Genomic DNA, 132,121 nt, shown 5'->3' with positions numbered 1-132,121 from the left:
ATCCACCCCTGTCCCCAGCCATGCCCCATACCATCCCAGCAGAGTAAGTGAAAGGGCTCCTTAGCCTGACGGTTCTCACATGGGCTCTTAGTCGACTGCAGGGGCATTGCTTGAAATTTCTGAGGTGAATTTCTGTCCTTTGGTACAATTTTTGGGGTACTAAGTTTTCTCTTTTAGTCCCTGCATGATAGTCTATTAAGGTGATCACTTAAAAGGGCCGGTTGTCATCCACTAACAAAGTTTGTGCTGGTTATTTCATGACGTCTGGGCAATGCTGCCACATCCAATTCAAAATTTTGTTCCCCATGGTCTTGGCATGGGAGCTCTGAGATGCTACCTCAGATTCCTTCAGTGAGGCTATAGCCATTCATGGCCCCAGGGCACAGTAGAAGAATCAAGGGCTGAACTTTAAAGCCTTTTCCTGCTGATCATGTTGTCTTCTTCCCTTGTAACCTGCACACACTTGTCAGTCTCTGAGGACTCCCTCACCTTGACACTCATAGGGTCAAGTTCATTAGAGACTTATTTTGCCTGGGGGATTATTTAGTTTTGTGCTTTTGCTTCCGTTAATAGTTGTCTTTATTCCTTGTATAAGTTTTCCATGGTTTATGCTGGGTACAGGAAACAGCAGCCCATGTTTGATTGTGGTCTCAGCTGGTCTGACTGGAGTAGATCTGTAAAGGAGTTAAGCAACATCGACAGTCTTACAATATGTGCTCCTCATGAATACACATAACATACTATTCTGTTTGAGACTTCTTTGTCCTAAGGCTGTCAGCAAATTCTTCTTGTTGCGTCTATGTGGAACCTATACATTGTTCTGAGGTTTCTTTGTAGGTACGTTTTTTTGGTATGGTTGCTTTTATTTGTGCTGGATTTTCTATTACGTGATCTAAGTAATTGTTGATTCTTCCAGGCCAGACTCTTGGTTTTGCTAAGGTGATCTATTTTATACGAGATAGCTGAAGTTATTTGTATGTTTGAATACTTTTTGTGTGTGTTTCCTAAGTTTTTTAATTCGAGGATAAATTCCTACGTATTCTTTTGTTCTTCATTGTTCCTGTCTCTTATTCATTTGGCATTGTTGTATATAACTCTGTACTGGCTATGTGTTCTTGTCCAGATTTTTTGTACATTTTAAATCAGTAGAGCATTTATGAAAATTTTTAATTGGAGGAGAATTGTTTTATAGTGTGTTAGTTTCTGTTGTACAACAGTATGAAGCAGCTCTAAGTATACATATATCCCCTCCATGAGCATCCCTCACGCCACCCCCATCTCAGTCCTCCAGGTTGTCATGGAACAGCAGTCTGAGCTCCCTCTGTTGTAGAGCACCTCCCCACTAGCTCTCTCTTATACACATGGTAGTGCATATATGTCATAGCCACTCTCAGTTTGTCCCTCTCTCTCCATCCCTTGCTGTGTCCACATCCTTTCTCTACATGTGTCTCTATCCCTACCCTGCAAATATATTCATCAGTGCCATTTTGTAGATTCCATATAAATGCATTAATGTGCAATAGTTTTTGTTCTCTTTCTGACTTACTTCACTCCGTGAAACAGACTCTAGGTGCATCCACCTCACTGCCACTGACTTAAATTTGTTACTTTTTATGGGTGAGTAATATTCCATTGTATATATCTACCACAATTTCTGTATCTATTCATCTGTCAGTGGAAGTTGAGGTGGTTGCTTCCATGTCCTAGCTATTGTAAATAGTGCTGCAATAAACAGTGCGGTCCGTGAATCTTTTCACGCATGGCTTTCTCAGTGTGTATGCCCAGTAGTGGGAATGCTGAGTCACAGGGTAGTTTTATTTCTAGTTTTTAAAGGACTCTCCATAATGTTCTCCATAGTGGCTATATCAATTTACATTCCCCCTCAAAGTGCAAGAGGGTTCTCTTTTCTCCATGCCACTTCAGCACTGATCGTTTCTAGATTTTTTTTATGATAGCCTTTCTGGCAAGTGTGAGGTGATGCATCATTGTAGCTTTGGTTTGCATTTCTTTCATAATGAGTGGCCAACATCTTGTGTTGTGAGCCTCTGTATTTTTTAAAAGAACAGATTTAGGATTATAGAAAATTTAGCAGATAGTGTACAGAGTTCCTACAGAGCCAGTCTCTTCCTCCACTTAGCATCTTCTGTTATTAACATCTTGGATTGGTTCAACTGATACAAGTTCATTTGTTAAAACTGAGCAACTAATATCAATATGGTGATATTACCTATTGTCCATTGCTTACAGTATATTTTACTTTTGTTCTTTTGCAGTTCTGTGTTGTTGCTTTTGTTCAGTTGCTCAGTCATCTCTGACTGTGACCCCATGCTCCTTAGCACGCCAGGCTCCCTATCCTTTCACCATCTCCTGGAGTTGGCTCAGACTCATGTCCATCCAATCAGTGATGCCATCCAACCATTTCATCCTCTGCTGCCTCCTTTTCTTTTTCCCTTCAATCTTTCCCAACATCAGGGTCGTTACCAATGAATCGGCTCTTCCCATCAGGTGGCCAAAAGTTTCGAACTTCAGCATCAGATATTCCCATGAATATTCAGCATTAATTCCCTTCAGGAATGACTGGTTTGGTCCCCTTTATGTCCAGGGGACTCTCAAGAGTCTTCTCTGGCACCACAGTTCAACGGCATCAGTTTTTCAGCTCTCAGCCTTGTTTATGGTCCAACGCTCATATCCACACATGACCCCTGGGAAAATCATAGCTTTGACTAGACACACCTCTTTTACTAATGTGATGTCTCTGTTTTCTATTATGTGATCTATGTTTGTCATAGCTTCTCTTGCAAGGAATAAGTATCTTTTAATTTCATGGCATCTTTTAATTTGGGGCTTCCCTCGTAGCTCAGTTGATAAAGAATCTGCCTGCAGTGCAGGAGATCTGGGGTCAATTCTTGGCTCAGGTAGATCCCCTAGAGATGGAAATGGCAACCCACTTCAGTATTCATGCCTACAGAATCTCATGGACAGAGGAGCCTGGGAGGCTACAGCCCATGGGGTCACAAGAGTCGGACACGACTTAGTCACTAAACCACCACCACCACCGTCATGGCTGCATCCACCATCCACAGTGATTTTGAAGAAGAAAATTAAATCTTCCATTGTTTCTACTTTTTCCTCATCTGTTTGCCATGAAGTGTTGGGACCAGATGCCATGATCTTAGTTTCTTGAATATTGAGTTTTAAGCCAGCTTTTTCATTCCCTTCTTTCACTCTCATCAAGAGTCTCTTTAGTTCCACTTCACTTTCTGCCATAATGGTGGTATCATATGCGTATCTGAAGGTATTGATATTTCTCCCGGCAATTTTATTCCAGCTTGTGTTCATCCATCCGGGAATTTTCATGATGTACTGTGCATATAACTTAAATAATCAGGGTGACAATATGCAGTCTTAATGTACTCGTGTCCCTATTTTGAACCTGTCTGTTGTTCCTTGTCCACTTCTAACTGTTGCTTCTTGACTGGTAAACCGGTTTTTCAGAAGGCAGGTGAGGTGGTCTGGTATTCCCATCTCTTTAATAATTTTGCATTTGCCACACACAGGCAAAGCTTTTGCATAGTCAAACAAGTAGAAGTTTTTCTGGAGTTCTCTTGCTTTGCCTATGACCCAATGGAGATTACAAATTTGATATCTGAGTCCTCTGCCTTTTCTGAATCCAGCTTGTACATATTGAAGTTCTCTTTTCAGATACTGTTGAAGTGTAGCTCGAAGGATTTTGAGCATTCCCTTGCTTGCATGTGAAATGAGCGCAATTATATGATAGTTTAAACATTCGTTGGCATTGCACTTCTTTGGGATTGGAATGAAAGCTTACCTTTTCCAGTCCTGTGTCCTCTGCTGAGTGGTCCAAATTTGCTGGCATATTGCGTGCAGTACTTTAACAACGTCATCATTTAGGGTTTGAAATAGCTCAGCTGAAATTCCATCACCTCCACTAGCTTTGTTCTTAGGAATGCTTCCTAAGGCCCACTTGACTTCACAGTGCTGGATGTCTGGCTCTAAGTGAGTGATCACAACATCGCTGTTATCTGGGTCATAAAGACCTTTGTTGAACAGTTATTCTGTATATCCTTGCCACCTCTTCTTAAAATCTTTTGCTTCTGTTGTGTCCCTATAGTTTCTGTCCTTTATTGTGCCCATCTTTGCATGAAATGTTCCCTTGGTATCTCTAATTTTCTTAAAGAGAACTCTAGTCTTTCCCATTCTATTTTTTCCCTCTATTTCTTTGCATTGCTCACTTGAAAATGCTTTCTTATTACTCCTTGCTGCTCTTTGGAAATCTGCATTCAGATTGGTATATCTTTCCTTTGCCTTTTGCTTCCCTTCGTTCTCAGGTATTTGAAAGGCCTCCTCAGACGACCATTTAGCCTTTTTCATTTCTTTTTCTTGTGGATGATTTTGGTTACCACCTATACCTTGTTCTGAACCTTCATCTTTAGTTTTTCAGGCAGTCTTCCTACCAGATCATATCCCTTGAAACTATTCCTCACCTCCACTGTATAATCATAAGGAACTTGATTTAGGTCATATCTGAATGGCCTAGTGATTTTCTCTACTTTCTTCAACTTAAGTCTGTATTTTGCAGTAAGGAGCTTATGATCTGAGCCAGAGTGAGCTCCGGGTCATGTTGGTGTAGACTATGTAGAGCTTCTCCATCTTCAGCTGCAAGTTATTCCTTTAGTTCCTACTTTTCCATTCCAGTCCCCTATTATGAAAAGCACATTTTCTGGGGATGTTAGTTCTAGGCTGTGATGTACATCTTCATAGCACCACTGGACTCTAGCTTCTTTGGCAACAGTGGTTGGAGCATAGACTTGGATTACTGTGATGCTGAATGCTTTGCCTTAGAAATGAACCAAGATCATTCTGTCCTTGTGGACACTGCACCCAGTACCTGCAGTTCGCACTCTTTTTTTGACTATGATATACTCCATTTCTTCTAATGGATTTTTGCCCACAGATACAATGGTAATCTCAGTTAAATTCACCCATTCCTGTCCATGTTAGTTGTCTGATTTCTAAAATGTTGACGGTCACTCTTGCCATCTCCTGCTTAACCAATTTCCATTGATTCATGGACCTAACATTCAAGATTCCTATGTAGTACTGTTCTTTACAGCATTGGACTTTACATTAACCACCAGACCCATCCAGAACAAAGCGTTGGTTTGACTTTCGCCCAGTCTCTTCATTCTTTCTGGAGCTATTTCTGGGCTCTTCCCCAATAGCATATTAGACACCTAGTGACCTGGGGGGATCAGGTATCTCCCCCTGGTATGATCTCTTGGTATCATATCTTTTTGCCTTTTCATGATGTTCATGGGGTTCTCAAGGCAGGGATACTGAAGTGGTTTGCTATTCTTCTCTCCAGTGGACCGCATTTTGTTAGAATTCTCCACCATGACCTGTCCACCTTGGGTGGCCCTGCAAAGCCTGGCCCGTAGCTTTTGAGTTGCACAAAGATGTGATCCATGCGATCATTTAGGTTAGCTAAATGTGATTGAGGTTTTCGTTCTAGAGAATAGGGCATTGAAGTTCTTCTGTCTGCCCTCTGAAGAATGAGTTGAAGAGGCTTGTGGAAGCTTGCTGATGGGAGGGACTGGCTATGAGGAAACCTGGCTCTTGCTCTATTGGGCGGGGTAATGCTCAGTAAATAAATAAATAAAAATTAGAAAAGCCTAAAGAAATATGTAATTATATCAATATGAGTAAAATCCTTAATGACATTCGTAGCCATTAGTTTGTTATTGAATACCTCATTAGGGATTTTGAACACAGAGAGAAATATGTGAGATGTAGCTAATATGGAGGAGCATGATACTTCCCTCTGCCCTTCTGGGTTTTTGTGGGTGGTCGAAGAATTAAACTGATGTGAGACAGATTAATAGGATAAAATAAAAGTACAATAACACATAACCGTGAGAGAAACTGAGGAAAACGGAATAACTCATCAACATGGCCAAAGCCCAGAGCCAAAGAGAAAAGAAAATTTTAATGGTAGTTCTTTGGGACCTGAAAGGATAGGAAGACAGTTCACATGGAGATGGGAAAGGGAATGTTGGTAAACGAATGTTTTCTGTGCCAGGCAGAGACCCCGGGCCACAGAGTGGACTCTCATCTCTAGGCCCTGCCAAGATTTCGCCACCACACCTTGCCCATAATCTTTGCAGGTATCTCTGGTCATAGTTCTCTTCAGGGAACAGGACCTTTGTCTAAGTTCTTTCAGGCAGTTAGGCCAAAGATCAAGTACCTTTCTGAGTCTTTTGGCCTTGATTATTTTCAATGAGAACAATCTGTGTATCAAAAGAGACAGTTTGAGATGGCATGTTTTGCTCTCCCATACTAACTAGGAAAGTAAAAGCAATTAAAGTAAAGAAGAGAAATTTAAAAAGTTATTAATCCTAGTTTCCTTTGTATGACATTTACATTTTGAAAGATACATGTTAACATAAAAAAACACTGTGTGAAATAACAGCCTATGAAGGAAAAATCTGATTTACTTTGCATTGCTCTTTGGAACATCAAGGAATGTTTAAATAAAAGTACTTATACAGTCACAGTTTAGAGTCAATGGCAGCAAATATTTCTTGCAGTATTTTGCTTTACAATGTTGCGTTAGCTTCAGTTCCATGCTAAAAATAATCAGACATACATACACATATATCCTCTCACCTTGGATTTCCCTCGCATTGGGGACATCCCAGGGAATTGAGGAGAGTTCCCTGTGGTATACAGTATATTCCCAACAGTTGTCTATTTTATACATAGTATCAATAGTGTGTATATGTCAATCCCCAATATTCTAATTCCTCCCACCTTAACCCTTTGGCCCTTGGTACCATACATTAGTTCTCTATATCACTGACTTCATTTCTACTTTGCAAATAGGGTCACCTATGCCATTCTTCTCGATCCCACATATATACGTGAATTTTTAGTCTTTGTTTTTCTCTTTCCTACTTCCTTCTCTGTATAACACTCTCTAGGTCCATCCACCTCTCTAACAATGACAAAATTTTGTTCATTTTTTTGACTGAGTAATATTCCACTGGGTTACCTTGGTGGGTCAATGGTAAATAATCTGCCTGCCAATGCAGGAACCATGATTTCAATCTCTGGGTCAGGAAGATTCCCTGAAGAAGGAAATGGAAACACACCCCAGTATTTTTACCTGGGAAATCCCAAAGACAGAGGATTCTGGTGAGCTACAATCCTTGGGGTCTCAGAAGAATCACATACAACTTAGCGACAAAATAACAAGAACAATATGCCATCGGATATACCTTCCACAGCTACTTTATACTTGCATCTGTCGATGTACATCTACGTTTCTTCCATTTGCTGGTTGTTGTAAACAGTCCTGCAGTGAACATTAGAGTGCTTGTCTGTTTTTGAATTATGGGTCTGTGGTCTCTATGGCAGAGTTAATGCCGACCTATAAGAAGGCTTACGCCAAGGAGGACCTCTAGGACTGCTTCTGCCAGTGCCCCCATCCCTGTGGTGAGCCCCACCTGACCCATGCCTCCACAGGAGACTGTCAAACACTTGGAGGTATGTCTGATTCAGTATCCTGTGGAGTAATGCTCCTTTTCTCTGGGTCTTGGTGCATGCGAGACTTTGTTTGTGCCCTCCGAGAGTGGTGTGTCTGTTTCCCTTACTTGTCTGGCAGTCCTATAATCAAATCCCACTGCCCTTCACGGTCAAATGACCAGGGAATTTCAAGTCCCTTTGTCAGAACCGCAGGCTGCGTTCCTTGATGTGTGGTGCAGAGCTTTCACAATCGTGGGAGAACTTCTTTGGTATTTTTGTTCTCCAGTTACCTACTCAGTAGGTATGGGATTTGAATTCATTGTGATTGTACCCCTCCTATTATCTTGTTGCGACTTCCACTTTTTCTTTGAACGTGGGGTATCATTTTTGGTGTGTTCCAGCGTCCTCCTGTTGATAGTTGTTCAACAGCTAGTTGCAGTTATGGTGCACGAGGAGATGAACAGACATCCTCCTACACCGCTGTCTTGAAACAGAAGCCTCTGAAATACAGTTTGGAGTAGTGAGATGACAGGAGAACTGAAGGACACTAGGTCTGCCTCAGGCTTGGAGGAGTGGGACAGTGTGGCCTCTCGACAGATGCAGACCAAATGTCTATTTCCAGCTCTGTCACAAGTCTTGTGAACTTGAGAATATTACCAAATTCGTAATCTGCAAAGTGAGTCTTCTAAACCCTATTTTGTAGAACTATTGTAATATATGTGATATTTATAAAGCTGTTGCAAAAATGGATTTCAAAGAATGACATTTATTCCTCTGAAAATGACCACAGACCATAGTTTGTGATGTTTATTTATTTGCATGAGATATCAGAAATACGTGGCACTTTCAGAATGAACACAGTTCTGCTTAGTAAAAGTAAATAAAATTTCCCCATTTGTAAATATGCCATTTGAATGTAGAGGAATCTCTCCTGCCTGGATGCTACTCAGAACTTCTAGAATTTGTGTCAAGGACAAAGATCTTCCCTTCCAGTTGCCTTTTCACCCATAGCACCACCCTCCATTTTCATTAATTTCACCAGCACGAAAAGTGTAGCCTTCATTTGAAGTTCCCCAAATTATGCCTAAAATAGGTAGTAGAACATTTCTGTAACATAGTGGCCTCTGACCCCAGCGTGTAGACTGCTGTTACAGTGGGTATTAGATATCTCAGTTCAAGGAAATGCCACCCTTCTTTCTGGCAAACACCCTGGAGGCAGTGGGGTTAAATCCCCAGTTTGTGCACTGTGTTTCCGTATACTGGGGCAGGAGCACAGAACCCATTATATTCCTGTCCCAGGTGGAGAGTCTCTGTGTTTTACCCACAGTCTCAAAGTAAGAATCAAGGGTAATCTTCCATTCCGTTCTTCAGCTTCTCAACTTAATCCCCCCATTTCAGGGTCACCCCTCGCCCTCAATTCACTCAGCCTCATTTAGCCCAGCAATCCACCTAACTTCAAATTACATCCTCAAGGGAACTGCAGTGTTCCGAAGTGCCCACATTCGTCACCTCTAAGCATTTACTTTTGACTTCTGTAATCTGAAACCTCCTCTCGTTCTCATCCCTGGTTTCAACTTGTCACAAGTTTAGGTCTCAAAGGGTATCTCCCCATCTGCTTGACATGGTGGCAACTTATAGACACTTAACTTCTATGGACAGTGGCTCAGGCTTCTTTTATTACCATCCCCAGTTCTTCCATGGAGCATTCCATGGAGTAGATACTCAATTAGTGGTTGGAAATACGAGTGACAATGATAAAGTTGTCTACTTTATCACTATTTAATTTCTCCCACAATCTTGAATAAACTCAGTAAATACTTTTACTAAAAAGGAGTATTAAAAGAATTTAACAAAACCAAAAACTTACCAAAATTGACTTTTTCTTTTCTTTTTTACTTAACCTAAGTTATTTTACCACAGAGTCTCTTCAAATTTGCATGAAAATCCCTCTTCCATTGCTGTGTTTTCTTGTTCTAGATCACACAGCAATCAAAAGTTTCTAAACTTGCATTATAAAATATAAAAAATTTAACTGGAACCTGAAAAACACTAATAAATATGTGATCCATATTTTCACCAGCGGAATGCTGATTTTCTGTTTTTGTCCTCGCAATGAGAAAGAATTTATTGGAGAAACAGTGCAGTTTTAAGTAGCGGTTTTATGAAGCAGAGCAAAATTACACTTCTGAGAAGGAGGAAAGCAGGCTGTCTGGAAACCAGAAGCGGTCCTGCCATGTGGTAGGGTCATGTGTTCCTGTGTCATTTGACTGACAAGTTGATGGACAGTTTAAGGTTATATAACTTTTCTCCTAGTGTGCAGGCAGTTACCCATAAGTACCCACATAAAATCCATGGAGTGGGAGGGAAGACAGAAACCACAGTGCTATTTTTTATAAATATGGCATCATGAAACCTGGGTTACAGTAGTCACCGTTTAGGTCTTGGTGCACCTGTGCCACCCCATGCTGGCTCTTTGTCTTGGTTTGTCTTGACACGGCTGGAAACCTAGTGGTGGTCATTGGCCAGAACAGGGAGCCTCTCTGGGTGTGCTCTGACCACCAGTGTTCAGGTGGGGAAGAAGAAGACAAAGCATCCCTGGCTGCTAACCTGGCTCAAGTATTATACTCCCAATTAGATTCTGAGCAGAGAACAGCCATTGTTCCCATGGGAAATGGTTGGGACTTTGCCATGTGATAGCTGTCTCCCAGCTGAGTGCAGAATCTGTATATAGTTGTCCTTTCTGCCTGAGAGAGTGTCTGAGCAAGGATGATATAAATGTCCTTCTGGGTTAACTCAAAAGTCATAGATATATAAACTTGTCTAGATATTTTTTGGGGTCATCTGAGAATTTTCCCTAATCTTGTTTTATCCAACTGAGATCCTGCATGGAGAGGGGAACTTGGATTCTTATGGAAGTCTGGTGGGCCCTATGACTTCCTGAGGTGGGTAGAGTTTAAAGAGTTCTGGAGCTCCAGGATAGAGGGCAAAGCATTGGTGATGGGGGCTGGGAGCTGTGGTGTTCAATGCTGAGTATAGTGAAGAAGAGGTCTGTGGTCCAAGAGGCTCCTTCTTTTGCCCCAAAAGAGTTCCTGTGAACAGGGATCAGTGGCTGGCTGAGGGTTGGTATCATCTGGAGAAGGAGAAGGGCTTTTGTAGACAAATTAAGCATTGCCAAGCCAGCAGAGTCTACCTGCCAAGTCTTTCAAAGTTCAGAGTTTTTCCTAAAGGCAAGGAAGACTTGGACATAAGGGACCTCGCTGGAATCCTAAGGACAACTCTTTAGCGATGGACAGTCAGTTACCCATCTGAAAAGGAAATGACGAATGCTCATAAGGGGTTTTGGGTGTCACTGAATTCCCTTATGGATTTTTCATGGCTCTGGCATCCCTCACCTGTGATCTTGCTGGGCAGAATGTGGTTCAGTTCTCGCCCCAGGGGCCATTGTGGCTTCCCTGAGTATTGTTTTTTTAAAAAATTATTTATGTATTTAATTTTGGTTGTGCTGGCTCTTCTTTGTTGCATGTGTGTTCTCTAGTTTCGAGGAGCAGGGGCTACCCTTCATTGGGGTGCACTGGCTTCTCATTGTGGTGGCTTCTCTTACTGTGGAGCACAGGCTCTAGGACACATGGGCTTCACTAGTTGCAGCAAGAAGTGGTAAAGTAGAAGAAGTGTTAGAGGATTGCTGTTGTTGTTCAGTCTCTTAAGTCATGTCTGACTCATTGTGGCCCCATGGAATGTAGCCCCCCAGAATCCCCTGTCCATGGGATTCCCTGGGCAGGAGTACTGGACTGGGTTGCCATTCCCTTCTCCAGGGGAACTTCCCAATCCAGGGATCGAACCCTGGTCTCCTGCCATTTCAGGTAGATTCTTTACCATCTGAGGCACCAGGACAGCCACATTTCAGAAGGTAGCCAGAAAATTTTTAGATCAATTTCTTTTCTTTTCTTTTTTGTCCATTCTCACCTTATCCTGTAGACACTCTCAGCTTGAATTTTATAAACACAAAGTGGAGGCATTCATGGCATACAATGTCTGGATTTGGACACCCAAAGGCAAAGATATTGGGAGTCTAGGTGCAAAGAAATGCAGAAGAAAGTGACTTTCATACTAGCCCTATGAGCCAGTTTAACAGGCCGTAGTTTAAAATTTTTGAAGGGGTGGCATGAAGACCTCCTCTAGCTGAAACCTATCACATCAGGTTTTGACTCAAATCCACATGGCCAGGACTCCAACCCCCCAAAAATCCAGTTTAAGACTTGAACCATGGTCTTTTAATTAGAATCACTCACCTGGTAGCTGGACGTAGGCAGCTCAGGTTGTTTGTGTCTCAGTACAGAAGGAATTCAGCAAGAGGCAAAGTGTTAGGCAAGAAATAGATTAATTTATATAGGATGCTTGTAAGAGATGCAAGCAGTCAGGTGACGGAGCTCTGCCTGGAGGATTAAGTGGAATACATTCTATAGTCAACGGAAAGTGGAGGACTAGGAAAGACTGCCTTCTTTGAGTACAGGTCAGGCTTACATCACTGCCTCCCAATTCATTTGGAGCAGGAGAGTGTCTGACCTTATGAGGTCAAACTTGAATTATTATAGAACTTCTTCAAATGGATAGAAGGGTCGTGACATTCCTCTTTTACCTAAAGACCTGGGGAACATCTCATGTATTATTTATGGCTTTATATTTAAACAAACCTGCCTTCTTCCACTACATTCTGATGCCTTTCTTGAACAATATTAACTTACAATGGTATACCAATTGTTCCTATGTTTCTCTATCTCTGTTCGCCTCCTAGACTTCTAGATCTACCAGTCTGTCTGTCTGTGCTCAAGCCCTCATTCATGTCTGACTCTTTGCAACCCCATGAACTGCAGCACTCCAGGCTCTCTGTCCATGGGATTCTCCAGGCAGGAATACTGGAATGGGTAGCCACTTCCTCCTCCAGAAGATATTTCAGAACAGCGATCAAACCTTCATCTCCTGCATTGCACGTGGATTCTTTTCCACAGTCACCTGGGACAGCTACCTGTATCCTATGCTTTTCTATCCTTGTCATATGGAGGCAGGCTCCCCGAGCCAAGAGCTGTCGTTTCTCTTGGTGGGAGCCTTCTAATGAAGGTCTCCAGCTTGGACTATTGTCTGGAATTTAGTGAGCAATTTTCTTCCCAACAAGTGGAAGGAGCAGTCATGCATGTGCAGAAACATCAAAGGTAAACTTTCTTAGCAAGGACTTGAGGGGAGGACCATGATACTTGGTTTGAAGCCTTCCTTCAATTCCCATTATCATGGAGGATTGGAAGGACAAAGGCCCAGGGAAATCAGTCTGCACAGAGTAGCTGACCCACGTATGAAAGAACTGTCTTCCCTGCCACATCAAGGGTTACCTGAAAATCCTCTGGAGAAATGACCAGGGGTCCTCTGGGAACTGCTGGGAGGTATTGCAGCTCCTGTCTCTTTACCTGAGGACATGTGCTCAGAGTAAGGCCCACAACTCTCTGAGACCCAATAGAAGAAAGCAGAGGTTGCTTAACTTACCACATCTACCTGTTGTCTCTCAGGACAGAAAGCTGTGACTGGAAATTGAGGCCTTCTGATGGCTGGCTGCACCTGTCCTCAGTCAGGCTCCCAGGAAGACCCGTATTTCCTCCCTCTCTTCACTATTAATGTCCTCTCTCCAGGTCCTCACACTGCCTTCCCATCTCCTAACGAGACCTGTCCTCCCATGCGACAGCCTTAAATTTCCTGAGACCTCCTTGGAGGTTATGAGGGCTGCCAACCTGTGGTCACTCATGGCTGACCCTAGGGGAGGGATTCTATAAAAGTGGTATAGTGTGAGTGGTTCCTTTAGTCCTCATGGTCCTCTACTTGACTCTTGGCATGAACTGGAATTCGTCCTGAGGTTGACCCCTGAACCCCAGCACCTCACCACCTGAGATGCACTAAAAAGAAATATGAGGGGTGCATCATGCCCACATTCCCAAATTTGCCAGTGCGAGGTATAGAGGGGCAGGGCTGTGTTCTAGGTGCAGTCCCTTTATTCTCATTTGGAGTCACTAGCTTCCACTATGTACTGAAGTGAGGTTTCTCCCAGTAGACCAAGGCTCTCACCTCCCTGAGACCACTCCAGCGGAAAGAGAAGCACTTCAGCCAGAATGCTTTCTCCTGGGTCTCTTGGGGCTGACATCAGGGGTGGGCCTCCACAGTCTCCCCTGTTCTGGGCTGAGTGGTCCTCTTGCCCCTCATTTAGGGACCTCATCCTCACCCCTGACCAGACCCAGACTGCAGCCTCCACTCACCTCAGGCTGTGCTCCTCAGAACAAAGCCATTACTTTCTTGGAAGTTCTGGATTGGAAGACAGAATGAACCAGATGTGTGCAAAGCTACTGGGGTCTTCTGAGGAGAACATTCTAGGGCTCCACTCTCTTCTGGAGTCAGTGGTCCCCTAGTCTTAGATCAGGTTTCTTACCTTGACTTCTGGTAGCATATCTTATTCCACCCTCTCTACTGGCTGAATCAGCTAGCCTGTGGCCAAGGCTTTCGCCTTCTTGAAACAACAGAAGGGGAGGTGAGAGAGCTAAACCGTGGCTACCCTTCCCTGTTCCTCTGTGCCGTCCCCCTTGCTATGGGGGTTCCACTGATCAGCACCCAGTGTCCTCACTGTAAATCCTACGAAGGCCTCTTAGGATCTCCTACTTGGGCAGAATTGGAGCTGCTGCCCCAAGACCAAAGCACTCACCTCCCTGAGAACCCCTCCACCGTTGCCATGCAGGAAAAGAAGGCACACTTCAGACAGACTGCTCTCCCCATGGCCACACAAGGCAAGAAGCAGGATATAGTTTGTGGGACCCCTAGTGTTCCAAAATCTTCCCCTTGATAACTGTCAGAGGCTGGGACTCTTCCATCCATTGACCTGAGGACACAGTGCTTAAGCTTATGCTTTATGTCCCTGAGAATCAGGAAGGATAAATGAGGGCATATTGATCTTTTCAGGGTATCTGACATTGCATGTGTTCATGACCACATTGTCCCTGAGTAGTTTTGTCTTCTTTCATATCATTCATTTATCAGCATTTTTTAAACTTTATTCCAAAACAGTTCTTTGGGACAGGGCCCCACGTATCCAACGAGACACATTTTTTGGAGTGTTTAGAGGAAAAATGAATGAAAAGACGTGATGTCTGGCTTAGGCTGGGACAAGTGGCACATTGTGGGCTCTGCACGAATCCAGATCGGGGGACTAGTCCTAGGAAGGTCACTTCATCAGTTTGTGAACTTGAGAAATTTGCAAGTAATCCATCCATGAATGGAGTCTGCTAAATCTGATCCTGCATGAATGCTGGAATGCATGTTCTACATATAAAGCAGTGGCATACTGAGCAAGAAGTATTGGTTTGTCGTAAATGGAAGTTATGATTACTATGAACCCCTCAAATACAACCTTCCCATCTGAGTTTACTTTTAATCCAAGAGATAGCAGAGTATATGCAGTGAATTAGGACAAAAGAAACAAATATTCTTAAATGAGCTAAATAAGTCAAAGTATTTTTATTTTTACTAAAAAAAAGTTTCAAAGAAATAAGGTAAACCACAACTTAAAGACTTTTTACTCTATTTTCTCCATTTTTCTTTTTGATTCTCAATAGATTCTGTGGTCTTCTTTCACATTAGCATGAAAATCACTCTTGCAGTGCTATGTTACCTACTTTCAGATCATAAAGACAACATAGATGGCTCCTGAATTTCTTTAATATCTGCCACAACTGTACAATTAAAACTTTTAAAACAGCAATGAATATAAGAGCACTATCATTACCAAATTAATACTCTGAAGAAAAGCAACCTTTTAGAAGTAAAAATATTTTAAAAACAAAAAAAACTAAACAAATAATATGTAGAAGTTACTCGTGTGAAACAGAAAGAGAAATGTGATCTAAACCCCACTACCCACACCATGCACTCTTTAGAAGCTTGACTACTTTTCAAGAAAAATTCTCTTCTAATGTCATGTTATCTTGTATGTATTATGAACAATATATTCAGTACTTTCAGTGTGTTTTACAAACACCCTAACTTTTAAAACATTAAAACGGCTGGAAACTATGATTTATATGATTCATACATTTGAATTCTGAAGCACAATAAACCTTATCAAAAGTAAGAACATTTGAAAATACTAAACACCTCCTTCACCTCTTTACCTTTCTAATTTAAGTCATCATTCATTAGTTATTTCTCATATGGGTACAAGAAAACAGATGTATATTTTGTTAAAACAAAATAGACCTAAACTTGCTTACCATTTAAAACTGTAAGAAGATATGGGTTTTGTTCCCTCATCCCTACTACTCTGCACTATTTAGGAACTTGACTGCTCTCTTCCAACACAAAGGGAACAAAGTGCCCTGACCCCCTCCCTAGATGTGGGAGGAGCTGCAGGACTTGGCCCTGGAAGGGGCACTGGCCTCAGCCATGGTGGGAGCCCTGGCCACACCTCTCCACCCTGCTCTCTCCGCCTGATCTCTCAGAGCCTCGTCATAGAGGTCTGGGAAGGAACTAGGGACCCTACCGTGGAACTTGGCTAGAACCTCCAGTTCCTTCATCTTACTGGTCTCAGCACAAGCTCTCAGACCCCACAGGAACTCCTAGCATGGAGGATCACTATTGGGCACCCGGCGGTAGTTCAGGTACTCCTTCTGCACCAGATCTTTGGTGATGAGCCTTCTGGACTCCCCAAAGATGCAGTGCCTCTTCCCAGCATAGATCCCCAACATACTGAGGAATTCCCAGATCTCCTCCATGGTGGCGCGGTTACCATTCATGAAGATGACCCCCAGGAGCACCATAATGAGACCGGACTTGCGCAGCCCCCCATTATCACTCAGACAATCGTTTGCCCCGAGGTTGAGCTTGCTGATGAGGGTGTAGATATTCCTGCTACGGTCGACTTCTTCATCTCCAGGCCAAAGACCAGCTCCACGTGCTCACGGGCTGTACTGAGGATCTCAGGGAATTGCTGCCTGTACTTCCTGCTGACGATTTTCATCAGGGTGCTCTGCGTGATGGGCTCCTTCTTGGTGTACTTCTCCAGCAAGAACTCCACCAGTATCCTGGCCTTCCTGGCCAGAGGATCTTTGTGAGTGTTCTGAGTGGCAGGGGCTTCCTGGGAGGCACCTGCATTTTCCTCCTCGAGGCCCTGGAAACCTGCATCAGATCCTGCACATGAAGGCCCTGCATCAGGAGAGCTAGGGGCCATGGCTCCCTGAAGCTCCTGGTGATTGCCAGCAGCAAGGGAGCTCAGGGGAGAACCCTGAGGGGCAGAAGAGGGGGAGGATGGGCACTCCTCCCTTGGGGCTTCAGCAGTACTGGCCTGGGCCTCCTGAGTGTCCCCCCGGACCTGGTGGCGTTTCCCACGGGCATGGGACTTGCTCTTGTGCCTCCGAGGCATGGTGACAGCAGGTCAGGGACCCCAGGTGGGAGTGCGGGCAGGAAAGCAGGCAGTAAGGCACCTGGAGGAGGGACGAGGACATGCTGTGAGAACCTTCATCGAGGAGAGTCCTCCCTGGCTTGAATGGAAGCCACTTCTGAGGGGTCCTCAAGGCCAGTGCTCTAGGAACCACAGGGCTCCTGTTCTCCTGGTCAGCCTCTCCCCTGAGACCACTGAGTAGCAAGAGAAAGTGACCCCTGGGGCACAGCAGACAGTCCTGCTTGGGCATTAAAAGGGGGACCATTGGGGGCTGGCAGGGGAGGCAGGTCCTCTCAGCTGACATTCAGAGTCAGGATGTAAATCGGTGCGAGACACCCCCATATCCAATGCCCCCTCACCCGCACCCAGCCTGTTCCCTCTCCTGTCTGAAATTGACGCTGCCACCTTCCCTGTCACCCCAGACGAGAGGAGGGCATACTCGGACCCCCACTGAAGGGTCCCAGCACTTTCCCTTCGGGTGTCTCACAGCTGCCCCTTCAAAAGCATTCTAGAAGCTCCCCTCTCAGACTCCCGCCCCCCTTCCCAATGTTTGGCCAGGAGGAAGCGCTGACCAGAAGTGAAGATCCTGAGTTGCCCATTTGTCTGGGTGGATGGTCCGCATCCTGACTCTTCCCGAACCCTCACATCCTCCCTCTGTTGACCAGGTGCCAGCCTCTCAGAACAAAGTTCCCTCTTCGAGTGTCCGGCATCCCAGGTCACAGTGAGGGAGCCCCTCAGCCTTTAGAGCTGCCTGGCGGCTGCCCGGATTATCTGCAGTCAAATCGCGGTGAGTCGGGGGTTACACATGGCTGCCGTTCTGGTGTATGGTGGCCCTCAGTCCCCCCGAGGGTCCCTCCTTCACTCCATAGGGCTCATGGCTCTCCCTCTACTGAGCGAAGCCGGGGTCCAGCAGAGCCTGACCGAGGCATTCTTTCCCGAGACCCCCGAGGGGTTAGTGGATGGTCTTGGGGCCTAAGAGCTAGCCTGGATCCTCTGGTCTGAGTGCAGGGGTAGGGTGGCTGGAGGTTGTGTAGCCCCCTCTTTTCAGAGGGAAAAGGGATTCGGGGTACAGAGACATGTCCCTGCACTCGTAACTCATGTCACCTCCGATCTTGACACCTGATGACACTTGGGACTGCTCCCTCTGGCTACCGTCAATAGCAGCTCTCAGACAGCTCTCACTGTCAAGGATGGCGTCGCTCCCCCAGCATGCTTAGGAGGACGTCACTTCCTGTCATGTGCATCTGGGCTCCAGGAGGACAGCAGAGGCGGGACCTTGACAGGCGGAGTTCCGTGGGAGCTTCTCACAGGATTGATACGTGGACTTTCCCTTGACTCTTAAGGGGTCCTGGGATGTCCCTGTCCCGAAATGACAGCTGGATCACTCCATGCATCTCATTTGTGTCAGCACCCCCAGCGGGAAGAATTGGGGAGCCCAAGCCTAACAGCCTTCCTGGAGCCCATGAGACCAACACCAAAGGCTCTCTTGGGCTCCCTCTTCTATAGTAAGCGATGCTCTGTCGTTCTCCATGTCTTCCCTTAACCCCTGTAGATGCTGGGCTACGTCCCGTCTGCTGACCTGAGGCCAAGGCCTCATATCGAAGATGTGAACCCCCGAGTCTCCTGGTATGAAGTGCGTGTACGTCTCATCTCGCCATTTCTACACAAGGCTTCCTGGAAATGGCTGCTACAGGTAAGATGAGCTGAGAGGGAAGGATGGGAGACCATCTTCTGTGGTGTGGAACCCCTCACATCTCACTCAGAAACTTCATTCATAGTGACTGCTGACAGGGCCTGAAAATTCCTTCCCTTTCTGGTGTAAGTCCACCCCTGTCCCCAACCATGCTCATACAATTCCAGAAAAGTAAGTGAAGGGGCTCCTTAGCCTGACAGTTCTCACTGTGGGCTGTCAGTCGACTGCACGATCATTGTTCAAAAGTTCTGAGATGAAGTTCTGTCGTTTTGTACAATTACTGTGATACTAATTTTTCTCTTTTAGTCGCTGGGTGATAGTCTCTTAAGGTGATCATTTAAAAGGGCCAGTTCTCATCCACTAGCATTCCCTGGTGGCTCAGACAGTAAAGAATCTGCCTGTGGTCTGTTAGACCTGGGTTCAATCCGTGGGTTGGGAAGACCCCCTGGAGGAAGGCATGGCAACCCAAGCTGGTAGTCTTGCCTGGAGTTTCCCCTTGGACAGAGGAGCCTGGTGGACTACAGTCCATGGGGTCGCTAAGAGTCAGACACAACTGAGTGACTAAGCACACACACAACAAACTTTGTGCTGGTTATTTCATGATCTTGACCGTACTGCCACATCCAAGCCAAACTTTGGTGCCCCATGGTCCTGGCATGGGGCCTTGGAGATGCTGCCTCAGATTCCTTCAGTGAAACAGTGGAGATTCATGATCCCAGGGCAGAGTGGAAGAATCCAGGGCTCAAGTTTAAAGCCTTTTGCAGCTGATCCTGTTGTCTGCTTCCCTTGCAGCCTGCATGTCTGTGCCAGTCTCTTAGTACTCCCACACCTGGAAACACATAGGGTCAAGTTCAGTGGAGACTTACTGTCCATCAGGGATTATTTAATTTTACACATAGGGTCAAGTTCAGTGGAGACTTACTGTCCATCAGGGATTATTTAATTTTATGTTTTCACTTTTGTTAATAGTTTTCTTCATTCCTTCCATAAGGTTTCCGTGCTTATTTCTGGGTAAAAAAGCAGCAGACCGTGTTTCACTGTGGTCTCAGCTATTCTGAATGTGTACTAAATCTGTAAAGGAGTTACAGAAAATTGACAGTCTTACGATATCTGTTCTTCATGAGTATACATAGCATACTATTCTGTTTGAGCCTTCTTTTTCCTAAGACTCTCAGAAAATTCTTGTTGCCTCCATGAAGACTGTATACATTTTTTCTAAAGTTTCCTTGTAGGTAAATTTTTTCTATGGTTGCTTCTGTTTATGGTGTATTTTCTGTTACTTGGTGTAAGTAATTGTTGATTCTTCCAGACCAACTGGATGATTTTGCTGCCATGATCTTTTTTTTATTCCAGATTTTTGAAGTCTCTTACATGTTTGAATATTTCCTGTCCTGTTTTCTAAGATTTTTAATTTGAGAATCAAATTGTTACTGTGATCTTTTGCTTTTCATTACTTCTGACTTTTATTCATTTGGCATTTTGTATATAACTCTAGTGGCTATATGTACTTCTCCAGACTTTTTTCTAGTTTTTAAATTCATAGATTTTTTATCAATTATTTTTAATTAGAAAATAAGTAAATGGTGTGTCAGGTTCTCTTGTATGAAGCAGCTATAAGTATACATGTATCTCCTCCCTCATGAACCTCCCTCCCACCCCCGACCTCACCCATCTAGGTTGTCACAGAGCTGATTCTTTGTGTCACCCAGCAACTTCCTCCTCCTGCCTGTTGTCCACATGGTATTGCATATTTGTCCATGCCACTCTCTCAATTCGTCTCACTGTCTGCTTCCCCCGATGTGTCCATATGCCCGTTCTCTGCATCTGTGTCTCCATTCTTTCCCTGCAGATAGATTTATAACTACCCGTTTGTGGCCTTTCTTTCTCATTCTCTTTATTAGTATATTTTGCAGATAGAAGTTTTTAATATTAACAAGGTTCAGCTTATTATTTTCTTTCATGGACTGTGCTTTTGGTGTTGTGCCTAAAATCTCATTACCAAACTCATGTTTTGCCCCCGTGTTATCTTCTAGATTTTCTTGCCTATTGCATATGGCATGTAGAATCCTAGTACCTGACCAGCGATCAAACCTCTTCCCCCAGCAGTGCAAGTGTTGATTCTTAAACACTGGACTGCCAGGGATGTCCCTGCAATTTTTTTTTTAAATTGTGAGTTTTTCATTTAGGTCTGTAATTCCATTTGAGTTAATTATTTTGATAGGTTTAGAATTTGTATGTGGATTCATTTTTCTTAGATATGGATGTCTAGTTATCCCAGGACTGTAAGTTTAAAAGACTGTCCTTTTCCACTGAATTGCCTTTGTGCCTTTGTGAAGGTCGGTTGAGTGTTTCAGGTGCCTGTTTCTAGATTTTCTGTTCTGTGCCATTGATCTATTATTCTGTTAATAGCATACAGTCTTGAGTATTGTAGCTTTAAAGTAAGTTTTGAAATCCAGTAATATCAATTCTCTGACTTTGATCTTTAATATTGATCAGTGGGTATTATGGATCATTCCATTTTTGACATAAAATTTAAATTGTTGGCTGCTATCTACAAGCTATCTTGCTGGAATTTTAAACAGAATTGCATTAAGTATCTAGGTTAAGTTGGCAATAAGTGACATCTCAACAATATAGCATCTCCCTATATATGAACATGGTGTGTCTACTTATATAGATCTTCATTAATTTTTTCAGTGCAGTTTATGTGTTTTATTCATGTAAATCTTATACATATTTTTTAAAGAATTATTTCTAATACATTTTGGTGCTAATGTAAATGTTGTTAGGTTTTTAATTGCAAGTTCCATCTCTTTATTGGAAAAGAATTGACTATTTTGTATTAAGGTTATTAATATATTAATTAAATAGTAGTTATAAATTGATAATATATTAACCTTATTAACATACACTCCCAGCTTATTAATGCCAGGAGTTTTCTTATTATTGATGATTATAATTCCATTTTTCCCTTCCAAATATCTGTATCTTTTGCTTCCTTCTCTTATCTCATTGCATTGGCTAGAACTTTCAGTATAGTGTTGAATAGGCATGGTGAGAATGGATATCCTCGCCTTGTTCCTCACCTTAGTGTGACAGCATCTGTCTTCTCACTATAAAGTATGATGTTTTACCTGTATTTCTTTTCAGATGTTTTATATGAAGCTGAGGAAATGCTTGTCTGTATCTAGTTTGCTGAGAATTTTTATGGTGACTGGGTGTTGGATTTTATCAGATGATTTTTTTCCTTCATCTGTTGATCTCATCTTGTGATTATCTTCCTTAGACTATTGTTATTATGGTTTATGATTACTGATTTTCAAATGTTGCACATCTGAAATGCATCCTACTTAGCTATAGTGTGTAATTCCTTCTATGGATTGTTAGGTTTCTTTTCTTATATTTTATTGGGGATTTGGCTTTTATGTTCATGAGAGGTATTTGTGTTCAATTTTTTTCTCTTCATTTCTTCATCTGATTTTGATATTTGTGTGTAATACTCACCTCACAGAAAACGAATTAGGAGGTGGTCTTTTTGCTTCTATTTTCTGGGAGAGATTGTAGAGGGTTGTTACCATTTCTTCCTTAAATTTTTGTTAGAATTCATCAGTGGAAACATCTGGGTCTGTTACTGTCTTTATTGGAAGCTTATTAGTTATAGATTAAATTTCTTTAAAGGATACAGATCTATTCATAGTATCTATTTTTCTTTGTGAAAGTGCAGCTAAGTTATATCTTCAAGCAGTTTCTCAATGGAACCTTTCCTTTTTGTAGGCACAGAGTTGTTTATAATATTCACTCATTATCCTTTTAATGTCCATGGAATCAGTAGTAATGGCCCCTCCTTCATTTTTACTATTAGTAATTTATTTTGTGTTTTCTCTTTTTGTTCTTGTTTAAACTGGGGAGAATTTTATCTTTTTATTTTGTATCTTTAAAGAAACTTCTTTGGGTTTTGTTTTTTTCTGCATTACCTCCCTTTTTTCAGTGTCATTGGTTTCCAATTTGATTTATTCTTCCTCTGCTTTTTCTTTTCTTTCACAAGTTTACTAATATAGAAGCTTAAGTTATTAATTGTAGGTTTTTTTGGTTATAGGCACTCAGTGCTGTGTAAACCTCTTTAGTGATTTTGCTGTATCACACACCTTCTGATAAGTTGTAATTTTGTTTTCATTTTGTAAAAATATTTTAAAATTTCTCATTAGATTTTCTCTTAGGCCGGTATGTTATTTAGATGTTTATTGTTTAGTCTGCAAATAATCTTTAATTTTCCTTCTGTGTTTTTGTTATCAATTTCTAGTTTAATTCCATCATACTTTTCTTGTAATCGTGAGGGTTTTTTTTTTTTTTTTTTTTTTTTAATCTTTGTTTTAAATAGACACTCTCAGTAAAGGAAGATGAGGGGCTTATGTCAGATGTTGCTGGAGCAGATTCCTTTGGTAGCCTTGAAATTTTCTAAACAGGAACTCAGGGGTAGCTGAGTTGTCCTAGAAGGTAGCCTTAGGTTGCTGCTAGAAACCATGCTAGAGGTCAGTCAGGGTTCTTAATGTAGATGTTTGGACAGAGTTGTTCATGCGAATTGTTTTTGCAGTTCTCTGTTTCTAACCTCAGCTTGCAGTTGCAGGGAACCTTGCCCTTTTTATAGGTAAAGTCTGCTTGAGATCCCCAGAAGGGAGGGGATCGCTGACAGTGTAAGGTCAGGGTGTGGTGAGTTATGCCAAAAATCTAGAGAAGGATGCAGAGTCCCCCAGTTTTGGCCCCTGATGCAGTTCCGGTCCCAGAACCACACTGGGATTAAGAACGTGTGGGAGGGAATTGGGCTCAAGGACTTACAGAGAAGAAACTTAACCCAATCAAGTCCTTGATTATTTTTCCATTCTTAATTTGAACATCATGCAGTCTTCTTGGTTAAGCTTCTCACCTCAAAATGGGTAGAGCCATAGAGGAAATGACAAAGACTGAGAGGAGAAAAGTCTTGGCCTCAGTAGGTGCCTTCTCATTAGAATTCTGTGTCTACCAGGCCTAAGACAGTGTCAACTGCCACCCAAGTGTTCCTTGGGTATGCACAGCTTGGGCGTCCTCCTTGCAGCTCTTAATTGAGGGGAGCCATGACACAGTGGGCTGACCCAGATCTTGCCCTGTGGGTCATGGAAAGAGAACAAAGCAGAGAGTGACAGCAAACAAATTTTCATGGGAGAGATAGAGCAAAAGTCAGGGGTCTCCAGCCAGCAGTTTGGGCAAGACCACTGGAGTTCACAGTGGCAGCAATCCTAGTTACGGTACCAAATATGTTACTGGTGAAAAGAGATTTCCTCAGTGCTTGCTCTTGCAAAGAAAGGGAAAGACTCTGACCTAGTGCACATCACAGGACTTGTCTGATGAAGGTCACTTTATCAGTCTTGTGAACTTGAGAAAATTGCAAGTTATCCATCTATAAATGGAGTCTGCTAAATCCTATCCTGCATGAACGCTGGAATGCATGTACTACATATAAAGCAGAGTCATACTGATTAAGAAACACTGGTCTTTAATTTAATGGAAGTTATGATTATTATGAACATCCAAAATACCCCCTTCCTATCTGAGGTTATTTTTATCCATTAGATAGCAGAGACTATGCAGTGCACTGGGACAAAAGAAATAAATACTCTTAAATGAGCCAAATTAAGGCAAAGTATATTTTATTTTTACCAAAAAAAAATGGTTAGAGGAAATAAGGCAAATTAACAGCTTTTTCCTTTATATTTGCTTAATTGCATTTTGGTTTCTCAATATTTTCTGTGGTCGTGTTTCACATTACCATGAAAATCTCTCTTTCAGTGACATATTACCTACTTCCAGATCATAAAGACAATACAGATGGTTCATGAATTTCTTTCCAGTTCAGTTCAGTTCAGTTCAGTCGCTCAGTCACGTCCGACTCTTTGTGACCCCATGAACCGCAGCACGCCAGGCCTCCCTGTTCATCACCAACTCCCGGAGTTCACTCAGACTCATGTCCATCGAGTCACTGATGGCATCCAGCCATCTCATCCTCTATCGTCCCTTTCTCCTCCTGCCCCCAATCCCTCCCAGCATCAGAGTCTTTTCCAATGAGTCAACTCTTCACAAGAGGTGGCAAAAGTACTGGAGTTTCAGCTTTAGCATCATTCCTTCCAAAGAAACCCCAGGGCTGATCTCCTTCAGAATGGACTGGTTGGATCTCCTTGCAGTCCAAGGGACTCTCAAGAGTCTTCTCCAACACCACAGTTCAAAAGCATCAATTCTTCGGTGCTCTGCTTTCCTCACAGTCCAACTCTCACATCCATACATGACCACTGGAAAAACCATAGCCTTGACTACATGGACCTTTGTTGGCAAAGTAATGTCTTTGCTTTTCAATATGCTATCTAGGTTGGGCATAACTTTTCTTCCAAGGAGTAAGTGTCTTTTAATTCATGGCTGTAGTTACCATCTGCAGTGATTTTGGAGCCCAGAAAAAATAAAGTCTGACACTGTTTCCACTGTTTCCCCATCTATTTCCCATGAAGTAATGGGACCAGATGCCATGATCTTCGTTTTCTGAATGTTGAGTTTTAAGCCAACTTTTTCAGTCTCCTTTTTCACCTTCAGCAAGAGGCTTTTTAGTTCCTCTTCACTTTTCTGCCATCAGGGTGGTATCATGTGCATATCTGAGGTTATTGATATTTCTCCCGGCAATCTTGATTCCAGCTTGTGATTCTTCCAGCCCAGCGTTTCTCATGATGTACTCTGCATATAAGTTAATAAGTAAATAAGCAGGGTGACAATATACAGCCTTGATGTACTCCTTTTCCTATTTGGAACCAGTCTGTTGTTCCATGTCCAGTTCTAACGCTTGCTTCCTGACCTGCATACAAATTTCTCAAGAGGCATGTTAGGTTTCTTTTACATCTACCAAAACTGTAACTTGAAAATCCTAAAACAGCAATAAATAAAACTGGAATATGATTACCAAATCAATATTATGAAGAAAAGGAATCTGGTAGAAGTAAAAATATTCAATAAAAATGAAATAAATAATATGCAGAAGTTACTAGTTTAAATCAGGAAGAAAATAGAGATCTAAACTTGGTTTGCACGACCCCTACTAACCTGCACTATCTAGGAGCTTGACTACTCTTTGAGAAAATTCTGTTCCAGTGTCATCTTACCTTGTTTAGATGGTGAACAACATATTCAATACGTTCAATGTGTTTTACATATCCCCAACCTGTCCCTAAAACAGCAAACAATGTGATTTATATGATTAATACATTTGTATTCTGAAGCACAATAAACCTTATGAAAATAATTAACATTTGAAAATACTAAACTCCTCCCTCATCTCCTTAATCTAATTTAATCAGCTTTCACTAGATATTTCTCCTATGGATAAAGGAAAAATGATATATAAATTTAAAAAATGAGTTGTACTTAAACTCCCTTACTACATAAAACAGTAAAGAACATACAAGTTTTGTTCCCTCCACCCTACTACTCTCTACTGTTTAGGATCTTGACAGCTCTGTTCCAACACAAAAAGAAAGAAAGTGTTGGGGCCTCCCTCCCTAGATGTGGGAGAAGCTGCAGGACTTGGCCTTGGAAGGGGCACTGGCTTCAGCCATTGTTGGAGCCCTGGCCGCGCCTCTCAGCCCTGCTCTCTCCGCCTGATCTCTCAGACCCTCATCATAGAGGTCTGGGAAGGAAGTCCGGACAGTATCGTGGATCTTGGGCAGCACCTCCAACACATTCATCTTACTGGTTTCAAACAAGCTTTCGGGCCCCACAGGAAATCATAGTGTGGAGGATTGCCATTGGGCACCTGTCAGTACTTCAGGTACTTCTTCTGCACCAAATCTTTGGTTATGAGCTTTCTGGGCTCCCCAAAGATCCAGTGCCTCCTCCCAGTATAGACCCCCAACACACTGAGGAATTCCCAGACCTCCTCCCTTGTGGTGCGGTTACCCTTCATGAAGATAATGCCCAGGAGCACCATGAGGAAACCAGTCTTGGGTAGACGCCCCCTCTTCACTCAGACCTTCATCGCCCCCAAGGTTGAGCTTGTTGATGAGGGCATAGATGTTCCTGCTACGGTCAACTTCCGTCAGCTCCAGGCCAAATACCAGGTCCATGTGCTTAGAGGCTCTCCTGAGGATCTCAGGGATGTGCTGTCTACACTTGCTGCCAACGACCTTCAGCAGGGTGTGCTGCGAGATGGGCTCCTTCTTGGTGGACTTCTCCAGCAGGAACTCCAGCAGCATGCTGGCCTTCCTGGTCAGAGGATCTATGCGAGGTCTCTGAGTGTCAGGGGCTGCCTGGGAGGCACCTGCACTTTTCTCCTGTGGGCCCTGGGCGCCTTCATCAGATCCTGCACAGGAAGGCCCTGCATCAGGAGAGCTGGGAACCATGGCTCCCTGAAGCTCCTTGTGATTTCCAATAGCAGGGGAGCTTGGGGGAGAACCCTGAGGGACAGGCAAGGGGGAGGAAGGGCACTCCTCTTTGGGAGCTGCAGCAGCACTGGTCTGGGCCTCCTGGGGACACTGAGTGTCCCCCTGGACCTTTTGGCATTTCACATGGGCATGGTACTTGTTCCTGTGCCTCTGAGGCATGGTGACACAGGTTATGGATCACAGGAGCATGCGGGCAGGGTGGCAGGCAAGGAGGGCTCCTAGAGGAAGGACAAGCAGATGTTGTGAGCAACTGCAGCGAGGAGATTCCTCCCTGACTTGAACCAAAGCCACCTCTGAGGGGTCCTTGAGGCCAGTGCTCTAGGACCCACAAGTCTTGTGTTCTCCTTGTGAGCTCCTCCCTTGAGATGACTGAGTAGGAAGTGAGACTGATCACTGGGGCACAGTCAGGCAGACCTGCCTGGGCTTTAGAGGGAGGCCTGTGGGGGCTGGCATGGGAGGTAGGTCCTTTCAATTCACATTTCAGAGTCATTGTGAAAACTGGTGCAAGACTCCCTCATATCCCCCTGCCCCCAAACCTACCCAACCTGTTCCCTCTCTTGCTTTGAAGTTAACGCTGCCACCTTCCCTGTCACCCCAGACGATGAGAGGAGGGAATGTTCAGGACTCCAATGAAGGGAGCCGGGACCTGCCTTCTGCTGTCTCGAGGCTGCCCCTTCACAACCAAGCTGCAATGTCCCCTAACAGACCACCGCCCCCATCCCTGTGTTTGTCTGGGAGGAAGTGCTGGCCACAGGGGAGGGTCCTGAGTCAGCTGTGTGATGCGGAGGATGGTTATTACCCTGACTCCTCCTGAGCCCTGACATCCTCCCTCTCCTGACCTGCTGTCAGCCCTTTGGAATGAGGTCCCCTCTTCCCCGAGTGTCCTGTGTCAGTGATCGCAGTCAGGGAGCCCCTCAGCCTTTAGAACTGCCCAGATGCTGACCGGTTGCTTTCTGACCAAGTCACGCTGGGTAAGGGGTTAGGCGTGGCCACCAATCTGGGGTGTGGAGACACTCAGTCCCCCCGCGGGTCCCTTCTTCACTCCACAGAATCCCGGACTTCCCTCTACTGAACAGAGCCAGGGTCCAGCAACCCTGCACCCAGATCCACCAGCCCTGGACCCAGGTTATGTCCCGAGAACCCTCGTGCATAGCTGATGGACATTGGACCTAAGAGCCAGGTTCGAGCCTCTGGGCGTAGAGCAGGTTCCGGGTTGCTGGGGTGCTATAAACTCCCCTCTTTTCGAATGGAAAATGTGTTGGGGGTGACAGGGCATATCTTTGTACCTATCCAGTGCACTTGTAACTCATGTCACTTCCAACTTGGACCCCTGATGAGACCTCCGACTCCTCCCTCTGGTCACAGCTACAGTAGCTCTCAAAGATAGCAGCCCTCTCAAAGATGGCCTGGCACCCCAGCATGGATGGGGGCCGTCACTTCCTATCATGCACATCTGGGCTCCAGGAGGACAGCAGGGGTGGGGCCTGGGTGGGCGGGGTTCGGGGGGAGTTTCCGGCAAGATGGGGGATGTGGTCCCTGCTTCGACTCATAGTGGATTCTTGGATGTCCCTGCTGATCTCAGTCAACTGGCCTCACTCCTTACCTCTCACTTCTCTCAGTAAACCAAGCAGGAAGTATTTGGGAGCCTGAGGCAACAGCCTTCCTGGAGCTGCTGAGACAGACAGTGAGGGCACTCTGGGGCTCCTTCTTGTGTGCTGAGTGATCCTCTCTGTCCTCTATCCCTGTCTTCCTCCGACCATAATGCTGCATTACGTCCCATCTGCTGACCTGAGGGCAAGACCTCACCTGGAAGATGTCAAATCCACAGACGCCTGGTGAGAAGTGCACCGGCATCTCATCTGGACGCTTCTGCCTAAGACTTCTTGGAACTGGCTGCTGCAGTTAAGATAAGTGAGAGGGAAGGATGGGAGAATGCCTTCTGTGGTGTGGAAACCCCTCACACTCACTCATGATCTTCATATTGACTGCCGGCAGAGCCTGGAAACCCTTCCCTTTCTGGTATAAAACCACCCCTGTCACACAACCCCAGCAGAGAAAGTGAAGGGGCTCCTTAGCCTGACGGTTCTCACTGTGGGCTCTTAGTCGACTGCAGGGGCATTGCTTGAAAGTTCTGAGATGAATTTCGGTCCTTTTGTACAATTACTGTGATACAACCTTTTCTCTTTTAGTCCATGTGCGGCAGTCTCTTAAGCTGATTATTTACAAGGGCCAGTTGTCATCCACTAACAAAGTTTCTGCTGGTTATTGCATGACTTCTGGGCCATACTGCCATGACCATCCCAAACTTTGGTGTCCCATGATCCTGGCATGGGGCTCTGAGATGCTGCCTCAGGTTCCTTCAGTGAACCAGTAGAGGTTCATGGTCCCACGGCCCAGTGGAAGAATCAACCACTCTAGTTTAAAGCCTTTTCCAGCTGATCCTGTTGTCTGTTTCCTTTGTGGCCTGCACACCTGTGTCAGCCTCAGAGTACTCCCCGACCTGGGCACTCACAGGGTCTAGTTCAATGAAGACTTATTGTTCCTCAGGGATTATTTAGTTTTGTGTTCTTGCTTTTGTTAGTAGTTGTCTTTATTCCTTGTGTTGGGAAGCGTAGTGCAAAATAGCCATAAAAGGAGAAAGTCCTTGGGAAAATGGCAAAGGGCCAAGAAGTACTCGGCTTTGCACTGTGGACAGAAAAACATCTCCTGCCTTTGGTTATGCTTGGCGCCAAGAGTTAATAATAAATAGGGATGTTACTTGTGAGAGCGGGTTGTGGGATAAGCCCATGAGTCATTTAGAGCGCGCTGTCCTTGAAATGTTTTTACTGATTATGTGTTATCTCCGCATGTGCTCTGCTGGCCGTATACTTTAAGCTCTTTGTTCCTGCTTCTATAGAAAAGCTTGACTGCAGAAATAAACTTGTCAGTCCTTGCAAGAGACTGTCCGAGTGTCATTCTTTCTGGTTCGTCGCTTCCAAGTCCCGGGGAAAAAATCCCCAACAAGTGGCGCCACGAACAGGGACTTGAGAGGAAGGCTGAACAAAGCGACGAGCCGCTGCAGAAAGAGGTAAGCAGGATGGGACAACATAGCAGTAAAATTCCTTTCATTTCTATAATGCAACATTTTTTGAAACAAAACAGTGTTAATGTTTCAAGAGATCAGTTGAACAACTGCTATCATATTTTACTGGAACAATTCATGGTTCCCAGAAAAAGGGACACTCAATATAGACATATAGAAAAGGGTTAAAAATAATGTTTTGCGAGCATATCAGCAAGGGTTACCTGGTCACTCATACGGGCTGTCATAGAACAAATTGAAGGACATAACATTGATTTGGAAGTAAAACCTATTCAATCTTTACATGAATATGAGCTTAAGGAACAAGATACGCAAGGTCCTTTGAAATATAAGAATGTTATGCTCAATCAGACACAATCCTTAGAAAAACAACTTAGAGACATATATATACAGGATATGTCTAACTGAAACCACTTAGAACAGAGGTCATTTCATTCAACAGACAGCCCAAATCTAAGGTTTTTCCTTCCGCTCCGCCTGTAACAGCAGTTGCTAACTTTGCTCGTACTAATCATTTCACTCCTCCTAGGGAGATGCCTGCTTGCACTTTCGCTTTCCCAATGCAATTTAATCAACCTGCCCAAGGCCGAAATACTTGGGCTAATCTAGATTTTGGCATGTTTTCTAGCTTTAAGAAAGCATGCACTCTGTATGGACCTACTTCTCCTTACTGTATAGAATTTCTCAGAGGATGGGCTGACCGTTGGATGCCATATAATTTTTTTTCAAGTAACAAAGATGGTTTTAAATCCTCAACAATTACTGCAATGGCAAATGTGGGTTAATGATGAGGCCCGACAGCTGATGATTGGCAAGCAATCTCATAGTAACCCTGCCAATTTAACCTATGATATACTCACTGGAACAAGAGCCATGGCTGATATGATTGCACAAATAGCTAATATTACCCCTTAGATGTTATATTTCATTAAAGAAACTGCCTACAAGGCATAAGCAAAGATTGATAGCACTAACTCTGATGGTTCATTTGTTAAGATTATTCAAGGACATGAAGAGGAATATTCTCAATTTATAGGAAAATTAAAGGATGCAATTGAGAAATCTGTTAAGGATGTGACTTTACAAAATATTATTTTAAAACAACTTGCTTTTGAAAATGCTAATGAGGAATGTAAATCCATGCTTAGACCAGTTCAAGAGACTGGCTCTCTTATGGAATATTCGAAAGCATATAAGGATATCGGATCTATGTCCCATAGAACAAAATTGGTGGCATTAGAAACCTTTAATGTACAAAAGGCTGCTAATGCCAAATGTTTTAACTGTGGGAGGTCCAGCCATATGAAAAAACAATGCCACATGCCAACACAGGCCAGAAAAAATAATACTACTTCTAATAAGAACAGACCCCCAGGAGTATGTCCAAGATGTAAAAGGGGGTTCCATTGGCTGAATGAATGTCATTCTAAATTTGATAAGGATGGAAACACCTTGAACCCCGATGCACAACAAAAACAACAGGGAAAATAATAATGGGGCCATCCTCTAGCCCCACTACAAAAGGAGAACCTAATGTTATAATGCTGCAAGCAGCTACATCTAAGAGTGCTTGCATTGATATACCTAGTCCTTATGATATGGAACTAATAGAATTATACAACCCCCACCAAATTCCCACTGGATATTATGACCCAATTCCACCCGGAACAATGGGACTGATTTTGGGACGTAGTAGCTGCACAATGAGAGGTTTAATGGTATTGACCAATGTTATGGACGAAAATTATGAAAGGGAAATACATATTATGGTAAATGTTGTGAAAATGGGAAATGTATACTTACAAAAAAGGGAACATTTTGTACAATTATTACTTTTACCATATGTCAAGCCAATGAAAGCATCTGATAAAGTTCGACAAGGAGGCTTTGGCAATACCAACCTTACTGCTGCACTATCCACCTTATTAAAGGAACATCGGAAACACATGCTTACTTTACGCATACGAGGAAAAAATTTCACAGGCATGTTAGATACCGGAGCTAACATTTCAATCATTAGAGCTGCAGAATGGCCCCTCGATTGGGGTAAGGTTATGGCTCCTTCTAGACTATTAGGAGTAAATAAAGCTGATGCCACACAAACTTTTGTCAGTGCATCCTATTTACAAGTGTATGGCCCTGATCAAATTGTAGCTTATCTTAAACCATATATTACTAATATCCCAGTCAATTTATGGGGATAAGATTTTCTTGAACAAACGAAAGCCACAATTTCTTTAAATGAACCTTTTAATGGGGGCCATTGAGTTAACAATGCTGCCCCTCGATTGGGAATCTGATACCCCAATATGGACACCTCAATGGCCCCTAATTAAAGAAAAATTGGCAGCTCTTATGCAATTAGTTAATGAACAATTACAAAAAGCTCATATAGGACCTTCATTTTTCCCGTGGAATTCCCCTATTTTTGTAATAAAAAAGAAATCAGGAAAATGATGAATGTTGATAGATTTAAGAAATGTTAATAATACCATGTTACCTATGGGGCCCTTACAACCCAGATTGCCCTCCCTGTCTATGGTACCAAAAGGATGGTCTATAGTTATTATTGACTTACAAGACTGCTTTTTTACTATACCTTTGCACCCCAAAGATAGAAAACATTTTGCCTTTTCAGTTCCTTCTATAAATCACATGGCTCCTGTTAAAAGATTCCAATGGAAGGTGCTACCTCAGGGAATGATGAACTCCCCTACCATTTGCCAATATCTCATATCTGTTTTATTACAACCCATTAGAGATAAGTATCCTACTGCGTTTATAATTCATTACATGGATGATATACTTCTTTCTATGGAATCTGAATTCTATTTGCAACAGTTATATAATGAAGTTACTACTACTTTTCAAAATCATGGCCTGCTTGTAGCACCAGATAAAATTCAGTGGAAAGCACCCTTTAATTATTTAGGACATGTTATAGAAGAATCTAAAATCAAACCTCAAAAAACTCAAATTTCTGTGCAGTCTCTACGCATGCTGAATGATTTTCAAAAATTGCTAGGAGATATTAATTGGCTGTGGCCATCTGTCAGCATCCCCACCTATGCCTTACAAAATCTATTTAAAATTTTAAAGGGATCCCCCAACCCTAATAGCCCTAGGCAGCTAACAAAAGAGGCCAAAGAAGAACTGGCCTTAATGGAGAAACACATTCAAAAATCTTTTTCAACTCGGCTAGATTATGATCATCCAGTTTCTTTAGATATATTCCCCACTGAACATTCACCCACTGCAATTATAGCTCAACATAGCCCAATAGAATGGGTATATTTACACACTAAACAGTCTAAAAAAAAATTGTAGCATATATTGAGAGAATAGGGCACTTAATTATGTCAGGAAGAAGCCATGTACAAACTTTGACTGGATTTGATCCATATGCAATACACGTTCCCTTGACAAAAAAGGAATTACAAATTGCCTTACAGTATAACCTGACCATGCAAATGGCATTGAGTGATTTTCAGAATGTTATCTCATTTCATTTACCGAAAGGAAAATTATAGGACTTTCTACAATGTACTAAATTCATTGTAACTAATATCATTGCATCCCAGCCTATTATCAATGCACACACCTATTTCATTGATGGCAACAAGAAAGGCATAGCAGGGATTGTCAGCCCTGATACCAAAGAGAAATTACCCAGTACCTATTCTTCAGAACAAAGAGTTGAATTATATGCTTTATATGCTCTTTTGTCGCTTCAACCATTATCCTTCAACGTATATACTGATTCCAAATACCTTGCTTCCCTTTTTCCTGATTTTGTTACCGCCTTTTTATACAACCTAGATGAAGAATTATATAGTCTCTTTTCACAGACTCAAGCTTTAATTCGCTCATGTACAGAACCTTTCTTTATTGCACATATACGTGCTCATTCAGGTTTACCTGGCCCTCTGATCACAAGAAATGATGCTGTTGACAGGCTCATAGCTCCCATTTTTACAACTGCCAATGATGAACATGCTAATCTTCATACCACTGCTAACAGATTGCACTCTAAATACCATATTCCTCTCACTGAAACACGGCATATTATTAAAACCTGTGACGTCTGCGCCCCTCTGCACTTACAAACTACGATTTCAGGAGTTAATCTCCAGGGGCAACAACCTAATTCCCTTTAGCAATCTGACTTCACTCACTGCTCCTTAAAGAAAATTTTCTTTACTTTTTGTCTCAATAGATACATTTTCCAACTTTATCTGGACAGTACCTGGTCTCTTGAGAATCCAGTAAACACGCCATTTCCGCATTCTTACTCACCTTCCCCATTATGGGGATTCCTTCTGTCTTGAAAACAGACAATGGACCTGCATTCACCTCACATTCGTTTCGTTCATTTTTATCAGAATGGAACATAACACACATTACAGGAATACCCTATAATCCTCAGGATCAAGCCATTATTGAAAGAGCCCACTGCACCCTAAAAACTCATTTATTAAAACAGAAAGGGGGAATATAGAAGAGGAGATACACTTCTTATCCCATGAACCCTCAAGTACTATTATCTTTAACTCTTTATTCCCTGAATTTTTTAAACTTGTGGGATAAGCCCATGAGAGCGCGCTGTCCTTGAAATGTTTTTACTGATTATGTGTTAACTCTGCATGTGCTCTGCTGGCCATATACTTTAAGCTCTTTGTTCCTGCTTCTATAGACAAGCTTGACTGCAGAAATAAACTTGTCAGTCCTTGCAAGAGACTGTCCGAGTGTCATTCTTTCAGGCTCGTCGCTTCCAAGTCCTGGGGAAAAAAATCCCCAACAGCTTGTATAAGTTTTCCATGGTTTGTTCTGGGTACAGGAAACAGCCGCCCATGTGTGACTGTGGTCTCAGCTACTCTGGATGTGGTACTCAATCTGTAAAGGATTTAAGGAAAATCGACAGTCTTACAATATGTCCTCAGGAATACACATAACATACTATTCTGTTTGAGACTTCTTTTTCCTAAGGTGCTCAGGAAATTCTTCTTGTTGCCTTCATGTAGACTGCATACATTTTTCTAAGGTTTCTTTGTAACTACATTTTTCTTATTGTTGCTTTCGTTTATGGTGTGTTTTCTATTACATGGTTTGAGTATTGTTGATTCTTCCAGACCAGTCTCTTGATTTTGCTGTGTTGCTCATTTTATGCCAGATTTCTGAAGTTAGTTATCTGTGTCAATGTTTTCTGTGTCTAAATTTCCTAAGAATTTTAATTCGAGGATCAAATTCTTACTGTGATATTTTGTTTTTCATTATTGCTGACTTTTATTCATTTTGCACTGGTGCATGTAACTCTGTACTGGCTATGTGTTCTTATCCATAATTTTTTCTAGTTTTTAAATTAGTAGACTTTTAAAAAGTTGTTTTTATCGACAGATCCTTGCTTTATAATGTTGTGTTGTTTCTGCTATACAACAGGATGAATCAGCTCTACCTATACATATTCCTCCTGCCTGATGAGACTTCCTCCCACCCCCTCATCTCACCCCTCTAGGCTGTCACACAGCACCAAGCTGAGCTCCCTGTATTATATAGCAATTTCCCACCAGCTATCTTTTGTACACATGGGACTCGATATTTGTCAGTGGCACGCTCTCAATTTGTCCTACACAAGCCTTCCTTTGCTGTGTCCACAGGTCCATTCTCCACATCTGTGTCACTATTCCTGCCCTTCAAATAGGTTTGTGAGTACCATTCCTACTTTCCACGTATATGTGTTAATGTACGTAACTTTTCTGTTTCTCACTTACTTTGGTCCATAAACAGGCTCTAGGTGCATCCACCTCAATACAAGTGACTTAAATTAGTTCCTTTTTATGGCTAATATTCCATTATATGTGGCTACCACAACTTCGTTATCCAGTCATCGGTCAGTTGAAGTCTACTTTGCTTCCATGTCTTGTCTCTTGTAAGCAGTGCTGCAATGAACACTGGATACAGGTGTCTTTTCAATGATTCTTTTCTCAGCGTATATGCCTAGTGTTTCTATTGCTGGGTCATATGGTAGTTTTAATCCCAGTTTTAAAGGAATCTCCCCAGTGTTCTCCATAGTGGCTATATCAATTTCCATTCCCACCTTTTCTCTAAACTCTCCCCAGCATTTACTGCTTGTACAATTTTTGATGATGGCCATTCTGACCTGTATGAGGTGCCACCTCATTGTAATTTTGATGTGCGTTTCTCTCATGATGAGCGATGTAGCTCCTCTTTTCATGTGTTTATGAGTTTGTTGCCCCTCTGTATTTCTTTTTTAAAAGAACAGATTTAGGATTGGAGAAAATTCAGCAGATAGAACTGAGAGGTCTCATACAGTCACTCTCTTCCTCCACTTGGTATCTTCTATTATTAACATCTTGTATTGGTTCAATGGATACAAGTTCGTTTTTTACAATTGACCAACTAATGTCAATATGTTATTATTAACTATTGTCCATTGTTTACAATACACTTTACTTTTTGTGTTTTGCAGTTCTTTAGTGTTTGACAGATGCATGATAGGATCAACTCAGCCAACACGGTGTCGTGCAGAGGAGTGTGAATGCCCTATGGATCTCCCATGCTGCATCTGTTCATCCCTCAAAACCTCACTTGGAAGCCCTGACAACTACTGAACGTTTTACTCTTTCTAAAGATTTGAATTTTCCAGACTGTAACATTGATGGAATCATACAGTATGTAGGCTTTTTGTACTAGCTCCTTCTGCTAATCAATATAAATTTAATTTTCTCTATAACTTGTCATGGTTTGAAATGTTTTCTTCCAGGACTGAATAGCATTCCATGTAGCTTACCATAGTTTGTTTACCCACTCGTGTACTGAAGGTCATCTTTGGTGATTTGAGTTTTTGGCAGCTATGTCTTATTCTGCTATTAAAATTTGGTTGAAGGTTTTTGGATGGGCTTAAGGTTTTGGCTCTTTTGAGTAAATACCTTAACGTTCATTTGCTAGATCATATGAAAAGACTATATTTAGCTGAAAAGAATTTGCCAGACAGTTTCCAAAGTATCAGTATCACTGCCTTCCCTTAAGCAATGAATTCATTTCCAGTAGTTTGCCTGTTTCCTCTTCATTGATTTGGACTTCTTGTTTCCAGTTTGTTCCTTCATTTGTGTAGTATTTCTTTTCCTTTTTCATTATTATTATTTTAGTTATCATGTTTGAGGTCTCCTTTTCCCAGGCTTCAAGGTTGAATTCTTTCTTCCTTTTTGTTTCTGCCCTCTAAGGCTTCTGTAAACTTCTTATAGAATGAGATTTGTGCTGAGTTTTTGTTTGTTTGTTTGTTTGCTTTTTCCTCTGATGGGCAAGGCTGAGTAAGGTGGTAATACTGTCTGCTGATGATCGGGTTTGCATTTTTGTTTTCTTTGTGGTTTAGATGGGACATCCTGCACAGGGTGCTATCAGTAGTTTGGTGATGCCAGGTCTTGTATTCCAGTGGTTTCCTTTGTGTCAGTTCTCAGTATTTGATATCCTAGGGTTAGTTCTCTGGTAGCCTAGGATCTTGGAGCCAGTGGACCCACTGTAAAGGCTCAGGGCTTGACCTTGAGTTTTGCGTGAGTCTATACATTCTTTTCTGCTGGTCATGTACTCCTGTCCACTCTCAGCTGGTATTCTGCATGCACTTCTGTGTCTGAAGGTGTATTCCTGATGTATCCTTGGAGAGAGACATATTCCACGTCCAGCAAACCTCTTGCCATCTTTTTCCTCCTGGGCAAGATTCGTGAGAGTCCCTTGGACTGCAAGGAGATCTAACCAGTCAATTCTAAAGCATATCACTCCTGAATATTCATTGGAAGGGCTGATGCTAAATCTGAAGCCCCAGTACTTTGGCGACCTGATGTGAAGAACTGACTCATTGGAAAAGATCCCGATGCTGGGAAAGATTGAAGGCAGGAAGAGAAGGGGATGAGAGAGGATGAAATGGTTGGCATCACCTACTCAGTGGACATGAGTTTGAGCAAGCTCTGGGAATAGGTGATGCTCAGGGAAGCCTGGTGTGCTGCAGTCCATGGGGATGCAAAGAGTTGACCTCACGACCGAGAGACTGAACAGAACAGATGAGTCATCAAAATATTCTTGTCATTCCTATATTTTCTGTATGAGTTGAAGCCTTCCCTTGCTGCAAGGCTGATTCCCTTACGGTGGCAAAGAAGGTGTGATCCAGGCACATATTTCCCTGGGCAAATTATACGAGTTTTAACCAAAACCTTGCAGGCTTCTTGAAATTATCATTGTCCCTATGAGCCACAAACTTCAGGGAGGATTGACAGAAACAGTACAAAAACTGGACTCTGGCAATATAAGAATTAGGAACATGGGGCTTAATGAATTACAAATATGATGATAATTTTCCTGATTTTTGTGAAAGAATACTGTCTTTTAAAAATCTTTCATTTTCTACATATAAGGAAATTTTTTAACACAGCAAATTGATAAATTGTACCTTTGTTATTAGAATTGAAACTTTAATTTTTCTCACCCTACCGTATCACTCCAGAAATTAAAAACTCTCAGTGTTTTTATTTTCTTAGGAAAATTGTTATTTTTCAAAAGTTCAGTGAGAATCTGTTCTTATAGCGGGACACAAGTGGAAACAGTGATTACACTACTGAGACTTTGACTGGAATGTCATATTTGACAGACACAGGTAGCCTTGGATATGACCAGATAACTTGAGGAAACTAAGGTTAACCATAGGGAGCCATAAAATCCCGTTGGAAAAACAGCCTGGGACCTTGCTGATAGAATTCCCATCAGCCTTACCAGGTGAGTAAGGAAGATCACTTCTGGCAGGCACAGGAACTTTAGGATGTTTTGGGGACTTCAGGAAGAGAGGAATTCATCCAGATCTCTAGGTTTGACAACAAGTCTTTGCTATGGCTTCTTCCTAGCCTCTGCTACTAAGTCACTTCAGTGGTGTCTGACTCTGTGCGACAATAAAAGGCAGCCCACCAGGTTCCCCCGTCCCTGGGATTCTCCAGGCAAGAACACTGGAGTGGGTTGCCATTTCCTTCTCCAATGCGTGACAGTGAAAAGTGAAAGTGAAGTCGCTCAGTCGTGACCAACTCTTCCCGACCCCATGGACTGTAGCCTACCAGGCTCCTCCGTCCATGGGATTCTCCAGGCAAGAGCACTGGAGTGGTGTACCATCGCCTTCTCCGCTTCCTAGCCTCAAGAGGCTATTAAAATTTCCTTCTGGAGACTCTTTATGAACCGTTCCAGTGAAGCAGATTTAAAAGCGCCTATTGGCAAATTGTTATTCTTATTGTACTTAGATAAATAATCAGGCCGAGTTTATTGAATTTAGACTTCCTTTGCAAACAAATTAGGTCTTAGTTTCCCTGTCTTTGGTAGAAATGAGGGAGGTGATAGACAGAAAAAATTGGTGCAATAGAAAGTGTACTACACATGTGTCGGTATTAGGTTCTAGTGGTATTACGTTTCCTTGAAGTTTTATTATTTACCTGCAAACTAGGTTGGATCCTGAATTTTTCTAGTGTCCACCCATATCTAGCTGCAACTTTCTTACTAAAATTCCCAATTTCTCCCATCCTTTTGATGTCTCTGTGGGAAGACAGTAAGCTCCAAGTGATATACCTCTGCCATCTTGATCTGCTCCCTCTCCCATTCTTTTGACTTGAATCACTGAGAAGTAACATTGCCATTTTCCTGAAGTCCTGCATCGTGAAGCTAGATAACTTGATGCAAAGATCAGAGAAATTGGCGCAACAACTTATGTTCAAATAGACTTCATGCCTGTTGCTGTACGAGCCACTCAGAAAGTTAACCTGATCACCCAGAGATATTGCTAACTGTGATAGAGACATTCAAACTGCAATAGTTGCTTTGATCCTGACACCTAGAAAACTTCTTGACTGACTACCGGGCTCAGAAACTGGTTTATAACCAGCTCCAATCATTAACGTCTGCTTTTCTTTTGTTTCCATAGAAATGCCTCTTATTAACAACTACCTGATACCGCTTGCACCCTAGACCTAGCTTTGGGAGCCCACCTGCATCACCACCTATTGAAATGAGATACTACTCTTCAAATGAACTGACCTGTTCTCAGAATGATGCAACTGCTGCCATGAAATGGAGGACTCCACTAATCCATTCTCTCTCTCCAGAGTGACCAGATCAGCTTTTACCATGTGAGACTTGCAGGCAAGTTTCAGAGGAGGCACCTGTCAAGGCTTAGGGCACTCTGCCCCCAAATATACCACAGTGGCATATTGATTATTTTGAATTCAAGGTATTTAAGAAACAGCCAACAGAGGAGGGACATGCAGCCACCCCCCGATTTCTGCCTCCCTGAGAGCAGGAAATGCATCTCATATGAAGGATGTACTGCCTGCATCTGGAGGCAGAGGGAAACCCTTCTAACCAGAAGTAGGCAGTTCAAGCAGAGAAGCCTGTATACACAAACCTTTTTAAGTCTTTCATTTACTACTCTGGGTACAGATTCTGTTTAGATTCCTTAGTAGTTGAGTACCTAAAACCTAAGTTGATTTGTCCTGTCGATTCCTCACAAATTGTTTTGTTATCTACAAAAAAAAAAGCTGCCTGCTTTGCCTACTTCTTAGGTCCCATTTATATGACACTTCTTGTGCACATGAATTGCAACTTGTCTCTTTTTCTCCTGTTACTCTGTCTTGTGTCAAGTTTACTAGTAGTCTAACCAGAAGAATTCAAAATGGGTAAAGGGAGGAATGTCCTTCTTCCCTAAACACCTCAAGGGAGTTCACCCTTACATCTCAGAAACTCCCTGGAGACGATGTGCGTAGAATACCAGTCTGTGCACTGGAATCTCCTGCATTGAGATAAGAGCAGGGACACCGTAGATTTCTGTCTGTTAGGGGCCAAATTGTGTCCCCTCAACAAATGCATATTGAAGGCATAACTCAGAGTACTTCAGAATGCAACTGTAGTTAGAAATAAGGTCTTTAAAGAGATGGTTGAGTTAAAATGAGGTCATTAGGATGGGCCATAACCCAATGTGTCTATAAGAAGAAATTGAGACACAAAAGGAGGCACCAGGGATATATGCATTCAAAAGGAATGCCAAGTGAAGAGGGTGGCCACCTGGCAGCCAAGGGGAGAGGCCTCAGGGTAAACCAGACCTCCTCTTGGACTTGCAGCCTCTAGAACTCTGAGAAAATAAAATTCCATTGTTTCAGCCACGCATTCTGTGGGGTTTTGTTGTGGAAAGACTAACAAATCAGTACATTAGCCAAGGTAGAGATTTCCTCCTGGATAGTCTTTTTACTTTCCTGTCATTCCTAAAGGCTATCTCAAGATCTTAATTATGTGATTGCAGCTCCTTGTTTCTAAAGTTGTATGGGCATAGGGGAGGTCTTGATCTTAGCCTCACCAGAACTAGCATAGAGCCTTTCAAAGAGCAGATGCTCAAAAAATAAATGAAGACAGTAAGAGGTCTAACTTGTTAAGGTTTAATAGCTCCTGCATTTTTCAAGAAGCATATTGAGGTATAAATTATTTAATTTTACAAAACAGAAGACAGAAAAGATGGAGAACAATCAAGGTTGATCATGTTTTGAAATTTTTTTCATTTTATTTTTTCATTCCATTGTCCCAGCAGTGTTATTGTGGGATTGCTTCCCATTTCGGCAAAAGTCCCTACTTTGATGTCAAATTTTCTTATCTGGATGATTTTTTAAAAGTCTTGGTCTTCAGTAGGGGTGGGAGAAGCTGCTGGACGTGGCCATGGAACATGCCTGGAAGTGACAGTGGTGCCAGGCCTGGCTGGAACTGTGGCTTGAGCTCTCTCCTCCTCATCTCGCAAAGCTTCTTCATATTGTGATGAGAAGGCACTGGGGACCGTATCATTGACTTTTGCCAAAAACTCCAAGACTTTCATTTTGCTGGTTTCAGCATGGGCTTGTGGGCCCACAGGAACTCATAACATGGAGGATCACCATTGGCAACCTGGCGGTACTCCAGGTACTTCATCGTCACAAAGTCTTTGGTGATGAGCTTCCTGGGCTCTCCGTAGATGAAGTGTTTTCTCCCAGCATATACTCCCATCATATTCAAGAATTTCCAGATGTCTTCCTCAGCGGCACAGTTGCCCTTCACGAAGATCACACCCAGAACTGTCATCAAGAGACTGGTCTTAAGTAAGCCCCTACCATCCCACACTCTCCCATTGTTGGGCAAGTACAGTTTGCTGACAAGGTCATAGGAGTGGATGGTTGAATCAACTTCCTTCAAGTCAACTGCATAGACAGCCTTGCTGTGTTCAGCAGCTCTCTTCAGAATCTCGGCAAATCGGTTATGGTATCTTGGGTGGATAATCTTCAGCATGTTTTCCTTCATGATGGGCTGCTTCATTTTATATTTATGCAGAAGGAACTGTTCCAACAAACTTGTCATGCTATTCAGAGTATCACTGTAGGTAGAAGATGAGATATTGGAGGAACCTGAATCTTCCTCATCTTGACTGATATCTTCTTCCTCAGATGTTGTGTCAGAAGTAGTTGAAAAAGTGCTGGTAGTAGATGGGGCTTCCAAAGACCCCTGGGAAGTGCTATTTGACACAGTAGCTGAGGAGCTCTGTGAATTATCTTCTAAAAGAGAAGAGGTAGAGGGAAGCTCTTCCATTACTGCAGCGGGCTGAACTCCCCTGTGACTCTGGGGCTCATATTGGGCCTGGTGGCGTTTCTCACGGATGCAGAGCTTATGATTCTGACGCCGAGGCATGATGCCTGAGCTGGGGGACAATGATTAGAAGTGTGAGTAGGAGGGCAGGTGATAAGGGCCCACAGGAAGACGAAGGTTGAGTGTGCAGCCGCAGCAGTGAAATACCACTTTGGTTATCAGGAAGGCTACATTTGTGGTTTTCTTGAGGGCACTGTTCTGAAAACCCCCAGGCTTCCTATTCTCCTAATCAGCTGTCCTTTGGGAAACATATTGAAGGAAATTAGTGATCTTTAGGCTTCATCCTGCTACCCCTGCCTCAGGCACGCTGGGGTGACAGAAGGGGCTGGTAGTCTCCTACACAGAGGCATCTGTTATTTCACATTCAAGACCACCACCCAACTAGTGGCCAGTCATAGGACCCATTCCCTCTGCTGTCCTCTAGTTGGCATCACAAATTTCCCTGGGATTTCTGAGAAGTGAAGAGGTCCTCAGCTTATCACCCCAGTCAGTAGTTATCACCCAGTACTGAGTGCTCATTGGGAAGTTTTCTGTCCTGGCCTCTGGAGTCCTCAAAACGAATTAAGAGTGCTTTCTTTAGTTCCCCATGGGGCCTGGTGTCCCCATCCCTTTCTTTGAATAGTATTTGCACCTTCATACTAAGGGTTTCACTTCCTACACACCTGATATAAATAAATGTTGGTGGAACTTCAGCTTGATAGCTCTGCCCTGGTTCTTCAAGGGCTACAAGAAACAGGGATGGATTCATTATCAGTTCTTTTTATTGGTAGATGATACCTCAGTCCTTGCTTTGACCTCTGTTGTGGCCTGAAATTCTACCCTTCCTTCCACTTAGGACCACCACTTCTACTACTATTCCTTCTTACAGTAGGGGAAGCATCTCTGTGAGACCCCTAGGAGAAAGTAAGATTCCCCTCATCCGTCCATACCCATCCTTGGTCTTCTGAGGTGCAGAGGATGAGATGAATCATATGGTTATGGGCTGTGTGGTTCCCTTCGTCTTCAGGGTATTCAGCTGGTTTGTGGAAAACCTGGAAATATTCCGACTGCTGGCCCTAGGCTATACCCCTTGGACCATGTCCCAACCCCCCTTGTGACATCACAGAGGGAAATGGTCATGTCATGTCAACAATGAGCAGGTATCCCAGGGATGCCAGGAAGGGCAGGGTTCTGTGTGGTTTCCTCAGAGTTCTGAGGTCAGGGGGTTGTGTAAGTCCAAAGCTGAACTCCTGGGAGAATTTGGGGCTCATTTCTCTGATTACATAAGGGAGCTCTCCTGAGACTAAGGTCTTCACTCCCTGTGGTGCCAGAGAGGGAAAGTCTGGGAATGCCACATGAGGCTACTCTTACCTGTGCCTTCAGGGATGACATCAGGATTCAGGCTTCTTGGGGCCCTCTGTATTCAGTGTAAGGGTATGCCCTCACTCAGGTGCCTCACCGTGACTCCTAGAGGACTCTGATTTTCCTCTTTCAACCTAAGGTGACCCATGTAGACCAAAGACCATGTCCTTGCAAGCCCTGAAAAGAAGTGAGCGAATGTGCAGCCTGGCAGCCCTGTCTTGGCCTTCTGAGAGCCGACACAGGCCAGTCTCTCTGTGACTTCAGTTCCTCATTCATCTGTCTTTACCTTGACTCCTGTCTCTTCTATGAAAGAGTTCTTGGGAAAAGCCACATCTTAAAAAGTCTTAAGTCTGCCTGCAACAAATCTCACAGAAAATGGGCTGAGTCCCAGGAGTGATAGGGAAGCTACAGTCCAGGAGGGGCCCCAGCATAGGTGGTGTGCTATCAGAGAAAACACGCTGATCTCTTCCTTCTCTTCACTGACCAGACATAGCCTCTTGTAGAACCTTCACTCTTAACAGATTTACTCTCTGAAAGGAAGGGGCTGAATTAAATGATTTTCTGCACCCCTGATCTATTGCAGTTTACTGACATTTCCTTTGGAGATAAATTGTCACTGAATGCAGTCTCCTTCCTTATTCGTACTTCACTTTTATTTTCATTTTTTGTTACTTATTTCTGGGGCTTTTTATTCCAAAACTGTGTTTGGGGTATGAAATTATGCTATTTCACATGTGAAATACCTTTTGGACTAATGTTCAGACAGAGGAAGTGACCCAAGGTTAGCCTCATCCTGGAGGAGTGGCACAGTATGGGCTCTGGAGGAATTCAGTGCCGGGGTTCAGTCCAGCTCCTATCATTTATGAGCTTTGAGTCTGAGCTTCTTTATTCCAGCTTCTTTATCTGCAAATGGTGTTTGAGAGTCTATAGTGTAGGACCACAGACATGTGTGATGTATGTAAATCACCTGGCACAGTATGAGGCAGGCTATGGTAATTTGAATGAATGGCAGTTATTACAAAGGTGATTTTGACCCCGAATGATAACAAACTTCCATCACATAATTTAATTTCCAGGCTATACTAGAGAATATGCAACTGCAAACAATAATCAAATCCACATCACGACTAATGATCCCAAGCAAGTAAAACTGAGAGGTATTTCCCTATTTGAGCACCTGTTTTGATAGGTGTTTGGGGTTATCTTCTCCACATGGATGCAAGGACAAGTTCATTTGTCTCAAGGACCAGCAACTTCCCTCTCAGGTGCTTTTTCTTGTCCAAACCACCCCTAATTTAATCCCACTGACAGTAAAAGTTTGCCTCCCTTAAAGTTTGCCAAATTACACTAAATATAACCTAATTAAACTGTCTGTTTAACAGAGCAAGTTCTGGTGCTCCGATCCCAGAAAAAGACAGTCCAGTGACGTCTTGGCATCTCGCTTCAATGGGTATCACCCTTATTTCTCAGAAACTCTCTGGACAGCTTTTGATGAAAATGTGTATTTTGAGTGTTCACTTGCCCTGGCTCAAGTGCACAGGGACCCATCCATTCCCTATGGTTTTCGGATATCCCCAAATAATGGTGAATATATGGTTTAGATATATTCCAGATTTACAGCCTCACCTCTGAGAACCATTATATGAGTGTCTGGCATCACTCCGACAGCTTCATCTAGCCCATCATGCATCTGGACTGAAAATGACCTCCCATCAAAGAATTAGACATTTCCCAAGACCCAATGCCGCCTTAATCAGGTAACTTTGACTTGCTTGCACTCATCTCGAACCTCCTCTTCCACACCTCCCCCATTTAAATTTATGATTTGTTTATCCCTTAGAGTTAGCTCACCACCTTCCTTATATGTTACCTGCTGCTAGACTCAAAATTCCATGGGCAGTGGCTTGGGCTTCATTTTCTTACCAACCCAGTACTATAAGACAGCTTTCTAAACAGAAGATGGTCAATTAATTTGGGATAAAAAGGAAATCATGTGCAAAGACTCTGTTTTATTATGATTTAAGTGTCATACAGTTTGAATAAGCTAAAAAAAATCTAAGTCCATTTTATTAATTTTTACACTGAAAGAGGACAGATAAGAAGACAAAGAATAAACCAGCATCTATTCTGAAAGCTTTGTGATCCCAAATACTTATCTCTAGGGTTCTTAGACACATTTCCAAGTAAAATTCTATTCCAATGTTATGCTACCTTGTTCTCGACCATAAGGAAAATATTGAAGCCTTTTCACCTTGTTTATAAATAATGAATTCTTAGTCTTAAACCTAACAGCAGTAAACATGACATTAATAAACCTAGATTCTGAAGCAAAATAAACCTTATGAAGTGTAGTGACATTTAAAAATACAAAAAACCTCTACCTCCCTACCTAAATCATCTACTTTTGACTAGATATTATTCATATGGATAAAAGGAGAACATGTATATTTTGTTAAACCTGCACCTAAACTCCCTTACTACTTAAAACTGTGAAGAACATATGGGTTTTGTTCCCCCCACCCCTACAACCCCGCACTATTTAAGAGGTGGAGTGTTCTCTTCCAACACAAAGGGAACAAAGTGCCCTGACCCCTCCCTAGATATGGGAGGAGCTATAGTACTTGGCCCGGGTAGGGGCACTGGCTTCAGCCACTGTTGGAACCCTGGCCACGCCTATCAGCCCTGCTCTCTCCACCTGATCTCTCAGAGCCTCATCATAGAGGTCTGGGAAGGAACTCGGGACCTTATCCTGGATCTTGGCCAGAACTTCCAACACCTTCATCTTAGTGGTCTCAGCATAAGCTCACGGGCCCCACAGGAACTCGTAGCCTGGAGGGTCACTATTGGGCACCTGGCGGTAGTTGAGGTACCCCTTCTGCACCAGATCTTTGGTGATGAGCTTTCTGGGCTCCCCAAAGATGGAGTGCTTCTTCCCAGCATGGATTCCCAACACATTGAGGAAATCCCAGATCTCCTCCTCACTGGCGCGGTTACCCTTCGTAAAGATGATGCCCAGGAGCGCCATGAGGAGACCAGACTTGGGCAGTTCCTCCTCATCACTTGAACCTTCCTCAACCCCGAGACTGAACTTGTTGACGAGGGTGTAGATGTTCCTGCTGCAGTCGACTTCCTTCAGCTCCAGGCCAAACACCAGCTCCACGTGCTCAGAGGCTCTGCTCAGGATCTCAGGGAAGTGCTGCTTGTACTTCCTGCCGATGACATTCAGCATGCCGTTCTGTGTGATGGGCTCCTTCTTGGTGTACCTCTCCAGCAGGAAATCCATCACCAAGCTGGCCTTCCTCATCAGAGGATCTTTGCGAATGCTCCGAGCGAGCAGGGCTGCCCGGGCGGCATCTGCACTTTCCTCCTCGGGGCCCTGGGCACCTTCCTCAGATCCTGCCCAGGAAGCCTCTGCAACAGGAGAGCTATGGGCCATGGCTCCCTGAAGCTCCTGGCGATCGCCAGCAGCAGGGGAGCTTGGGCGAGAACCCTGAGGGGCAGAAGAGGGGGAGGATGGGCACTCCTCTCCTGGGGCTGCAGCAGCACTGGCCTGGGCCTCCTGAGTGTCACCCTGGACCTGGTGGCATTTCCCATGGGCATGATGCTTGTTTTTGTGCTTCCGAGGCATGATTACACAGGTCAGGGACCCCAGGTGGGCGTGCAGTTAGGAAGGCAGGCTTTGAATGGCCTTGAGGAAGGAAAAAGAAATGTTGTTAGCACCTACACCAGAGAGGGTCGTGCCCGGTTTAAACCAAGTCTGCTTCATAGGAGGCCTTGAGTCCACTGCTCTAGGACCCACAAGTCTCCTGTTCTCCTAGTCAGACTGTTCCCTGAGAACCCTGAGGAAGAAGTGAGAGTGAGCCCTGGGGCACAGCCAGACATCCCTGCCTGGGCGTTAGAGGGGGGCCTGTGGGGGCTGGCAGGGGAGGCATGTCCTTTCAGTTCACATTCATAGTTAGGATGAAAAATGGGGAATAACTCCCTAGCAACCCGCCCTGATCCCTCTTCTGCTCTGAAGGCTGATGCTGCCACCTTCCCTGTGACTCTGGAGAAGGAGAGGAGGGAGTGCTCAGCCTCCCACCTAAGGGTCCCGGGACCCGCCCTTCTGTATGCAAGTTCTAACCTCCCCACTCAGACCGCAGCCTCCCTTCCCCGTGTTTGGCCTGGAGTAAGCACTGACTACAGAGGAGGGTCCTGATTCGCCCATGTGTCCATGAGGATCGTCCTCACCCTGGCTCCTCCTGAGCCCTGACATCCTCCCTGTACTGACCAGCTACCAACCCCTCAGACCGAGGTGCCCTCCTCCCTCAGTGTCCCACATCCGAGATCGCAATGAGGGTGACCTGCAGCCGTTAGAGCTGCCCAGATCCTACCCGGATGCTCCGAGGCCAAGTTCGGGGGGTGGGGGTTTCACGTGGCTGCCGTTCTAGGGTGTGGAGACCCTCAGTACTCCCCGAAGGTCCCTCCTTTAGCTACAGGGCTCGGGGCTTTCCCTCTAATGAGCAGAACTGGAGTCCACCAGCCCCGGACCGAAGCCTTCCTCTTGGAGACCACCTGGGTGAAGTGGATGGACTTGGGGCTTAAGATGCAGGCCCGAATCTTCCAGGGGAGAGCAAGGGCAGAGTGGCTGGGGGTTGTCCGGCCCCCTCTTTTCAGAGGGAAAGGCTTGGGCGTGCTGGACGTGTGTCCCACACTTGTAACTCACGTCACCTCACACTTTGACCCCTGTTGAAACCTGGGAGTCCTCCGTCTGGGCACCCTACACGGCAGTTCTCTAAGACGGCAGCAGCTCTCAAAGATGGCTTCACAGCCTCAGCGTGTTGCATTGTCGTCACTTCCTGTCATGTGGATCTGTGTTCCAGGCGGACAGCAGAGGCGGGGCCAGGGCCGGCGGGGTTCCGGGGGAGCTTCCCGGAGGATTGGCATGTGCACTTCTCCTTGCATCGTCGCGAATCCTGAGACCTTCCCTGTACCGAGCAGAGTCTACGGGCCTCCCTCCCAGGCTCTAGCTTCTGTCAGCACCCCAGCAAGAATTGTTTATGGCCTGGCCCTACAGGCTTCCTGAAGCTCCTGAGAATGACAGTGGGGGCACTTTCGGGCCCCGTCTTCTGGGCTGAGTGATGCTCCGTCCACTCTCCGTGTCTTCCCTTAACCCCTGTAGGTGGTGGGCTACGTCCCATCTGCTGACCTGAGGCCAAGGCCTCCCATCGAAGATATCAAGTCCCGAGACTCCTGCTGAGAAGCGCACGTACATCTCCTCTGGACCCTTCTGCCTGAGGCTTCCAGGAAATGGCTGTCGCAGGTAAGATGAGCTGAGAGGGAAGGATGGGAGACTGCTTTCTGTGGTGTGGAACCCCTCACATCTCACTCAGGATCTTCATACTGACTGCTGGCAGGGCCTGGAAATCCTTCCCTTTCTGGTATGAATCCACCCCTGTCCCTCACCATGCCCCACACCATCCCAGCAGAGTAAGTGAAGGGGCTCCTTAGCCTAACAGTTCTCACTGTGGGCTCTTAATCGACTGCAGGGGCATTGCTCAAAAGTTCTGAGGTGAATTTCTGTCCTTTGGTACAATTTTTGGGATACTGAGTTTTCTCTTTTAGTCCCTGCATGATAGTCTATTAAGGTGATCACTTAAAAGGGCCAGTTGTCATCCACTAACAAAGTTTGTGCTGGTTATTTCATGACGTCTGGGCCATGCTGCCACATCCAACTGAAACTGGTTCCCCATGATCTTGGCATGGGAGCTCTGAGATGCTACCTCAGATTCCTTCAGTGAGGCTGTAGCGATTCATGGCCCCAGGGCACAGTGGAAGAATCAAGGGCTGCACTTTAAAGCCTTTTCCAGCTGATCCTGTTGTCTTCTTCCCTTGTAGGCTGCACACCCCTTGTCCGTCTCCGAGTACTCCCTCACCTTAACACTCATAGGGTCAAGTTCATGAGAGACTTATTTTGCCTCGGGCACTATTTAGTTTTGTGTTTTGGCTTCTGTTAATAGTTGTCTTTATTCCTTATATAAGTTTTCCATGGTTTATTCTGGGTACAGGAAACAGCAGCCCATGTTTGATTGTGGTCTCAGCTGGTCTGACTGGAGTAGATCTGTAAAGAGTTAAGGAACATCGACAGTTTTACAATATCTGCTCCTCATGAATACACATAACATACTATTCTTTTGAGACTTCTTTCTCCTAAGGCTGTCAGGAAATTCTTCTTGTTTTCTCTATGTGGAATGTATGCATTGTTCTGAGGTTTCTTTGTAGAGATGTTTTTTTGGTATGGTTGCTTTTATTTATGGTGTATTTTCTATTACGTGGTCTAAGTAATTGTTGATTCTTCCAGGCCAGACTCCTCATTTTGCTATGGTGATCCGAGATAGCTGAAGTTATTTATATGTTTGAATATTTTCTGTGCGTGTATCCTAAGATTTTTAATTTGAGGATAAATTCTTACGTTATCTTTTGCTTTTCATTGTTCCTGTCTCTTATTCATTTGGCATTGTTGTATATAACTCTGTACTGGCTATGTGTTCTTGTCCAGATTGTTTCTACATTTTAAATCATAGAGCGTTTATGAAAAATTTTAATTGGAGGAGAATTGCTTTATAGTGTGTTAGTTTCTGTTGTACAACAGTATGAAGCAGCTCTAAGTATACATATATCCCCCGCCATGAGCATCCCTCAGGCCACCCCCATCTCAGTCCTCCAAGTTGTCACGGAACAGCAGTCTGAGCTCCCTCTGTTGTAGAGCACCTCCCCACTAGCTCTCTCTTATACACATGGTAGTGCATATATGTCATAGACACTCTCAGTTTGTCCCTCTCTCTCCATACCTTGCTGTGTCCACGTCTTTTCTCTACATGTGTCTCTATCCCTACCCTGCAAATAGATTCATCAGTGCCATTTTCTAGATTCCATATAAATGAGTTAATGTGCAATACTTTTTGTTCTCTTTCTGACTTACTTCACTCCGTGAAACAGACTCTAGGTGCATCCACCTCACTGCCACTGACTTAAATTTGTTACTTTTATGGTTGAAGAATATTCCACTGTATATATCTACCACAACTTCTGTATCTATTCATCTGTCAGTGGAAGTTGAGGTGGATGCTTCCGTGTCCTAGCTATTGTAAATAGTGCTGCAATAAACAGTGCGGTCCGTGAATCTTTTCACACATGGCTTTCTCATTGTGTATGCCCAGTAGTGGGATTGCTGAGTCACAGGGTAGTTTTATTTCTAGTTTTTAAAGGACTCTCCATACTGTTCTCCATAGTGGCTATATCAATTTACATTCCCCCTCAAAGTACAAGAAGGTTCTCTTTTCTACATGCCACTTCATAACTTTTTGTTTCTGGATTTTTTTATGATAGCTTTTCTGGCAAGTGTGAGGTGATGCATCATTGTAGCTTTGGTTTGCATTTCTTTCATAATGAGTGGTGAACATTTTGTCTTTTGAGCCTCTGTATTTTTTTAAAGAACAGATTTACGATTACAGAAAATTTAGCAGACAGTGTAGAGTTCCTATAGAGCCAGTCTCTTCCTCCACTTAGCATCTTCTGTTATTACCATCTTGGAATGGTTCAACTGATACAAGTTCATTTGTTAAAATTGAGCAACTAATATCAATATGGTGTTATTACCTATTGTCCATTGCTTACAATATATTTTACTTTTGTTGTTTTGCAGTTCTGTGTTGTTGCTTTTGTTCAGTTGCTCAGTCATCTCTGACTGTGACCCCATGATCCGTAGCACGCCAGGCTCCCTATTCTTCACAAACTCTTGGAGTTGGCTCAGACTCTTGTCCATCCAATTAGTGATGCCATCCAACCATCTCATCCTCTTCTGCCTCCTTTTCTTTTTCCCTTCAATCTTTCCCAACATCAGGGTCTTTACCAATGAATCAGCTCTTCCCATCAGGTGGCCAAAAGTTTGGAGCTTCAACTTCAGCATCAGATATTCCCATGAATATTCAGCATTGATTCCCTTCAGGAATGACTGGTTTGATCTCTTTTCTGTCCAGGGGACTCTCAAGAGTCTTCTCCAGCACCACAATTAAACAGCATCAGTTTTTCAGCATTCAGCATTCTTTATGGTCCAGCACGCTCATCCACACATGACCCCTGGGAAAATCATAGCTTTGACTAGACACATCTCTTTTGGCAATGTGATGTCTCTGCTTTTTATTACGTGTTCTAGGTTTGTCATACCTTTTCTTGCAAGAAAACAGCGTCTTTTAATTTCATGGCATCTTTTAATTTGGGGCTTCTCTCGTAGCTCAGTTGGTAAAGAATCTGCCTGCAGTGCAGGAGATGTGATGTCAATTCCTGGCTCAGGTAGATCCCCTGGAGAAGGAAATGGCAACCCACTTCAGTATTCATGCCTACAGAATCTCATGGACAGAGGAGCCTGGGAGGCTACAGCCCATGGGGTCACAAGAGTTGGACACGACTTAGTCACTAAACCACCACCACCACCATCATGGCTGCATCCACCATCCACAGTGATTTTGGAGAAGAAAATTAAATCTTCCATTGTTTCTACTTTTTCCTCATCTGTTTGCCATGAAGTGTTGGGACCAGATGCCATGTCTTAGTTTCTTGAATGTTGACTTTTAAGCCAGCTTTTTCATTTTCTTCTTTCACTCTCATCAAGAGTCTCTTTAGTTCCACTTCACTTTATGCCATAAGGGTGATATCATATGCATATCTGAAAGTATTGATATTTCTGCCAGCAATTTGATTCCAGCTTGTGTTCATCCATCTGGGAATTTTCATGATGTACTGTGCATATAACTTAAATAATCAGGGTAAAAATATGCAGCCTTAATGTACCCATGTCCCAGTTTTGAACCTGTCTGTTGTTCCTTGTCCACTTCAACTGTTGCTTCTTGACCTGTATACCGGTTTCTCAAAAGGCAGGTAAGGTGGTCTGGTATTACCATCATTTAAGAATTTTGCAGTTTCCTGTGATACAAACAGGCAAAGGCTTTTGCATAGTCAAACAAGTTGAAGTTTTCCTGGAGTTCTCTTGCTTTGTCTATGACCCAGTGGAGATTACCAATTTGATATCTGAGTCCTCTGCCTTTTCTGAATCCAGCTTGTACATATTGAAGTTCTCTTTTCAGATACTGTTGAAGCGTAGCTTGAAGGATTTTGAGCATTCCCTTGCTTGCATGTGAAATGAGCGCAATTATATGATAGTTTGAACATTCGTTGGCATTGCACTTCTTTGGGATTGGAATGAAGATTACCTTTTCCAGTCCTGTGTCCTCTGCTGAGTGGTCCAAATTTGCTGGCATATTGAGTGCAGTACTTTAACAACATCATCATTTAGGGTTTGAAATAGCTCAGCTGAAATTCCATCACCTCCACTAGCTTTGTTCTTAGGAATGCTTGCTAAGGCCCACTTGACTTCACAGTGCTGGATGTCTGGCTCTAAGTGAGTGATCACAACATCGCTGTTATCTGGGTCATAAAGACCTTTGTTGAACAGTTATTCTGTATATCCTTGCCACCTCTTCTTAAAATCCTTTGCTTCTGTTGTGTCCCTATAGTTTCTGTCCTTTATTGTGCCCATCTTTGCATGAAATGTTCCCATGGTATCTCTAATTTTCATGAAGAGAACTCTAGTCTTTCCCATTCTATTTTTTCCCTCTATTTCTTTGCATTGCTCATTTGAAAATTCTTTCTTATTACTCCTTGCTGTTCTTTGGAAATCTGCATTCAGATTGGTATATCTTTCCTTGGCCTTTTGCTTCCCTTCATTCTCAGGTATTTGTAAGGCCTCCTCAGACAACTATTTAGCCTTTTTCATTTCTTTTTCCTGTGGATGGTTTTGGATACTACCTCCTATACCTTGTTCTGAACCTCCATCTTTAGTTTTTCAGGCAGTCTTCCTACCAGATCATATCCCTTGAAACTATTCCTCACCTCCACTGTATAACGATAAGGAACTTGATTTAGGTCATATCAGAATGGCCTCGTGATTTTCTCTACTTTCTCCAACTTAAGTCTGTATTTTGCAGTAAGGAGCATATGATCTGAGCCAGAGTGAGCTCCGGGTCATGTTTATGCAGATTATCTAGAGCTTCTCCATCTTCAGCTGCGAGCTATTCCTTTACTTCCTACTTTTCCATTCCAGTCCCCTATTATGAAAAGGACATTTGGTGGGGATGGTAGTTCTAGGCTGTGATGTACATCTTATTAGCACCACTGGACTCTACCCTCTTTGGCAACAGTGGTTGGAGCATAGATTTGAATTACTGTGATGCTGAATGCTTTGCCTTGGAAATGAATCAAGGTCATTGTGTCCTTGTGCACACTGCACCCAGTACCTGCAGTTCGCAGTCTGTTTGACTATGAGACTGGTCCATTTCTTCTAATGGATTTTTGCCCACAGATACAATGGTAATCTCAATTAAATTCACCCATTCCTGTCCATGTTAGTTGTCTGATTTCTTAAATGTTGACGGTCACTCTTGCCATCTCCTGCTTGACCAATTTCCATGGATTCATGGACCTAACATTCAAGGTTCCTATGTGTTACTGTTCTTTACAGCATCGGACTTTACATTTACCACCAGACACATCCACAACTAAGCATCATTTTGACTTTGGCCCAGTCTCTTCATTCTTTCTGGAGCTATTTCTGGGCTTTTCCCCAATAGCATATTAGACACCTACTGACCTGGGGGACTCAGGTATCTCCCCCTGGTATGATCTCCTGGTATCATATCTTTTTGCCTTTTCATGATGTCCACGGGGTTCTTGAGGCAAGGATACTGAAGTAGTTTGCTATTCTCCTCTCCAGTGGACTGCATTTTGTTAGAATTCTCCACCATGACCCGTCCACATTGGGTGGCCCTGCAAAGCCTGGCCTGTAGCTTTTGAGTTACACAAAGGTGTGATCCACGTGATCATTTAGGTTAGCTTAGGGTGATTGTGGTTTTCATTCTAGAGGATAGGGCATTGTAGTTCTTCTGTCGGCCCTCTGAAGAATGAGTTTAAGAGGCTTCTGGAAGCTTGCTGATGGGAGGGACTGGCTATGAGGAAACCTGGCTCTTGCTCTATTGGCCAGGGTAATGGTCAGTAAATAAATAAATAAATAAAAATTAGAAAAGCCTAAAGAAATATGTAATTGTATCAATATGAGTAAAATCCTTAATGACATTCGTAGCCATTAGATTGTTATTGAATACCTCATTAAAGGATTTTGAACACACAGAGAAATATGTGAGATGTAGCTAATATGGAGGAGGATGAAACTTCCCTCTGCCCTTCTAGGTTTTTGCGGGTTGTCGAAGAATTAAATTGATGTGAGAGAGATTAATAGGATAAAATAAAAGTATAATAACACATAGCTGTGAGAGAGACCCAGGAAAACTGAATAACTCATCAACATGGCCAAAGCCCAGAGCCAAAGAGAAAAGAAAATTTTAATGGTAATTCTTTGGGACTTGAAAGGATAGGAAGGCAGTTCACATGGAAATGGGAAAGGGAATGTTGGTAACCGAATGTTTTCTGTGCCAGGCAGAGACCCCGGGCCACAGAGTGGACTCTCATCTCTAGGCCCTGCCAAGATTTTGCCACCACACCTTGCCCATAATCTTTACAGCTATCTCTGGTCATAGTTCTCTTCAGGGAACAGGACCTTTGTCTAAGTTTTTTCAGGCAGTTAGGCCAAAGGTCAGGTTCCTTTCTGAATCTTTTGGCCTTGATTGTTTTCAGTTAGAATAATCTGTGTATCAAAAGAGACATTTTGAGATGGCATGTTTTGCTCCCCCATACTAACTAGAAAAGTAAAAACAATTACAGTAAAGAAGTGAAAGTTAAAAAGTTATTAATCCTAGTTTCCTTTGTATGATATTTACATTTTGAAAGATACGTGTTAACATATAAAAACACTGTGTGAAATAACAGCCTATGAAGGAAAAATCTGATTTACTTCGCATTGTTCTTTGGAAAACCATGGAATGTTTAAATAAAAGTACATTTACAGTCACTGTTTCGAGTCAATGTCAGCAAATATTTCTTGCAGTATATTGCTTTACAATGTTGTGTTGGCTTCTATTCTACACTTAAAATAATCAGACATACATATACCTATATCCTCTCACTTTGATTTCCCTCGCATTGAGAACATCCCAGTGAATTAAGGAGACTTCCCTGTGCTATACAGAATATTCCCAACAGTTGTCTATTTTATACATAGTATCATTAGTGTGTATGTGTCAATCCCAATATTCTAATTCCTCCTACCCTAACCCTTTCCCCCTTGGTACCATACATTTGGTCTCTATATCACTGTCTTCATTTCTGCTTTGAAATAGGGTCACCTGTGCCATTCTTCTCCATCCCACATATATACATTTATATTCAATCTTTGTTTTTCTCTTTCTGACTTCCTTCTCTGTATGACACTCTCTAAGTCCATCCACCTCTCTAACAATGACACAATTTTGTTCATTTTTATGGCTGATTAATATTCCACTGGGCTACCCTGGTGGGTCAATGGTAAAAAATCTGCCTGCCAATGGAGGAGCCATGGGTTCAATCTCTGGGTCACGAAGATATCCTGAAGAAGTAAGTGGCAACACACCCCAGTATTTTTACCCAGGAAATCCCAAGGACAGAGGATTCTAGTGAGCTACAGTCCTTGGGGTCTGAGAAGAATCACATACAACTTAGCGACAAAATAACAAGCACAATATTCCATCACATGTGCCTTCCACAGCTTCTTTATACTTGCATCTGTCGATGTACATCTACGTTTCTTCCATGTGCTAATTGTTGTAAACAGTCTTTCAGTGAACATTAGAGTGCTTGTCTCTTTTTGAATTATGGGTCTGTGGTCTCTATGGCAGAGTTAATGCCGACCTGTAAGAAGGCTTACGCCAAGGAGGACCTCTAGGACTGCTTCTGCCAGTGCCCCCATCCCTGTGGTGAGCCCCAGCTGACCCATGACTCCACAGGAGACTGTTGAACACTTGGAGGTAGGTCTGATTCAGTCTCCTGTGGAGTAAATGCTCCTTTTCTCTGGGTTTTGGTGCATGTGAGACTTTGTTTGTGCCCTCTCAAGAGTGGTCTGTCTGTTTCCCCTACTTGTCTGGCAGTCCTGTAATCAAATCCCACTGCCCTTGAAGGTCAGATGACCAGGGAATTCCAAGTCCCTTTGTCAGAACTGCAGGCTGCGTTCCTTGATGTGTGGTGCAGAGCTTTCACAATCGTGGGAGAACTTCTTTGGAATTTTTGTTCTCCAGTTACCTACTCAGAGGGTATGGGATTTGAATTCATTGTGATTGTACCCCTCCTATTATCTTGTTGCGACTTCCACTTATTCTTTGAATTTGGGGTATCATTTTTGGTGTGTTCCAGCGTCCTCCTGTTGATAGTTGTTCAACAGCTAGTTGCAGTTATGGTGCACGAGGAGATGAACAGACATCCTCCTACACCGCTGTCTTGAAACAGAAGCCTCTGAAATACAGTTTGGAGTAGGGAGATGACAGGAGAACTGAAGGACACTAGGTCTGCCTCAGGCTGGGAGGAGTGGAACAGTGTGGCCTCTATATAGATGCAGACCAAATGTCTATTTCCAGCTCTGTCACAAGTCTTGTGAACTTGAGAATATTACCAAATTCATAATTTGCAAAGTGAGTCTTCGACACCCTATTTTGTAGAACTATTGTAATATATGTGCTATTTATAAAGCTCTTGCAATAATGGATTTCAAAGAATGATGTTTATTTCTCTGATAATTATGACCACAGACCATAGTATCAACTGTTTGTGAATTGTTTTTTTTTTTTTTTTTTACTTGCGTGAGATATCAGAAATATGTGGCAATTTTGGAATGACCAAAGTTCTGCTTAGACATTAAAACTATATAAAATTTCCCCATTTGTAAATATGTCATTTGAATATAGAGGAATCTCCCCTGCTTGGATGCTACTCAGAACTTCTAGAATTTGTGTCAAGGACAAAGATCTTCCCTCACAGCTGCCTTTTCATCCATAGCACCACCCCCTATTTTCATTAGTTTCATCAACACCAAAAGTGTAGCCTTCATTTGTAGTTTCCCAAATTGTGCTTAAAATAGGCAGTAGGGCACTTCTTTAACATAGTGGCCTCTGACCCCAGTGTGGAGAGTGCTGTTACAGTCGCTATTAGATATCTCATTTCAAGGAAATACCATCCTTCTTTCTGGCAAACACCCTGGAGGCAGTGGGGTTAAATCCCCAGTTTGTGCACTGTGTTTCCCTATACTGGGGCAGGAGCACAGAACAATTTTATTCCTATCCCAGGTGGAGAGTCTCTCTGTTTTACACACAGTCTCAAAGTAAAAATCAAGGGTAATCTTCCATTCCATTCTTCAGCTTTTCAACTTAAAACCCCCCCCTTTTCAGGGTCACCCCCCAACCCTCAATTCACTCAGCCTCATTTAGCCTACCAACCCACCTAACTTCAAATTACATCCTCAAGGGAACTGCAGTGTTCCAAAGCGCCCACATTCCTTGCCTCAAAGTATTTACTTTTGACTGCTGTAATCTGTGGAGAAGGCAATGGCACCCCACTCCAGTACTCTTGCCTTGAGAATCCCATGGCCGGAGGAGCCTGGTGGGCTACAGTCCATGGGGTCGTTGAGAGTCGGACACGACTGAGCAACTTCACTTTCACTTTTAACTTTCATGCATTGGAGAAGGAAATGGCAACCCACTCCAGTGTTCTTGCCTGGAGAATCCCAGGGATGGTGGAGCCTGGTGGGCTGCCATCTATGGGGTCACACAGAGTCGGACACGACTTAAGTGACTTAGCAGCAGCAGCAGCTCTAATCTGAAACCTCTTCTTGTTCTCATCCCTGGTTTCAACTTGTCACATGTTTAGGCCTCGAAGGGTATCTCACCATCTGCTTGATATGGCAGCAACTCCTAGACACTAAAGTACTATGGACAGTGACTCAGGCTTCTTTTTATTACCATCCCCAGTTCTGCCATGGAGCATTCCAAGGAGTAGATGCTCAATTAGTGGTTGGAAATAAGAGTGACAATGATAAAGTAGTCTACTTTATTACTATTTAATTTCTACCACAATCTTGAATATTCTAAGGAAATACTTTTACTGAAAAGGAATATGAAAAGAATTTAACAAAACCAAAAACTTACCAAAATTTACTTTTTCTTTTCTTTTTTACTTGACCTAAGTTATTTGAAACTCCAGTACTTTGGCCATCTCATGCAAAGAGTTGACTCATTGGAAAAGACTCTGATGCTCGGAGGGATTGGAGGCAGGAGGACAAGGGGATGACAGAGGATGAGATGGCTGGATGGCATCACCGACTCAATGGACGTGAATTTGAGTGAACTCCCAAAGTTGGTGATGGACAGGGAGGCCTGGCGTGCTGCAATTTATGGGGTCACAAAGAGTCGGACACGACTGAGTGACTGAACTGAACTGAAGTTATTTTAGCACAGAGTCTCTTCAAATTTGCATGAAAATCCCTCTTCCTTTGCTGTGTTTTCTTGTTCAAGATCACACAGCAATCAAAAGTTTCTAAATTTGCATTATAAAATGTAAAAACGTTAACTGGAACCTGCTAAACAGTAATAAATATGTGATCCATATTTTCACCAGTGGAATGCTGATTTCCTGTTTTTGTCCTAGCAAAAAGAAAGAATTCATTAGAGAAACAGAGAAGTTTTAAGTAGCAGTTTTATGAGGCAAAGGAAAATTATACTCCTGAGAAGGATGAGAGCAGGCTGTCTGGAAACCAGAAGCGGTCCTGCCATGTGGTAGGGTCATGTGTGTCCTGTGTCATTTGACTGACAAGTTGATAGACAGCTTTAGGTTATATAACTTTTCTCCTAGTGTGCAGGCAGTTACCCATAAGTACCCAAGCAAAATCCATGAAGTGGGAGGGAAGACAGAAACCACAGTGCTATTTTTTATAAATATGGCATCATGAACCCTGGGTTACAGTAGTCACCGTTTAGATCTTGGTGCACCTGTGACACCCTGTGCTGGCACTTTGTCTTGCTTGGTCCTGACATGGCTGGAAACCTAGTGGTGGTCATTGGCCAGAACAGGGAGCCTCTCTGGGTGTGCTCTGACCACCAGTGTTCAGGTGGGGAAGAGGAAGACAAAGCATCCCTGACTGCTAACCTGGCTCAAGTATTATACTCCCAATTAGATTCTCAACAGGGAACAGCCATCATTCCCATGGGAAATGGTTAGGAGTTTGCCATGTGATAGCTGTCTCCCAGCTGAGTGCAAAATCTGTATATAGTTGTCCTTTCTGCCTGAGAGAATGTCTGAGCAAGGATGATATAAATGTCCTTCTGGGTTAACTCAAAAGTCATAGATGTCTAAACTTGTTTAGATATTTTTTGGGTCATCTGAGAATTTTCCTTAATCTTGTTTTATCCAACTGAGATCCTGCATGGAGAGGGGAACTTGGATTCTTACGGAAGTCTGGTGGGCCCTATGACTTCCTGAGGTGGGTAGTGTTTAAGGAGTTCTGGAACCCCAGGTTAGAGGGCAAAGCATTGGTGATGGGGGCTGGGAGCTGTGGTGTTCAATGCTGAGTATAGTGAAGAAGACGTCTGTGGTCCAAGAGGCTCCTTCTTTTGCCCAGAAAGAGCTCCTGTGAACAGGGCTCAGGGGCTGGCTGATGGTTAGTATCATCAGGAGAAGGGGAAGGGCTTTTGTAGGCAAATTAAGCATTGCCAAGCCAGCAGAGTCTACCTGCCAAGTCTTTCAAAGTTCAGAGTTTTTCCTAAAGGCAAAAAAGACTTGGACATAAGGGACCTTGTTGGAATCCTAAGGGCAACTCTTCAGCAATGGACAGTTACCCATCTGAAAAGGAAATGGCTAATGCTCATAAGCGCCTTCCGGTGTCACTGAATTCCCTTATGGCCTGTACATGGCTGTGGCATCCCTCACCTGTGATCTTGCTGGGCAGAATATGGTTCAGTTCTCACCCCAGGGGCCGTTGTGGCTTCCCTGATTGTTTTTTTTTTTTAAGAAATTATTTATGTATTTCATTTTGGTTGGGCTGGCTCTTTCTGCTGCATGTGTGTTCTCTAGTTTCGAGGAGCAGGGGCTACCCTTCATTGGGGTGCACTGTCTTCTCATTGTGGTGGCTTCTCTTACTGCGGAGCACAGGCTCTAGGATGCATGGGCTTCACTAGTTGCAGCAAGAAGTGGGAAAGTAGAAGAAGTGTTAGGAGATTGCTGTTGTTGTTCAGTCTCTAAGTCATGTCTGACTCATTGTGGCCCCATGGATTGTAGCCCTCCAGGATCCCTGTCCATGGGATTCTCTGGGCAGGAATACTGGAGTGGGTTGCTATTCCCTTCTCCAGGGGAATTTCCCAATCCAGGGATCGAACCCCAGTCTCCCGCCATTTCAAGTAGATTCTTTACCCTCTGAGGCACCAGGACAGCCATATTTCAGAAGGCAGCCAGAAAATTTTTAGCTCAATTTTTTTTTTTCTTTCTTTGTCCATTCTCTTCCTATCCTGTAGACACACTCAGCTTGAATTTTATAAACACAAAGTGGAGGCATTCATGGCATACAGTGTCTGGATTTGGACACCCAAAGGCAAAGATATTGGGAATCTAGGTGCAGAGAAATGCAGAAGAAAGTGACTTTAATTCTAGCCCTATGAACCAGTATAACAGGCCATAGTATAAAATTTCTGATGCGGTGGCATGGAGATCTCCTCTACCTGAAACCTGTCACATGAGGTTTTGACTAAAATCCACATGGCCAGGACTCCAACCTCTCCACCCCCCCTCAAAATCCAGTTTGAGTCTTGAACCATGGTCTTTTAATTAGAATCACTTACCTGGTACCTGGATGTACTGTGGCTCACACTGTTTGTGTCTCAGCGCAGAAGGAATTCAGCAACAGGCAAAGTGTTAGGCAAGAAATAGATTTATTTATATAGGATGCTTGTAAAAGATGCAAGAAGGCAGGTGATGGAACTCTGCCTGGAAGATTAAGTGAAATACATTTTACAGTCAATGGAAAGTGGAGGACTAGGAAGGACTGCCCTCTTTGAATAGAGGTCAGGCTTACATCACTCCCTCCCAATTCATTTGGAGCAGGAGAGTGTCTGACCTTATGAGGTCAAACTTGGATTACTGTACAACTTCTTCAAATCAGTAGAAGGCTGGTGTCATTTTTCTTTTTCCTAAAGGCCTGGGTGACATCTCATGTATGAATTATGGCTTTATAGTTAAACAAACCTGCCTTCTTCCACAACATTCTGATGCCTTTCTTGAACAGTGTTAACTTACAACAGTCTACCAATGGTTCCTAGGTTTCTCTAAGTTGGTGATGGACAGGGAGACCTGGCGTGGTGCAATTCATGGGGTCGCAAAGAATCGGACACGACTGAGCGACTGAACTGAACTGAACTGTACTGATTCCCCTCCTAGACTTCTAGATCTACCTGTCTGTCTGTCTGTGCTCAAGCCCTCATTTATTTCTGACACTTTGCAACCCCATGAACTGTAGCACTCCAGGCTCTCTGTCCATGGGATTCTCCAGGCAGGAATACTGGAATGGGTAGCCACTTCCTCCTCCAGGAGATGTTCCAGAACAGGCATCAAACCTTCATCTCCTGCATTGCAGGTGGATTCTTTTCCACAGAGTCACCGGAAAAAAGCTACCTGTATCCTATGCTATTCTATCCCTGTCATACGGAGGCAGGCTCCCCGAGCCAGGAGCTGTCATTTCTCTTGGTGGGAGCCTTCTAATGAAGGTCTCCAGCTTGGACTATTGCCTAGAATTTAGTGAGAAATTTTCTTCCCAACAAGTGGAAGGGGCAGTCGTGCATGTGCAGAAACATCAAAAGTAAACTTTCCTAGCAAGAACTTGAGAGGAGGGGCATGCCACTTGTTTTGGGGCCTTCCTTCAATTCCCATTATCATGGAGGATTTGAAGGACAAAAGCCCAGGGAAATCAGTCTGCACAGAGTAGCTGATGCACGTATGAAAAACCTGTCTTCCCTGCCACATCAAGGGTTACCTGAAGATCCTCTGGAGAAATGACCAGGTGTCCTCTGGGAACTGCTGGGAGGTCTTGCAGCTCCTGTCTCTTTACCTGAGGGCATGTGCTCAGAGCAAAGCTCACAACTCTCTGAGACCCAATAGAAGAAAGCAGAGGTTGCCTAACTTACCACACTTACCTGTGGTCTCCTAGGACAAAAAGCTGTGACTGGAAATTGAGGCCTTCTGATGGCTGGCTGCATGTGTCCTCGGTCAAGCTCCTAGGTAGTCCTGTATTTCCTCCCTCTCTTCACTATTAATGTCCTCTCTCAAGGTCCTCACACTGACTTCCCATCTCCTAACAAGACCTGTCCGCTCATGCTACAAGCCTTAAATTCCCTGAGACCTCCTCGGAGGATGTGAGGGCTGCCAACCTGTGGTCACTCGTGGCTGACCCTAGGGGAGGCATTCTATAAAAGTGGTATAGTGTGAGTTGTTCCTTTAGTCCTTATGATCCTCTACTTGACTCTTGGCATGACCTGGATTTCCTCCTGAGGTTGACCCCTGAACCCCAGCGCCTAACCTCCTGAGATGCTCTAAAAAGAAATGTGATGGGTGCATCATGCCCACATTCCCAAATTTGCCAGTGCGAGGTGTAGAGGGGCAGGGCTGTGTTCTAGGTGCAGTTCCTTTATCCTCATTTGGGGTCACTAATTTTCCACTCTGTACTGAAGTGAGGCTTCTCCCAGTAGACCAAGGCTTTCACCTACCTGAGACCACTCGAGCGGAAAGAGAAGCACTTCAGCCAGAAAGCTTTCTCCTGGGTCTCATAGGGCTGGCATCAGGGCTGGGCCTCCACAGTCTCCCCTGTTCTGGGCTGAGTGGTCTTCTTGCCCCCCGTTCAGGTACCTCATCCTCACTCCTGACCAGACCCAGACTGCAGCCTCCACTCACCTGAGGCTGTGATCCTCAGAACAAAGGCATTACTTTCTTGGAAGTTCTAGATTGGAAGACAGGATGAACCAGATGTGTGCAAAGCTACTGGGGCCTTCTGAGGAGGAGAATATTCTAAGGCTCCACTCTCTTCTGGAGTCAGTGGTCCCCCAGTCTTAGATCAGGTTTCTTACCTTGACTTCCGGTAGCATATGAGAATCCACCCTCTCTACTGGCTGAATCAGCTGGCCTGTGGCCAAGGCTTTTGCCTTCTTGAGACAACAGAAGGGGAGGTAAGAGAGCTACTCCCTGGCTACCCTTGCTTGTTCCTCCATGCCGTCCCCCTTGCTATGGGGGGGTCCACTCATCAGTACCCAGTGTTCTCACTGTAAATCCTAAGAAGGCCTATTAAGATCTCCTACTTGGCAGAATTGGAGCTGCTGCCGCAAGTCCAAGGCATTCAACTTCCTGAGAACCCCTCCACCTTTGCCCTGCAGGAAAGGAAAGAACACCTCAGACAGACTGCTCTCCCCATGGCCACACAAGGCAAGAAGCAGGATATAGTTTGTGGGACCTCTAGTGTTCCAAAATCTTCCCCTTGATAACTGTCAGAGGCTGGGACTCTTCCATCCATTGACCTGAGGACACAGTGCTTAAGCTAAGGCTTTATGTCCCTGAGAATCAGGAAGGATAAATGAGGGCATATTGATCTTTTCAGGGTATCTGACATTGCATGTGTTCATGACCACATTGTCCCTGAGTAGTTTTGTCTTCTTTCATACGATTCATTTATCAGCATTTTTTAAACTTTATTCCAAAACAATTCTTTGGGACAGGGCCCCATGTATCCAACCAGACACATTTTTTTGGAGTGTTTAGAGGAAAAATGAATGAAAAGACATGATGTCTGGCTTAGGCTGGTAGAAGTGGCACATTGTGGGCTCTACAGTAATCCAGATCGGGGGACTAGTCCTAGAAAGGTCACTTCATCAGTTCGTGAACTTGAGAAATTTGCAAGTTATCCACCCATAAATGGACTCTGCTAAATCCGATCCTGCATGAATGCTGGAGTGCATGTACTACATATAAAGCAGTGGCATACTGAGTAAGAAGTATTGGTTTGTAATAAATGGAAGTTATGATTATTATGAACCCCTCAAATACCACTTTCCCATCTGAGTTTACTTTTAATCCAGGAAAGAGCAGAGAATATGCAGTGAATTAGGACAAAAGAAACAAATATTCTTAAATGAGCTAAATAAGTCAAAGTATTTTTTTATTTTTACTAAAAGAAAGTTTCAAAGAAATAAGGTAAACCACAACATAATGACTTTTTACTCTATTCTTTTCTCCATTTTCTTTTTGTTTCTCAATAGTTTCTGTGGTCTTCTTTCACATTAGCATGAAAATCACTCTTGCAGTGCTATGTTACCTACTTTCAGATCATAAAGACAACTTAGATGGCTCCTGAATTTCTTTTATATCTACCAAAACTGTACCTTTAAAACTTTTAAAACAGCAATGAACATAACAGCAGTATCATTACCAAATTAATACTCTGAGGAAAAACAACCTCTTAGAAGTAAAAATATTTGGAAAAAAAAAAAAACGAAACAAATAATATGTAGAAGTTACTCGTGTGAAACAGAAAGAGAAATGTGATCAAAAGAAATGTGATTTAACCTCCACTACCATGCAGTCTTTAGAAGCTTGACTACTCTTCAAGAAAAATTCTCTTCTAATGTCATGTTATCTTGTTTGCATTGTGAACAATATATTCAGTACTTTCAGTGTGTTTTACAAAACCCAAACTTTTAAAACATTAAAACAGCTGGAAACTATGATTTATATGATTCATACATTTGAATTCTGAAGCACAATAAACCTTATCAAAAGTAAGAACATTTGAAAATACAAAACAGCTCCTTCCCCTCTTTACCTTTCTACTTTAAATCATTGTTCATTAGAGATTTCTCATATGGATACAAGAAAACAGATGTATATTTTGTTAAAATAAAATAGGCCTAAACTTGCTTACCATTTAAAACTTCAAGAAGATATGGGTTTTGTTCCCTCCACCCCTACTACTGTGCACTATTTAGCAGCTTAACTGCTCTCTTCCAACACAAAGGGAACAAAGTGCCCTGCCCCCCTCCCCAGAAGTGTGAGGAGCTGCAGGACTTGGCCCTGGAAAGGGCACTGGCCTCAGCCATGGTGGGAGCCCTGGCCACACCTCTCCGCCCTGCTCTCTCCTCCTGATCTCTCAGAGCCTCGTCATAGAGGTCTGGGAAGGAACTAGGGACCCTACCATGGAACGTGGCTAGAACCTCCAGTACCTTCATCTTACTGGTCTCAGCACAAGCTCTCGGGCCCCACAGGAACTCATGTGTGAAGGATCACTTTTGGGTACCTTGCAGTAATTCAGGTACTCCTTCTGCACCAGATCTTTGGTGATGAGCCTTTGGGCTCTCCAAAGATGCAGTGCCTCCTCCCAGCATAGATCCCCAACATACTGAGGAATTCCCAGATCTCCTCCTCAGTGGCGCGGTTACCATTCATGAAGATGACCCCCAGGAGCATCATGAGGAGATGGGACTTGGGCAGCACTCCCTCATCAGGCAGACAATCGTTTCCCCCGAGGTTGAGCTTCCTGATGAGGGTGTAGATGTTCCCTCTACCATCGACTTCCTTCATCTCCAGGCCAAAGACCAGCTCCACGCACTCACGGGCTGTACTGAGCATCTTAGGGAAGTGCTGCCTATACTTCCTGCTGACGATTTTCATCAGGGCGCTCTGCATGATGGGCTCCTTCTTGGTGTACTTCTCCAGCAGGAACTCCACGAGTATCCTGGCCTTCCTGGACAGAGGATCTTTTCGAGTGCTCTGAGTGGCAGGGGCTTCCTGGGAGGCACCTGCACTTTCCTCCTCGGGGCGCTGGGCACCTTCACCAGATCCTGCACATGAAGGCCCTGCATCAGGAGAGCTAGGGGCCATGGCTCCCTGAAGCTCCTGGTGATCACCAGCAGCAGGGGAGCTCCAGGGAGAACCCTGAGGGGCAGAAGAGTTGGAAGAGGGGCACTCTTCCTTTGGGGCTTCGGCAGCACTGGCCTGGGCCTCCTGAGTGTCCCCCCGGACCTGGTGGCGTTTCCCTCGGGCATGGGACTTGCTCTTGTGCCTCCGAGGCATGGTGACAGCAGGTCAGGGACCGCAGGTGGGAGTGCGGGCAGGAAAGCAGGCAGGAAGGCACCTGGAGGAGGGACGAGGACATGCTGTGAGAACCTTCAGCGAGGAGAGTCCTCCCTGGCTTGAATGGAAGCTGCTTCTGAGGGGTCCTCAAGGCCAGTGCTCTAGGACCCACAGGGCTCCTGGTCAGCCTGTCCCCTGAGACCACTGAGTAGCAAGAGAGAGTGACCCCTGGGGCACAGCAGACAGTTCTGCCTGAGCATTAGAAGGGGTGGGGGGCGGCAGTGGGGACTGGCAGGGGAGGCAGGTCCTCTCAGCTGACATTCAGAGTCAGGATGAAAATTGGTGTGAGACACCCCCTCTCCCACACCCAGCCCATTCCCTCTCCTGTCTGAAATTGACGCTGCCACCTTCCCTGTCACCCCAGACGAGGAGAGGAGGGCATACTCAGCCCCCCACTGAAGGGTCCCAGGACCTTCCCTTCTGCTGTCTCGTGGCTGCACCTTCACAACCAGGCTTCAATCTCCCCTCTCAGACCGCCACCCCCTTCCCGATGTTTGGCTGGGAGGAAGCGCTGAGCACAGGGGAGGGTCTTGAGTCACCCGTTTGTTGGGGAGGATGGTGCTCATCCTGACTCTTCACGAACCCTGACATCCTCCCTCTACTGACCAGCTGCCAGCCCCTCAGGCCAAAGTTCCCTCTTCTCTGAGTGTCCCGCATCTGAGGTCACAGTGAGGGAGCCTCTCAGTCTTTAGAGCTGCCCAGCGGCTGCCCGGATGATCCGCAGCCAAATCTCGGTGAGTCAGGGGTTAGATGGTTGCCATTCTGGTGTATGGACCCTCAGTCCCCCCGAGAGTCCTTCCTTCACTTCACGGGGCTCGTGGCTCTCCATGTACTGAGCGGAGCTGGGGTCCAGCAGAGCCTGACCTAGACATTCTTTCCTGAGACCCCCTAGGGGTTAGTGGATGGTCTTAGGCCTAAGCTAGGCTGGATCCTCTGGTCTGAGTGCACGGGTAGGGTCACCGGAGGCTGTGAGGCCCCCTCTTTTTAGAGGGAAAAGGGACTCGGGGTGCAGAGACTTATCCCTGCACTCGTAACTCATGTCACCTCCAATCTTGACACCTGATGACACTTGGGACTGTTCTCTCTGGCCACCGTCAACGGCAGTTCTCAGAGATAACAGCACTGTCAAGGATGGCGTTGCTCCCCCAGCGTGCTTAGGAGGACGTCACTTCCTGTCATGTGCATCTGGGCTCCAGGAGGACAGCAGGGGCGGGACCTGGACAGGCGGGGTTCCGTGGGAGCTTCTCACAGGGTTGACAAATGGACTTTCCCTTGACTCTTATAGGGTCCTGGGACGTCACTGTCCTGAACTGTCAGCTGGCTCACTCCATGCATCTCACTTGTGTCAGCACCACCAGCGGGAAGAACTGGGGAGCCCAAGCCTAACAGCCTTCCTGGAGCCCATGAGACCAACACCGAAGGCTCTCTTGGGCTCCCTCTTCTGTAGTAAGTGATGCTCTGTCGTTCTCCATGCCTTCCCTTAACCCCTGTAGATGCTGGGCTACGTCCCATCTGCTGACCTGAGGCCAAGGCCTCATATCGAAGATGTGAACCCCCGAGTCTCCTGGTATGAAGTGCACATACGTCTCATCTCACCATTTCTACACAAGGCTTCCTGGAAATGGCTGCTACAGGTAAGATGATCTGAGAGGGAAGGATGGGAGACCATCTTCTGTGGTGTGGAACCCCTCACATCTCACTCAGAAACTTCATTCATATTGACTGCTGACAAGGCCTGGAAATCCTTCCCTTTCTGGTATAAGTCCATCCTGGTCCCCAACCATGCGCATACAATTCTAGAAGAGCAAGTGAAGGGCCTCCATAGCCTGACAGTTCTCACTGTGGGCTCTCAGTCAACTGCAGGGTCATTGCTCAAGAGTTCTGAGATGAAGTTCTGTAATTTTGTACCATTACTGTGATACTAACTTTTCTCTTTTAGTCCCTGGGTGATAATCTATTAAGGTGATCATTTAAAAGGGCCAGTTCTCATCCACTGGCATTCCCTGGTGGCTCAGACACTACAGAATCTGCCTGTGGTGTGGGAGACCTGGGTTCAATCCGTGGGTTGGGAAGACCTCCTGGAGGAAGGCATGGCAACCCACTCTAGTATTCTTGCCTGGAGTTTCCCCTTGGACAGAGGAGCCTGGTGGGCTACAGTCCATGGGGTTGCTAAGAGTCAGACACAACTGAGTGACTAAGCACACATACAACAAACTTTGTGCTGCTTATTTCATGATCTGGGCCATACTGCTACATCCAAGCCAAACTTTGGTGCCCCATAGTCCTGGCATGGGGCCTCAGAGATGCTGCCTCAGATTCCTTCAGTGAAGCAGTGGAGATTCATGATCCCAGGGTAGAGTGGAAGAATCCAGGGCTCAAGTTTAAAGCCTTTTGCAGCTGATCCTGTTGTCTGCTTCCCTTGCAGCCTGGACATCTGTGCCAGTCTCTTAAGTACTCCCCCACCTGGGCATACATAGGGTCAAGATCAGTGGAGACTTACTGTCGATCAGGGATTATTTAATTTTACACATAGGGTCAAGTTCAGTGGAGACTTACTGTCCATCAGGGATTATTTAATTTTATGTTTTCACTTTTGTTAATAGTTTTCTTTATTCCATCCATAAGATTTCCGTGGTTACTTCTGGGTACAAAAAGCAGCAGACCGTGTTTCACTGTGGTCTCAGCTATTCTGAATGTGGTACTAAATCTGTAAAGAAGTTACAGAAAATTGACAGTCTTACAATATCTGTCCTTCATGACTGTACATAACATACTATTCTGTTTGAGCCTTCTTTTTCCTAAGACTCTCAAAAAATTTCTTCTTGTTGCCTCCATGAAGACTATATACATTTTTCTAAAGTTTCTCTGTAGGTAAATTTTTTCTATGGTTGCTTTTGTTTATGGTGTATTTTCTGTTACTTTGGTGTAAGTAATTGTTGATTCTTCCAGACCAACTGGATGATTTTACTCTCATGATCTTTTTTTATTCCAGATTTTTGAAGTCTCTTACATGTTTGAATATTTTCTGTCCTGTTTTCTAAGATTTTTAATTCGAGAATCAAATTGTTACTGTGATCTTTTGCTTTTCATTACTTCTGACTTTCATTCATTTGGCATTGTATATAATTCTAGTGGCTATATGTACTTCTCCAGATTTTTAAATTCATAGATTTTTTAACAATTATTTTTATTTAGAAGAAAATTAAATGGTGTGTCAAGTTCTCTTGTATGAAGCAGCTGTAAGTATACATATATCCCCTCCCTCATGAACCTCCCTCCCACCCCCGACCTCACCCCTCTAGGTCATCATTGAGCTGATTCCTTGTGTCACCCAGCAACTTCCCCCTCATGCCTGTTGTCCACATGGTATTGCATATTTGTCCACACCACTCTCTAAATTCGTCTCACTGTCTGCTTCCCCCGATGTGTCCACATGCCCGTTCTCTACGTCTGTGTCTCCATTCTTTCCCTGCAAATAGATTTATAACTACCCTTTCGTGACCTTTCTTTTTCATTCTCTTATTAGTATATGTTGCAGATAGAAGTTTTTAATATTAACAAGGTTCAGCTTATTATTTTCTTTCATGGACTGTGCTTTTGGTGTTGAGCCTAAAATCTCATTACCAAACTTATGTTTTGCCCCCATGTTATCTTCTAGATTTTCTTGCCTATTGCATATGGCATGTAGAATCCTAGTACCTGACCAGCGATCAAACCTCTTCCCCCAGCAGTGGAAGTGTTGAGTCTTAAACACTGGACTTTATTATTATTATTATTTTAGTTATCATGTTTGAGGTCTCTTTTTCCCAGGCTTCAAGGTTGAATTCTTTCTTCCTTTTTGTTTCTGCCCTCTAAGGTTGGTCCAGTGATTTGTTTAAGCTTCTTATAGGGTGAGATTTGTGCTGAGTTTTTGTTTGTTTGTTTTTTCCTTTGACGGTCACGGCTGAGTAAGGTAGTAATTCTGTCTGCAGATGATCAGGTTTGTATTTTTGTTTTCTTTGTGGTTTAGATGAGGCGTCCTGCAGAGGGTGCTATCAGTGGTTTGATGATGCCAGGTCTTGTATTCCAGTGGTTTCCTTTGTGTCAGTTCTCACTATTTGATATCCTAGGGTTAGTTCTCTGGTAGTCTAGGATCTTGGAGCCAGTGCACCCACTCTAAAGGCTCAGGGCTTGACCTTGAATTTTGTGTGCGTCTATACATTCTTTTTTGCTGGTCATGTACTCCTGTCCACTCTCAGCTGGTATTCTGCATGCATTTCTGTGTCTGAAGTTGTATTCCTGTTGTATCCGTGGAGAGAGATGTATTCCACATCCAGCAACTCCTCTTGCCATCTCGTTCCTCCTGGGAAAGATTCCTGAGAGTCCCTTGGACTGCAAGGAGATCTAACCAGTCAGTTCTAAAGGGTATCATCCTGAATATGCATTGGAAAGACTGATGCAGAAGCTGAAGCTACAATACTTTGACGATATGATGTGAAGAACTGATTCATCAGAAAAGACCCCAATGCTGGGAAAGATTGAAGGCAGGAAGAGAAGGGGATGGCAGAGGATGAAATGGTTGGACGGCATCACCTACTCAATGGAAATGAGTTTGAGCAAGCTCTGGGAATAGGTGATCCACAGGGAGGCCTGGCGTGCTGAAGTCCATGGGGTTGCAAAGAGTCAGACACGACCGAGAGACTGAACAGAACAGATGAGTCATCAAAATATTCTTGTCATTCCTATATTTTCTGGATGAGTTGAAGCCTTGCCTTGCTGCAAGGCTGATTCCCTTACGGTGGCAAAGAAAGTGTGAGAAAATGTGTTCTCTGTTTGGTTTATCAAGTGTGATCCAGGCACACATTTCCCTGGGCAAATTATACGAGCTTTAACCAAAACCTTGCAGGCTTCTTGAAATTATCATTGTCCCTATGAGCCACAAACTTCAGGGAGGATTGACAGAAACAATACAAAATCTGGACTCTGGCAATATAAGAATTAGGAACATGGGGCTTAATGAATTAAACATATGATTCTAATTTTCCTGATTTTTTTGAAAGAGTACTGTCTTTTAAAAATCTTTCATTTTCTAGATATAAGGAAATTTTTTAACACAGCAATTTGATAAATGGTACCTTTGTCATTAGAATTGAAACATTAATTTTTCTCTCCCTACTGTATCACTCCAGACATTAAAAACTCTTAGTGTTCTTATTTTCTTAGTAAAATTGTTATTTTTCAAAAGTTCAGTGAGAATCTGTTCTTATAGCAGGACACAAGTGGAAACAGTGATTACACTACAGAGACTTTGACTGGAATGTCATATCTGACAGACACAGGTAGACTTGGATATGACCAGATAACTTGAGGAAACCAAGGTTAATCATCAGTTCAGTTCAGTTCATTCGCTCAGTCGTGTCCAACTCTTTGCGACCCCATGAATCGCAGCAGGTCAGACCTCCCTGTCCATCACCAACTCCCGGAGTTCACTGAAACTCAGGTCCATCAAGTCCGTGTTGCCATCCAGCCATCTCATCCTCTGTCATCCCCTTCTGCTCATGCCCCTAATCCCTCCCAGCATCATAGTCTTTTCCAATGAGTCAAGTCTTCGCATCAGGTGGCCAAAGTATTGGAGTTTCAACTTTAGCATCAGTCCTTCCAAAGAACACCCAGGACTGATCTCCTTTAGAATGGACTGGTTGGGTGTCCTTGCAGTCCAAGGGACTCTCAACAGTCTTCTACAACACTACAGTTCAAAAGCATCAAATCAGTGCTCAGCTTTCTTCACTGTGCAACTCATACATCCATACACTACCACTGGAAAAACCATAGCCTTGACTAGATGGACCTTTGTCAGCTAAGTCATATCTCTGGTTTTCAATATGCTATCTAGGTTGATCAGAACTTTCCTTCCAGGGAGTAAACGTCTTTTAATTTCATGGCTGCAATCACCATCTGCAGTGATTTTGGAGCCCAGAAAAATAAAGTCAGCCACTGTTTCTGCTGTTTCCCCATCTATCTGACATGAAGTGATGGGACCGGATACCATGATCTTCGTTTTCTGAATGTTGAGCTTTAAGCCAACTTTTTCACTCTCCTCTTTCACTTTCATGAAGAGGCTCTTTAGTTCTTCTTCATTTTCTGCCATAAGGGTGGTATCCTCTGCATATCTAAGGTTAGAGATATTTCTCTCGGCAATTTGATTCCAGCTTGTACTTCTTCCAGCCCAGCGTTTCTCATGATGTACTCTGCGTATAAGTTAAGTAAGTAGGGTGACAATATACAGCCTTGACCTATTCCTTTTCCTATTTGGAACCAGTCTGTTGTTCCATGTCCAGTTCTAACTGTTGCTTCCTGACGTGACCTGCATACAGGTTTCACAAGAGGCAAGTCAGGTGGTCTAGTATTCCCATCTCTTTCAGAATTTTCCACAGTTTATTGTGATCCACACAATCAAAGGCTTTGGCATAGTCAATAAAGCAGAAATAGATGTTTTTCTGGAACTCTCTTGCTTTTTTGATGATCCAGCAGATGTTGGCAATTTGATCTCTGTTTCCTCTGCCTTTTCTAAAACCAGCTTGAACATCTGGAAGTTCACGGTTCATGTATTGCTAAAGCCTGGCCTAGAGACTTTTAAGCATTACTTTACTAGCGTGTGAGATGAGTGCAATTGTGTGGTAGTTTGAGCATTCTTTGACATTGCCTTTCTTTGGGATTGGAATGAAAACTGATCTTTTCCAGTCCTGTGGCCACTGCTGAGTTCTCCATATTTGCTGGCATGTTGAGTGCAGCACTTTCACAGCATCATTTTGAGGATTTGAAATAGCTCATCTGGAATTCCTTCACCTCCACTAGCTTTGTTCGTAGTGATGCTTCCTAAAGCCACCTTGACTTCACATTCCAGGATGTCTGGCTCTAGGTGAGTGATCACACCATTGTGATTATCTGGGTCATGAAGATCTTTTTTGTACAGTTCTTCTGTGTATTCTTGCCACCTCTTCTTAATATCTTCTGCTTCTGTTAGGTACCTACCATTTCTGTCCTTTATTGAGCCCATCTTTGCATGAAATATTCCCGTGGTATCTCTAATTTTCTTGAAGAGATCTCTAGTCTTGCCGGTTTATTCTTTTCCTTTATTGCTTTGCATTGATCGCTGAGGAAGACTTTCTTATCTCTCCTTGCTAATTTTTGGAATTCTGCATTCAGATGGGTATATCTTTCCTTTTCTCCTTTGCTTTTTACTTCCCATCTTTTCACAGCTATTTGTAAGGCCTCCTCAGACAGCCATTGCTTTTTTGCATTTCTTTCCCTATTCCCTCTCTTACTCTGAAGTAGACACTGGCACCTTCCCTGTCACCACAGAGGAATGGAGGAAGGAGTGATAAGTCCCTCACGAAAGGGTCTGGGATCCTCCCTTCTGCTGCCTCTTGGCTGTACCATCACAACCAAGCTCTAACCTCCCCACTCAGACCGCAGCCTCTCTTCCCCATGTTTGGCTGGGAGGAAGCACTGACCACAGGGGAGGATCCTGATTTGCCCATGTGTCGGGGAGGATGGTCCTCACCCTGGCTCCTCCTGAGCCCTGACATTCTCCCTGTACTGACGAGCTACCAACCTCTCGGACCGAGGTCCCCTCCTCTCTGAGTGTCCGGCATCCGAGAATGCAGTGAGGGAACCCCTCAGGCTTTAGAGTTGTCCGGATGCTACCCACATGTTCCCCAGCCACGTCACAGTGGGTGGGAGTTAGGCGTGGCTGCCTTTCTGGGGTGTGGAGACTCTCAGTCCCCCGGAGGTTCCATCCATCACTGCACAGAGTCCGGGGCTTTCCCTCTACTGAGCAGAACTGGAGTCTACCAGCCCCGAACCGAAGCCTTCCTCTCGGAGACCACCTGAGTGAAGCGGATGGACATAGGGCTTAAGATGCAGGCCTGGATCTTTCAGGGGAGAGCAGTGGTAGGGTGGCCGGGGGTTGTCAGGCCCCCTCTTCAGAGGGAAAGGGCTTGGTCGTGCCAGACTTCTGTCCTTGCACTTGTAACTCACATCACCTCACAGTTTGACATCTGGTGAGACCTGGGTCTCCTCCCTCTGGGCACCCTACATTGCAGTTCTCAAAGATCACAGCAGCTCTTGAAGATGGCATCTCACCCGCAGTGTGTATAGGAGGCACTCACTTCCTGTTATGAGCTTCTGTGTTCCAGGCAGACAGCAGAGGCAGCGCCAGGGTGGGCAGTGTTCCATGGGAGCTTCTGCAGGATTGGCATGTGGACCTTTCCTTGAATCTTAGCAGATCCTGTGACAACACTGTGCTGAGCTGAGTCTATGAGTCTCCTTCCCAGGGTCAAATTTTCCCAGGCAATTGTATGATAGTTTGAATATTCTTTGGCATTGTACTTCTTTGGGATGGAATGAAAACTGACCTTTTTCAGTCCTGTGTCCTCTGCTGGGTGGTCCAAATTTGCTGGCATATTGAATGAAGTACTTTAACAGCATCATCATTTAAGGTTTGAAATAGCTCAGCTGGAATTCCATCACCTCCACTAGCTTTGTTCCTAGGAATGCTTCCTAAGGACCCCTTCACTTCACACTCCTGGATGTCTGGCTCTAAGGCAGTGATCACAACATCACTGTTATCTGGGTCATTAAGACCTTTGTTGAACAGTTCTTCTGTATATCCTTGCCACCTCTTCTTAAAATCCTTTGCTTCTCTTCTGTCCCTGTAGGTTCTGTCCTTTATTGTGCCCATCTTTGCATGAAATGTTCCCTTGGTATCTCTGATTTTCTTGAAGAGAACTCTCGTCTTTACCATTCTATTTTTTCCCTCTATTTCTTTGCATTGTTCACTGAAGAATGCTTTTTTATTTCTCCTTGCTGTTCTTTGGAAATCTGGATTCAGATTGGTATATCTTTCATTTTTTTCTTTGCCTTTTGCTTCCCTTCTATCTCAGGTATTTGTAAGGCCTCCTCAGACAACCATTTATCCTTTTTCATTTCTTTTTCTTGTGGGTGGTTTTGGTTACCACCTCCTGTACCTTGTTCTGAACCTCCATCTTTAGTGTTTCAGGCAGTCTTTCTACCAGATCATATCCCTTGAAACTATTCCTCACCTACACTGTATAATCCTAAGGAACTTGATTTAGGTCATATCTGAATGGCCTAGTGATTTTCTCTACTTTCTTCAATTTAAGTCTGTATTTTGTAGTAAGGAGCTTATGATCTGAGCCAGAGTAAGCTCCAGCAGGTCTTGTTTTTGCAGACTGTGTAGAGCTTCTCCATCTTCAGCTGCAAGTTATTCCTTTACTTCCTACTTTTCCATTCTAGTCCCCTATAATGAAAAAGATATTTGGGGGGAATGTTAGTTCTAGAAGGTGAAGTACATCTTCATAGCACCATTGGACTTTAGCTTCTTTGGCATCAGTGGTTGGAGCATAGACTTGGATTACTCTAATGCTGAATATTTCACCTTGGAAATGAACCAAGATATTCTGTCCTTGTTAACACTGCACCCAAGTACTGCAGTTCATACTTTTTTTTTTGACTATGAGGCTACTTGATTTCTTCTAATAGATTTTTGCTCACAAATACAATGGTAATCTCAATTAAATTTGGCCATTCCCATCCATGTTAGTTGTCTGATTTCTAAAATATTGATGATCACTCTTGCCATCTCCCGCTTGACCAATTTCCATTGATTCATAGACCTAACATTCAAGGTTCCTATGTAGTACTGTTCTTTACAGCATCGGACTTTACTTTTACCACCAGACACATCCACAACTGAGCATTGTTTTGACTTTGGCCCAGTCTCTTCGTTCTTTCTGGAGCTATTTCTGGGCTCTTCCCCAATAGCATATTAGACACCTACTGACCTGGGGGGCTTATCTCCTGGTATCATATATTTTTGTCTTCTCATACTGTTCATGGGGTTCTCAAGGCAAGGATACTGAAGTGGTTTGCTATTCTCCTCTCCAGTGGACTGCTTCTGTAACTTGAATGAATGCCAAAAATATAATATTGAATGGGAAAAGCCATGTTCAGTTCAGTTCAGTCACTCATTCATGTCCGACACTTTGCAACCCCATGGACTACAGCATGCCAGGTTTCCCTGTCCATCACCAGCTCCTGGCGCTTACTCAAATTCATGTCTGTCCAATCAGTGATGCCATCCAACCATCTCATCCTCTGTCATCCCCTTCTCCTCCTGCCCTCAATCTTTCCCAGCATCAGGGTCTTTTCCAATGAGTCAGTTCTTCACATCAGGTGGCCAAAATATTGGAGTTTCAACTTCACCATCAGTCCTTCCGATGACTATTCAGGACTCATTTCCTTTAGAATGGATTGGTTGGATCTTCTTGTTGTCCAAGGGACTCCCAAGAGTCTTCTCCAACACCACAGTTCAAAAGAATCAATTCATTGGCACTCAGCTTACTTTATAGTCCAACTCTCACATCCATACATGACCACTGGAAAAACCAGAGCTTTGACTAGACAGACCTTTGCTGGCAAAGTAATGTCTCTGCTTTTTAATATGCTGTCTGGGTTGGTCATAGCTTTCCTTCCAAGGAGCAAGTATCTTTTAATTTCATGGCTGCAGTCAATATCTGCAGTGATTTTGGAGCCCAAAAATATAAAGTCTCTCACTGTTTCTATTGTTTCCCCATCTATTTGCCATGAAGTGATGGGACCAGATGTCATGATCTTCATTTTCTGAATGTTGAGTTTTAAGCCATTTTTTTCTCTTTCCTCTTTCACTTTCATCAAAAGGCTCTTAAGTTCTTCTTCGCTTTCTGCCATGAGGTTGATGTCATCTGCATATCTGAGGTTACTGATATTTCTCCCAGCAATCTTGACTCCAGCTTGTGCTTCACCCAGCCTGGCATTTCACATAATGTTCTTTGCATATAAGTTAAATAAGCACAGTGACAATATACAGCCTTGACATCATCTTTTAGGTCTTGAAATAGCTCAACTGTAATTCCATCACTTCCACTAGCTTTTTTCATAGTGATACTGCTGACCCACACCTCCGCTGGAGACTCCTGGACACTTACAGCTACCAGACGAAAGATGGTGGAGTAGAAGGACGTACGCTCATCTTCTCCTGCAAGAACTCCAAAATTATTACTAGCTGCTGAACAACCATGGACAGGAGAATGTTTGATCCCACCAAAAAAAGATACCCCACATCCAAGAGCAAAGACGAAGCCCCAACAAGATGGCAGGAGGGGCAAAATCATGTTAGAATCAAACCCAATACCTGCCAGAGACACTCGGATGGCTCAAATAAAACATTGTGTGCCCCCCAGAGACTGAGCCCGATCTGCCTTTGAGTGTTTGTCTCCTGCAGAGGTACGGGTCAGCAGTGGCCTGCCACAGGGTCACAGGCTCTGGGTGCAGCAGACTTGGGTATGGCATAAGCCCTCTTAGAGGAGGTCACCATTAACCCCACTATAGAGCCACCAGAAATTACACAGGACTGAAGAAACAGACTCTTGGAGGGCATAAACAGAATCTTATGCATACCAGGACCCAGGAGAAAGGAGCAGTGATATCACAAGAGACTGACCCAGACTTGCCCACAAATACCCAGGAGTCTCTGGCGGAGGCTTTGGTTGATGGTGGTGTTTTGAAGTTGCCATTATCTTCATTACCTCCACCATAGTTTGGCCTCGGGTCAAACAACAGGGAGGGAACACAGCCCTATCAGAGAATTGGATTAAAAATTGACTGAGCATGGCCCTGCCTATCAGAACAAGACCCAGTTTCCCCCTTAGTCAATCTCTCCCATCAGGAAGCTTCCATATGCCTCTTGGCCATCAGAGGGCAGACAGAATGAAAACTACAAACACAGAAAATTAATCAAACTGATCACATGGACCACAGCCTTGTCTAACTCAATGAAACTATGAGCCATGCCGTGTAAGGATATCCAAGACTGATGGGTCATCGTGGAGGCTTCTGACAAAACGTGGTCCACGGGAGAAGGGAATGGCAAACCACTTCAGTATTCTTGCCTTGAGAACCCCATGAACAGTATGAAAAAGCCATATGTATAAATATAAAATATGGTTTATTTTCTATATTAAGTCAAAAATAGTCAGAAGTACTCTATAGTGATCAGTCAGGAGAGTAATTTCTTCAGAAGATGGGTGTTTTTCAGTGGGAAGGGCCATGATGGAGGCATCTGGGATGCTGATAACATGTATTTCTTGATCTATGTGGTTCTTCCTTTGTAAAAATTGACTATCCATTTAAGGTTTTTGTACACCTATGTATTATACTATATATTTCAACCAAAAGTTTAAAAATTGTACAATATTTAGGTACTTCCCTTGCAGTCCAGTGACTAGAACTCTGAACTTCCACTTCAGGGGGCACAGGTTCAATCCCTGGTCAGGGAACTAGGATCCCACATATTGTGGGTGTGGTGTGGCAAAAAAAATTATATCATATTTATTAGTCTATTCAATTGCTTTCTTCAAATAGTTTTTTCATTTTGCATATATTTTTTCATAAATAATATAGCTTGACAAATATATGAGTATTGGTAGTGTTATCTTTTTATTTTTACTGCTATGTGTCTCCACAGTTATTTCTTTTCCTTTATTATTCAGTTTTATATTACTTCACAATTTTCTCTTTTCAAAACTACTTTTGCCATCCTAGAATAAATTGTCTATGAACGGTTTGAGTTGTTTTGGGCAGTAGTTTTAAGTTTAGTTGTTATGCTTTCACTTTCTATTTTTATAATCTTTTTTGTGTTAAAATTAGAAGTTAGCATTTGAATCATTATGTTACCTTTTTGTAGTATACTGTCTTTATATGTTACATATTATAAATCATTGGAATGAATCTTATTTGTAGAGTATTACAACTCTGTAAAGAATATGTGCTGAATTCTTTTTAGAGTGACCAATATTGCCTTAATTTTCCCCTCAGCTTAACTAACTTTAGACAGGCTTCTTCATACCTATAGGCCCCTGATTTTTCTGTTCTTAGAGCATTAACTTTAGAAAATTTGCAATTATAAATTCTTTCTCTTCTCCTTTAGAGATATCTCTTCTTTCCCCTTTTCCAACTCACAATATCTTTCTCAAGGACATGGGAGTCATCTCTTTGAAATAATCTCTGTTGGGAAGGTAAGAACCTAACTTCATAGGTGGAGTAATCATGTTGAACAACCTCTCCCTAATGTCCTCCAGTACTAAACTAGTAGCTCACTCCAGCACTTAAAAATCTCCTGCCTTTTGTTTCAGGGCACTTGAATTCAATCTGTCTCCCCTATTGTGCTAGTCTTGACCCAGTTTCCATGGCATTGGGTAAGATCTTCCTTGCCTGTTTAACTTGTCCAATGCAATTGTTTTTTGACAAGAAAGACCACTAGTTGGTTAATGTCATGGTCTGGGTGCAGGTCTCCTGGGTCTTCTGGATCCTGGTGTGCATAAGATTTTGTTTGTGCCCTCCAGGAGTCTGTTTCCCCAGTGCTGTGTAAGTTCTGGTGGCTCGATAGTGGGGTAATGATGACCTCCTCTAAGAGGGCTTACGCCATACCCAGGTCTGCTGCACCCAGAGACCCTGACCCTGTGGCAGGCCACTGCTGACCCGTACCTCCACAGGAGACACTCAAACACACTCAAAAGAATTTCCAGACATGAGGCAGATTGAGAGAAGAATAAAGTTTATTAGAGTGGGAGACGCTGTTAGAACAGTGGGCCAGCTCAAAGGAGAATCGACATTGAACAGGGGTCCTTAGTCCACTTTTATACCCAGGGTACAAGAAGTGCGATAGGGGTCTTGTGGTCATTTGCTGATTGGATGAGGTGCATATACTAGGGGGAGGGAAGAGTAAGGCAAATACCTTCTCCCTTGGAGTAGGAGGGGAGACAGGTTATACTGCTCAGGAGGACCTGAAATTCGTTAATAGTTACAACATAGGGGAGGGAAGGATGATAAAGGCCTGGTTTTTCCATTCCTGCATTCCAAGACCCTCCTTGGTTTTACCTGCTTTTTTGTCCTTGGGTCACCACAGTTAATTTTTAACCCTCCGTGGTTATCCATTAGGTCTTCTTCTCCTGTGCCTTTTGAATATATTGTAATCACTTTGCTGGATCAGAAAAATTACATTTTTCTCAAGAGGTCATCAATTCACATGAGCATCCCCCTTCTCTGTCATTTCTACCTTTTTGCCTTGTTCTAACAGGTGAGTTGATTAAATCTAATTCCTGACCTTCATCTACTCACTTTGAGGTACCCTATTATACATTATCATAGAAAAGCATGTGTTTAATCTATTCTATTGCTTGCAATTCCAGTAGTTTTCATTTTCTTTTGTTGTTGACTCTTGCACCTAACATCCTGGAACTGGCTTCAAAGCACACCTATCCAGTCAATTCTTTCATCATTAGTCAACCGCTATTCATCTAAAGAGAAAAAGGAATTCCAGCCTCCCCAGTGACAGCTAGCCATTCACACGGGTGAGGGAGAATGACCTGGCCGCAAATTTGACCTTCTCTTCATGCTCCAGTGGCTTCTTAAACCACTGCCTTCTTTCTTTGTGGTTCCTCCTTATGCTCTCCAATACAATAGATTTACCCTCTACTTGTGTGTGTGTCCATGCTCAGTCATGTCTGACTCTTTGCAACCTCATGAACTGTAGCCTGCCAAGCTCCTCTGTCCGTGGAATTTTCCAGGCAAGAATACTGGAGTAGGTTGCCATTTCTCCTCCAGGGCATCTTACTCACCCAGGGTCGAACCCATGTCTCCAGCATTTCCTGCAATGGCAAGTGGATTCTTTACTGCTGAGCCATCTGGGAAGCACCCGCTACTGAGTACTGTCCATTTATTATTTTTAGATTTACCCCAGCTCCCCTTTATCCTCTACAGCATTTCCATTACCTTTACAATAAGAAAGCATAGAGGTAGAGAAACTCTGACATTGTATTCTTTTTCAGTTCAGAAGCCATTTCCTCAAGTTGAGACTTTGAAATATCCCAAGGGAAAGACAAAACAATCCCAAGGTTCCCAGTGTCAGGGAGGAAACATAATTTTCCTTCTACTCTTCTAGGCTCCTGGCTGAGGCCCCTGCTGTAATAAAAAAAAAAAAAAGGATTAATGGGAGAAAACAAACAAGTTTAATAACATGTATACCTCCTGTACACATGGAAGAGACCCAGGGACACAATAACTCCCAGATACGACCCAAGCTGCCACTTTAAATACTATCTACAGTTAAAAGCAAAAGAAAGATGTTGGCCAGTTATGCACAGTTTTCAGGCAAAGCCCAGCAAATAGGGATGTGGTTGTTATGCAGATTTAAGTTATCCTTTTCTCCATTGATAAGAGTTTCTAGGGATTTAGAGTCATCCTTCTCTTCCTGGAGCAGTAAGACAGATACCTTTACAAATGGAGATTTCCTTAATTGATGTAAATGTCTCTTACAAAAGGGTTACTCCTACTATCATTTTCAGAGCTTTTCCTGTCTGGAGGTGCTTAAAACAAATCAGTGCAAAATAATCCTTATGCCAAAGAGACAAATTTGTGGGTGCTATTCTGCTCCCTTTCACCAGCTTCAGTGAAGTCAAGTATGTTGACTACATACTTGACATCACTACACCCCTCTTCCGACATTTGTTGGCTCTAACTAAACAGGTCTTCTTTACCTAAAAATTATGTCAGAAATAAAGCTTTTTGACTCTTCCATATGAACTTGGTAACCCAGTATTATTTGGCTAATGAATTTAACCCTATCCCAAGATCTCAGAACAGAAATGTTGCAAGAAGGAAGCCAATTCTGACTCCATGTTGGAAACTGTCCCTTTGGCTTGCCTTTCCTTTTTGCTTTTGTTGTTATAATCATACTTAATAGCTTGCATCACAGGACCCTGCCCCTCTGCTTGACTGTAAACTAAAGTGCCTTACTTCAGCTCATAGGTCCCTATCCACCTGTGAACAGAAGAGATTAATACACCCTGTCTTTTGCAGATGTTTTCCAAGAATGAAGATCCTTTCATTTTACTTCCACACTGCCTCTCCCTCTCTATTCTCCCTTTTAACTTTAGCTTCTCATTGCTTTTCCTGTGACTCTACAAAAGAACTTGGCATCCAGACCTGGAGAAGATGGATATTTTGAGATACCAGACTGCCATCTTCTTGGTCAGCTGCATTCCGAATAAAGTTGTTTTCCTTGCCTCAACACCTCGTCACTCAGATTCATTGGCCTGTCGTGTGGTGAGCAGAGCAAGTTTGGACTGGGACTCAGTAACAAAGAGAGATTTCAAAGAAAAAGTTTTTAATGTACTTGTCCCAAGGTTATATAAGTACATTTTTATAAATGTATATACAAACTTACATATATTTTGCAAATGTATACAAGTACATTTTTTATACTCTTGCCTAAGATAGCATTTTAATTTTCTATTTTGAAGACACCTGAACTTCAAAAGACAATTATGGCTGAATTCCAGCCCTCTAACTGCCATTTATTTGTTCCTAAAACAGATGAATTGCTCCCATTAGCTGCAGAATCAAAACTATTGAAAACAGAAAAGCAGGAAAATCAAAAAGTGATCTCCAAATTAAAATAAAATTGCTCATAGTTAAAGTGATAAACTTGTTTTTTGCTTTGCTGAGGTTTTCCTCCTCACTTCCAACTAGTTGTTTGTTTGGTTGTTTGTTTGAAGGAAATGGAGTCAGTAAGAGTAAAAACATATCTCAGCTCTAGGCTCTCCTCTTTGTCCCTGAAACTGATGTCAAAACACAGCCTCTGTGCACTGGTGCCGAATCGAATCTTGGAGACAGGTTTTGGGTGAGGTAGAAAGTTCCGTTCAGTCGCTCAGTCATATCCGACTCTTTACAACCCCATGGACTTCAGTGCGCCAGTCCTCCCTGTCCATCACCAACTCCTGAAATCTACACAAACTCAGTCAGTGATGCCATCCAACCATCTCATCCTCTGTCATCCCCTTCTCCACCTTGAATCTTTCCCAGCATCAGGGTCTTTTCAAATGAGTCAGCTCTTTGCATCAGATGGCCAAAGTGTTAGCGTTTCAGCTTCAACATCAGTCCTTCTAGTGAACATTCAGGACTGATTTCCTTTAGGAAGGACTGGTTGGATCTCCTTGCAGACCAAGGGACGCTCAAGAGTCTTCTCCAACACCACAGTTCAAAAGCATCAATTCTTCGGTGCTCAGCTTTCTTGATAGTCCAACTCTCACATCCATACATGACTACTGGAAAAAACCATAGCCATGACTAGACAGACCTTTGTTGGCAAAGTAACGTCTCTTCTTTTTAATATGCTGTCTAGATTGGTCATAACTTTCCTGCTGAGAAGTAAGCGTCTTTTAAATTCATGGCCGCAGTTACTATCTGCGGTGATTTTTGAGCACCCAAAAATAAAGTCTGCCACTGTTTCCCTATCTGTTTGCCATGAAGTGATGGGACCAGATGCCATGATCTTAGTTTTCTGAATGTTGAGCTTTAAGCCAACTTATTCACTCTCCTCTTTCACTTTCATCAAGAGGCCCTTTAGTTCTTCTTCACTTTCTGGCATAAGGGTGGTGTCATCTGCATATCTGAGGTTAGTGATTTTTCTCCCAACAGTCTTGATTCCAGCTTGTGCTTCCTCCAGCACAGCATTTCTCATGATGTACTCTGCATAAAAGTTAAATAAGCAGGGTGGAAATATACAGCCTTGACATACTCCTTTCCCTATTTGGAACCAGTCTGTTGTTCCATGTCCAGTTCTAACTGTTGCTTCCTGACCTAAATACAGATTTCTCAAGAGGCAGGTCAGGTGGGCTTGTATTCTGATCTCTTTCAGAATTCCCCACAGTTTATTGTGATCCACAAAAGGCTTTGGCACAGTCAATAAAGCAGAAATAGATGTTTTGGGGGAAATCTTTTGCTTTTTTGATGATCCAGCGGATGTTGGCAATTTGACCTCCGGTTCCTCTGCCTTTTCTAAAACCAGCTTGAACATCTGGAAAATCATGGTTCACGTATTGTTGAAGCCTGGCTTGGAGAATTTTGAGCATTACTTTACTAGCGTGTGCTGCTGCTGCTGCTGCTGCTAAGTCGCTTCAGTCGTGTCCGACTCTGTGCCACCCCATAGATGCCAGCCCACCAGGCCCCGCCGTCCCTGGGATTCTCCAGGCAAGAACACTGGAGTGGGTTGCCATTTCCGTGAGATGAGTGCAATTGTGTGGTAGTTTGAACATTCTTTGACATTGCCTTTCTTAGGGACTGGAATGAAAACTGACCTTTTCCAGTCCTGTGGCTGCTGCTGAGCTTTCCAAATTTGCTGGCTTATTGAGTACAGCACTTTCACAGCATCATCTTTTAGGATTTGAAATAGCTCAACTGGAATTCTTTCACCTCCACTAGCTTTGTTCATAGTGATGCTTCCTAAGGCCCACTTGACTTCACACTCCAGGATGTCGGGCTCTAGGTGTGTGATCACACCATCGTGATCATCTGGGTCGTGAAGATCTTTTTTGTACAGTTCTTCTGTGTATTCTTGCCACCTCTTCTTAGTATCTTCTGCTTCTGTTAGGTCCATACAATTTCCATCCTTTATTGAGTCCATCTTTGCATGTAAATGTTCCCTTGGTATCTCTAATTTTCTTGAAGAGATCTCTTGTTTCCCTCTATTTCTTTGCACTGATCACTGAGGAAGGCTTTCTTATCTCTCCTTGCTATTCTTTGGAATTCTGCATTCAAATGGGTATATCTTTCCTTTTCTCCTTTGCCTTTCGCTTCTCTTCTTTTCCCAGCTATTGGTAAGGGCTCCTCAGAGAGCCATTTTGCTTTTTTGCATTTCTTTTTCTGGGGATGTTCTTTATCCCTGTCTCCTGTACAATGTCATGAACCTCTGTCCATAGTTCATCAGGCACTCTGTCTATCAGATCTACTCCCTTAAATCTATTTCTCACTTCCACTGTATAATTGTCAGGGATTTTATTTAGGTCATACCTGAATGGCCTAGTGTTTTTCCCTACTTACTTCAATTTACGTCTGAATTTGGCAATAAGGAGTTCATGGTGTGAGCCACAGTCAGCTCCCAGTCTTCTTTTTGCTGATGGTATAGAGGTTTTTCACCTTTGGCTGCAAAGAATATAATCAGTCTGATTTCGGTATTGACCATCTGGTGATGCCCACGTGTAGAGTCTTCTCTTGTGTTGTTTGAAGAGGATGTTTGCATTCTCTTGGTGCATTCTCTTGGCAAAACTCTAGTAGCCTTTGCACTGCTTCATTCTATATTCCAAAGCCAAATTTGCCTGTTACTCCAGGTGTTTCTTGACTTCCTACTTTTGCAGTCTAGTTCCCTATAACGAAAAGGACATCTTTTTGGGTGTTAGTACTAGAAGGTCTTGTTGGTCTTCATAGAACCATTCAGCTTCAGCTTCTTCACCATTACTGGTTGGGGCATAGACTTGGATTACTGTGATATTGAATGGTTTGCTTTGAAAACAAACAGATCATTCTGTCGTTTTTGAGATTGCATCCAAGTATCACATTTCAGACACTTTTGTTGACTATGATGGTGACTCCATTTCTTCTAAGGGATTCTCGCCCACAGTAGTGGATATAATGGTCATCTGAGTTACATTCACCTATTCCAGTCCATTTTAGTTCACTAATTCCTAAAATGTCAACGTTCACTCTTGGCATCTCCTGTTTGACCACTTCCAAATTGCCTTGATTCATGGACCTAACATTCCAGGTTCCTATACAATATTGCTCTTTACAGCATCAGACCTTGCCTCCATCACCAGTCACATCCACAAATGGGTGTTGTTTTTGCTTTGGCTCCATCTCTTCATTCTTTCTGAAGTTATTTCTCCACTGATCTTCAGTAGCATGTTGGTAGAAAGGAAGTAGAAAGGAATAGCTTTATTGCTTTGCCAGGTAAAGGGGGCCACAGCTGGCTCCTGCCCTCAATAAGTATGAGTTCCAATCCAGGAGGATGTGATGAGAAGTTTTATAGCAATAGTTTAAGGATGGAGTTTCAGAAGATTCAGGTGTGTGCAGGGCTTGTACTCCTTTAATCTGGTCTCAGGTAACCCTGATGAGTTTCTCTAGTCCCTTTAATCTTCCCTTGGGTGGTTTCATGGCTGCTCCTCCCTTGATTAACAACAGCTTGAATCCACCCTTTGGAACTCAGGGTAGGTCATACAGGCTGGAGTCTGTTTCATACAAGCAAGAAAACGGGAAAGAAAGGCTTCCATGCCCAGGAGCCCCACAAGGTCTTGCTGGGTTTCAAAGCCTCAACACTTATCTGCCTAGAAAGTGTAGGGGGAAAAAATGCCACCCCAAAATGTGTCTCTCTGTCATGAGGATTATTCAATTTTGAAGAATCAAAAGTCTTAGGAAGTCTTTCTTTCTGCTGCTGCTGCTGCTGCTAAGTCGCTTTAGTTGTGTCTGACTCTGTGCGACCCCATAGACAGCAGCCCACCAGGCTCCCCCGTCCCTGGGATTCTCCAGGCAAGTATACTGGAGTGGGTTGCCATTTCCTTCTCCAATGCATGAAAGTGAAAAGTCAAAGTGAAGTCGCTCAGTCGTGTCCGACTCTTAGCGACCTCATGGACTGCAGCCTACCAGGCTCCTCCATCCATAGGATTTTCCAGGCAAGAGTACTGGAGTGGGGTACCATTGCCTTCTCCGAGGAAGTCTTTCTTTCTACATTCCTCCAATCTCCTAAAACAATTTAGATAGAGAGCATATTCCTGAAACAGAACTATCACCAGAGATATCTGCAAAGAATATGGGAAAGGTGTGGTGGGGGAGATTTTAGGCAGCACCTAGAGATAAGAGTCTACTCTGTGTCCCATGGTCTCTCCATCCCAGCAAACATTTGTGTATAAAACACTTGCTTTTCCACCTCCATGTCAATTGCCTTCCTCCCCTTTGAAGTCCCAATCCACTACCTGAAACATCCTCTTTTGTTGTTAACTGAAGATGATGTTTAAGGTGTGGGTTTTGGCTAATTTGGTGAGTTACTCAGTTCTCCTGGGTCTCTCCCATGTATCCATGTTATTAAATTTTGTTTGATTTTCTTCTATTAATCTGTCTAATATCAATTTAATTCTAGACCAGCCAGAAGAACTGGGTACAGAACAGTTTTGTTTCTCCCTCACAAAATGTATTGACTATCAGTCTAGCATTATCCAACTGGTAAGAAGGGCTTCCCAGGTGGCATTAGTGGTAAAGAACCTGCCTGCCAGTGAAGCAGATATAAGAGATGTGGGTTTGATCCCTGGGTTGGGAAGATCCCCTGGAGGAGGTTATGGCAACCCACTCCAGTAGTCTTGCCTGGAGAATCCCATGGACAGAGGAGCCTGTGGGCCACAGTGCAGTCCATAGGGTCACAAAGAGTGGGACACAGCTGAAGCGACTTAGCATGCTCACACAGTGATAACATGTAGCCGTTAGGTGTATCTGAGATGTAATCTGAACCTTGGCAGTTTCAAATCCCTTTTGGGGGATTCTAGATCCCTTTGGTAGTTTTAGTACCAGCAACATTAATTACCCTTGAAAACTTGGTATAAATGCAAATTCCTGGCCTCCGTGTTCTAACAAACCCTCCAGGTGATTCTGTGCTTGCTAACGTTTGGCAGCTGTTGTATCATCCACACAGCTTTGGCTAACAGCAGTGTAGGAGGAATCTAGAAACTGCATCCTGGACCCCCTTGACTTTGCCTCAAGTTGTCCATACATTGTCCACAAGGCCTAACCAGTTATACATAGGGGAAGACAAATGTACTGACACAATGTCCTTACCAAGTAAACTTCCTTTATCAACCTAATCATCTTGAGTTTGGAGCCCTACTTTCCAAATTGGGAAAGGAGTGCATCTATGCTGTACATTGTCACCCTGCTTATTTAACTTAAATGCAGAGTACATCATAGGAAATGCCAGGCTGAATGAAGCACAAACTGGAATCAAGATTATTGGGAGAAATATCAAAAGCCTCAGATATGCAGATGACACCACCCTAATAGCAGAAAGCAAAGAGGAACTGAAGAGCCTCTTGTTGGTGAAAGAGGAGAGTGAAAAAGCTGGCTTAAAACTCAGTGTTCAAAAATGAAGATCATGGCATCCAGTCCCATCACTTCATGGCAAATAGAGAAACAATAGAAACAGTGACAGACTTTATTTTCTTGGGCTCCAAAATCACTGTGGGTCGTGACTGCAGCCATGAAATTAAAAGATGCTTACTCCTTGGAAGAAAAGCTATGACCAACCTAGACAACGTATTAAAAAGCAGACATTACTTTGCCAACAAAGGTTCGTATAGTCAAAGCTATGGCTTTTCCAACAGTCATGTACAGATGTGAGAGCTGGACATAAAAAAGGTTGAGTGCCGAAGAACAGATGCCTTCAAATTGTGGTGCTCCAGAAGACTATTGAGAGTCCCTTGGACTGCAAGGAGATCAAACCAGTCCATCCTAATGGAAATCAACCTTGAATATTCATTGGAAGGACTGATGCTGAAGCTCAAACTCCAATACTTTGGCCACCTGATGTGAAGAGCTGACTCATTAGAAAAGACCCTGATGCTGGGAAAGATGGAAGGCAGGAGGAGAAGGGGCAACAGAGGATAAGATGATTGGATAACATCATCGACTCAATGGACATGAGTTCGTGCAAACTCTGGGAGATGGTGAAGAACAGGGAAGCCTGGTGTGCTGCAGTCCATGGGGTCACAAAGAGTGGGACACGACTGAGCAAGTGAAAAACAACTTTCTCCCTTGCCCACACAAAGCTTCCTGTTTCCTTCTTCAGCTCTGGACACTCCCCTCTAAAATCTAAATATAATACTGCAGCACCCAGGCTAAAAAAAAAAAAACCATGCCTTGAATTACAGAATTTCAGATGGTTTGCACACTGGCCAGAGGAAACAAGACACCTTTTTTAAGTTCAGCAGTTACTCAGCTAAGAAAGTGAAACTTATAGAAGTGAGATGACTACTAGAGCAGGGTTAAGGTTAAATGGCGAGCATGTTGGTTGAATTTCCTTGGCCCCTGTGTTTCCTAGTAAGATACACATCTGCCAGGGACACGTTTCATACTGATATGTTCTTTTTAAGAAAACAGCTGAATAACTTCTCTACTACTGCTCTTCTATACTAGAAGCTTACATCACCATACCAGAAGCAATTAACCAATGCTCAATACACTTCTGTTCAAATGAATGCAAACAAAAAATTAATGCATTCTTTTTTCTTAAATGTTACTCAGAGGAGTATATCATCAGCAAAGAGAAGCATCAAGGTTGGTCTGTTACCAGGTATACATGCGTAATAATTCTGCTGCCAGATTTTCAGGGTCTAAGAGTGTTCCTCTGAACTATCGTTTATCTATTTTTTAAAATATGGCATTTTCTTGTGCATTTCCTCTTTGAAAATTCTTTACATATATTAAAGATTTCATTCTTTGACTACCAAATATGCTAGATATATTTCTGGAGCTCACTCATCTTTTACATATATTTTTGAATATGAAGCTGTTTTCATTAACTAGACAAATTTATTAATTTTCCCTTTATGTTTTTATATCTATTTTAAAATTTTAGAAACATACTCTTAACCCAAGGAGTAGATAAATATTCACTTACATTAAGTTCTAGTCTTTCTTTAAGGTTTTTATGTTTTATTTTTAAAAGTTTAAGGTATACACTGAAGTGCACTTTTTTGTAAGGTGTAAGATGCTGTCCTAAACTTATTTTTTTCTCAAATGTGTATTTACTTCCTTTATAACCATTTTAAAATGATCCCTCCCAATTCATTTAAAAGTCCATTTTTAAAATGGTCCACGTCCCTATTAATTCAGGCATATATCTAGAGTTTTTATTTCGTTATGTTCAAGTACTTACTTTTTTGTTTTGAAATATGGCAGAATAAGCCACCATTCATTCTTCTTTTACTGAATATACTTTAGTATTTCACCTGTTTATTTCTTGAAGGAAATCCCATCTCTAATTGAGATGTTAATTTTCATCACTCCAAACCAGAATAGGAAATTAATTTTAATTTGAGAATAAGTGAAATCATATAAATAATTTAAAACTTAAATTTCAAAAAAAGAGTTTATCTCTTCCTTTTGTTTGTGTATTGTTGCATGATCCTCAATATAAGCTTCATACCTTTCTTAATACAGGCCATCATATTATATTTAAAGTATACTTAGAATTGTGTTATATGAAATTCAGTGGCTATATATCTTAGTCCATTCAGGCTGCTATTAAGAAATACCACAGACTGGGTGGCTTATAAACAGTAAATTTATTTTTCACCATTCTAGAGGCTATGAATTTGGCATAGTTGGTAAAGAATCCACCTGCCAGTGCAGGAGACGCAAGATACTCAGGTTTGATCCCTGGGTCGGGAGGACCCCCTGGAGTAGGGAATGGCAACCCACTCCAATATTCTTGCTTGGAAAATTCCATGGACAGAGGAGCCTGGTGGCCTACAGTCCATGGGATTGCATAGAGTTGGACCTGACTGAGCATGCACTAGCTGGCTGACAAAGGCTATGAAGTCTGAGATCTGGGTGCCAGCACAGTTGGGTGAGGGCCCTTTTCTAGATTACAGACTTCCTGTTATGTCCTCATGACATAGAAGGGGCAAGGTACCTCGCTTGGCTCTCTTTTATGAGGACCTCAATCTCATTCAGAGCCCTTATGACCTCATCACCTTCTAAAGACCCCACCTCCTAACAGCAGTTCATTGGGTATTAGGATTGCAACACAAAATCAGGAGAAACACAAGCATTCAGATCACAGCACTATATAAATGGGAAAAAAAAATCCCCATTATTTTAGTTAAATTTAATCAAATTCCAATAATTATAAATACATATGCACTAAAAACAGCATTAGGGGCTTCCTTGGGGGTCCAGTGGTTAAGGCTCGGTGCTTCCAATAGAGGGAACACGAGTTTGATCCCTAGTCAGGGAACTGAGATCCCACATGTCTTGTGGTGCAGCCAAAAAACAAAAGTCAGCATTATAGATAAAATCTTCCTTGAACATCACTACAAAGCCCCGTCCCTCCCTCAGATAGCTATAAATCAGCCAGATCTCTGCCATGGATTGAGTTTTGTCTTTACCATAAATCACATGGTGTTTTAAAATATAACTTATGTGTACCATTTTGCATTTGTTTTTTTATTACTTAACAATCTACCTTGGTTATATTGACAAATCCATACACCTATGTTAATCACAAACTTATATAATTATTGAAGAATATTTCTTGGTATGCTGTGGTTTTTGCCAATAGCCACTTGATAAGACATTTAGCTTTTATCACACTTGTAATTACTACAAATATCAATGCAAATAAATGAATAAAACATTTTTGTACTCACCTCCTATGGGGCAAATCTCTAGTGTAAACACTCATAAAATAAGCACTTTGTTATTTTAAAATATTCTAGTAATTGCTCTCCAAAGCAGTTTCAGAAACTTTACTCTCCAATCAGCAAAGTATGACATTATTTCTTCTTCACAGTCTCTTCTCAATATTACTAAGCTTTTAAAATGTTTGTTTCTCCATTTTTTCACAGCAGTGGCCAACATTTTATTACTAAGAAAGTGGACATTAGAAAGTAATCTTATGCCAGTTCACAGTTTCAGATGATTCAGTTTTCAGCATTACTATTCAGAGTATATTATCACTTAGAAGGCATTTCATGTATCAGCCAGGATGCACACTTCATTCTGTGCATAATTAAACCAATATCTAAGGCATAATATTGTTGACAGAGGAGTGGTTAACAGATTCTCAGTTAATGATTGTCAAATATGAAGCTTTTTATTTGGACTTTTTAGTAACTTGCCCAATTTGAGTTAGTGTCAAATCAGGACAAAATCTAAGATTTCTGATATTCAGAGCAAAATTGACTATTTAAGAATGTTCATTTGTTTTTTGGGCTTACTCAGGTAGCACAGTGGTAAAGAATCTGCCTGCCAATGCAGAAGACGCAAGAGATGTGGGTTCAATCCCTAGGTCGGGTAGGGCCCCTGGAGTAGGAAATGGCAACCCACTCCAGTATTCTTGCCTGAAAAATCCCATGGACAGAGGAGCCTGGCGGGCTACAGTCCATGGGTTTGCAAAGAGCTGGACATGATTGAAATGACTGAGCATGAGCACGCACACATGTACATATATGTTGCTTTTATATACATATCGACCTGAATATATACTTGTAGAGATATTTTCCTACATTATTATATAGCCTGAAAAGGAGGATACTAAGGTAGAGTTGGTAAGAGGAAAGCACGTAGAATCTTTGGTTTGACTTCTGGCTCTGTCACAGGTTTTGTGACTTTAGCAAACTTAACCTACATAATGTTGTTTCATGCGATCCTAGTATCATTACAGAATGGTAGAAAGTCTTAATTGAGTGCTAATCATTGTCAAATGGGTTAGGTATAAAGTTTTTCCCATTTTCTTCTAGATTCAATGTGTACATTCTAGCAAGGTATCATTACTTTGTAAAAAAAAGAAAAGTTGCATTTTTTTCTAAGTCATTTTCTTTGGATTGGTGCATGGAGTATTTCCCTCCATCTTTCTTTCTTTTCTTTTTTAACACATCTATATTTTCTTTTTAAAATATTCTTGTCTATTATGGTTTATCCCAGGAGATTGGATATAGTTCCCTGTGCTATACAGTAGGACCTGGTTGTTTATAAATGTTATTATTGTTTTTTTCTTTTTTGGCCATGCCAAACAGCCTGTGGGATCAGCCTGACCAAGGATTGAACCCAGGCCCTTGACAGTGAAAGTGTGGAGTCCTAACCACCAGACCACCAGGGAATTCCTTCCATCTTTATTTCAAATATTTAATTGGCTATATCAGATTGTATCTGTTTTAAAAAGTGATATATAACATTAGTTTTAATTCCATAACATAATGATTCAATATTTGTATATATGGTGAAATGACTATCACAATAAGTACAGTTAACATCCATCATTACATGATTTTTCTTTTCTTGTGCTAAGTATTTTTATTTATTTATTTTTTTGCTAAGGATTTTTAAAATGTACTCTCTTTGCAACTTTCAAATATAGAATACAGTATTATTAACTCTGGGCTTCACTGGTGGCTCAAAAGGTTAAGAATCTGCTTGTAATGCAGGAGACCTGGGTTTGATCCCTGGGTTGGGAAGACCCCCTGGAGGAGAGCATGGCAACCCACTCCGGTATTCTTGCTTGAAGAATCCCCATGGACAGAGGAGCCTGGTGGGCTACAGTCCATGGGGGTCACAAAGAGTCAGACATGACTGAGCCATTAAGCACAGCATTATTAACTATAGTCACTTTTCTGTATACTATCACATACCCATGACTTATTTTATAACAGGAAGCTTGTACCTTTTGACCACCTTCACTCATTTTCCCTACCCCCTAACCCCTACCTCTGGCAACCACCAACCTGTTCTCTGAATCTGTCAGTTTGGGTTTATTTTTTAGAGTCTACCTACAAGTGCCATCCTATACTATTTGTCTTCCCCTGTATGGCTTACTTCACTTAGCATAATGCCTGTAAGTTTCATCCACATTGTCACAAATGGCAAGATGTCCTTCATTTTTATGGCTAAATAATATATATCTCTCACATTTTGCTTATCCTATCATCCATTGATGGGCATTTAGGTTGTTCCATGCTATGTATTTACCTTTGCTCCAGTTCTTCTATTATTTTTTTCCCCCTTGAAGGGCACTGGGAATTTGTAGTGTGAAATAAAATTCATTTTTTTATGGAAAAACAAGAAAAAATTTAAACATAAAAAAATTTCTCTGCCCTTTGGCCTCCTCTCTCACCATTGTTGGGCTTCCCTGGTGGCTCTGTGGTAAGGAATCCACCTGCCAATACAGGAGACATGGGTTCAGTCTCTGGGTTGGGAGGACTCCCTGGAGAAATAAATGGCAACCCACTCCAGTATTCTCACATGGGAAATCCCATGGACAGAGGAGCTTGGCAGGCTACAGTCCATGGGGTCTCAAGAGTGGGACACAACTTAGCAACTAAACAACTCTTCACCGTTATGCGTTGTGTACCTGCATTATGGGTTAACTGAACCTCCACAATAGGCAGAAATATCTATGTGACCATAAAGAGCAACATTCTCCTAGCATTAAGAAGACAATTCCTTAAAAGATAATATTCCTTCTTGATCTTGTAATGGCCACAATGACACTTAGATCTACATTGTGTAAATTGTCAATAATACATCATTTAATGTAGAGCCCTCTGTCTCAAAAAAAATGTATACAGTATAACTGTGCCTTGACTTCTAATGAGTGGCACAGTTCTCAGAGCTTTCTGGGATGCTCTTCCTGGGTTATAATCCTCAACTTTGGCTTGAACAAAATTTCCCTCTTTCGTAGACTGATTGATTAATCTTCCATCAATAACAGAGTGAATATTTATTGTCATTTATTTAAAAACACCTGTTTCAGCTCATGCCTCCGTGTTTTCATTTTTGCACTTTTCATGGATCTATTCTCTTCCTTGCTACTTGTAGGGAAGCAATAGTTGCCATCGCAAAATGTCTCTTTAACATGCAGATTATTTTTAGCCGAAAACAATCAAGGGACAAAAGACTAAGGAAGAGACTTTGACCTTCCTCCAAACTGCCTAAAATCGTTTGGATTGTGGATCTGTTCCCAGAAAAGAGCTATCATCAGAGATCTCTGCAAATAATACGTGCAAGATGTGGTGGGGGAAACTCTAGGGTGAGCCTGGGATCAGAGTCCACTCTGTGTTCCATGGTCTCTGCTTGGCCCAGCAAACACTGGTTTACTAAACACTTGCCTTTCCATCTCCATGTCAATTACCTTCCTCCCCTCTGAAGTCCCAAACCACAACCTGCAACATCCTCTTTTGTCTTTAGCTAAAGATCATGTTCAAGGTGAGGGTTTTGGCCAATTTGGCAAGTTAGTTCTCCTGGGTCTCTCACATATATACATGCTATTAAACTTGTGTTTGATTTTCTCCTGTTAATCTGTCTCATGTCAATTTAACTCTTAGACCAACCAGGAGAACCTAGAGGGAAATTCCTCCTTTGCCAACACTGCTATTCACAACTCCTAGTGAGTTTTGTTTTTACTGCTGTGGTTTTGTCCTCTGAATTATTTTATTTTTTCTCCATTCTCTTTTCAACTATATGTTCATTTAATTCTGTCCCATTTTATCTATAAATTAATAATCGAATAGTTTTAATTTGAATGTAGCATAACTACACGTACATTTTTAATTACAATACAGCAGAGGAAACAGGGTAATTTTTAAAGTAATTATGGAAAATATCTATCTAGAGTGAAATATAGTATCAAACATGCAAGTTATTTTCTATGAACAATAGTGAATTTAAGTAATTATTTTAATGTTTGCGATCTATGAAAATTAGGCATTTTCTTGATCAGTAAATATGATCTAAGAGTCAGACATGATTGAGCGACTAAAGAACAACAGCATCAAAAAATATGATCTAACTTAATGGGACCTCTGATATACAATAAGAACATTAAAATTATTATCAGCTTAATTCCAATTTTTTTACACTTTCTGCTTAAAATATATGCATATATATACATATACATATATATATATATATAAATAACATGACTATTTTCATTTGGAAATTGTTATTTGATTGGGATTCCTTATAGAACCCAAAACAGGTGCTGATCATGAAATCAGAGGCCTCTGAGAATCTAATATTCATTGATCAATGCTGGTGAGAGTAGTTTTATGACAAGAAACATAATTGATGTTTATACTTCAAATAATTCGTCAAACCCAGAAGATTTAAGATACTGATAAAATCATCTGTCAACTTTATGTATTTATTGGTAAAGAGCAGATTTTGTCCTTTGATTTTGAATATAATAACTTTAATATTTATATTAGGGAGAATGTAAAAGAACAGAAGGTACTCTTCACACTTCTGATTCAGAAAGTAACCTAAACTAAAAGTAGAACTGTGTCAAACAAAACTGAGTCTACAGAGACCACAACTGGCTGACAGTGACAAGGTAAGAGACACTTGGATGGGAAGACTTTGCTTGGGAATAAAGCCAAAATACATGGTGTATGTTGTGAAGAAAAATATTTTATGAATAGACTTGAGACTGCAAACCATAAAAGGGCACAGAATGAAAAGTAAAAAGATTAATCACAAGTGTACTTGGGCCCGTATATTTATAGACTAATGAAATCGTACAAATCAGAATCAAAAGGAACACTTTTTGGAAAATATTTAAAGAAAGACATCAAGATTATTCTTATTGAATATTTGAAAGTGTTCAAGATGAATTTTATATCACCTTTGAATATGATCTATTACTGGTAGTTATTTTTGGATACGTGATATGCAACAAAAATAACAAACATTATAATGAAGGTGGTAGGGAAGAAGAAGTTGTCCTCCAGCCATCTAGGTTCTTCTGGCTGCTGCTGCTGCTGCTAAGTCGCTTCAGTCGTGTCCGACTCTGTGCGACCCCATAGACGGCAGCCCACCAGGCCCCACCGTGCCTGGGATTCTCCAGGCAAGAACACTGCAGTGGGTTGCCATTTCCTCCTCCAATGCATGAAAGTGAAAAGTGAAAGCGAAGTCGCTCAGTCGTGTCCGACTCTTAGCAACCCCATGGATTGCAGCCTACCAGGCTCCTCCATCCATGGGATTTTCCAGGCAAGAGTACTGGAGTGGGGTGCCATTCCACCCTCTTCTGGCTAATCTAAGAATAAAATTGACATGAAACAGATAAATGAGAGAAAATCAAACAAAAGTTTAATAACGTGTACATGAGAGAGACTGAGGAGACCTGAATAACTCACCAAATTGGCCAAAATCCTCACCTTCAATACCATCACAGCTAAAGACAGAGAGGAAGTTGAGGGTAGTAGTTTGAGATTTGCAAAGGAAGGAAGGAAGGTACTGAAATGGAGATGGAAAAGCAAATGATTGGTAAACAAGTATTTGCTGGGCCAGGCAGAAACCATAGAACACAGAGTGGGCTCTGATCTCTAGGTGATGCCTAGAGTTTCTCCCACCACACCTTGCCCACATTCTTTGCAGATACTGTTATGGACAAGCCCAAGTCAGTGCCCAACAAGAGTCCTCCTGCCCAGTGTCACTCGGGTAGAACAAGACTGTTTGGTTCTAAAGCAAAGAAAGTTTTATTTTTGAATAAAGAATGGAGACGGGTGAGTTCATGCTCTAGAGTTCATCCATGCTGTCCTGGACAGGTGGTGGGCATGAAGCAAGACCTCCCCATCCCCCACCCAGGGTAAAGCAATTGGAGATTCGTTCCCGGTGGTCCCATATCCCAAGACAAGAGTAGCAGGACAATCAAGAGAGGAGGCTGAGCCCTGCTCAGAGAGAAAAAAATCACATATGTCTCATTCTCAAAGTCAAGGAAACCCTCCTGTTTAGAAAGCTCCTTAGAGATCAAAAGGTAAATGACGGTAAGTCTACCTACCCACAGGCCTCTTCAGGGGAATTCATCTTGGCTGAGCGATGTGCATGTACACCTGGGAGGATCCTGAGATATACCAAATATGGACACAGAACCAGACAAATAAAAATGCTTGGCCAAAGAAGCAAATGCCCCATAAAGCTGATTCAAATTACCACTGAAGCGAGACTCTCTCTGGGTCCGCCCGTGCGTCTATCCACACTGTACTGCACTCTTTTTTTCCCTAATAAACACATGTCTCAATACTTCCTGAAGGAAACTTACACGGCTCAAAATAGCCTAGAGTTAAAACTCCCCTCCAGGTCCTCCCCACCATTCTATGCAAAACAAAGAACTCTCTCACCCGAAGGAAAAAATGGACATTAAGGTTGATAACGCCCAGCTCCCAGCTGGTCACAGCCTCTGGCTGATCTCCAGAATTCCTTGCCCCAGCCGTTTAAAAGATAACTACTCTGAACAACCTGGGAGAAGAACAGGCCCCCCTTAAGACAGTAGATTTCCACATATATATGCCTATATATACTTACTCTTTTCTTGGGTTAGTGCAGCAGCTTACTAATCTGACTGATGCCCCTTCTCACCTCATTAAAGGTGATCTGTTCCTGTAAAGCGCGGTCTCCTTCTTTTTCCGAACCTCGCCTTCTCTAACTAACTCCCTCACCCTACACTTCCCATCTTATGTGGGAATTCTTTTCCGGAAAGGTCAAGGGCCAAAGCCTTGTCCCTGACCGCTGGTCTAGGGGCTAGGATTCAGTGCCCTCACCGCCTAGATTCTGCCTCAATTTCTGATCTGGAACTGATGCCCAGCTTTAAGCCGCTACAGGCTGAGGCCACGTGAGATGGGGCAGGGCTGCTTCACAGGGATCTCCTCCGTTGAGTGGGGTGGAGAGAGGAGTTCTCGTGAGGCGGGAACAGCCACAGGTGCACTTCAGATCTCAGTGCTGGATGCATCGTCTCTGCACGACGGCCGTGGCCATGTTGAATGACAGTGTCAGGCCTGCATGAGGCCTTCAGAGCTGAGATGTCGGAGCAGCCCTTTCTCCCTGGCCACGCAGGTCTGAGGAGCCAGGTGGAAGGGCTCTGCACATGGCCCCCTATGAGCAAGCAGAACTAGACTAAGCACAAAAGCAAAGGAAAAGGTTAGACTTTGTTACTCAGATTTATTTTTATTTCCTGGGCTTTGTTAATGGGCTGTGCAGGTGAAACTGCCTTTCATCCTGCTCGTGGTGCTCGAAGGGCACTGAGGGGCGCCAGTCAAGTTTGTCCTGTGTCACTGCTCCCTGCTGTGTGTGGCCATCGTCCTGACTGCGTGTGGAGGAACAGAACTTCTCCCACCGCTTCAGTTCTGTCATCTCGGCCCCAATTGTTCATAGCTCTGAGCGATGCCCAATTTAAGATACACGGCCCAAATTTTAGCAAGAGAACAATGGGCACATGGCCAAGTTTTCCTAAAAATGAAGGTCTCCAGTTCTTTTGCCCGAAGGCAAAACTGTGCCTTGGTGTCGAGGCTCACCACTGTGGCCTGAATCTCCTTGCTCATGCTTTTGTGGGTTTTCTGCAGAGAAGCTTCAGGTCAGAGAGTGGGTCACACGAGTAGTCGGGGGGTGTCGTTGCCCCAGGTTGGGGCTGAGGGGCCTCTTCCCTCAAATGCAAAGTCCCCACAGAGTGGCCCTGCAACTTCAGGGTGTAATGGGTGGTTAGGATCACCGAGTAGTGTCTGTTCTTCTTAAGAGTGAGTTGGTTTGTGGCTGCAGGTTTTCCCAGTGTTTAGGTTCACCCAGTCTCCTGGCTGGACAGGGTGGAGGCCCGGGTTGGTGGATGCGGTCAGCATCTGGTTACTATATTCCGTGAGAGCTTTCATGGTTTCTCCCACCTGGAGGGCATACTTGGGTCGTTCCCTTTCAAGTCCATTCCTTCCCTTGCGCTTGGGGAATGGCTCTACTATGAGTGAGTGAAAGTCGCTCAGTTGTGTGCAACTCTTTGCGACCCCAGGGACTATACAATCTATGGAATTCTCCAGGCCAGAATGCTGGAGTGAGTAGCCTTTCCCTTCTCCAGGGGATCTTCCCAACCCAGGGATCGAACCCAGGTCTCCCATATGGCAGGCAAGTTCTTTTCCAGCTGAGCCACAGGGGAAGCCCCCTATACATGAGTTCAAATACACTTAACTGTAGCTTATCCCTTGAACTAATAATGGCACTGGGAGAAGGGTCATTGGAAGCAACTTAATCCAATTTTCTTGAGTTTCCTGACATAACTTGGCTACAACCCATTTCAAGGTCTGATTGGACCTCTCTGCTTTCCCCAGTGATTGGGGTCTTGAGGCTGAGTGCAAGGTCCATTTTATGATGAAGGCCCTTTGTCATTTGAGACACAAATTCTGAACCATTATCACTTTGTAGGGATCCTGGGAGCAAAAATCTAAGGATTATTTCTTGTAGGAATGCATTAGGCACTTCAGTCACCATTTCAGTTCTAGCAGGGAATGCTTCAATCTACCCAGAAAACACATCTACTAGCACCAGGAGATACCTGAAATTGCTCGGGAATCTTGGCATACCAGTGAAATCAAACTTCCAGTGTTCTCCAGGATATGTCCCCCTGGTTTCCCTGGACCTTATCTGGGAGCTTCTGGGGAGACTGGTGTTGGAGTTGTTTATTGTGCAGATGAGGCGTGTCTCAGCTCTCCAACTGAGTATATTAATACTTTTCATGCCAGGAGTTACCATGACTTCAACTGATCAATTGTATAAGGAAGGCTTCCTTCCCATAGTGAATTCCTTGATGAGCCTCCCTGATGGCATGACACATGCAGTTTGGAAAAAGGACTATCACCCATGTTTATTAACTAGCCACCCATGGGTTCCTAGATCTATAATGAAGTTCTGTTTTGGGGCTTTGTCTAATTCTTCCTTTGTATAGACTGGGTAGTAACTGAATGGACCTGGCCTCTTACATAAGAAGATAATTGCCAAGTTAATAGTTCAGGGGTGTATTTCTTGCAACTGCATCTGCCTTGGCCTTGTTGTTTCCCTTTATTAACTCTGCACCCCCTTTTGGTGACCCCTACAGTGAATCACTGCCACATTTTGGGGAAGCTGCACTGCTTCTAAGAGCTTCAGTATGCTTAAGCCGTGTTTCATCAGTCTGTTCTCTGCAGTAAACATATCTCTTTCCTTCCAAATAGCCCTGTGTGTGAAGGTTAGCATGCAAATACTGGGAATCTGTGTAAACATTTAAGATCTTCCCTGTTCCAAGCTCTAAGGCTCTCTATCAGCTCCACTTTTAGGGCAGAAGTCTGTAACAGTAGGTTTTGTGCCTCTGTGACTTGGGCCAGGGAGGTGACTGCATATCTCACCAGCCTTTTTCCTCTCTCTCATAAAATCCCTCCTGTCTGTGAACCATTCCTCTTTGACATTTGGGAGAGGCTCACTTCCTAAGTTTGGGTGACTGAAATAGATCATGTCTATGATTTCTATATAGTCATGCTCCAGGGGCCCCATTTCTGTGGATAGCGGCGTGGCAGAATGTAGTATGTGACAGGTTTTTATGGTAGCCACTGGGTTGTGTCTAAAAGCAGAGCCTGAACTTGAATAGACCTTCTGGGACATAGCCGTTCTATTTCCTTAGAACTTACGAAAGCCTGAACCTGGTGTGGAGTCCGTATAGTGATTGGCTGACCAAACTTTAACTTTTCGCTTCCTTTAGCAGGGCTGTAGCTGTTGCTAGCAGACTAGGAGGCCATCCCTTCATGGTTTGATCTAATGGTTTAGAGAAATAAGCAACCACCTTAATAAGGTGTCCCAGTTTATAAGCTAAAATACCTCAATGGCAATTCCCCTTCTCTTATAAATGTAAAGGTGAAGGGTTTAGCTAAATCTGGGAGAGCCAGGGAAGTGGCCTAAAGTAATTGCTTTTTCACTTCTTAAAAGGCCCCTTCACATTCTGAATTGCATTCTGAATCACATTCAAAAGGATCATCCTCCTTTCCTTTCAATTCTTCATATTGAGGACTAGCTATTAGACCACAGTTAGGGATCCAATTGTGGGAAAACGTGGCCATCCTCGGGAAACCCCTTAGCTGTTTTCTAGCTTTAGGAGGAGTGAGGCTGCAGATGGCTTCTTTCCTTTCCTGGGGTGGGCTTCTCTGACGTGTGAGGATGAAGCCTAGGTAGTTCATCCTAGTTTGTGATACTTGATCATTTTCTTGGACAGCTGTATCCTTTATCAGCTAGGTGGTTTAGGGTGGCTACAGTGTTTTTTGTCGGAGGACTCCTTCGTAGGGCTCTGTTCAGTTCAGTTCAGTTCAATCCCTCAGTCGTGTCTGACTCTCTGCGACCCCATGAACCACAGCACGCCAGGCCTCCCTGTCCATCACTAACACCCGGAGTCCACCCAAACCCATGTCCATTGAGTTGGTGATGCCATCCAACCATCTTATCCTCTATCATCCCCTTCTCCGCCTGCCCTCAATCTTTCCCAGCATCAGGGTCTTTTTCCAATGAGTCAGCTCTTCGCATCAGTTGGCCAGAGAATTGGAGTTTCAGCTTCACCATCAGTCCTTCCAATGAACACCCAGGACTGATCTCCTTTAGGATAGACTGGTTGGATCTCCTTGCAGTTCAAGGGACTCTCAAGAGTCTTCTCCAACACCACAGTTCAAAGGCATCAATTCTTCGGCACTCAGCTTTCTTTGTAGTCCAACTCTCACATCCATATCTGACCACTGGAAAAACCATAGCCTTGACTAGACAGACCTTTGTTGACAAACTAATGTCTCTGCTTTTCAATATGCTGTCTAGGTTGGTCATAACTTTCCTTCCAAGGAGTAAGTGTCTTTCAATTTCATGGCTGCAATCACCATCTGCAGTGATTTTGGAGCCCAGAAAAATAAATTCATCCACTGTTTCCCCATCAATTTATATGAAGTGGTGGGACCAGATGCCCATCATAGGGCTCGTGGCTAGAATATCCTCTACATACCAGAGGAGATTTCTTTAAGGTCTTCAGCTAAAGTTTCCCCAGAAATGATGGGGCAGTTTTTTTTCTTCCCCTTTGGAGATTGGGAGCAGGACCATCCAGCAGTATTGTTTTTTGTTTGTTTGTTCATTTTGGCTTTGCCATGTGCCTTATGGGATCTTAGTTCCCCAATCAAGGATTGAACCCAGGCCCTCGGCTGTGACAGCATGGAGTCCTAACCACTGGATCACCAGAGAATTCCCTTTTGGGGGATTTTTTGTTGTTGTTGTTAATTGAAATAGAGTTGATTTGCAATATTGTGTTGGTTTCAGTTGTACAGCAAAGTAACTCGGGGCTTTCTTTGCAGATTATGTTCCATTATAGAGGATTATAAGATATTAGGTAATATTCCTTGTGTTATTAATGTATATATAACTCCTTATTGTTCATCTGTTTTATGTCTAATAATTTGTATGTATAGATCCCATATTCCTCATTTGTTCCTCCCCCGACCCCTTTGGTAACCTTAAATTTGTTTTCTATAAGTCGACAGCTATTTTGTACATACATTCATTTATATTAATTTTTTAGAGTACACATATAAGTGATATCATATAGTATTTGTTTTTCTCTGACTTATTGCCTGAGCTATATATTCCCTAGATCCATTTATTTTACTGCAAATGACAATATTTTATTTTTTTATAGCTGAGTTATATTCCATTGTATGTATGTATGTATGTGTGTGTGTGTGTGTGTGTATCTTCTTAATTCAATCATCTGTTGAGGGACACTTGGATTGTTTCCATATCTTGGCTATTGAAATAGTGCTGAAGCACAAGCTGGAATCAAGATTGCTGGGAGAATTATCAATAACCTCAGATATGCAGATGACACCACCCTTATGGCAGAAAGTGAAGAGGAACTAAAAAGCCTCTTGATGATAGTGAAAGAGGAGAGTGAAAAAGTTGGCTTAAAGCTCAACATTCAGAAAACTAAGACCATGGCACCTGGTCCCATCACTTCATGGGAAATACATGGGGAAACAGTGGAAACAGTGTCAGACTTTATTTTTTGGGGCTCCAAAATCACTGCAGATCGTGACTGCAGCCATGAAATTAAAACACGCTCGCTCCTTGGAAGAAAAGCTATGACCAACCTAGATAGCATATTGAAAAGCAGAGAAATTACTTTGTCAACAAAGGTCCGTCTAGTCAAGGCTATGGTTTTTCCAGTGGTCGTGTATGGATGTGAGAGTTGGACTGTGAAGAAAGCCGAGTGCTGAAGAATTGATACCTTTGAACTGTGGTGTTGGAGAAGAATCTTGAGAGTCCCTTCGACTGCAAGGAGATCCGACCAGTCCATCCTACAGGAGATCAGTCCTGGGTGTTCATTGGAAGGAATGATGCTAAAGCTGAAACTCCAATACTTTGGCCACCTCATGCGAAAAGTTGACACATTGGAAAAGACCCTGATGCTGGGAGGGATTGCTGGCGGAGAATGGGACAACAGAGGATGAGATGACTGGATGGCATCACCAACTCAAGGGACATGAGTTTGAGTGAACTCAGGGAGTTGGTGATGGACAGGGAGGCCTGGGGTGATGCAATTCATAGGGTCGCAAAGAGTCGGACACGACTGAGTGACTGAACTGAAATGAACTGATATGAACGTTGGGGTGCATGCATCTTTTCAAATTAAAATGTTTGTTTTTCCAGATATATACGTGGGAATGGAATTGCTGGATTGTATGATAGCTTTATTTTCAGATTTTAAAGGAATCTGCATACCATTTTCCATGGTGGCTGCACCAATTTATATTCTTACCAACAGTGTAGGAAGGTTCCCTTTTCTCCACACCATCTGCAGCATTTATTATTTGTAGATTTTTTTTATTATAGCCATTCTGAATGGTACAAGGTGAAATCTCATTTTTTTTATTTGCATTTCTCTAATAATTAACAATGTTGAACATCTTTTCCTGTGCCTGTTGGCCATCTGTATGTCTTCTTTGGGGAAATGTCTGTTTAGGCCTTCTCCCATTTTTTGATTGGGTTGTTTTATTGATATTGATTTGTATGAGCTCTTTGTATATTATGAAAATTAAGCCTTTGTCAGTTGCTTCATTTGCAAATATTGAGTTGAACAAAAAGTTCGTTTGGATTTTTCGTAAGATGGGAAGGAATTCCTGAATGAACCTTTGGCCAGTCTAATATTTTTCTCTCATTCTGTATGCTGTCTTTACATTTTGTTGATGGTTTCCTCTGCTGTGCAAACCTTTGAAGTTTAATTAGGTCCTATTTGCTCTCTGCCGATTGTTAGCAAGCTAGCATGTGTAAACTCTTTGTGAGAAGAATCTAGGCTTCTCCCGACTTTCTACCTATCCCAGTAAATTTCCCAGCCATCAAAGGGGCTTGTCTCCTCTGCATAGGATGTCCAGTCTGTGGCTTCACACACTTGCCTCCCGTGTTGAGGGTCCTCTTCTTTTCCTTTCAGATCCTTCCAGGGAGGGACGTCCTGACCCTATACTTTTTTTCTGTCCTACCTGGTTATGTGGAAATATTTCTTGCCTATAATCTTTGGTTGTATAGAAGTTCTTCTGCCAGTTTCTGGTTAGTTTTATGTGAGAATTGTTCCACATGTAGATGTATTTTTGATGTGTTTGTGGGGGGAGGTGAGCTCCATATTCTACTCTGCCAACTTGATCCATTCTCAGTCTCTAGTATGTTTTTGTGGTACTTTTAGATCCTGCCACTCAAGAGAAAAAATTTCTTGTGACTCGAGAGCTGGTGGAATACAAAAGAAGTCATCTTTTAAATCCAGTACAGAATACCAAGTCCTGGTGGACAATAGAGTAGCCACCAAGGTACAGGTATTAGGGACTACTGGATGTACCTCCTCAGTGGTTTCACTGACTGCCCTGAGGCCCTGTACCATCCAGTATTCCTTATTGGATTTCTTTATAGGGAGAATGGAGGCTTCCCTGGTGGCTCAGATGGTAAAGGATCTGCCTGTGATGGAGGAGACCTGGGTTTGATCCCTGGGTCAGGAAGATCCCCTGGAAAAGGGAATGGCAACCCACTCCAATATTCTTGCCTGGAGAATCCCATGGACAGAGGAGCCTGGTGGGCTATAGTCCATGGGGCGACAAAGAGTCAGACACAACTGAGTGACTAACACTTGTCACTTGTAAATATAGGGAGAATGGAGGTATTACAGGCTGATTGTCATGGTCTAATATGGCCCTGGTCACTTAGGCCCTGTATAACAGGGGCTATGCCCAACAAGGCCTCCTGAAGAAGAGGATACTGTTTTCTACTGGGACATGTATGTCTAGGTTTTAGACGGACTATCATGGCACTGGCTCCTACAGTTTGTTCCACCCATCCCTGAGCCCATACCTCAGGATAATTCTGGAAAGATCAACTTGCTCTGTCCGGGGAGGTATATTCTCAGCCATTAACACTGTGATCTTACGCCCTTTTACTAAGGGGATCCCAGACTCCAATTTGTCCGCCATTAGGTGGATAGTAGCCCCCCAATCTGTATAAGATCTCTCTTCCTAGTAGGGTATAGAGCATTCAGGGACACACAGAAAGGAATGGATAAGTGTGTGTTTACCCAATGGATATTCAAATGATTCTGTGAATATCCATTCTTGGGCCTTCCCTGATACTCTCATAATTTTACAACTCTTGTGAATTGAGTTTGCATGATCTGGTGTTCAGAACTGAGTAAGTGGCACTGGTGTTGACTAAGAATTCAACAGCCTTCCCCACTCTATCTGAAGTCAGTCAGGGCTCCTCAGGGTCAGCTGGAGTGCCTGCTTAGGCCCTGTCATCCTTTTTCTACTTGGACAGTCTGCCTTCCAGGGTAGTGACTGGGATTTGCAATTTCTATCCCCCTTCAGGCAGTCTCTTTTCCAATGCCCTTCCTGTTTAACTATGGTGCACTTATTGGGTCCCAGTTTCCTTGGCTTTCTATCTTTCCATGGGGCCTGGGGTCACTCACCAGAAAAGAGAGTCTCCATGGGCAGTTAGTCCAAATTCTCATGCTGACTGACATCAGAGAGCAATAGCCAGTAGGTGGGTCTCTAGGCCTTTTTACCCTCTGACTTTTTCTCCTCTGCTGCTGCTGCTTCTAAGTCGCTTCAGTTGTGTCTGACTCTGTGCAACCCCATAGACGGCAGCCCACCAGGCTCCTCTGTCCCTGGGATTCTCCAGGCAAGAATACTGGAGTGGGTTGCCATTTCTTTCTCCACTTCCTCCTCTATATCTTGTTCATTAAATACCTGGTAGGCAACCTTGACCAGGTGAAAAGTAGGGCTATCTGGTTCTATTTCCACTTTCTGAAATTTATGCCTAATGCTGAAGCACTTTGGGAAATGAGAAATAGCACCTCAGGATTGCCTTTCCTTCCAAGGACTCAATCATCAATAGCATAGATTCAGAGGCATCCCCTGAGGCTCTAGGAATGCCAAAGGGTTTTTTGTTGGCTCTGATAAATTTCTTTTATCTTATTCCACTTGCTGGGTTTCTTTTCTGCTTCCTGGATTCTGTTTAGGATCATAATTATCATAATTATATAATGGGCCAGCCTCTGTTTCCACTCCCTTCTCCTCTGTCTCGGTGGTCCCAATTGGGTCCATTATCTGGGAGCCCTTGATTCCCCGTCTGAAAATAGCACCATGTGCATTGTTTCTGTTCTGTTCTCTTTCTCTGCTTCATCTCGGGTTTTTTAAAAGACCATGGTTTTTTCTTCCTTGTTAGGAGTACATTGAGGAGGCTCTGGATATTAGCCAGGTTAGGTCATGGATCTGAAAAATTCCCCTAATTAGATTCAGGAACCCCTCTGGACCCTCCCCAACCCCTTTACTGTGAGTTTTCCAGTTACTGTTATTTTTTGGCTTTTTTTACCTTATTTTAAATTTTTTTTACTTTTATTTTTTATGACTGAGTAGTATTCCATTGCATATGTGTACCACTTTTTCTTTATCTATTCCCTTGTTGATGGGCATTTAAGTTGTTTCCATGTTTTAGCTATTGTGAATAGTGCTGCTACAAACATAGGGGTGTGTATATCTCTCAGAATTATAGTTTTGTCCTGGTATATTCCCAGGAGTGAGACTGCTGGATTATATTCTAATTCTATTCTTAGTTTTCTGAAGAAACTCTATACTGTTTTCCATAGTGACTGTACCAACTTATATTCCTACCAACAGTGTAGGAGGGTTGGTTCCCTTTTCTCCACACTCTTTCCAGCATTTGCTATTTGTAGTCATTTTAATGATAGCCATTCTGACTGGTATGAGGTGGTACTAGGATTAAAATTGTCCCTCTGTTATAGGTAAGTGTAATCATTTTAATCTACATAAATTTGTGCTCTGTGTTTGGTATGGTTTGACAAAAATAAGTTATATAATACAGTACTTTTATCTTGCAAAGAATAGTGTGGCATTTTATTTTAAAGATTTTGTTAAGAAATTTACTTAGTTTGCTGCAGTTTAAGAATCCTCCTCCCCTCATGACAAATACTTTATTCTAGACAAACAGAAAATCAAGAAATGAGTATCTCATCTTTGCAAAATGAATAACTCCATTTGTAAAAACTAAAGTATTTGGAGAGTTTGAAAGACTATTTAATAAGTATAGTCACATGACTGGCAAGCAAAGGAGGAAATTTTAGCTTCTGTTGTACATATTGTTCCAAAAACCTTCTTTGGTTCTCTAGAAGAAATTTTATACATAATTGGACCATATCATGAAATAGTCACATTAAAGTTTTTTATTTTTTTTAAGTTGCTGTAATGTACATTATCTCTATAATACTTATATGACAAACTTCTAAATTTCCAAATATTGCCTTAAGATCAGTATTCATGGATAGCAGGTGCCTTGGACCCATGCAGTATTTTAGCATTATGAGTTAAATTTCAATTTTTACAATTTCTTTTCATGCAGTGGAAGCAATTGTACATATTAATTCTCAAGGATCTCCTGTCAGTATTCACTGTATGCATCTTTGTAAGAATGAGTATTACTGCTTTATTATCTGACCTGCATGCATAAGCCCAGAATGCCAAAATAGTTGATATATTTCAATTTTTTGAAATTATTATTTTAACATATTTATTTTGTAATTATTATGCATGTGACATTGTGGATGTGTTAGTTTATTTACACAACCTGTCTGTGGTCACACTGTCAGTGTATCCAAAGTCTTCCAAGGAAAATTAATGATTTCATCATTCTTTAGGCTAGGCAACTGTGGATCCAATTTACAATATTAAGAAGGGAATTACATAATCTTTAAAAAAAGAATGAATAATGCCATTTGTAGCAACATGGATGGCCTAGACATTTTCATACTTAATGAAATAAGTTAGAAAGAGAGACAATTACCATATAATATCACTTACATGTGGAATCTAAAATATGACACAGTTCAGTTCAGTTGCTCAGTCGTGTCCGACTCTTTGCGACCCCATGAATCGCAGCACGCCAGGCCTCCCTGTCCATCACCAACTCCCAGAGTTCACTCAGACTCACATCCATCCAGTCAGTGATGCCATCCAGCCATCTCATCCTCTGTCATCCCCTTCTCCTCCTGCCCCAATCCCTCCCAGCACCAGAGTCTTTTCCAATGAGTCAACTCTTCACATGAGGTGGCCAAAGTACTGGAGTTTCAGCTTTAGCATCATTCCTTCCAAAGAAATCCCAGGGCTTATCTCCTTCAGAATGGACTAGTTAGAGCTCCCTGCAGTCCAAGGGACTCTCAAGAGTCTTCTCCAACACCACAGTTCAAAAGCATCAATTCTTCGGCGCTCACCCTTCTTCACAGTCCAACTCTCATATCCAAACATGACCACAGGAAAAACCATAGCCTTGACTAGACGGACCTTTGTTGGCAAAGTAATGTCTCTGCTTTTGAATATGCTATCTAGGTTGGACATAACTTTCCTTCCAAGGAGTAAGCATCTTTTAATTTCATGGCTGCAGTCACCATCTGCAGTGATTTTGGAGCCCCAAAAAATAAAGTCTGACACTGTTTCCACTGTTTCCCCATCTATTTCCCATGAAGTGATGGGACCAGATGCCATGATTTTCGTTTTCTGAGGACCAACCCCATGTCCAGGGAGTGGTGGCTGCACGGGCACAGGAGGGCTTAGAGGAGCTATCCCACGTTGAAGGTCAGGAAGGGCAAAATATGACACAAATGAGGTTATTTACAAAATGAAAACAAACTCACAGACACAGAAAACAAACTTATGGTTACCAAATGGGATAGGGGTAGGTGAGGGGTAAATTAGTATTTGGGGGTTAGCAGATACACACTACTATATATAAAATAGATAAACAACAAGGTCCTACCATTGTAGCACAAGGAACTATATCCAATATCCTATAATAAACCATAATGGAAAAAAATGTGTGTATATATATATATATATATGTATAATTGCATCATTTTGCTATACAGCAGAAACCACAACATTGAGCAATATTGTAGATCAACTATACTTCAATTTAAAAAAGAAAGATAAAGTCATTGATTAGAAGAAAAAGGGGGAGCCTGAATCTTGATAAGCAAACTTCATGGAATTTTCACCTACCTCTTACCTGGCTCCTCCAATGAGTACTGTCCTTAAGGAAGGGAGCCAATTTTCCAGATATGGGTTCCTTATTTTAGAGAGGGCAAAGTGGCCTGTTCAGAGGGAATTGTGGTTGTTTTGGCCTATCCAATGGCTCCCTGAAGGATGCGTTCAAAGGACTCCTTTATTTTTCTAAACTCTCCCAGGGAAGAGGCATTTTACTGCAAAATGTTTATCAGAAATATTTAGAGCTAAGGGTATAAGCCACTGAGGCCTGAAAGATAATAGTTGGAACAAATCACAGACAAACCAAAAGGCATGGCAAGAAAGATAAAGAATGAGATGCTTTGGAGGAAAGGAGCTTTCTAAAGCTACTATATATTTCTGAGAATCTGGAGTATCATATGAATGCCCAGAACTAGCTAATGCTAAAAAAATATACCTGGAAGGCCCTAGTCTCTTACCTAAGGCTCACAGTTAGACTCTGTGCAAGCAAAAGTATAAGCAAAGTTGCAGACTGCCCAACTGATTGTAGAAGGCATGCTCCAACACAAACACATATCGCCCATCTGCAAAGAATGGAGGTGATTTATATTTTTTATTTCAGGCATTAAGAAATTTCTGTCAAGTCACTAGCTGATCAATCAACTAATTGAACAGAGTCAGTGACCACTCATTACAAAGAACACATATCTTAAAAAGTGAGTTCAGAAAATTAATGAAGCAAACAAACAGAAACCATAAGAAGAAGCAAAAATAAGCCGTGAATGGGGGAAGAATTTGATTTCAAAGTTAACACATTATAATACTCAAAATGTGTTGTTTTCAAGAAAAAACCATGAGGTATCATTGGAAAAAACTTTGATGCTGGGAGGGATTGGGGGCAGGAGGAGAAGGGGACGACAGAGGATGAGATGGCTGGATGGCATCATTGAGCCGATGGCCGTGTGTCTGGATGAACTCCGGGAGTTGGTGATGGACAGGGAGGCCTGGCGTGCTGCGATTCATGGGGTCGCAAAGAGTCAGACACGACTGAGTGACTGAACTGAACTGAACTGATGCAATGAAAAAAAGTAGAGAAAAAGGAGATTAATAGAAACTGTACAAGAGGAAGCCCAGATATTGAAATTACTAAACAAAGACCTTAAATCAGCCATTTAAATATTATGAAAGAGGTAAGGGAAACCATGTACAAAGAACTAAAGGAAACTAAGAATTCTGTTTCCCCAAATGAAGACCAGCAACCAAGATTTTAAAATTATTAAAATGAACAAAATAGAAATTCTGGAGTTGAAAAGTACAGTAACAGAAATAAAAAATACATTAGAGGGATTCAGTAGGGGATTCGGGCAGGCCAAAGAAAGACTCACCAGAAGACAGGTCAATTGAGATTATATAATCTGAGGAACAGAAAGTAAAATAAATAAGGAAAATGAGAAATGCCTAAGAGACTTGTGGAACATCATCAGTTATGAAATCATATGTAAAATAAGTCTCAGAGTAGAGAAAGGGGCAGAAAGAATAATTGAAATAATAAAGTTACAGTTTCCTCTCTGGCATGTGAGTCACTTAGAAGTTGTCATTCCATCCTGACAACAAATAAAAAGCTGAAAAAAATCAATAAATCTTTTTACATCAGCCAGAGAGGTGAGACCACAGAGAAAACTGCTGCCCCTCTAATTGGAAGGGCTGTCAGGTCAATACAGAGAATCAGAATTTAAAAAACAGAAACCTCAATGGGAACCAGTGCCAGGGTAGGAAAATCTAAACTATAATTGAGAAATTTCTAGGCAGCTCATTGTGGAAAAGTCTGAGAGTTAAAAATTCTTTACATTTTGTGAATTTTACATCCAGGAGTGTTACCAGATTCTCACAGTTAAGACTAAAAAAAATCCCTTTGGGCTTCTTGCAGGTAGAGGAAAAAGTAATCAGCTGACATATGCCAGAACACTCTGTCCTTAACAAAACCTGCCCTCAGGAGAAATTATATTATCAGAGCCTAATCTATTGAAGTTTTATCAGAGCCAGACTGGCTTGGGAGAAATAAAATACCTAGCTCTAGCCTTCTCTATCCTTCTATATGGGACAAGGGAAATAATTCCAATTCCACATAGCCATCCAGTCCAGTTTAAGAGGAGTGTAGGACTGTGAATCGCTTGTGAACTTTGTAGCCAGTAGGTCAGAAGGACAAGTAGCTACTTGGGACCTGTGACTGGCATTTGAAGTAGAGTCAGTCTTGTAGGACTGAACCTTTAACCTGGGGTCTGTGATGCATTCTCCAGGTAGACAGTGTCAGAATTGAGTTATATTTGTAGGACACCCAGTCACTGTCTGCTGAGAATTAGAGAACCACTTGATGGTGTCAAAAAAACAAAAACAAACAAACAAACAAAAAAAAAAAAACCCACACATCAAACTGCAGAAAATCAAAGATAAAGATAAATTTTAAAAGAAGCCAGAGGAAAAACAGCCTATCTGTAGAAGAGCAAAGATAAGAGTTATGTTTGACTATTCCTCAGAAACCATACACATCAGAAAAAAGGGGAGTATTTTTTCCTCTCAACATTTAAGTGTTGAGAGGAAAATATATAGGAATTCTCTATCCTGAAAAATTATCCCTCAAAAGGGAAGAACAAATAGAGACTTTTCCAGACAAACAAAAATTGAAGAGACTTGTTACTAGTAGATCGACCTTGTAAGAAATAAAGGAAATTTTTCAAAAAGAATGAAAATGATATTGAATCCTTCTAAAGAGAAGAGAATTAGAGGTAGAATAAATGGAAGTGAAAGAAAACATATTTTTCTCATTCATAATTGATCTAACAGGTATCAGTTTGTTCAAAACAATAATTACAACAATGTTTTAGATGATTATGGCCTGCATGTGTGCTAAGTTGCTTCACTCATGTCCGACTCTGTAAGACCCTATAGACTGTAGCCTGCCAGTCTCCTCTGTCCATGGGATTCTCCAGTCAAGAATACTGGAGTGGATTGCTGTGCCCTTCTCCAGGGGATCTTCCCGACCCAGGGATCGAACCTGCATCTTACATCTAACCTGCATTGGCAGGTGGGTTCTTTACCACTAGTGCTACCTGGGAAGTCCAATTATGGCCTATGTACAAGCAAAATTAATAAGAGAAATAATCAAGGGACAGCAGGGTATAATTAGGACTACTCTGTGATTATGAGCTACTTGCACTATACGTAAAATAATAGAGGGTTATTGCAAAGTGATCTTGAATTAGGTGTAAATGTGTATTACAAACATTAGGGCCACCACTGAAAATAATTTTTTTAAAATAATTGATATGCTAAAGTATAGAAATTGGAATCCCATAAAAGCTCAACTAATTTTTTCCAGTTTTACTGAGGTATTAATATGAATGACCAATAAACATTATATATATTTAAGGTATGAAATGTGATATTGATATATATGTATATTGTGAAATGATACCCCAATCAAGCTAATTAGCCTAAAAACCACAAACAGAGCAAAAAGAGTATAAAACAAAAACAAGAGGGAAAAAAAAGGCCACAAATACAAAACAGTAACAAATATGGTAGATATTAACCCAATCACATCAATAATTACTTTGCATATCAACAGTCTAAAATCACCAATTAAAAGGCAGAGATTATCAGTGTGGACCCAAAACCAAACCCAAACAATATGTTGTTTAAAGAAAGAAACCCACTTTAAATACAAAGACGCACAGATTAAAGTAAAGGAACAGAGAAGGATATACCTTGGTAACAGTAATCAAAATAAAGTGGGAGTGGCTGTACTAATTACAGACAGAGCAGAGTTCAGAGCATAGAAAGGTATCAGGGATTAAGAAGGGAATTACATAATGATAAAGGTGTCAATATATCCAGTGATAAAGGTGTCATTGTGCTCCAAGCTTAAGTCTCTCCATTCTGAGATACATCTTGCACAGAGCTGGCCTTTGTTCCTCACTCCCACTAAACTCCCCAGGACATAACTAAACTTAAACTTTAGTCTGAAGAGCTTGCAATTTCCCAAGTGGACGTAGCTTGGAGCATTTAAACTTAGCTTCCACTTCATTGCATTTATCTAGACCTCAACTCCCTCACTCTCTTTTTAATTGCCCTCTGGTTTACCATAATATCTTACCATCTTCATTGTAAGATGACGGCTGTTAGACACACAGATCCTAGCACCCAGAAATAACACAGTGTATTCCAAAGAGCAGATGCCCAATTGGTGTTAAGGGAATAAATGAGCCCAGGAGCATAGTATCTAATTTATTAAGATTTAATTTCTCCTAAATTCTTAGCTAAGCTAAACAAATGCAGGTATGTATCATTTAATTTTTACTGTACAACAGACTAAAGATAAGGAAGACAGGAAGTGACAATCTTTTACTTTATTTTGCTCTATTTCTTGATCCCAACAATTTTTCTACCGACATACTTTACTTTTCTAAAGTAACACCTATTCCAATGTCATGTTACCCATTCCAAATCAAAAAATAAGAATGAAAATGTCCCACTTTGATTCACAAAATATAGAAATTCCTACTTGCAAACTTGATACACAGCAATAAATGTATAAACAAGTGATACATAAATGTACTCAGAAGCTATTTAAACCGTCTATTAAAACAGACAATATTTGAAAAATAATGAAAAGAGAGAGACAAAGACAGAGACAGTGATACAGAGAGACAGTTAGAGAAATAAAGATCTCCAAATTACCACATAAATAGAAAAATAAAGATGGTACACATCCATGATAAAGGAAGTGATATCCAGGGAGTTGCGATGCTATAAGGTGGGGGGTAGGGGGGCAGGGATAGCAGAAGATATGGACTGTCAACTCCACTGAGCAGAGTGCAGCCCTCAGAAGAGGCTGCAGAGAAGAACTAGTCAGCAGGAGGTCAGGTTCCAGAGCTGGAAGGAGGACACACTGGGGAATTCTGGGGTCAGGAGAGGAGAGGATGCTGTAATGGTGGAAAGAACTGGAGCTAAACAAAATACTAGTTTCTGGACAGAGCTAGCTCTCAGTAGGATCCTAGGAAAATGAAACCCAGGGACAGTTCCCACATACTGATCTATTCTCATATTCACTCTCCCCTTCAGTAGACTTGCTTTTAGCACTTTAACTTCAAGGGCCTTTTTATTATTTGAGATACATAGTGCAAAGAGAAGTGAATTAAGAGACAGGTATGCCCCAGGCTGGGAAGAATGAAACAGTATGGCCTGTGGACAAATTCAGACCAGGAGTCTGTTCCCAGCTCTGCTAATAACCAGTCTTGTGAACTTGAGAAAACTGTGAGTTCTTCATCTGCTGAGTTTGGTAAGCCCTATCTTGTAAGATGGATGAAATGTATGTACCATATATAAATCACATGGCAAGAGGACCAGCAAATATCACCCAATAGTTAAAGAATAGCAGTAATTTATATTATTTTGATCTCAGATGATACCATTTACCTCCCTTGGAATGTTTAACTCAGGAAATTTCAAATATGTAATTTTCTTAGAAAAAGAATACTGAATCAACCAAAAAGTCTCTCTAGCTGGCAAAACTAACTTTACCCATTTGAGCATTTAATTTAGGTATGGAGTTGTTGCCCCTAGCTGGGTACAGCTCATGCTCCTAGATGTGGTCTATCTAAGAGATTAACCCTACCATCCCTTCCAGGTGCCCTTGCATCCAAACCAGCTCTGTTTACATTCATTACACTCTCGTAAGAAAGCTATCCCTCAAGAGTTTGCCAAACTCTACTTAAGATAACCTAGTTAAAATGCCTTTATAATGGATCAGACCCTGGCTCTCCCAGTTTGGGGCAGTGCCAGCACAGTGGTTTCTTGGCATCTCACCTAAGGGGAACGTCTCCATTATTTTTCAGAAACTCCCAGGAAATAATGTGCCTACAATACCTAGTTTGCACACTGTGTTCATCTGCACTAGAACGAGAGCAAAGGACACCTTCCTTTCCTGCCCCTGGTGGAGATTTTTCTATAGTTTATCCACAATCCCAAAATAATTTGTAGCAGCAGTTTGCCATTATAGACCAGATGTTTGTGTCCCTGGCAAAATTCATGTGTTGAAGCCCTAACCACTTTCTCCTTCCCACCGTGTCCATGTAATTGTATTTGAAGGTGAAAGTTTAGGGAGATAATTAGGTTTAGATGAGGTCATGAGGATTGGGCACCTATGATGCAATCAGGTATCTTAGAAGAAGAGCAATAGAGACCAGAATTCTCTCCCTCCATCATGTGAGGACAGAGAGAAGGTAGCCAGAAACAGAGCTCTCACCAGGAACAGAATCCACTGGCACACTGATTGTGGCCTTCCCAACTTCTGTAACTGTGAAAAATAAATGTCTGTTGTTTAAGCCACCCTATCTATGGTGTTGTTACAGCAGCCTGGGCAGACTGATACAGGGTTTTTTCTATCAGCTGTTGGAAGGTTTGGCCTCTACTCATCACTTCAGGATCTCAACTACCCCACCACACAACAGCAATGAAAATTACATTCCAGTGAGGACTCATAGTTTCCTAAAGTCCCAAACTGCCTTACTCAGGAAATTTACACTTAACTGCCATCACCCAGTGGCCAAGAATCCTCCTGCAATGCAGGAGGAACAGGAGATGTGGGTTCAATCACTGGGTCGGGAAGATCGCCAGGAGGAGGGCATTGCAACCCACTCCGGTATTCTTTCTGGGAAAATTTCATGTACCAGAGGGGCATGGTGGGCTATCATCCATGGGGTCACACATGACTTAAGTGATTGAGCAGCCAGGCAGGCAGGGCCATCATAAGGAATACCCTCCACTTCAACCATTCTTTTTACTTTATGTATAAGTCATAGAGAATATTTCAGTATCTTACTCATATGAGTGTAACTCATAAGCTCTAAAATTCTGTGAGTAGAGGCTGGGTTTTCTTTATATTAGCATCCCCAGTACTAGCACTGAGCCTTCCCAAGAGCATATTCTCAATGTTTGATGAATAAAAGAGCCAATAAACACAAGGTTACTTTACTAGTATTTTACTTCTCTTACTTTCTTGAAGAAGCTAAGGAACTCAGAGCACAGATCAATTACTTTAACAAAGCTAAAGACTAAAAGGAACAAGAAAAACTAACATTGACCATATTTTACTTTTTTTCTATTCCATTATCCTAACTATTTTACTATGGGATTCTTTCACATTTCCAATAATATAATCCCTATTGTGATGTTATATTTTCCTGGCTCGGGGTAAAAACTTCACATACTTCCTTATGGGTGGGATGATAATATTGAGCATGTCCCTGGGAGGTACTGACTTTGACAGTAGTGTCAGGCCTGGCTGCATGCATGCCTTGGGCTTTCTCTTCTTCATCTCGCAAAGCTTCTTCATAATAAGCGGGGAAGTCACTGGGAACAGCATCATTGACCTTTGCCAAAAATTCCAGGACTTTCATCTTGCTGGTTTCAAGATGTGCTTTTGAGCCCCAGAGAAACTCATAAGGTGGAGGATCACTGTTGGCAACCTGGTGGTATTCCAGGTACTTCAGCCTCACTAAATCTTTGGTGATGAGCTTTCTGGGCTCTCCATAGATAATGTGCTTTCTTCTAGCATATACTCGCATCGTACCCAGGTATTTCCAGATGTCTTCCTCAGGGGCACAGTTGCCCTTCAGGAAGATCATACCCAGGAGATTCATCAGGACACCAGTCTTGGGTAAACCCCTTCTGCCACGCACCCTCCCATTGTTGGGGAGTTTCAATTTGCTGACCAGATTATAGCAGGGAACAACTGAGTCGACTTCCTTCAGATCTACTGCAAAGACTAGCTCAGTGCGTTCAGAGGCTCTCTTGAGAATCTCAGCAAATCGGTCATGGTGGCTTTGGTGGATAATCTTCAGGATATCTTCCTTCACCATGAGCTGCTTCATTTTATACTTGTACAGAAGGAACTGCTCCAACAAGCTAGGTTTCCTGGTTAAACAGTCAGTTCCTGGGGTCTCAGTGAAGGGTGGGACCTCATAGGCAAGTGCTGTATACTTTTATTGGCCATCAAATGCTTCACAAGATCTAGTGTAAGAAAAGAGAGCAGTAGTGGCGATGGTCGGTACTCTTTGACGCTCCCGGGAAGTGCTACATGACTCAGCACCAGGCAGACTCTGGGTAATATCTTCACACTGAAGAGAGGAGGTAGTGGACTCCTCTTCTGCTGTTGCTATGGCCTGAGCACCACCACAACTCTGGGTCTTGCCTTGGGCTTGGGGACATTTATCACCACCACGGGCCTTACTCTTCTTACTTCGAGGCATGGTCAGGGACAGCAGGAAGGAGTATAGACAGGAGCTCAGAAGACGTGGGCACCTGGAGGAAGGAGAATAAGACGCTGTAAGCACCTCAGCAGGGAGATTCCACCTTGGCTTTAACCAAAGCCACCTCTGCAGGGTCCTTGGGGGCACTGGTCGAGGACCTCTCAAGGCTTCTGTTTTGATCAGCCTGTCCCCTGAGAAAACTGTACAGGATATTAGAGCCTTAGAATGCAGCCTGCCAACCCTGCTAGGGGTATACTAGGGTGACAGCAGGGGCTGGCAGTAGGGAGCCTCGCTTCTGGGTTTGAGGGTATTCTCAGTTTATAGTCAGGGTCATCATACTCATATAGTCAATTGTTGGCAGGTCTAGAGCCTCCTCTTTTCTGATGCTTTGAAGCTGACACCTCAAACCAAAGTCAGCAGTTCCCTGACACCCCAGAGGAAGAAGTGAATTGGTTCCTTAGCCCTTCTCTCTGTCAGAGGATACCCAACTGAGAGCTATGTGGAACCCACTCCTTTAGGGGTGCTTGGGTCCTCAGTTCTCGTTAAGGATGCTCACCTGGTCTCCAGGCAGTACCTGGTATACTTCCCCTCTGCTGACTGGTGGCTGCAACGTCAGACTAACCTCATACTCTTCTCTCTCAGATTTGATGTGGATTGTCAGCCTCAGTCTGACAGTCCTGCCCTGAGCCTGCAAGTTCCGAATGAAAAATGTGGGGCCTAGATTTTTTGTGATCTATTGTCACTCTGCTTATTTAACTTATCTGAAATGCCAGGCTGGATGAAACACAAGCTGTAATCAAGGTTGCTGGGAGAAATATCAATAACCTCAGATACATACATGACACCACCCTTATGGCAGAAAGCAAAGAAGAGCTAAAGAGCCTCTTGGTGAAAGAGGAGAGTGAAAAAGTTGGCTTAAAACTCAACATTTAAAAAACTAAGATCATGGCATCCAGTCCCATCACTTCATGGCAAATAGATGGGGAAACAATGGAAACAGTGAGAGACTTTATGTTCTTGGGCTCCAAAATCATGGCAGATGGTGACTTCAGCCATGAAATTAAAAGACGCTTGCTCCTTGGAAGAAAAGCTAAGAGCAAACTAGATAGCATATTAAAAAGCAGAGACATTACTTTGCTGTAAAGGTCCATCTAGTCAAAGCTATGGTTTTTCCAGTAGTCATGTATGTAAAAGGTCAGTTTTCATTCCAATCCCAAGGAAAGGCAATGCCAAAGAATGCTCAAACTACCTCACAACTGCACTCATCTCACACACTAGAAAAGTAATGCTCAAAATTCTGCAAGCCAGGCTTCAGCAGTATGTGAACCATGAACTTCCAGATGTTCAAGCTGGTTTTAGAAAAGGCAGAGGAACCAGAGATCAAATTGCCAACATCCGCTGGATCATCAAAAAAGCAAGAGAGTTCCAGAAAAAACATCTATTTCTGCTTTATTGACTATGCCAAAGCCTTTGACTGTGTGGATCACCACAAACTGTGGAAAATTCTGAAAGAGATGGGAGTACCAGACCACCTGACCTGCCTCTTGAGAAACTTATATGGAGGTCAGGAAGCAACAGTTAGAACTGGACATGCAACAACAGACTGGTTCCAAATAGGAAAAGGAGTACATCAAGGTTGTATACTGTCACCCTGCTTATTTAACTTATATGCAGAGAACATCATGAGAAACGCTGGGCTGGAAGAATCACAAGCTGGAATCAAGTTTGCCGGGGGAAATATCAATAACCTCAGATATGCAGATGACACCACCCTGATGGCAGAAAGTGAAGAGGAACTAAAAAGCCTCTTGATGAAAGTGAAAGAGGAGAGTGAAAAAGTTGACTTAAATCTCAACATTCAGAAAACTAAGATCATGGCATCTGGTAGCACCACTTCATGGCTGATAGATGGGGAAACAGTGGAAACAGTGTCAGACTTTATTTTTTGGGGCTCCAAAATCACTGCAGATGGTGATTGCAGCCATGCAAGTAAAAGATGCTTACTCCTTGGAAGAAAACCTGTGACCAACCTAGAGAGCATATTGAAAAGCAGAGATATTACTTTGCCACCAAAGGTCTATCTAGTCAAGGCTATGGTTTTTCCAGTAGTCATGTATGGATGTAAGAGTTGGGCTATAAAGAAAGCTGAGCACCGAAGAACTGATGCTTTTGAACTGTGGTGCTGGAGAAGACTTTTGCAAGTCCCTTGGACTGCAAGGAGATCCAAGCAGTCCATCCTAAAGAGACCAGTCCTGGGTGTTCATTGGAAGGACTGATGCTGAAGCTGAAACTCTAATACTTTGGCCACCTCATGCGAAGAGTTGACTCATTGGGAAAGACCCTGATGCTAGGAGAGATTGGGGGCAAGAGGAGAAGGGGACAACAGAGGATGAGATGGCTGGATGGCATCACCGACTCGATGGACATGAGTTTGAGTGAACTCCGACAGTTGGTGATGGACAGGGAGGCCTTCCGTGCTGTGATTCATGGGGTTGCAATGAGTTGGACACAACTGAGCGACTGAACTGAACTGTATGGATGTGAGAGTTGGACTATAAGAAAACTGAGCACCAGAGAATTGATGCTTTTGAACTGTGGTGTTGGAGAAGACTCTTGAGAGTCCCTTAGACTGCAAGGAGATTAAACAAGTCAAAACTACAGGAAATTGGTCCTGAATATTGATTGGAGGGACTGATGCTGAAGGTGAATACTTTGGGCACCTTATGGGAAGAACTGATTCATTGGAAAAGACCCTGATGCTGGGAAATATTGAAGACGGGAGGAAAAGTGGACGACAGAGGGTGAGATGGTTGGATGGCATCACCAACTCCATGGACATGAGTTTTAATTAAGTGCTGGGAGTTGGTGATGGACAGGGAAGCCTGGCATGCTGCAGTCCATGGGGTCACAAAGAGTCAGGCATGACTGAGTGACCAAATTGAATTGAACTGATTCAATGATTGGTAGTCCTTTCAATCTTTCCTTTGACCCTTTGCATGGTCTGGGTTTTCTGTCTTCCTGCCAGCCTCTGCTGAAACAACAACCCAGTAACATTTGAGGGTTCCCCCACTTTCCCATGGTCTCTAAGGCTGAGAATAGCAGATGGATTCTTTTGTACCCCATACAACTCCTGGAAAGATCTGGAAATCCTCCTACTGTGGGGGAATAAACTACCCCTTATAAATAAAATCTTTCACTCGCCCCACATGCTGCCTTCCTGCCTCTCCCCCTGCCTGCCATCCCTTCACCATTCCATCCTTGAAATACTATAAGAGAAAATGAGTGTCAGTCATCACATCACCAGTTGCACAGACACGCCAGGCTGCCAGCAGGGCAGGAATTCCCTCTGTCCTCACATAGGGCCTTCATCCCAACTCCTGGCCACCCTAGAATGCTTTCGTCTGCTATCTTGAGGCCCCTCCCCTAAAAAACCAACACCCTCACAGTCTCAGAGACCCTCCTCAAAGAAATCAGCCTGATCGTCCTGTTTGGGTCTTCCTAAGATTGACGGAACCACAAGTCCTGTGCCACTTCACTGTTCTGGGGTGGAGGTCCCCTCAGACCTCACTCAGAGTTGCCTCCTCAAATTCCTTCAGGGCAAGGTGGTCGAGCTCCTAATCTATCATATAGAAAAGGAAGGCTCACCTCTACCTGACTGCCATGCTTGGGTCCTCTGAGAGCAACAACCAGGGCCTTGTTCAGACTTTGCACCTGAATTTCCTCTCTCAGACCCTTTTTAGGGTCTTCTTCCCCCTCTAAACTGGGGCCACCCACTTCAACCAAGGTCCTCACCTCCCGGATAGCCTCTGGGAAGGAATCTTCCTCCACCAGAGCGTCAGGGCTTTGTGGGCGTGATTACACTCCCACAATTACACTCAATTACAATTACACTCAATTACACTCCTTTCAGGACCTTGGGCACTTCATTCTGTTACTGTCCTTACAACGAGGTCCTCACCTACTTGAGACCTTCCTTGTAGGAAGCTGCCTGATGGCACAGGTCTAAGAGTAGGTACGGGGTTGTCCCTGCAGGACTCCCTAAACGATTGGGTGGTGTTCTCCAGTCCTGCACCCGAGTCCTGTCTCAGATCCTGTCTCTTTAATGAATGGCTTCTTTGTAAAAGTCATATCCATGCAAATTCCTAAGTACCATCTCCACTGTGAGTCTTGATGGCAGTGGGTCTGTGTCCCAGGAGTGATGTAAGATAGAGAAGCTGAAGTGCCAGGTAGAGGACTTAGATTGGAGTTGAGCTTTCAGAGAACAAAGCAAAAAACATGCTGATTTCTTTCTTCTCTTTACCACCCAGACTTGGCTTCCGATACAACTTCTATTCTATGAGACTTACATACTACAGAAGTGGGCTGAGCCTGATAATTTCATGAGATTCCCCTATTTCATGGTTAACTGACACTGCACATATAAATGATCATATTGTTACCAGGTAGTAAGCTTCTTTTCATTATTCATACCCCTCACTTATTTGGGTTTTCTTATTGCCCTGGTTATGTATTTCAATCCAGTACTTTGGGCACACACTGCTTTTTATTTTTATTGTTCCTTCAATCACCTGAAATATATTCAAGAATAGAGAGAAGAAAAGTGAGTAAAAATACACAAGGTCAACTTCAGGGTGGGAGTGGTAGACAAGAGTGTGCCCTAGAGACATTGAGACCAGGAGTCTAGTCTAGCTCTGTTACTTACCACCTTGTGAATATGAGAATAATGCAAGTTCTTCATCTGCCGAATGAATTTGATAAACCCTAACTTGTATGACTGTGTTATTTGGAAGGAATGATGTTAAAGCTGAAACTCCAATACTTTGGCCACCTCATGCAAAGAGTTGACTCACTGGGAAAGATCTGATGCTGGGAGGGATTGGGGGCAGGAGGAGAAGGGGACGACAGAGGATGAGATGGCTGGATGACATCACGGACTAGATGGACGTGAGTCTGAGTGAACTCTGGGAATTGGTGATGGACAGGGAGGCCTGGAGTGCTGCAATTCATGGCGTCTCAAAGAGTCGGACACGACTGAGCGACTGAACTGAACTCAACTGTATGACTGTGGGAATGTATGTATTGTGTATAAAGCACCCATCAAAATCTTGGCAAATATTGCATGTTTCATGAATGGCAGTTAATATTTTTACCTAGACAATATCACCCTCCTGTGTAGGAATGTTTTCTTAAATCCAGCATATGTCAGGGGAAATGCAGCACTCTCAGACAGAACAATACCAAATCAGTCAAAATTTTGCTTTAGCAAGTAAACTTAAGTATCTTTTCCACGTTAGAGCATTTATTATTTAATTTTGGTGTGGAGGTTTTCTTTTCTTTTTTTTTTTTTCCCTACCTGGAAGCAACTCAAAGTTCCTGGAATTTTGTCATGTACCAACTCTTTTAGTCCTTTCCAGTTTCCCTTCTATCTAAACCATGTCTATTTTTATTTGTTTCTTCCCCACCAAAATCTAGCCTCCTCTTTGAATTTGCCGAATTACTCAAGATAACCCAATTAAAATGCTCTATTAGTGCATTGGGATTTGGCTCTACCAGTTCAAGGCAGAAAGAGTCAACAGAGTGGCTCTTGTGCATCTCACCTGTTGGGGCTCAATGCAGGTTGCACCAAAATATGCCACAGTGACATGTTGATTACCTTGTATTCAGGTTACTTAAGAAAAGGCCATTGCAGGAGTAATATTTTGACCCTCTTTTCTGTCTCCCTGAAAGCAGGAAATGTGTCTGTCATATGAAAGATGCACTGCCTGCATCTGGAGGTAGAAGAACATCCCGATAGCCAAAAATAGAGAATTCAGTCAGAGAAGTCTGTATACACAAATGTCTTTAATTTACTACCCCAAGCTCAAATTCTGTTTAGATTCTTCACTAATTGAGCCCTCAAAACTTACGTTTATTTGTCCTGTCCATTCCTCAAAAATGTATTGTTTCTAGGTATGAAACATATAAAAGCTGCCTGCTTTGGCCACTTCTTCAGGTCCCATTTCTAAGACACCCTCGTGCACATGAATTACAATTTGTTTCTTCTTCTCCGGTTAATCTGTCTGTGTCAATTTTATTATTAGTCCAATCACAGGAACCCAAGAGGCATAGAGGCATAAATTTCTCTCTCCCTGACAGTTGGCAAGCCAGCCAGGAGGTTTCTCATCCTGAGACTGCTGCTACTGAGAGATCCTGGGACATCTGACAAAGGCCGCAGAAGGTAAGATGTCTTATCATGTCAGTCCCCCAGATCTCTGCCTTCAAGGTCTGATGTGAGGCAAAGTAGTCAGAGTCCCTTTTTTCTCTCTAAATTTAGATTAGCAGGAGATAATATTTGCGTAGCTAGTTCCTTGGACTTAGGGAAACTTAGGGATTCTTTTCTTCTCAAACATGGTCACTGTTTTACTTTGTCTGTTGTGTCATTTGTCATAAGGAGCAGGAACCATAGGGCAGGACAGCAGGCATAGGCTCTATAAGCCTGCTGTTCAAGCCAGCCTCACAGAGTGATGAGTTAGCAATTCTCACCAGACCTGCGTCTATTTAGACAAACTTTGCTGTGGTTCCCATAACTAAAAACCAGATGAGACTTTACCTTCCATCTTCTTTTATATCTTGAGAGCTCATCATTTTGTCCAGTGAGAATATTCTGTCTGATCTCTGCCATCCAGGAGATACATTTACTGGGGTATATCTGGTGGCTTGTTGAATAGACTGGAGTTCCAAGACATGAAGTCACCAGCAGCACTCCCTTTGTCTGGTTGGGCCAGCTCTCAGGGGGGGTTGTCATAAGGGGTCCTGGTCCATAAAGGGCATTTGTCGTCTCAGCTTGTGTTTCTTGTTAGCACTGGAAAGCCTCATGCCAGTAGTGCCTGCCTGGTGTCATGAATTAGTGAGCTTATGGCTGGAGTGCCCCACGTTTTGTGGGACACTACAGAGCTTGTTTTCACTACATCATTCATACCACCTGTAGCAACAAAACGCTTTTACTTTTTTGACTAACTCTGGGAATGAACTTTCTGGATTTTGTGAGGGGTACATACTCTCTTGTATTATGTTTCTTGCATCTTTGGTTAAGCAATAAAAAAAAAACACCTTACTGGTTTGAGTTGCTGTTTGAAATTAATATAAGAGCCTACTTGCCGATAGCCAGATGATGGATCCTTTAAATTGGCTGTATTTAAAAGGAAAACATTTTGTGGGAGCTGTCATCATAAACATCTGTCATATTGATACTTATGTGAGGATCAAATTGAAAGGAAAATAAATTATGACTGCCCTTAAGACATTCCTTATTATGATGAAAGAACTTAAACAAAAATCCAACAAAATTCTCCTTCTTAAAAATAACCCTGCTTCCTCAGTAAATTTTCAGTACCTCCTACACATAATCTCAGAACAAATCAGCTGGAGCCAAGGGTTAACAGAAACAACTGTCTTTGTCTTGTACATATAAAATCAGAAATACGATTCTAGAAGCAAGTCAAAACACACCTAACTTGACAAGTCCCAAGGCTTTGCCCATCCCTACTAAAATGCTTGTAGATATTATAAATAACCAGGGTATTAGAGTAAAATTTTCCTTTACTTAAGGAAAAAATTAATAGCAATTATTCAAATACTTATGATAATAGACAAATATGCTCCAAAACTCCTAGAAGAAAACACATTTTCTGTCTCTGCCCCTTGAAGTTATAAATTCTGTCATGTCCTTCAAATGTTAACACAGGTCACAGCACCTGAGAATGAGTCTGGGTTAGCTCAGTCTGTAGAATTAAAAAAAAAAAAAAGGGACCTCTTTAAACACATACTGCTAAAACACCCCCTTGCCTAAACAGTCTCTTTAAAATTGCTTGTCAAGGGAAAATACTGGTCTTAAAATTTTCTCCACAAACAAAGAAAAATACTTTAGCCATCTGAATGAGTATACTTAATTAATTCCAGTTGTTATTTATAAACTAGTGAGTTTTGTACTGTGCCTGATTCATGACTAAAGTTTTACAATGAAAACTTTAAGCTAATTGTCTGTCTGTATGTCTATATGTATACACTGTAAATATCGTATCTTTCTACTTCCAGATTATGTTGCCAAAATCATATTTGTAAAAGAGCTCTATTTAATTGGCTTACAAAAACTCGTGCTTATATAAAAATTCTTAAAGTTTAAGAAACACCAACCCAAATATTTTTCAAGTTCATATGAGCTAGAATAATCTTGAGTAAATAAAAGCTAAATTTAAGCTTACTGGTTTAATATGGGTATATCTTCAGAGTTAGCATAAAATAAAATATGGATAACCAACTTTTGTTCTACTGGGTTTACTAGTCAAATGAGCTAATGTCTCTGTTGCAACATTTGTCGGGAACAAACAAACAAACAAGAGTCAAAAGGTCTTAAGATAATGACTAAATGCTTTAATGAGATTTTCATGAGGAATCTAAGTATGATTATTAAGAACAAAAGAATTAAATAGATATAAATGAGATAGGACTTTCTAGGTGAACTTTTTAACAATAATCGTTTGTGATATGTCTACTCAAATTGTTTCCTAAATCTCTTTGGTAATTTATACTCTTAGAGTTTGGCTAAGTTAAATTAAGTGATGAAAATTTGTTGACTCTCTGGTCATTTCCAAATAAGATAAAATACTAAAACACTAATTGTTGAACAAGTCTAAGTTTGCATATATTTCACCTGTTACTACAAGAGACTAAGTATGTTTTGGTTTATTAATAAATGTACCTTATGCTTTATTGAAAGATTATTCTATATATTTCTGGAAATTATAACGTGTATTTTTAAGTTTGCCGAGCCACAAAATATTAATACAATTAAGAAAGAAACAAATCGCCAGTCCAGGTTCAATGCAGGAAACAGGATGCTTGGGGCTGGTGCACTGGGATGACCCAGAGGGATGGTATGGGGAGGGAGGTGGGAGGGGGTTCAGGATGGGGAACACATGTACTCCCGTGGCGGATTCATGTTGATTTATGCAAAACCAATACAATATTGTAAAGTAATTAGCCTCCAATTAATATAAATAAATTTAAATTTAAAAAAAGGAAAAAAATTACTTCTTTATTTTCACTAGAAAAATTAAAATTAAAAGGATTAAGAAGTTTAATATGTGGTTAAGGCTACTGAGTATAATAACAGACATAGAATGTGTTTGGTGGTAATAAAAGTTATATGGTATGGAGATGTTTTTGTTAAGGAAAAAGAAAGTCGTTTTTTGTAAGGCTGCTGCTGCTGCTGCTGCTAAGTCACTTCAGTCATGTCCGACTCTGTGCGACCCCGTAGACGGCAGCCCACCAGGCTTCCCCGTCCCTGGGATTCTCGAGGCAAGAACACTGGAGTGGGTTGCCATTTCCTTCTCTAGCGCATGAAAGTGAAAAGTGAAAGTGAAGTCGCTCAGTCGTGTCCGACTCTTAGCCACCCCATGGACTGCAGCCCACCAGGCTCCTCCATCCATGGGATTTTCAGTAAGGCTGGTTATTCCCAAATGGGAAAGAAAACAAGGCACAAACTAAAATGGACATAGAAAATTGTAAGTTTTGTGAAAAAATAAATCTTTGGAAAGGAATTTTATATGTGGTCAGGAATAAATAAAATTGGGATCAATTTAATTAAGTAAATGAGTTTAAATATCAAAAGTAACCTGGTATAAAATTGGAATTTGGTTTTATCTCTGTTAAAAGGACAAACTGTATTTTTTCTATGAGTTTGTTCTTAGTAAGAAGAAATTATTAAAGTTTTTCTTTACCTTAAAGGAATCTGACTATATATATATATAGAGAGAGAGAGAGAGAGAAAGAGAGAGAGAGTAATCTTGTTTTATCTTTATCAGACCATGATTGCTTAAGTAAACCTAGTCCTCTGGATGTTAAAAGAGCTAAATTTTATTCAGAACCTCACAATAAACTGTGGAAAATTCTTCAAGAGATGGGAATACCAGACCACCTGACCTGCCTCTTGAGAAATCTGTATGGAGGTCAGGAAGCAACAGTTAGAACTGGACATGGAACAACAGACTGGTTCCAAATAGGAAAAGGAGTACGTCAAGGCAGTATATTGTCACCCTGCTTATTTAACTTATATGCAGAGTACATCATGAGAAACGCTGGACTGGAAGAAACACAAGCTGGAATCAAGATTGCCGGGAGAAATATCAATAACCTCAGATATGTAGATGACACCACCCTTATGGCAGAAAGTGAAGAGGAACTCAAAAGCCTCTTGATGAAAGTGAAAGAGGAGAGTGAAAAAGTTGGCTTAAAGCTCAACATTCAGAAAACGAAGATCATGGCATCCGGTCCCATCACTTCATGGGAAATAGATGGGGAAATAGTGTCAGATTTTATTTTTCTGGGCTCCAAATTCACTGTAGATGGTCACCGCAGCCATGAAATTAAAAGACGCTTACTCCTTGGAAGGAAAGTTATGACCAACCTAGGTAGCATATTGAAAAGCAGAGATATTACTTTGCCAACAAAGGTCCGTCTAGTCAAGGCTATGGTTTTTCCTGTGGTCATGTATGGATGTGAGAGTTGGAGTGTGAAGAAGGCTGAGCACCGAAGAACTGATGCTTTTGAACTGTGGTGTTGGAGAAGACTCTTGAGAGTCCCTTGGACTGCAAGGAGATCTAACTAGTCCATTCTGAAGGAGATAAGCCCTGGGATTTCTTTGGAAGGAATAATGCTAAAGCTGAATCTCCAGTACTTTGGCCACCTCATGCGAAGAGTCGACTCATTGGAAAAGATCTGATGCTGGGAGGGATTGGGGGCAGGAGGAGAAGGGGACGACAGAGAATGAGATGGCTGGATGGCATCACTGACTGGATGGACGTGAGTCTGAGTGAACTCCGGGAGTTGGTGATGGACAGGGAGGCCTGGCGTGCTGCGATTCATGGGGTCGCAAAGAGTCAGACACGACTGAGCGACTGAATTGAACTGTACTGATAACCTATATTTGCCTATGAAGTCTTTAATTGTTATTTTGGTTAAATGGATAACTAAGCATTTTTTTCCCAGTGATCTATGTGACTAAGTGTTCTAAAGCCTCTTTGATATTTTTGACAAGCGTCCTCCAAATCAAATTCTACATGTCTTTTTGACTTAGAAGTAGCTTTGAGGTATATTTCAGAGGGCCCCTGAAATATCTCAAAGATTTGTTCTCTCTCCTTATAAAAAGAGACATGTGTACCCCAATGTTCATCACAGCACTGTTTATGATAGCCAGGACATGGAAGCAACCTAGATATCCATTAGCAGATGAATGGATAAGAAAGCTGTGGTACATATATACAATGGAGTATTACTCAGCCATTAAAAAGAATACATTTGAATCAGTTCTAATGAGGTGGATGAAACTGGAGCCGATTATACAGAGTGAAGTAAGCCAGAAAGAAAAGCACCAATACAGTATACTAACGCATATATATGGAATTTGGAAAGATGGTAACAATAACCTTGTATGTGAGACAGCAAAAGGGACACAGATGTATAGAAGTCTTTTGGACTCTGTGGGAGAGGGAGGGGGGGCATGATTTGGAAGAATGGCATTGAAACATGTATAATATCATATAAGAAACAAATCGCCAGTCCAGGTTTGATGCAGGATACAGGAAGCTTGGGGCTGGTGCACTGGGATGACCCAGAGGGATGGTATGGTGAGGGAGGTGGGAGAGGGGTTCAGGATTGGGAACACATGTACACCCGTGGTGGATTCATGTTGATGTATGGCAAAACCAATACAACATTGTAAAGTAATTAGCCTCTAATTAAAATAAATAAATTTAAATAAAAAATGAACTAAGAATATTGGTTATATGAAATTTAACCATGGGAAGCATTGCCAAGTAAGAAGGAATGTTAAACCTTTTTTATGTTGTGTCTGGCTTACCAGGTGGCTCAGACAGTAAGGAATCTGCCTGCAGTGCAGGAGATCTGACTTCGATCTCTGGGTCAGGAACATCCCCTGAGAAGGGAATGGCTACCTACTCCAGTATTCTTACCTGGAGAATTCCATGGACAGAGAAGCCTGGTGGGCTACAGTGCAAGGGGTCGCAAAGAGTCAGACACAACTGAGCAACTCACACTTTCAGACTTGTATGGATGTGCATAATAAGTGTTTCAGGAATTATTAGAAACTTTTGGAAGTCTTCTATGTCCTGTAGTAGAATGTTGTCTGTCATCAAAATTGAAGCTCACACTAAAAGGACTAAACCCAAGTATCAGAGAAACACTGAAGCTGACTTGTATGTACAGGCAGAACAACAAAAGAATCTGTGAACATTGTGGCACATGTAGATAAAGTCCATTTTGCTTCTGCCAAAAAAATTGACCCTTCCTTGCCACACTTTTGCCATCCTGATGTCTATTTAAT

The 132,121-nt window shown here is 42.7% G+C and overlaps 1 protein-coding gene, 1 long non-coding RNA gene and 5 pseudogenes across 22 annotated transcripts; 1 reads left to right on the top strand and 6 right to left on the bottom strand.

Annotated features, from left to right (window-relative positions):
- Positions 1–15,956: 15,956 nt before the first annotated feature.
- Positions 15,957–16,987, bottom strand: LOC147339949 (melanoma-associated antigen B4-like; annotated as a pseudogene).
- Positions 16,988–26,266: 9,279 nt separating this feature from the next.
- On the bottom strand, positions 26,267–27,307 carry LOC147339948 (melanoma-associated antigen B4-like; annotated as a pseudogene).
- Positions 27,308–28,846: 1,539 nt separating this feature from the next.
- LOC147339943 (uncharacterized) lies at positions 28,847–126,835 on the top strand. 19 transcript variants are annotated; one of them, XR_015158533.1, is made up of 8 exons: positions 28,847–30,215; positions 36,718–36,919; positions 40,239–40,412; positions 45,869–46,024; positions 49,130–49,569; positions 57,128–57,256; positions 68,716–68,876; positions 125,878–126,835. It is a non-coding gene; the product is annotated as an uncharacterized LOC147339943 (long non-coding RNA). The 19 variants fall into 19 exon arrangements; XR_015158522.1 differs by having other exon boundaries at positions 29,147–30,215; positions 40,195–40,412; positions 49,429–49,569; positions 125,878–125,995; XR_015158524.1 differs by lacking the exons at positions 68,716–68,876; positions 125,878–126,835 and adding an exon at positions 59,462–59,887 and having other exon boundaries at positions 49,429–49,569.
- On the bottom strand, positions 41,923–43,844 carry LOC147339947 (melanoma-associated antigen B5-like; annotated as a pseudogene). Its single transcript, XR_015158518.1, has one exon. The product of XR_015158518.1 is annotated as a melanoma-associated antigen B5-like (transcript).
- On the bottom strand, positions 46,257–49,072 carry LOC147339946 (melanoma-associated antigen B17-like). The gene has a single exon (XM_086386867.1). It carries the CDS (start codon positions 47,893–47,895, stop codon positions 47,071–47,073), a length of 825 nt encoding a protein of 274 aa, XP_086242993.1. The 5' UTR covers positions 47,896–49,072; the 3' UTR covers positions 46,257–47,070.
- Positions 66,269–67,370, bottom strand: LOC147339945 (melanoma-associated antigen B4-like; annotated as a pseudogene).
- Positions 117,102–119,838, bottom strand: LOC147339944 (melanoma-associated antigen B5-like; annotated as a pseudogene). The gene has a single exon (XR_015158515.1). The product of XR_015158515.1 is annotated as a melanoma-associated antigen B5-like (transcript).
- Positions 126,836–132,121: the final 5,286 nt, after the last annotated feature.

Source organism: Bos grunniens, chromosome X, assembly GCF_055505025.1.
Source record: "Bos grunniens cultivar Pamir isolate PY7600 chromosome X, Bosgru_T2T1.0, whole genome shotgun sequence".
Taxonomy (NCBI): Eukaryota; Metazoa; Chordata; class Mammalia; order Artiodactyla; family Bovidae; genus Bos; species Bos grunniens.
This window is presented reverse-complemented; position numbering and strand designations above follow the sequence as displayed.

Coding starts and splice junctions, on each gene's coding strand:
- LOC147339946 (XM_086386867.1), bottom strand. CDS start 47,895: ATGCCTCGGAAGCACAAAAACAAGCATCATGCCCATGGGAAATGCCAC.